The 142,808-nt window shown below is 39.3% G+C and overlaps 5 protein-coding genes and 2 pseudogenes across 5 annotated transcripts in view; 1 reads left to right on the top strand and 6 right to left on the bottom strand.

Annotated features, from left to right (window-relative positions):
* Positions 1-6,267: 6,267 nt before the first annotated feature.
* Positions 6,268-15,377, bottom strand: LOC113161939 (TBC domain-containing protein kinase-like protein). Its single transcript, XM_026359804.2, has 3 exons — positions 13,877-15,377; positions 10,289-10,448; positions 6,268-6,743 (listed from the first exon to the last, which is right to left on the bottom strand). Exons 1-3 carry the CDS (start codon positions 13,999-14,001, stop codon positions 6,633-6,635), a joined length of 396 nt encoding a protein of 131 aa, XP_026215589.1. The 5' UTR covers positions 14,002-15,377; the 3' UTR covers positions 6,268-6,632.
* Positions 15,378-27,853: 12,476 nt separating this feature from the next.
* On the bottom strand, positions 27,854-33,554 carry LOC113161940 (arachidonate 15-lipoxygenase B-like). Its single transcript, XM_033326001.1, is given in 15 exon segments — positions 27,854-28,344; positions 28,346-28,402; positions 28,594-28,764; positions 29,412-29,512; positions 29,629-29,750; positions 30,464-30,633; positions 30,731-30,817; positions 30,954-31,157; positions 31,352-31,495; positions 31,644-31,810; positions 32,183-32,286; positions 32,406-32,528; positions 32,767-32,848; positions 33,024-33,228; positions 33,387-33,554. Coding segments are annotated over 15 exon segments (2,013 nt in total). The 5' UTR covers positions 33,540-33,554; the 3' UTR covers positions 27,854-28,221.
* A 10,557-nt stretch (positions 33,555-44,111) lies between these two features.
* LOC113161942 lies at positions 44,112-59,547 on the bottom strand (annotated as a pseudogene).
* Positions 44,433-49,861, bottom strand: LOC113161938 (annotated as a pseudogene).
* Positions 59,548-66,086: 6,539 nt separating the features above from the next.
* On the bottom strand, positions 66,087-98,792 carry tbck (TBC1 domain containing kinase). The gene is made up of 26 exons (XM_026360112.2): positions 98,647-98,792; positions 98,052-98,263; positions 97,632-97,704; positions 96,483-96,597; positions 96,303-96,376; positions 95,544-95,685; positions 95,351-95,411; positions 95,204-95,265; positions 94,986-95,047; positions 94,673-94,821; positions 94,360-94,498; positions 94,151-94,250; positions 93,802-93,851; positions 93,515-93,644; positions 93,227-93,325; positions 93,090-93,152; positions 92,805-92,931; positions 92,564-92,614; positions 92,391-92,474; positions 91,377-91,462; positions 89,547-89,583; positions 85,771-85,932; positions 79,897-80,069; positions 73,686-73,849; positions 70,110-70,269; positions 66,087-66,562 (listed from the first exon to the last, which is right to left on the bottom strand). Exons 2-26 carry the CDS (start codon positions 98,242-98,244, stop codon positions 66,452-66,454), a joined length of 2,667 nt encoding a protein of 888 aa, XP_026215897.1. The 5' UTR covers positions 98,245-98,263; positions 98,647-98,792; the 3' UTR covers positions 66,087-66,451.
* Positions 98,793-99,052: 260 nt separating this feature from the next.
* Positions 99,053-111,215, top strand: LOC113162391 (aminoacyl tRNA synthase complex-interacting multifunctional protein 1). Its single transcript, XM_026360483.2, has 7 exons — positions 99,053-99,191; positions 101,977-102,107; positions 102,900-103,013; positions 104,369-104,542; positions 106,500-106,711; positions 107,909-108,077; positions 109,879-111,215. Coding segments are annotated over exons 1-7 (969 nt in total). The 5' UTR covers positions 99,053-99,189; the 3' UTR covers positions 110,046-111,215.
* Positions 111,216-133,917: 22,702 nt separating this feature from the next.
* Positions 133,918-142,808, bottom strand: part of dkk2 (dickkopf WNT signaling pathway inhibitor 2) — a 12,738-nt gene continuing 3,847 nt past the window's right edge. The window contains exons 2-4 of the mRNA XM_026358767.1: positions 138,298-138,448; positions 137,781-137,912; positions 133,918-136,464 (exon numbers count right to left, since the gene is read on the bottom strand). Of these exons, the coding sequence (XP_026214552.1) occupies positions 136,214-136,464; positions 137,781-137,912; positions 138,298-138,448 (534 nt within the window). The 3' untranslated portion in view covers positions 133,918-136,213. The remainder of the gene's footprint in view (positions 136,465-137,780; positions 137,913-138,297; positions 138,449-142,808) is intronic.

Genomic DNA, 142,808 nt, shown 5'->3' with positions numbered 1-142,808 from the left:
CATAAGTACAGCATCAAGTGAAGCTTTCACCTAACTTTTGTCCAAATTTAATCTGTCTTATAATAAACATAAGTCAAACACTTCCTGTGAATAAAAGTACTGGTTACAAAAACCAACAAAAGCACAATTCATTGTATCATTTTTATTGCTTCTCCTACAAACATTTAATACAGTTCCTTAGATCAACTGGCTCAGAACAGACAGGCTGACATACAGTGACATACACACAACTCAGTTTTTCAGTGCAAAGCTGCTACAACACAACAATTGTTAAAGAAAAAAAGCAGATTCCATCATTCTGGCTTTAAAACATAAAAAAACAAAACAAACTGGCCTGTATGTATATAATGAAATAAATCTTGATTAGGAGCAGGGTTATTTCAATGCAGTTTGCACAACTTCAAATACAATGACATAGTTTTATCTGTGTTCACTTTAATATCAGCTCTCAATGCACTTTGCAGTCTTTCCACACAGCTCAGAAATGTGGTCAGATCTAAGGAGAGGGGACAGTCAGCAGTCCAGTGGGTTTCAGCTTGTTGATCCCTCCATCCAGTATGCAAACCCGTGGAAAATTTACCTTCACCAGGTGTGTTGCAAACTGGGGAGAAATGGAGAAAGAAAGAGGGAAACAGAAAATGACAGTCATCACCTTTATCAAAAGTAATCAGTCTCTAGCACCCACACGAGCTATCAGTCCAAACAGGTATTTATTCAAAGAAGGTATCAATATCAGTATCAGTGTCAGCACATGCACGGGACAAAAACAAGACTTTGAGGAAGTGAAGTGAAAATTAAAGAGAACAAAAGACATTTCATAACAGAAAAAGAAAGTACATTTAATGAAGACACTTTTAGCTTTTTTAATATTTATCTTTTGTTAAGACATTGAAGCCTGGATGTCCTCCGATTTCCTTCTCTTGAATTCAGATAAGAGGTTATATTGTTTGGTCCTAAAAAAGCTCAGAGACACTATGTCTAATCACATTCTCACCTTAGATGACTTGACATTGGCCTCAAGTAACACTGTGAGAAATCTGAGTTATATTTAAGCAGGATGTCTCTTTTACTACATTAAAGAAATATCTAGAACTTCCTCTTTCCACCTGAGGAATATAGATAAGTTAGGAGCATCCAGACTGAAGATGTATATCTTCCAGTTACAGACTGTACCGGCCTGCCCAATGCTTTTGCTGCTTATTGTTTGTTTTTTTGCCTGCTGTTCTTTCCTCTCATCCCAACCATTCAAGGCAGATGACCCATTGTTGGGTTTTCTATATATTTTTTATACAAATATACTCTGTAAGATCTTAAACCTTACACTGTAAGGTGAAAGAAGTTTCTTTGGTGAACTAGGTTTAGGGTCAGACGGTGATCCAATCAAAGTTGATAATCTCCCAGAGTTATCAACTTTGATTGGATCAACGTCTGACCCTACAGAACTAGACCAGGCGACTGAATATCTAGAGTCGTCATTCCGTTATACCTTAGATAATGTAGCTCCAGTTAAAAGAAAAATCATTAGAGATAAGAAACTCGCTCCCTGGTATAACGATGACACGTGCGCCTTAAAACAGACTGCTCGAAAGTTAGAACGTAAATGGCGCCAAACCAAATTGTTAGTATTTCTGAAGGCATGGAAGGAGAGCATCCTGAACTATAAAAAAGCTCTTAGTGCAGCTAGATCAACGTATCTCTCCACTCTTATAGAAAACAACAAAAATAAGCCTAGCTTTTTATTTAATACAGTAGCCAAATTAGCTAGAAAGAAGACCACTGCAGATATCTCCGCAACAACGTTGTGCAGTAGTGAGGACTTCATGAACTTTTTTAATAACAAAACTGTAAATATAAAGCATAAAATTCAAGCTTTGAAACCAGACAATTTAGTTGACGCAGGTGACGAGCTAACCACAGCAGATCAGTACCTGGATTACTTTACTCCTCTTGAAGAGAATGAACTAATATCACTCATCTCTTCTGCAAAATCTTCAACTTGTACATTAGACCCTATACCGACACACTTTCTAAAAGAAATAATGGAACCCCTGCTGACAATCATAAATTCCTCACTCAGCTGTGGGTATGTCCCAAAGTGTTTTAAATTAGCAGTTATTAAACCGCTAATCAAGAAACCTGATCTCGACCCCTGTCAGCTGTCCAATTACAGGCCGATATCAAACCTCCCCTTTATCTCGAAGATTCTCGAAAAGATAGTAGCTGGGCAGCTATCCTCGTATCTTCATAGAAATAACATACACAAACTCTATTAGTCAGGATTTAGGCCTCATCACAGCACAGAGACGGCACTTGTTAAAGTAGTAAATTACCTCCTATTGGCCTCTGATCAGGGTAGTGTCTCTATGCTTGTGCTACTCGACCTCAGTGCAGCTTTTGACACCATTGACCATAGTATTCTCCTTCACAGGCTAGAAAATGTTGTTGAAATTAAGGGAACGGCCCTCTCCTGGCTTAGGTCCTATCTGACAGATTGTTATCAGTATGTAGATCCAAATGGCGATTACTCCACATGCTCTCCAGTGGAGTTTGGTGTTCCACAGGGTTCAGTTTTAGGCCCACTGCTTTTTCCCCTCTACATGCTTCCTCTGGGCAACATTATCCGTAAGCATGGTATTAACTTTCATTGTTATGCTGACGACACACAGTTATATGTTTCATCAAAACCAGATGAGATCAAACAGCTTAATAAAGTTGTGCAATGTGTAAAGGATATACGAGACTGGATGCTAATTAACTTCCTTCTGCTAAATCCTGACAAGACAGAAGTACTAGTTATAGAATCATCTGCAGCTAGAAGCAAGACTTTAGATCACGCCGTAACTCTAGATGGCCTTTCTGTTACATCTAGTGCAACAGTCAAAGACCCTGGTGTGATTCTAAATTCCAGTCTTTCATTTGAAGCTCATGTAGATAATGTCACCAGGACAGCTTTCTTTCACCTCAGAAATATTGCCAAAATAAGGAATATTTTGTCACTAAATGATGCAGAAAAATTAGTCCATGCTTTCATCACCTCTAGGTTGGACTACTGTAATGCCTTACTGTCTGGCTGTTCAACCAGGTGCATAGACAAGCTTCAGTTAGTTCAGAATGCAGCAGCGAGAGTCCTCACTAGAACCAGAAGATATGAGCACATCACGCCTATCTTATCTACACTTCATTGGCTCCCCGTGAAATTTCGCATTGATTTTAAAATACTACTTTTGACATTTAAAGCATTAAATGGTCTTGCGCCGCAGTATCTAAGTGAACTGCTAGTGTCTTATGATCCACCACGCCTGCTTCGATCAGAGGATGCTGGCTGCCTGACAGTACCTCGTACCATAAAAACTACAGCTGGGGGCAGAGCCTTTTCTTACAAAGCCCCAAAGTTATGGAATAGCCTTCCAAATAGCGTTTGGGACTCAGACACAGTCACAGTGTTTAAGTCTAGGCTGAAAACCTATTTATTTAGTCAAGCATTTTAGTAAATAGATTTGGGAAGGACTCATGACGTAAAGCATTATGGTGAACTGGTATGTTTAGATGCTGTCTTCACAACTCTCACTGATCACTCAGGTTTGTTGATGGTGAAGTGATGGGTTGCTCTACATCCCAGTGAGCCCTCATCTCTGTGTTTCCTTCTGAACCCACCCTTTTAGTTAGGCTGTCATAGTTAGTCCTGCCGGAGTCCCTGCTGCACTATTCTAAATATACATTCACCTCATTCATTATCTGACTGTGATCATAACTAACTGCCATCTCTCCTCTTCTCTTCCTTCCTGTCTCTCTGTCGAGCTACACGTCATTCCACCCTCTGCCCTCTGGACCTGTCTGACTCGTCCTGATGCCCAACTTCTGGCTGGAGATCTCATCGCCTGGATCCACAGTTTGCCCAATGGGATGAAGTCCGTCTTGGCCTCGGCATACGTCAGAAGCTGTTTTTTTCTCGGAGGTCTCGACTCAACGCTCGATAGTCAAGGAATGGAACAAGTCTGCCTGCAATTAACTAAATGGAATCCACATTAACTCAAAGACATCAACTGTTATACTGGACTTCCTGCTGCCTACACAGCATGTAATCACCCATATGAGGATGGGTTCCCTGTTGAGTCTGGTTCCTCTCAAGGTTTCTTCCTGTTGTCTTCTCAGGGAGTTTTTCCTTGCCACTGTCGCCCTCGGCTTGCTCATCAGGGGCAATCTGATTATCATGATTCATACACATTCACTGTTCATGTACTATTCTTTGGTTGTGTAAAGCTGCTTTGTGATAATGTCAATTGTAAAAAGCGCTCTACAAATAAAATTGTATTGAATTGAATTGAATTTACCTCTGACTTGTGGTTTAGGCAAACATCAGATTCCTCTTTTTATACCTACAGCTTTGTAGGTGTTTCCAGTCCAGTGTGGTGATACAATGGTGAAAGGCAGAAGAGGTAAAGCAGCTGCCTTAAAGCGAAACTATTTTATGGGGTCAAACCAGTTTTTTGAGTATAAAATGTGAAAATATCACAGTGAACTAAAACAGTAACTCTGAGTACATTAGTACAGCATCAAGTGAAGCCTTCACCTAATTTTCATCCAAATTTAATCTGTTTTATAATAAACATAAGTCAAACACTTCCTGTGAATAAAAGTACTGGTTACAAAAACCAAACCAACAAATGCACAGTTCATTTTATAATTTTTATTGCTTCTCCTACAAACATTTAATACAGTTCCTTAGATCAACTGGCTCAGAACAGACAGGCTGACATACAGTGACATACACACAACTCAGTTTTTCAGTGCAAAGCTGCTACAACACAACAATTGTTAAAGAAAAAAAACAGATTCCATCATTCTGGCTTTAAAACATAAAAAAACAAAACAAACTGGCCTGTATGTATATAATGAAATAAATCTTGATTAGGAGCAGGGTTATTTCAATGCAGTTTGCACAACTTCAAATACAATGACATTGTTTTATCTGTCTTCACTTTAAATCAGCTCTCAATGCAATTTGCAGTCTTTCCACACAGCTCAGAAATGTGGTCAGATCTAAGGAGAGGGGACAGTCAGCAGTCCAGTGGGTTTCAGCTTGTTGATCCCTCCATCCAGTATGCAAACCCGTGGAAAATTTACCTTCACCAGGTGTGTTGCAAACTGGGGAGAAATGGAGAAAGAACGAGGGAAACAGGAAATGACAGTCATCACCTTTATCAAAAGTAATCAGTCACTAGCACCCACACGAGCTATCAGTCCAAACAGGTATTTATTCAAAGAAGGTATCAATATCAGTATCAGTGTCAGCACATGCACTGGACAAAAACAAGACTTTGAGGAAGTGAATTGAAAATTAAAGAGATCAAAAGACATTTCATAACAGAAAAAGAAAGTAAATTTAATGAAGACACTTTTAGAGCTTTTTTAATATTTATCTTTTGTTAAGACATTGAAGCCTGGATGTCCTCCGATTTCCTTCTCTTGAATTCAGATAAGAGTTTATATTGTTTGGTCCTAAAAATGCTCAGAGACACTATGTCTAATCATATTCTTACTCTAGATGACTTGACATTGGCCTCAAGTAAAACTGTGAGAAATCTGAGTTATATTTAAGCAGGATGTCACTTTTACTACATTAAAGAAATATCTAGAACTTCCTCTTTCCACCTGAGGAATATAGATAAGTTAGGAGCATCCAGACTGAAGCTGTATATCTTCCAGTTACCGGCTGTACCGGCCTGCCCAATGCTTTTGCTGCTTGTTGGTTTTTTTTTTTTGCCTGCTGTTCTTTTCTCTCTCTTCTTTCCACTCATCCCAACCATTCAAGGCAGATGACCCATTGTTGGGTTTTCTATGTATTTTTTTTATACAAATATACTCTGTAAGATCTTAAACCTTACACTGTAAAGTTAAAGAAGTTTCTTTGGTGACCTAGGTTTACCTCTGACTTGTGGTTTAGGCAAACATCAGATTCCTCTTTTTATATCTACAGCTTTGTAGGTGTTTCCAGTCCAGTGTGGTGATTCAATGGTGGGAGGTAGGAGAGGTAAAGCAGCTGCCTCAAAGTGATACTATTTTATGGGGTCAAACCAGTGTTTTGAGTATAAAATGTGAAAATATCACAGTGAACAAAAAGAGTAACTCTGAGTACATTAGTACAGCATCAAGTGAAGCCTTCACCTAATTTTCATCCAAATTGAATCTGTTTTATAATAAACATAAGTCAAACACTTCCTGTGAATAAAAGTACTGGTTACAAAAACCAAACCAACAAATGCACAGTTCATTTTATCATTTTTATTGCTTCTCCTACAAACATTTAATACAGTTCCTTAGATCAACTGGCTCAGAACAGACAGGCTGACATACAGTGACATACACACAACTCAGTTTTTCAGTGCAAAGCTGCTACAACACAACAATTGTTAAAGAAAAAAAAAACAGATTCCATCATTCTGGTTTTAAAACATAAAAAAACAAAACAAACTGGCCTGTATGTATAAAATGAAATACATCTTGATTAAGAGCAGGGTTATTTCAATGCAGTTTGCACAACTTCAAATACAATGACATAGTTTTATCTGTCTTCACTTTAATATCAGCTTTCAATGCACTTTGCAGTCTTTCCACACAGCTCAGAAATGTGGTCAGATCTGAGGAGAGGGGACAGTCAGCAGTCCAGTGGGTTTCAGCTTGTTGATCCCTCCATCCAGTATGCAAACCCGTGGAAAATTTACCTTCACCAGGTGTGTTGCAAACTGGGGAGAAATGGAGAAAGAACGAGGGAAACAGGAAATGACAGTCATCACCTTTATCAAAAGTAATCAGTCACTAGCACCCACACGAGCTATCAGTCCAAACAGGTATTTATTCAAAGAAGGTATCAATATCAGTATCAGTGTCAGCACATGCACGGGACAAAAACAAGACTTTGAGGAAGTGAAGTGAAAATTAAAGAGAACAAAAGACATTTATAAATGAAAAAGAAAGTAAATTTAATGAAGACGTCTTTAGAGCTTTTTTAATATTTATCTTTTGTTAAGACATTGAAGCCTGGATGTCCTCCGATTTCCTTCTCTTGAATTCAGATAAGAGGTTATATTGTTTGGTCCTAAAAAAGCTCAGAGACACTATGTCTAATCACATTCTCACCTTAGATGACTTGACATTGGCCTCAAGTAACACTGTGAGAAATCTGAGTTATATTTAAGCAGGATGTCTCTTTTACTACATTAAAGAAATATCTAGAACTTCCTCTTTCCACCTGAGGAATATAGATAAATTAGGAGCATCCAGACTGAAGCTGTATATCTTCCAGTTACTGGCTGTACCGGCCTGCCCAATGCTTTTGATGCTTCTTGTTTTTTGTTGCCTGTTGTTCTTTTCTCTCTCCTCTTTCCACTCATCCCAACCAGTCAAGGCAGATGACCCATTGTTGGGTTTTCTATACGTTTTTATATACAAATATACCAAATATACTTTGTAAGATCTTAAACCTTACACTGTAAAGTGCCTTGAGATGACTTCTGTTGCACTGTACAAATAAAATTGAATTAAATCTTTTGTGCCCTCGCCACTAATGAAATAATTAAGTTTGCTAGGCACTATACCTACTGCAATTCAATAACAGCACTAATTGCCAACTCAACAGTTACCAAAGAAGCAGTTCAACACCTCTCTGACATAGTCTGAACTGTTTTTCCTGGAATACTGTCTAAGGCGGAACTTTTGACTTGTGTAATGTATCTGTAAGCTCTTGTGTGATGACACTTTAAATTTGGTTTCAAGGTAATTTAGATGATGAAACCTCTGCATCTCATTGTAAGATTTCATCATTTTGTAGTTACAGTTATTACAAAATAGATACTCAGTGACACATTACCTTCATTTAATCATAGCTGTCTAGTTTTGATTAAATGTGTCAATTGGGGATTCACTGAATTTTACCACTTTATAACTTGTACAAGGTTTTAAGACTTCACTATTTCACACATTTTACTGTTATTGTAACCTATAATGACATTCTTCTGACCATTTCATTTTAAATCATAAACTAAAACCTTAAAAACTTTATTCAAGCCCTAAATTTTCTCAAAGCTGTAATTAATACTTATTAATACGTTAAGTCTTGTTGGGTGTGGTTTCAACAAGCATCTCCATCTGAGCAGTCTGAGCAGTTAATCCTGTTTTTCCAGATTTTCTCAAGCTCCATCAGGTTGGATTGGAAGAGTTTGTCAACTGGGTTCTTCAGGTTTCACCACAGATGTTTGGTCAGGCCAGTTGGAGAGTTGTCCTTATGCCTTGTCTGGCTGTATGTGTTGGACCATAGATATGCTGAAAGGTGAACTGCATTCATGATTCTGATAAATCTCACTGTCCCTGCTGCTGAGGAGGCCTCCCTAGCATCATAATGCTACAACCTTACTTCACCATAGGGAATATTATATATTATTGATTAAGTTATTGAGATGTTTGTCTTCCAGGTTCTCCCATCTCTGCAGAGGACGTCTAAAGCTTTGTTAGAGTGACTGTTCGGTTTAGAGCATTAAAACTGATGTAGGCTTTACCACAAACTGTTTTTAGGGAAGTCTACAGAGTTCCTTGGCCTTGTTTATGTTTTGGTCAATTTCCCATTTAAACAATGTTATTATGTTGCACTGTACAATGATGGGGCAATGGCAATTTCTCCACTAACACAACCTGAAGACTTTCTGAAGTCACTGTAGGTGTGGGCAGTGATTCACTACCATTACTGCACTATTGTAACTATATTGTGACATCATGCTATTTGAGTGATTTACTGAAGCTTTTATTTCATACATAACACATTGTTTGTGACGTATTGCCTAGAACATAAAGACTTGATTATTTCACATATGATTTTGTATTTATCTGTAAATGTTTCACATACAATATATATGAAGAATATTTTCACTATCCTGCTCGTGCAGTCAGTCCAGGTACCAGATATAAATACAGTGAAATAGAATAGTTAAACAGTGTAGTGAAAAGATGAGGAGTGAAAACAGAAACTCACAGTAATAATAACAAAGTGCAACAACTTATGCGTGAAAATACTTTGATTTCTGTGGCTATCATAAAGCAACAAAACAAAAGAAAACCCATTTTGGCTACTCGTTTTGCTGGTTGCTGGAGTAAAAAAAATTATTCATTAGTTAAAAATCCTGAAAAGAAACTGAGCATGACGATTTGGACTCACATCTGAATTCCAATAGAACCTTAAATGTTAATGGTTTAAAGTAAAGCCCGACCACACAGTGAGTGGACTCACTGCTTTGACCCAGAGCTAATGATAATGCCACTGGTGCAGTGCACAGAGATGTGAATGACATTTAAGCACAACTGAGGCCTTTTAATCGACCTTTAATTTTATGACCGGCACCATTCAAAGGTCTGATGAATTACTAAGGTTTGCTATTAAACTCATGTGGAATTCCAAGCATGGTCCTGGTCGAAGAGGAAGGTGGTTAAGATGAGTAGTCATTACACTAAATGCCAGTGCTGTGATGACAATGATAATCGATCACTGACATTAATAATTAATTATAAAGAATCCTTAGAGTAATATCTGAATTTGGAGTTATTCTGTGCAAAATATCAGAGGCACAAAGCCCCAAATGTGTGGGGTAGCTATGACCATTACACAGTTTTCAGACACTCTTCACACTTCCATCTATCTTTAGATGAAATCCTACATCACTCTCTTAACAGTTATTTCTGGAGTTCTTGCAACCAGGTTAGACAGAGAGTTCTCAGTAGTGCTTCCTAAAAAAAGCAGGACTGTCTCTTCAATTAAGGAAAACTACTTTTTCTCTTTTTTCTCTTTCCAACATATGGAAGGAGGACATCATTTCTAAATCGGGATGTTGCCTGAAGAAATATCCCTGCTGAGTTATTAAATTTAAGTTTGGTTAATTTATTCCAAAGAGAGAACAAAAGGAGAATTTATAATGATCAACGTAGTTCTCTGTTCTGTTACACCAATACGGGCAGAGTTATTTTTGTGCACTGAAATGCCAAACACAATGATTCATGCAAAATTCAGTTTCACCCTCAGCTGAGTCTTTTAGATAAAGTAAAAATGGAAAAGACGGCAATTTTTTATTTTGTATACACCAGACCATTACACCACTTACAGATTTTTTATTAAGATTTCGTCCAGACTGCTGTAGATTTGACAGGACTGAGGTCTTGCTATGGGGAATAACTATCGATACGATAGCAATAGTGCGAATATTGAAGTACTGTACACCGGTGTTTGTGTGTGTGATTGCTTTCTCACCATAACAGCACTCTTCATGGCGTGGCTAATCACCACTATGACACGGCCTCTGTAGTTCTGGAGGACTCCTGTCGCAGGACACTGCACCAACTCGCCCTCAGGGCTGAATGTTGTGTTGAAGGGAATGTTGATGCTGCCAGAAATATGGCCTCTGTTGAAGCTGGAGAAAACCAGGTTAAGGAACACAGCTGTGAACACGTATGGTACCTGGCCAAAGGATGAGGTGAATGTTTTACTTTACAGTTACAAGTTACATTTAGCAAAAATCCTTTGTTGCTGCCCTACATGCCAGTGGCATAATAGGCAATAACTAACTAACTAAATAAAGTCTCACAAAAGAATTCTAAGACAACAGGGTGTGGCAAAATGATCTCTATCCCTGATAAAGAATGTGACGAAAAGAGATAAACAGTAGGAGATGTAATAAACCATAAGTATAAAAGAGAGGGAAAGATTTAAAAAAATAAAAATAAAAGAAGAAGTAGGAAAAAAGATCTTCGCGAGGGATTTCCTGGGAAGAAACAGTGAACAAGCTCTGAGTGGTACATAATTGAAAAATACAACTTGAGGAAAGGAGATTGTTCTTTTTCTAAAAGCAATTGACATTATTTCTACATATTTTGAAAGAAGTGGTCCTCAACTAACTATGTTTACTAAACCATATCAGCTGCTACAAGAACACATAGAGTCAATATGTAATGCATTGTGAAGTACAATCCGCTTGCTGACTAATCCTGGAGAAATAAATTTAGCCTTAGAAATACAGCAGACACCTGCCAGTTATTTTACAGCTGCATCTTTTACAGGGCATCTAGAAAACTATTGGACTATAAATGTGGATTGCCCTGATTTTTGTGACAGAGGTCTTTATTGAATCCACTTTTTGTGACTCAACAGTCCTTTGCCAAAGATTAGGGGTTACCAAATCCTGTGAAAGTGGTCAAATCCCTTTTGTCCATGTGAGTTAGTTAGCCTAAGAAGCCCCTGTTTATTATAAGGCTCTAGTGTAGGAATTTGGCTAGAGGACCTGCCATGTTCAAATCCTCACTCTATCCACTAATCCATATTGATAAATGGCTCTTTAACCCCTTTAGACAATTGCCATTCTGCTGAAGGAGAAGGGCGAGGCTAACTCCATGTGGTGCCTTGGAATTTTTCAGTAAGGATATCAAGGTCATTTGCAAAAGCAAAATTATTTCTTTACCTTATTCTCTTTCGGCTTTTCCCATCAGGGGTCGCCACAGCGAATCATCCTTTTAAACCTAACTCTATCATATTGTAATTTTATGCAGAGCTACTATAAAGATACAGCTGAATGTCACATGAGACATATTTTTATTTCTGATCTCAGTTAATGAAAAGTTTTTGTTGGGTTTTTGAGATACCTTATTGTAAACTTTTACATAATTTCAGGTAAGGGTTTTTAAAAACTTGAGAAGAAGGAAGATTTTTCACAGACATAAAGACAATTCAAGAGAACCCAGTTTGTCTGACTGTTTCAGAATAGTCAGTTCTGGAAATGGGCAGTGGAAAACACAAACACACACAAGCACACACACAAAGACACACAATTATCACACATGACTATACACCAGAGAATCACAGCGAACCTCTCCAATTAATATGCTAAGCTATTATATTGTTTAGCTTGACACATCTTGATCGCATCTTTTGTACACAGCTAATTATAACTACCGAACTACCGTTATGTCAACAAATAAAATATACAACATAAAGAGGCCATCATGTTCTAGCCAAGAGACCAGAAGGCTGCATTTTGCTCATGTCTACAAGATAACCTCCTCTGCTTTATGCATTTTCTTCTCAGACTGTAGGATGAAAAAGAGCAGCCTGGGTGGATATGAAGGGCCTAAGTGAATGTTGCAGAATCTGGCATGGCATAACTAGAGTTTATCATCCCTCTTGAATCTGCCCCTACTTGCCTTTGATGGGAACCAAGCTGTTTGACTCGGTGCCTGTGGTTCAATTTCAAAACACTGTAAAGCACTGGCACCAGGTCAAGAGGTAAGCATGAGATCAGTGGTTATGGGATAAAGAGAGTGGCTTCATGCATGCACGCAACTGTATGCAAGTGTTATGACTGTATGTGCCTAACCCCTTAACCTTTAATAAACCTTTCATGGTTACAAGAAAACACTGGTCTTGATTAGCAGGGATCATATTTTTGTCCCAAACAGGTAGAGACATGATATAAAATAGAAGCACCAGTGAAATTGAAACACCCTCATCCAACAGAAATCTCTAAGCAGAGTATGCCAAGAAGGCTGTGTGCCCAGCGGACACTGAATATATGAAACTGAATATGTTTTATTCTTGATTATCTCCAATTCAGATCCAACCAAGAAACAGTACACTGTGAATCGCAGATGGCAGTTTTGTGTTTTGTCTTTAAGACTGACAGGAAACTTGGAGTGATGGTTTTAAAACTAGTTTTGAGTTGGCAAATGCAATAAACCCAATTTAGTAACTTATTTTTTAAGTCAGGAATCAAATTATACTTTTTCATAGACGGGTCAACCCTGTGAGAGACTGGCGAGCTGTGTGGAGTGTATCCTGCCTCTTTCCCAGTGACAGCTGGGATTGGCTCCAGCACCCCCGCCACCCTTAACAGGAAAAGCGGTTAGGATAATGGGTGGATGGATAAATAAACAGGTCTTTTGGCAGGTTCAGTAAGCAGTTAGACCACCATTGAGCAGAATCAGCTCAGGGCCAATTCTAAAATATACTAATCGGAGCCTCCAAGGTAAACATAAAAAAATAAATACATTTATTAAAAAATGCATTTATTTTTGTAAATATTTAAGCTAAAGCTGTCAATTGGGTAGCATTAAGGGACAACATTTCAGAAGTCCTATTATTCATGTAATGCAGAACCAAACTCCCCAGAGCGGTCACTGTGGATTTGCTCATCACTGTCAAGTGAATTGACCTCTTTTGCTTTATACAGAGTTCAATCAGGCTTTGGCATGCAAAACTGAGAGGCTCTTCAGGGCCCATCTGGCTTGAGAGAAAGGGTTAGACTGACCTGTCATTCAGAAAACACTGTATTTTGTTCTTATTTCGTGGTTACGAAAAGCAGAGGAGGAGCGATACTAGTGATGCTACAATGATCGAGGACAATGACACAATTTAACGCAAAAGGACAAAATAAAAAAGGCCCATTACAGAGATAACACAAAGTAAAGATTATTATCGTTCCCCAAGTGAATTCTCCTTTTACGGGAACACTATGCTCAATATTCGACTTTTTTTGTAACCACTACCTGTTTGTTAGCAGTCTAAAATGTGAGATTTAAAAACTTGGAAGAGATTTGCTGATGTAAATGTTACTTTTTACTCATCTTTCACGTTCAATATATCTCAGCTACACCAACACCAATGTCTGAAGAACCTTTGTTGTTTGGCTATCCAAACCAAGGTCACTCAAAACACCACCAGGAATTCCCAATATGCCTCAGTGGAGAAAAAAATGAGCAATGTATTTACATGTTATAATTCTACCACTATGGTTGAAATAGTGAAGGACTAGAGGTACGTTTCAAAGCTATACAGAAATGGTAAGGATACTCCTCTCCAGTGCGGATGTCGACAGCAACAATTTTGGGCTTGCCAGTTTTGGTCCTCTTGGCGGGACCAGCCAATGACAGCTCACAAAGGTCGATTAAATCCTCAGCCGAGATCCTTGGGGACATTTCTGCTTTCAGGTCACACAGTGCCAAAGGCTCCCGAGACTACAAGAGAGGAAGTCACAGGAGATCAAATCAAGAGGGAGAAAATGACAGTGAAGGCTTTCAGAGGAATTCGGAATAGAATTTGAATATTGGAATTTGGAGAGGTAATCATTGTTAAATAACAAAGAGAAGCAGAAAAGGATACTGTGAGATTGGATATAATTGTTACTGTAAACCACTGCTTGGGGCTGAATGTTTCATATGTTAACAAAATCTCTTCATTAGTGAGATATTTGACAGCATTCACCATGTAGTTTGTCCAAAAAACCCAGAATAGAATAACATTATTTTTTTACAATAAAAAATTGTATGTTAACTGTATTGCAGCTTCACACAGCAGAAAAACCAGTAGTTGTAGCCAGAGCATGATCTTTTGTCAGTATCTACCTGCACTGCCAAATAGGTTCATTAAAGCATCGAGCCACAGGCATGGCTGGAGGGGACTGAACCCTGGTCTGCAATGGCGAGCAAGTGTTATGCTCCTATCTCATATGCCCTGAAACTATTTTAACAATAAAATGGTCAAAAAGCTGAGGGTGCCAGCAGTTTCCTGTAAGTCCCCATAAAACACAAACAAACAAATGCATTGTGGGACACATGACAGAGTGCTAAAGTTCGTCATTGACATGCAAACTAAATATATGTAATATATAATAGGTGTTAAATACTAAAAGTAGTTTTAATGAATTTAAATGCATATATTTGTGGTCTCTATCTAACTATTCTCAGACTGAAGAAGCTACTTGGATATGTAGTAAAACATTTCGACCTAACAAGAAGAAAGTCCAGGTGCCATGACTCAACTCAACAGATTTGTGTACTGAACAAAAAATTGCTGAAGGGTCTTACTAAGATTTTGCCTGATAATTTACACATATTTACGGTACACAAAATATAATGCAATACAATATTACTACAAACTATGGCCACAAAATGGCCATGACAATCAATAACATACATAAAAAAACATTTAAAAAATAAAATAAAAAAGCACTGACACATGACAGTGAAAATTTCAGCTTTAGAACAATCAATAAACTAAACATGCTGCAGTGACACTGATGGGCCTTAACCCTGATGGCAACAAGAAAATGAGGCGGTGGACAGGGATTTCATGAAAATAGCCTTTCATAAGATGGGGTGATAGTGCTGCATTCAAAAGTGTTTGACTCAAAGGCAACTCGCTGAAAACAATGAAGTTTTGTATGAAATAAAAGATAAGTGAGATTTCAACTCCTGAGAATTCTCAGGAACACACCTGCATTCTTGAGGAGTCACAGTTTTTGTCCTAGAGGAAAAACAAACTATCGTTGACAAATTTGAGTCACACAGTAATCTGCCCTGACATTTCATGTAACTTTCACTTCAATGGAAGAGCTTAAAGAATAACTTTACAGGTTTCCTCCTGGTCCATACCCAAGTAAAATAAAAGCAAAATGCGAAGGAGAGCAATAGTGGTGTGGTGGTGTGAGCACAATGCTCAATGCTTCTCTTGTATTTAACATGGTGATCTGGACACATTATTCACTAATAGGCCACTTTAAAATCAATTTACTATTAAACATTGATGTTAGATTACTGGAAGTGTCATTATAGTTATCAGACATGTAATAGACCCCAGAGTCAGGTCTTTGTCATCATGATTGAGGAGGAGTCAGAGGATTCAGGTGTTTAAAAGGAACCTGTCAGAAAGTGATGCATTTGACAAATAATAAAAGGTAATTTTATATTCTTTATACACACAGTATACATTTACCAAAATAAAGTGCTTGGATTTTATATGCCAACAAAACTCTATTTAATTATGTGTACAGTACAAAATAATTAGAGAGTAGTTACCCTTTATGAGAAGGGCGAGTTGTGAGTTTGTTGACAAACAATAAAAACTAGAATTATCGCACTGCGGTTGTTTGCCTCCCTCAGTCACTCAAGCTGTACTTTACATGTCTGTCAGACTGAACTCTAATATGATGTATAGGTAAGTCATTTTGCTACAAATATGGCAAAGACAATAAAAAAGAAAAAAAAAACTGAAATTTACTAATTAACATTTGAATCCTCAACAGGACATTGAAATTGATTCATTGATGATGTGCTGCATTTTAGAATACACAAAGTGAAAGAAAACAATGAAACAATGTGTAACTGTGAAATAATACCCCAGTTAAATCATAAATGTATGTCATGCTCAAATGATGGATCAAACAAAGTGGTACATGCTCAGTAATAAAATACAATCAGGTTTTGGGATTCGGCTGCATCTGAAAAGTGAATGAGGAAATGGAACAGCTGCACAGAACCGAATGGGCACATCTGCTTGGTTGAGCTCATATATGCAGATCGCCACAGACGAGCAGTAAAACCTACACATCTATTTCAAGTAAAGCAAACAATGTCTTCCTCTTTGCACACATACACATAAATATATCGACATACAGTACGATGCACTGTCAGAAACAGGTAAAATATGCAGCCCGTCGTTGCCTGGGGCTGAGGCAGCGCTGTGCGGTGACTTAAATGTCATGATGAGCAGTGTGTGCCTGCCGAGAATGACTTAATGACACTTTCGCATTTCAGTGGCCTGATAGTGATGAGCCTAAACTGGAGCTGCTGATAAGCAGACACAAATCCTCGGCAGTGGTTTGCGCGTGTCTACTCGCTTATGCTTGTGGTACACCGTTGCCAATAAACCCCCCCCCCCCCCGATCACTACACATATGAAAGTGGGGAACCACAGTACTGTACAGCTCGGATAAAGCTTGATGACAAGGTCAGTGCCTCATTTAAAGTGCCTTCACAGCGCATTTGTAACTGTGCTGAAATTTTTACACATCAAACAGCACAATACAGCCTGTGGTGTTTGAGCATCAGTCCTAAAATAAAAACACATGCCAAGTCTGCCGTCAGACAAAGAGAAGACGAGTGTAATTGACGCCATAATCTGAGAAAAATGCTGACAACAAATACCCCTAACAGAGGCCACACACACACACACACACACACACACACACACACACACACACACACACACACACACACACACACACACACACACACACACACACACACACACACACACACACACAGAGAGCAATTTCCACACAAAGGAGAACGTTGAGATGAAAACCCTCCCAGCTTTTCACGTACTTCTGTTTTAATTCCAGCCACATAGCAGTTACCAACATTGCTCTTGCAAGAGGAAACTGCTGAAAGGAAATTCATCTCTGTTTCTGTTGCCAGAACACAGAACGTGAGTCTAGATGTGCACTTTGACATATGAATTACAGTGGACAAAACATAACAGTGCTTTAGTGCTGTGTCAGCTACTTGTTTTGTGATGATTGAATTTTGAACTTTACAATTTAGCTGCTACAAATGACTAAAACTTACAACATATGGACACAATAAAAAGAATGTCTGTACATATAACATATAAAGACAGTACAGCCTGAAATGAATCAAACGTTTCAGTTCAGATAGGAATTTCAAACTGTAACTCTAATTAAAAATGAGATTGAATCTCAGTTTTACTGACTCAGTAAACTCTAACTCAGTCTTACCAAACTAGGAACTTTCCCTTTGCTCACTGTTTTACGTGTTCACGGGAAAATATTTCACACAAGCAGTAAATTATTGAAATCAAGGCACATTCTTCACTCACGGAAATCCATTTGCTCCATCACTGAAAGACGAACTCTGCCAGCTGTTAGATGACAGTTAGCAAAACATCTGCTCGTCCACAGGGAATGACAGCAGCTTTCCATGCACTGCAGTGCATTTTGATTTATACTGATTCATTTGATTTCTCAGAGCTATGTTTGAGACCATTTGGTGGACCAAGCTAATGCCATGCCTCTTTATATAAAAGGGCATATGTACACTAATTATCACCAACTGAAGAAAAACAACTAGTTTCATGTCGCAGATTGATAAAACAGATACAACAGGTCTTCTGGTTGTTTTGCTGTGTTTACATCCTCTTGTTAGTGACGGACAGAAGGGAGAGGGAGCGCTTGTTTTCTCCTTTTCACTTATTGAGGCCAAGCTGGCTGGACACCACCTGTCCAGTGAGATAGATGTCTGCTCACTGTGTGGGTTGACAATCTGCTGACAGAGCCTCATGCTCTGTTACCAAAGATTGGGGCCATAGAAAGACATGTGACGCCAACATACTGTATAAGAATCAGTACAGTCCAAAACCATGTTCTGCACATAACTGTATGTGTGTCATATCATATCACCTCTACATGTCCATAGTACCGGTGCGGATTGATTCATCTAAACTCTATGCCGACACTGTTCTAGGAGTTTCCTTTGAGAACATTTCAATGCCCTCAGTTCATCTCTAAGTTGTTTAAAACCAAGCTTAAAACTGTTTTGTGTGCAACTACCCTTTATAGGATTATATTTAGGACTACTGTATTTATTCATGACTAACCACACTGTAAGTGTTTCATTCCATTTTGATTTAAAGCGTAGTGTAGGTCTTCAAACAATAGTCAGATGCCCAAAGGAACATTTGGGCACGTTTTGCTCGTCGTAATCACTCCTCTTGTTCATACTTGCTTTGTGTGTGTTTTAACATGACACACTTTAATCCTGTGAAATGTCAGTAAAAGCTTTAAACCACTTTCAAACCTAATACTTGTGGCCAGTTTGTTCTGATCAGGGTGTTTACACATGTGGTATTTTCTCATTGAACTTACATCTTCCTTTTTTACTTCCCATAATCCTTTATTTACTTTTGCCACAGTCTTCAATTTCACGCTTGTATCACTTCTCCCACCATACAGACTTTCCCAGGCCTTACCTGAGAAACTCAATGGGTATAATAATATGATTTTTAGATAAAAAAACAAACAAACAAAAAAACGATATATTTCCTTTTCTTCACTACAGCAATACTGTACATTTGGTTTTGTGTGTTACTGTATGTGCGTATCTGTGTGACATTTCAACACAGTGCACTCGAGCCTGAGTGTTTTTCTGAGGAGGAAGAGGTGGGGTACAGATAGATGTGGCCGTGGATCAATGCCACCACCCATACAAATGAGCCTCAGCTGAATGAGAAAGATTACAGCAATCACTTGGGCACACAGCAGATAGGGCTGACAAGAGTGTTTGTGAGCCTCCTGGACACGATGCAGCCAGGTGTGAAAGGCAAACAGGGCTGCGGCACAAAAACTAAACAAAGACGAAGGGCCTGTGTGAAAGACAGCATCACATCAATAAACTCCTCAAATATACCTATTAATGGTTTTATGCTGGTTTGTTATACATATGTTTCCTATGTATTTATGATTTGAACATATATAATATCTGTATTAGGGTGTCATACAATGGATGGAAAGACCCCTTGAAAACATCCCTACTGGACATTAACAGCAATTTACTTTGACCATAAGCATCTGCTAAATTAATCATATTGAATGTTATGTGTTCTTTGTTATTGCACCCAATTTAATACATTATTTGTGTGCTATTTAATTAAAGGGGTACTTTATTCACAGTGACTTATTTCGAACTGTGTTACAGTTGATATTTGTAAAGAGGGTGCATTTGGAAACAAGTCAATATTTGGCCACTTTGAGAATTAAATACTGAGCCTGCAATGCACTGTATCGAGAATAAAACTGTAACTCTCGATTCTGAAGAATTTATTTTGTCATGGAAACCAAAGCAACTCAAGAGGCCTTCTGAAACCACGCTGGTGCTTTACAATCAGGTGCTGATTACTGAAAAGAACAGGTGTTGGGTAATGTGCAGTTAGTCAGTGTTTGGGCATAAGTGGCAAAAATGTAGAACTTGTAACCAAGGGGATTTGGTTTTATTTATTTACAAAGAAAGAAAGCAGAGTAAAGGCTGAGAATCAGCCACTGATAAAATACACTTCCTTCCTGGTGACTTAACCTCAACAGTCACTAAGTTAACCCAACTATGCAGAGTTCACATTCAGTGCACATCTGAAATTTATACTACAAGCTTGTGTGTGTGTGTGTAATGAGTTTCACCAGGTCTGTCTGGGAATGTCCTGGTAGTCAGATGAGTAGTAAGTTGCCGTTTTCCCAAATCCATTGTCACCAGCGACCTTTGGTGGCTGAGCATGTTGCCGGTATGTTGCGCTCTTCGGAGTCCAGCAGAAGAGGTTGATGGATTCACGGACACAGCGCTCAATGTCAATTTCTGTGCAACAAACATGAGACTTTTCAGTGCTGGAATTGCTCCCAAACCAAGAGTCAGATCATGAACAACAGATTTTATTTTTTTTTTTTCATTGACTGTAGACAATGTAGAGGGCCGTACCATTAAATTAAATAACTAAAAACAAACAACAGTCAACATTAAAGACAATTAGCAGCTTTGGATGAAGATAGCATCTTTTTTTTAAGCTGGTCTTATCACAGTATTGAGATCTTTATATATCTGTGACAGCAGCTCTGGTCGCTACTAAAGCCGTACTTCTACTGTAATATAGTCCAGTCAATAGCTGTCATTTAGAAAACTCAAAAAACAAAGGCTCTAAATTTTCAATTACCACCAGACAACATTTCAAATGTGAGTGTAAACTTCGATGCATAATAAAATGCATGAATAGACACAGTGGAAAACATTAGAATAGAGACAGAAAAATGAGTCAGACAGAAGAACAGTCCACGTGAATGTAGTGAGGGAGGTTTAGTTTCAGAAGAAGCAGCTTGACCTTAGCATTCTGCTGCCATTAATAGGCTTAAGTAGTCATCCACCAGGAGCACTTTATAATATTAAATGGCCATCTTTTAGCTGCTGTCGGTCATCTGAGCTTCAGTCCTAAAATAAGTTTTCAGTGCAAAGCAAAATTCATTCTCTTCCCCCTAATGCCTGTATAGCAGTATTCATCCTGCTGCTTCTCACGTTAGAATAGAGAGGATTAGGGAACAGGGACTCACTGGATTAACCAAGGATTTAAGTAAATTAGGAATTCTTTCCTTCACACTTTCACACTGACAGCTTCTCTCTTACAGCCCCCCCCCTTCTTGTGGATATAAGCAAGTCTGGCTAACGAGCACTGCTCGGTATGACCTGCACCTGGACCGGGCTCATGTGAAATTATATAGATGATGTATCTTCCTCCCTCCGTCTGTACCTTGGCGTCAAGGTTATGGGGTTGTCGGGTCTCATGTGCTAGGACCTCACAGACTCGGTTACAAGGTTGATTCCAGTGAAAAACACCCCGGTGGTCTGAGATTCCTCACAGACACGCTCACAGGCAGCGCAGGGAAACACATTTTTCCTCCCTAGGGCAATGAACGCTGTATGCAATCACTCCTGCTAAAAGAGGCAGGAATGAGGAAGAGGAGATTGATGGCAGCTTTAACAAGCCCTGGGCTCAGCTGGGCATTCCACGGCAGGCAATTCTATTAAGGAGCAATTTTACTTTTTAGTTAGACAAAATTACATTTCAGTAATTATGGAGATGTGTTGATTGTGTACGGTGACTTGCCGCAAACAGTAAAACAGGGTGATCAGTTATGAGCATCTTGGGGGATTTTTAGAATTGGATGAGAGTTCAAAGGAACGTAGAGCTGACAACAAAGAAGATGAGAGACCGAAGTGAATTAAAATACAATCTCTGGTACTATAGTGTTCTACAGTATTTATAAGCAGACCATGGAATCAGGGAGAAGATTAGATTGTGATCTACTCTCACAAATAGTAATTTAGATAATCAATGTCCAGCTAATTTATCCACCATCTTATCTCCTAATTGACCATAAGTCAGCCTGATATGTATTTGGTCCTAAACTTAGCAATTGGAGCCCTTTAATAATACTTTTAATTATTCTAATCTCCTGCAGGATTTAGAAAAGGTATAAAAGAAGTCGAACCTGTCAGTAGCTACTAGTGTAGAGCAAAAACATGCATTTAATCAGTAAGTAGGAAAGGAACATACACATGTGAAGTGTCACAGTAAAAATACTAAAATACAGATTTACTGGTTGTACTGTATTTTAAACATCTTGTATCCGTTTCATGTATCCTGAACTCAAACTTAACTGAAAACAAACAACTTGCTCGAGGAATCAACAGCTGTGACTGTGTTTGCGCTGCGACTTGCACTACAAGATTAAAACAAATCAAATTCTGCTCTGGATACATTATGTTGTGGCCAAATGGTCTGGCTGCACACAAATGCACCAGAGACAATGAAACAGCAACAGCAACAGCAGTGTCAAAGCATTTTGTAAATTATTACAGTAACCAAGACAAGTTCATACTTAATACTATATATAATAACATTACTAATACGATTTTACAGATGTACGTGTAACAAAGCAGTGAAGATGTGATATGTGAATGCTTCTTCTCCCAACACTAAACTTTTAACATTAACGTTGTGCTTCACATTCTGCCCGAGCTCTCAAGGTGTCCCATGAGCACTTTCTGTAGCTTACGGTTTTTTTCCTTTAGAACTAAACGTCTATAAGTAGAGCTCATCGGTTCTGTGCCCAGCGCTGCTCATCGAGACGGATGCTAATGTCCCGTGAAGGCAAATGTTGCCGCATCATCAGTAAAACACACGGTTCCTGTCAGCCAGAGAGCGTCTCTGGTCCATTGTGCATCGATGAAGACTCCAAATGAGAGAAAGTTATAGATCACCAGAGGCTACAACTCTAAGCAAATGGGAATCACAAAATGAGATTAATTGCCAGCAAACGGCAGGCGGAGATGTACTGCCGGCTCTAAGGCAAAAAGCAGCACAGGTCTAACCTGATCCACATTTGATTTTACTTCAGACTCCAATCAATCTGACGAAACGCATCTTCAGCACAACGCAACGGTGTCTTTTGTGATAACACGGTGCGTCAAGCAGGATGAGTTACAGCATATGGATAGGACTAAAGTGACTCACTGACAAAGTGGGAAGTCAGTGGTTGAACATGACCTCATATTCACTATGACTTCACTTAAATCTGAACCTCCCCTCTGCTGGAATATTGGCAACTATAGACTTCGCAGTGTTATGTGTGATAGGCTTGTCACTGAGAATTACTGTCACTGGCCCCATTTACTGCCTAGAAGGAGAGTAAGAGTGTGGCTGAATCATTTAAGACCCACTATCCTGTAACATTATCTCGGCCGTTAACTTTTATTCCAATAGTTGCAGAAAAATAAAAAGAGAGCACTTTTTTTTTTTAAATTTCACAACTAAATGTCAAACCTACTTATGCATTTTTCAAAGTTCACCCATTTCTCTGAACCTTGGATTAAGTCAAAATGTATAATGCAAGGTCATGTACCTTTTTAGCGCAGACACAGTAATCTGCACTAAGTACGGGCTTCCATCATGCACAGCCAACAATTGATAAAAATGTCAACCATGATGTGTACCTAAAAAAATTCTTCTTTAGAAAAGGTAGAAAATAAAAAGCAATGCTGAGTCACTAAACTGCAAAACAGCTTGAAACGAAACAACGCAGATGATCTTTTCGGCCCAGAGACTAAGAGTCAGGACAGGCGGGCTAGATTTAAAAACAAGCTTTTTCAATATTCATCTTTTGTGTACTAGGCACTAATGACATAATATAGTGGGATAGTACTATAACTAATATTTAGCATTTCTGGAATACCTACTTCAAAGACTTATCCTGACGAGACAGGATTGTTTACGGGAACAGATCTGTGGTAGGGTACAAATCATTTGTGCAACACAAAAGGTATCATTGAGCACAGTGGCCTCCACCATCTGTAAATAGAAGAAGTTTGGAATCACCAGGACTCTTCCTAAAGCGGTCTGCCCGGCCAAACTAAGCAATTAAGAGGGAAGGGCCCAAGTCAAAGAGGTGACCAACAACCTGATGGTCACTCTGAAAGAACTTCAGTGTTTCTGTGTGGAGAGAGAAGAACGTCCAGAAGAAAAACCATCTCTGCAGCATTCAGGATACTTCATTATGCATTGTCACAAAGGCAGAAACATGGTTGAAAAACACACAGGAGGCACAAAATCAACGCAATGTGGCTGGCAGGAGAGCAGTAGGAAAACTGACAATCTTCAAATGGCAAAGTGAAGAGGGACGTGCTTCTAAAGGGGAAAAACTAGACATAGGTGAAAACCCAGAGCTGCTGCAGAGCTGAGAAATGTGGTCAGATATGTGGAGAGGGCACATTCAGCAGTCCAGTGGGCTTCGACTTGTTGATCCCCCTATCCAGTATACAAACCAGAGGAAGATTTATCTTCACCAGATGTGTTGCAAACTGGGCAGAAGTGAAAAAAGAAAGATAGAAACAGAAAAAGAAAGTCGTCACCTGTATCTATTGAACTCATCACTTGCACGCACACAACACTAAACAGGGTCTTATAGTTTCATCTTTCAGAGGCAAAACCTTTCCACTAAAACATCCTGGAATGAGGAAACACTTTGAGGTAAGAATGTGTTATATATACTGTACGGTGTCAGTGTCAGCATAGTCATGAGCAGAAAACTTGAGACACTGAGGAAGTGAAGTGAAAATGAAAGAGAACAAAAGATATTTAATTACAGAAAAAATATGCCCACTGAAGGTTCTTTAAAGATGAGCTTTTTCAATATTCATCTTTTGTGTACTAGGCACTAATGACATAATATAGTGGGCTAGTACTATACCTAACATTTAGCATTTCTTGAATACCTTCTTCAAAGACTTGTCCTGACGAGACAGGATTGTTTAAAGGCACAGATCAGGGGAAGGGTACAAATAATTTCTGCAACACTAAAGGTATCATTGAGCACAATGGCCTCCACCATCTGTAAATAAAAGAAGTTTGGAATCACCAGGATTTTTCCTAAAGCGGACTGCCCGGCCAAACGAAGCAATCGAGAGAAGGGCCTAAGTCAAAGGGGTGACCAACAACCCGATGGTTGACTAGTCATAGATGAAAACCCAGAGCTGCTGCAGAGCTAGAAAATTAGCCTTCCAAATAGGATTGGACTCAGACACAGTCTCAGTATTTAAGTCTAGGCTGAAAACCTATTTATTTAGTCAAGCATTTTTGTAAATAGATTTGGGAAAGACTCACGGACGTAGAGCATTATGGTGAACTGGTATGTTTAGATGCTGTCTTCCCCACTCTCACTGATCACTCAGGTTTGTTGATAGTGAAGTGATGGGTTGCTCTACATCCCAGGGAGCCCTCATGTCTGTGTTTGCTTCTGGCTCAGCCTTTTAGTTAGGCTGTCATAGTTAGTCCTGCCGCAGTCCCTGCTGCATTATACTAAATATACATTCACCTCATTCATTATCTGACTGTGATCATAACTAACTGCCATCTCTCCTCTTCTCTTTCTCTTCCTTCCTGTCTCTCTGTCGAGCTACACGTCATTCCACCCTTTGCCCTCTGGACCTGTGTGACTCGTCCTGATGCCCAACTTCTGGCTGGAGATCTTGTCGCTTAGATCCAACGTTTGGCCTTACGGGATGCATGTGGAGACTGGAGTTGGTCACACGGTACTAAGAAGTCGGTCTTGGCCTCGGCAGACGTCGGAAGCCGTTTCTAGGAGGTCTTGACTCAATGCTCGATAGTCCAGGAATGGAACAAGTCTGCCTGCAATTAACTGGACTCCACATTAACTTAAAAGACATTAACTGTTATACTGGAATTCCTGCTGCCTACACAACATGTAATCACCCATATGAGGATGGGTTCCCTGTTGAGCCTGGTTCCTCTCAAGGTTTCTTCCTGATGCCTTCTCAGGGAGTTTTCCCTTGCCACCGTCGCCCTCGGCTTGCTCATCAGGGACAATCGGATTATTATGATTCTTCCGCATTCACTGTTCATGTACTGTTCTTTGGTTGTGTAAAGCTGTTTTGTGACAATTTCAGTTGTAAAAAGTGCTCTACAAATAAAATTGAATTGAAAATGTGGTCAGATATAAGGAGAGGGCACAGTCAGCAGTCCAGTGGGCTTCAACTTGTTGATCCCCCTATCCAGTATGCAAACCAGAGGAAGATTTATCTTCACCAGATGTGTTGCAAACTGGGCAGAAATGAAAAAAGAAAGATAGAAACAGAAAAAGAAAGTCGTCACCTGTATCTGTTGAACTTATCACTTGCACGCACACAACACCAAACAGGGTCTTATAGTTTCATCCTTCAGAGGCAAAACCTTTACACTAAAACATCCTGGAATGAGGAAACACTTTGAGGTAAGAATGTGTTATACATACTGTACGATATCAGTGTCAGCATAGACATGAGCCAAAAACTTGAGACACTGAGGAAGTGAAGTGAAAATGAAAGAGAACAAAAGATATTTAATTACAGAAAAAATGTGCCTACTGAAGGTACCTTTAGAGATGAGCTTTTTCAATATTCATCTTTTGTGTACTAGGCACTAATGACATAATATAGTGGGCTAGTACTATACCTAACATTTAGCATTTCTGGAATACCTATTTCAAAGACTTATCCTGATGAGACAGGATTGTTTAAAGGCACAGATCAGGGGTAGGGTACAAATAATTTCTGCAACACTAAAGGTATCAATGAGCACAATGGCCTCCACCATCTGTAAATAAAAGAAGTTTGGAATCACCAGGATTTTTCCTAAAGCGGACTGTCCGGCCAAACTAAGCAATCAAGAGAAGGGCCCAAGTCAAAGAGGTGACCAACAACCTGATGGTCACTCTGAAAGAACTTCACTGTTTGTGTTTGGAAAGAGAAGAACGTCCAGAAGAAAAACAATCTCTGCAGCATTCAGGATACTTTATTATGCATTGTCACAAAAGCAGTAACATTTAAATAAGTGGATTTGCCTGAAGCTGGGAATTAAACTGTTATAACATTTTCACAATTTCAGCTATGGTGAAGTCTGGAGTGGAATTCTTGGTGGTCATTAGAAAATATTTTACTGACCCCTCTCTCATACACATTCAGAGCAAACTCAGAAAATGAATCATAGATGGGATCCTTAGGCTCATTGTGCTTACCCTGCGTTTGCCTTGTACCTGATTTGTAAGTTGCTTTGGATAAAACCGTCTGCTAAATGACTAAATGTAAAAATTAGATAACACAACTGTGTGTGTGTTTCTTCCTGTACTACTAATAGTGTTTTGCTACTGTAAAATTACCGTAAGAAAAACAAACATTTTCTCCTTTCCTCCTCTGCAAGTATCCTCATCCTTGGAGCTGTAGTTTTCCAGAGTGCAGTTACTGGTCCAACCAGATTTTAAAGATTTGAGGATTTCAGATCATTTCACTTACACTTAGTGTGGAACAACAGCAGTTAGTAAAGGTGAAGCTGATGTACATACAGGTGTCATTTAATCTATTAGCTGACTATATTTGTAAAAATGCAAAAATTAAAACTAAAAGATATATTATATAGTATAAAAGTACAATATTTCCCTCTGAATTGTAGTGGAGTAAAAGTCTCAATGGAAATACTCCAGTAAAGTACAAGTAGTAGTAAAATGCAAAATTATCCTATAAATGTTTCAATCAGATGGTCTCAAAACATTAAAGACACATTAATGTGACTGTTTGTATGGTTAAGATAATGTCTGTTCTTATGTTTAGAGAAGCTTTTTGTCATAGTCCATCAATATTCCCATTCAAAGTTTTACTATAGCTCCTGCATTAAATCCACTCTACTTATCTCCCTTTTTGTTTCACAGGTAACGCTAATCTACACAAATTTCACTTAAAATAATTCTAATATTAGGAAACTAACAAATGACACATCGGCCAGATTTCCGAGCACCATGATGGTTGTTTAATGAAACAAATGTCATGAAAAGTTTAGTTTCTTCTTGTTTAACTTAAAAAAATAACAATAAAACAAATATTAAGTATGAAAAGTTTCTATTGTTTAACAGATCAGGTAGGCTCATATACAGATCAAGCTCTGACTCAACATACAGTTGTTCTTGTGTTGAAAAAGGCCAAACAATAATTCACTGACAGCAGAAGCAGAGTGAGTTATTCCATTTATTTCATTTCAATGTTTTTTGTGTAATCTTTGATAACCTGCCCTGTGTGTAAACAGGACAAACTATGAACATTTAGGATGTGGATTGTGATTCCAAACAGTCATTAACCATCATACTTTATTCTGAGAGGCTGTATAAAGTAATTTATCAGCACAAAATGATCACATACAGTTATTTTTCTTTATGTGAAGCTGAATTTGGCCACGGCAGCTGAAGATGTCACACCTTCCGATATTCAAATAGCAACACTGTTTTCTACCTCTGCTGGATCCATGTATGTGTATGGGATTTCCAGAGTGCTGTTTCTTTCTTTGATCTTTGAACTTAAGGTTTTAAGCTCTGCTTGAAAATTTTTTAATCAGCTGAAGGGGAAGCTCCTCAGTGAAATGCTCTTCTGGATACTGGCCCAGAGGAACCTGATGAGATCAATGACATAAATAAAAAGTTGGTTTTACAATAACATATATGAAATCTTATATAAAGCTGCTAGAAGTGAACAGGATTTTGTCAGTAAAGCAAATTGATGCATTTCACCTCTAATGATGTACTACTCTTCATAAGTTGGATATAAATGCGATTGATCTTACATGAAGTCTTGGTTACTTACAAAGTCAGAGGACTGTTTGCTGAGTAGCCACAAGGTGGCCATGCCCTGTGCTGTTGTGTTGACATCAGGTAACGTCTTCAGCAACGTCGCCTCATTTGTTGTCCCCTTTTTGGTTGGTGGAGGTTGTTGCAGGGAGGTGGGAGTGTTGGGCATCCAGCCACCATAGTCAAACTACAATGAACCAATGATTGGTGGATAATTATTAATATTTGCTGAAGCACATTAGCACTATGATCACACATTTCAATTGGTGATAAAATTGTTATGTAACAGTAAAAACTTTTTAAATTGGCATGTTTTCGGTCCCACTACAGACCTGGCTCTATAGTTAGTGTCAGTCAATCCATTACCTTGGTAATAAATATTTTAAAAGCTATCAAATGGATTCCTATGTAATATTTTACAGACATTCTTGGTCTGCAGAAGATAAATTCAAAAGACTCCGACTGATCCTGACATTTTGAAATGAATGTCTCAACAATGTTTAGCTGGATTAAGGATAAATCAACATTTTTGATTTGTACAATACTTTGCTTAAAGGCCAAATATCTGCAGAGTTCATGACATCACAATCTCAACTGTTTTGTGCAGTTAGCAAATATTAACATGCTAACAAAGTAAACTGAGACTGTAAATTTGATAAATATATGTGCAACTGTACCTGAATCCAGCCTCAAAGAGTTGTTCATTAAAGACTTTTCACATTAAACACTAAAGGCTTGTGAACAGTCTCTTATTCTGGTCTGAATTCATCAGTATTTCACCAAACCATTGCTCAAACAAAGCAACAGTATCACTGATCATGCTGATTGATTTACCTGTCCACTATTCACAGCTGCATGCTGGCATGAGCCAGTGAAGATCACCATAGTGACAAACTTGACCAACTCAGACACGGTGGTAAATCTCTGTGGAATTCCTGAGAATTACAGAGAATCAGCTGCATTACTTAAAGATGTGGACATCACATTTAGATGACTCAATTCAAGTTGGATGTATGATTGCTGAAATAAGCTTTTTTTCCTTAATATCTACCTGTGCCTGGTTTAGAAAGGAAGCCGTGTTCAAAAATGTCCCCAATCCACTTCTGCAGCTCAGAGTCGTTCTGGACCTCAGTGTCACTCTTGTAATAGTGTTCAAGAATTCCCTGAACAAACCTACAGTATAAGAAATGTGAAGAATTCAGTAAAACATAGTCCTGGTTGAATTATCATTTTTGATTAACAGTCAGCAGTAAGAGACTCTTTTGAGAGATACTAAAACATCCCTTCGTTTAGCAGAAGGTAGTGGTGTAAAGAATGATCAGTTATTTTATTAGGAACATTGTGGAGTAACCATGAAGAAACAGTTTGACCCTTCAGAATGAGTCACTGACTCAGGAGATAAAGAAAAAGATAATCTTTCACCATTAGCTGTTGTAATGATGCAATACTTATTATACAAGGGAAGTGTTGGTAAAGAGCAGAACAAGGAGAATAGGAGGGGTAGTAGTCAAACATTACAGTTAAATAGTTTGGAAACATGTTTCAACTTTTCAGACAGACAAGACTGATGAGGAAAGTTATATGGCAATACCTTAACAAAAGGTAACTGATTTAAACGGTCAATGTTAACTTTCTTATTAGCACAATTTGTTGCAATCCCATGCTTTATATTTTCAAGTTTCTTAAGGACTCATGTTTCTTATTAACAAAGGTATTTAACCTTGGTGCTGTCCAGCTAATCTGTCCTGCTCTACACCAACACTTGTTTCAGTTTGCTCGGTTTCTAGCAAAGAACTACATTCAATCTAAGTCATAGCCACATCTATGACTTACCAATGTCATATGAATAAAAAAACACAAAGCAGAATTAGAACTGTCTGTATTACCTGTTGATGATTTCCCAAAGTTTGAGTCCATCGTCCCTGTAGTAGAAGTTTGGCACAGTCTTCAGTCCACGCTCAGCAATGTCCTCAGGAATACAGAGGGAGCTGTAGGTCATTGATGACAGGGATCTTCTCAGGATGGTGATCATACCCTCTCCACCAGAAGCTGCAAACTAGGGTACAAACAAATAAGTACAGAAAATAAAAATACTGTTCACAATACTGAAAAACATGCAGTGATGTACTAAGTCTGGTGATGTGTTTTTGTACCGCTGTGAAAACTCCTGTCTTAGATATTAGAAGTTTTCGAGCCAAGTAGTTGATCTGCAGACTGTAACGGGTGTGAGGAATGAGGAGCTAAAGGAAAGAGGGAACTCTGTTAGAAACACTGTTATGGGTTAACAGAACTTGTGATGCTTTTGTACCATTTAGCAGTTTGAGGTTATTCATATAAAAGTTTATTATAAAACAGTTGAGTATTTTCCCAAGTTACCTTGTACAGTGGATGCACCTTGGGTATGTTGCGCAGCAGTGACACTGCAAAAACCTCAGCCAGCAGGTGGGTGCGCAGCAGGTGAACGTTGAGCTGATGCTCATTGAATTCTGCACTTCTCACAAAAATCTTGGCCGTCAACCAGTCGTACTCAGAATCGGTAGGAAGAAAGATTGGGTTGTCATGTGATGCAGTCTGCTTCAGCTACAGGGGAAGAAAGGGGTTTAACTTGCTTAGAAAGTTTTTCAGTGAAGGTCCAAGCAAATCTATACTCTATAGTGCTTGTGTGTCCTAACTTAAATGTGTGACAGTTGGAAAGAGGAAGACTGTGTGTGTGTTGGTTAACTTACAGCTTTAATATCAGCTACATATATTGCTGATACTAAGGCTAATCTCACCTGGATAGCAATTGGCATCAGCTTCTCATTTGGTGTCTTGTGGAGCAGGACAAGGGGAGCCATCAAGAACTGTTTCTTTCCATTGATGAGTCTCGTTTCCACCCCATCCAAACGTTTGTAGTCGCACAAGAAGATGTTGCCATTCTGTTGAAATTTCAGTGAGGATGAGAAATGATTTGACTCACGTGCTTACAGTGGAGCTCCTACATTTGGCCATGTGAACTCAATTGTTGGGAAAAACACAGCTCCAAAAGTTTTAGTAAAATGTATTTCACAAGATTAAGGGAGTTACCTTCATTTCCTGTGCCAAGTTAAACTGATGATTGGGGAAGACCATGGCATCAATGACAGGAAAGTTTTTGGGCAGTTCAGAACAACGTCGGATCAACATGGGGTTAACACCGTTCAGAAACTGGTAGCCGAAAAAGGCATCCTCTTTCCAATGTTTCTGGACATAGTCTGAGAAAATAAAAACATTGAATTTCAAACTTTCAGCTAGTAAATCCTTTCTATCACTGTTATTAGTTTAATTATATGCTGCATGTAAAACAGTAAAATGGGAAACAATGTGTCAAAGATATGTTTGGACACTGTCACTGTTTTTTTCAAAGCATAGAATTAGAATAAAACCTCTGCAATGTCTTACATCTGGTTACCCTCTATCAATTTTTTTCCATTTGAAAGGGCAAGAAAAGAAGCCAAACTAAACATTCAAGTCTAGTTGATTATCTTAGAAAATATATGATGCTGAATGTTTAAATGCGCTTTACTACGTACTAATATGGATACAGTATCAAGTGTTTCATCACAGCTACTGTGAGAGGGCAGTACCTGACGTTTTAGTATGTTTGACCCAGAACACCCGATTGATGTCATCAATATTACTCCAACTCTCCTTGGAAGCAGCCAGTCCCTTCAGGTTCAGCTCTGCCAAACTATAAAATAACAGCAAAGACTAATGTTATAGTGCATTTCATGTGTTGTGAAAGGCAGCTGGGTAAAGATAGATGGATACACAGATGAAGAATCTAGAAGAAGAATTTGAGGACTTTACCCTGCTGATGCGGTGAACGCGAATTCTGTATTCTTGGTGAAGGAGAAGTGGACCTCATAAGGCAGATCAAGAGGGTTGTCTGCCTTAATGCAGTGGGGAATTCCCTTTATATACACATCCCAGCTAGAAAAAACAGGGGAGAGTATAATGGTGAAGAACTTTGAAGGCTAGATACCAGCATATTGGCAAGTTTAATGTATTATTTAGTTGTATTACACTTGACTAGTGTTAATGCGTTCTTTATTTAACATAATACATTTTAAGAAAGGCCTTGGCATGTTTAACAGTCACATAGTCGTTCATTTGCCTGTTAGTTTTGGAGTGTATAAAGTAAAAATGTGTACAAGCTCTGAACTCTCACCAATAGTCTTCACTTCGATGCTTTAACGCCTTTTCCCGACTGTAAGCTCCAAGATGGTTGGTGTCTTCAAAGACTCTCAGAGCTTAAAAGACAAAAAAATAAAAAATAAAAAATGGAACCACAAGGTTTAAAATAGAGCTGACATAAATTTGCACAGTTACAGTAGTATGCAGGAAATGTATTTGTTTAACCGTGTCTTTTGTGAAGAAGCAGCAGCACACTGATAAGTAATGTTAGATAAGCAAATTCTAACAGACCTTTTCCTTCTCTGAAGTAATGCACCTCACTGTCAGTGATCCAGCGATAGATGGGAAACTTGTAGATATCTCCACCAGGGGATTCGACTTCTACCTTAGCAGGGAACCAAGGGTCTTGCAGGATAATTGGAAGACGCTGTTTGTCTAGCTCTATCAGAACCAGTTTACCAAGGGATGTAGGGCAGGATACAGTAAAAGTAGACACCTGGAGTCATGACAACAGGAATTTGAGATGAAGTGTATTTGACAACCAAGACATAGAAGAAGAACCAGAGGTTATAACAAGGAGTATTTGGCTGGGTTGGTTGTTCTGTAGGAAGTATATTATATGTTAAAACACAGAGATGGAGAATCTAAACTTACTTCTCCTCCGATGAAAGCTACAGGCCATTTTAAGCCAACCAGCCACTGGCGTTGGCTCTCCCCATCTGTGCCCACTAGCTTGATGTAGACATTGTTCAAAGTGGTGGCACCAACGAGATCGCCAGTGTACACGGTCACTTTGTAATTCATCATTTTCGTTCTGGAAAGTAGTAGAATCCTAGTAGGGAAAAAAATAACCATTCTCAGCAGTCATTCAGTTAATAGTCGCTACAAGCCAAGGGCATAAAAACATAAAATAGTGGTACTATGATAAAAAGGCATTGGTAAAATATCAATCTAACAATTAATAATACATTTGACTGTTGATTTATTACAGTCCAGCTGTAGCTGAAATCATTTCAAAAAGCATCTATCTTACCTTTGAAAACTGACTCAGAACAGACGAAGTGAAAGAAGTTTCTTTGGTGAACTAGGTTTACCGCTGACTTCTGATGGAAAACTTCTGATTCCTCTTTTTATACCTACAGCTTTGTAGGTGTTTCCAGTCCAGTCTGGTGATTCAATGGTGGAAGGTAGGAGAGGTGAAGCAGCTGCCTCAAAGCGAAACTATTTTATGAGGCCAAACCAGTTTTTCGTGTGCAAAATATGAAAATATCGCAGTGAACTAAAAGAGTAACTCTCACTACATAAGTACAGCATTAAGTGAAGCTTTCAACTAATGTTTGTCCAAATTTAATCTGTAGTAAAGTAAAACACCTGTAAACTAGATAAAGCATTTCCTGAAGAAAATGCACTGTGAACGCTGTAATACTGAATTGATTCCTGAAGAACTGAAACATTGAAAGTTGCTGAAACATTTTAAAACACTGCTGAAATTAGCTGAAGAGAAACAAGAACCGTTTTAACAGAGCTAAACGTATGAAGAAGAAGCTGAAACAGCTGAATGTCAACTTAATAAAGCTTAAATAGATTTGCTGAAGTTAATAAAACACAGCTGAATTTATCTTAACAGAAAAATATTCCAGGTAAAGGTAAAGTTGAGATGTTTTGTTAAAAAAAGCTGAAAGTATGTAGAAGAAACTGAAGCAGGTTAGCAAAGAGAGGCTAGCATAAACAGGCGCACGTACACGAGCGTCTGACGCTGATTTATAAACAGCCATGATCACGTAAAACTTGACCAACTCAACCCAGGGACTGATCCAAGACTGCAAAAGGTTTGTTTAAAGAGAGCTGGGGTCCAAAAACATAAGGCAAGGCTAGGCTGAGGCAAGTTCTGGGTAGAAGCATGGTTGAAAAACACACAGGAGGCAGGAAATCAACGCAATGTGGTTGACAGGAGAGCAGATATAAGGAGGTCAGGTATAAGGAGAAGTCACATTCAGCAGTCCAGTGGGCTTCAACTTGTTGATCCCCCTATCCAGTATACAAACCAGAGGAAGATTTGCCTTCACCAGGTGTGTTGCAAACTGGGCAGAAATGAAAAAAGAAAGATAGAAACAGAAAAAGAAAGTGGTCACCTGTATCTATTGAACTCATCACTTGAACTCACACAACACCAAACAGGGTCTTATAGTTTCATCCTTCAGAGGCAAAACCTTTACACTAAAACAACTTGGAATGAGGAAACACTTGATGTAAGAATGTGTTATATATACTGTACGGTGTCAGTGTCAGCATAGACATGAGCCAAAAACTTGAGACACCTGAGGAAGTGAAGTGAAAATGAAAGAGAACAAAAGATATTTAATTACAGAAAAAATGTGCCTACTTAAGGTACCTTTAAAGATGAGCTTTTTTAATATTCATCTTTTGTGTACTAGGCACTAATGACATAATATAGTGGGCTAGTACTATACCTAACATTTAGCATTTCTGGAATACGTACTTCAAAGACTTATCCTGACGAGACAGGATTGTTTACGGGAACAGATCAGGGGAAGGGTACAAATAATTTGTGCAACACAAAAGGTATCATTGAGCACAGTGGCCTCCACCATCTGTAAATAGAAGAAGTTTGGAATCACCAGGACTCTTCCTAAAGCGGACTGCCCGGCCAAACGAAGCAATCAAGAGGGAAGGGCCCAAGTCAAAGAGGTGACCAACAACCTGATGGTCCCTTTAAAAGAACTTCACTGTTTGTGTTTGGAAAGTGAAGAACATCCAGAAGAAAAAACATCTCTGCAGCATTCAGGATGCTTCATTATGCATTGTCACAAAGGCAGTAACATGGTTGAAAAACACACAGGAGGCACAAAATCAACGCAATGTGGCTGGCAGGAGAGCAGTAGGAAAACTGACAATCTTCAAATGGCAAAGTGAAGAGGGACGTGCTTCTAAAGGGGAAAAACTAGACATAGGTGAAAACCCAGAGCTGCTGCAGAGCTGAGAAATGTGGTCAGATATGTGGAGAGGGCACAGTCAGCAGTCCAGTGGGCTTCAACTTGTTGATCCCCCTATCCAGTATGCAAACCAGAGGAAGATTTATCTTCACCACGTGTGTTGCAAACTGGGCAGAAATGAAAAAAGAAAGGTAGACACACAAAAAGAAAGTCATCACCTGTATCTATTGAACTCATCACTTGCACGCACACAACACTAAACAGGGTCTTATAGTTTCATCTTTCAGAGGCAAAACATTTACACTAAAACATCCTGGAATGAGGAAACACTTCATGTAAGAATGTGTTATATATACTGTACGGTGTCAGTGTCAGCATAGTCATGAGCCAAAAACTTGAGACACTGAGGAAGTGAAGTGAAAATGAAAGAGAACAAAAGATATTTATTTACAGAAAAAATGTGCCTACTAAAGGTACCTTCATGTAGCATGTGAATTAAGGTTATCCATCCAATGTTTTTGTTCTATGTTATATTTTTGCATTATGTGCATGGTATATGTGATTTTTATTTTGAGGGAATTTTTATTTTCTGAATTTATTTTCTTAATGTGACCTTTGACCTTTTAGCTATGTAATTCCCTGTTAAGTGTCGTTACTTTCCTCAGTCGGCGTGAAGCCTTGCTAAGTAAGGTGAACTTATGTGGTTGCTCACGTAAATGTGTTAAAACATGTTAATGATAAATGATAGTTCTAAACTTGTATTTCGACGGTAACAAATGATATTATACTTGTCTAAGCCTCAGTATTTATTTATATGTATTTTTGTAGGACTGTACAGGACTGGAATGTAATGCTAAAGTTAGCTGTTCGCAAGCTAGGTTTGTGGAGCATGCGGCCAGTTTTTCATGCTGTGGTTCTGTTTTCTTTAAAGGTGTGCATGTGAGAGACCAGTTGATGAAGTCGCTGTATTGTTTTCTATTTTATTTTATACAGATGTGCGATAATAAACCAGTCGGCAAGGCAGCAGTCGTCCTGTTCTCAATAACAAAGAAACACAACGCAGATGATCTTTTCGGCCCAGAGACTAAGAGTCAGGACAGGCGGGCTACATTTAAAAACAAGCTTTTTTAATATTCATCTTTTGTGTACTAGGCACTAATGACATAATATAGTGGGCTAGTACTATACCTAATATTTAGCATTTCTGGAATACCTACTTCAAAGACTTATCCTGACGAGACAGGATTGTTTACGGGAACAGATCTGTGGTAGGGTACAAATCATTTCTGCAACACAAAAGGTATCAATGAGCACAGTGGCCTCCACCATCTGTAAATAGAAGAAGTTTGGAATCACCAGGACTCTTCCTAAAGCGGACTGCCCGGCCAAACTAAGCAATCAAGTGGGAAGGGCCCAAGTCAAAGAGGTGACCAACAACCTGATGGTCACTCTGATAGAAATTCAGTGTTTCTGTGTGGAGAGAGAAGAACGTTCCAGAAGAAAAAACATCTCTGCAGCATTCAGGATACTTCATTATGCATTGTCACAAAGGCAGAAACATGGTTGAAAAACACACAGGAGGCACAAATTCAATGCAATGTGGCTGGCAGGAGAGCAGTAGGAAAACTGACAATCTTCAAATGGCAAAGTGAAGAGGGACGTGCTACTAAAGGGGAAAAACTAGACATAGGTGAAAACCCAGAGCTGCTGCAGAGCTGAGAAATGTGGTCAGATATGTGGAGAGGGCACATTCAGCAGTCCAGTGGGCTTCGACTTGTTGATCCCCCTATCCAGTATGCAAACCAGAGGAAGATTTACCTTCACCACGTGTGTTGCAAACTTGGCAGAAATGAAAAAAGAAAGATAGAAACAGAAAAAGAAAGTCGTCACCTTTATCTATTGAACTCATCACTTGCAGGCACACAACACCAAACAGGGTCTTATAGTTTCGTCCTTCAGAGGCAAAACCTTTCCACTAAAACATCCTGCAATGAGGAAACACTTTGATGTAAGAATGTGTTATATATACTGTACGGTATCAGTGTCAGCATTGTCATGAGCCAAAAACTTGAGAAACTGAGGAAGTGAAGTGAAAATGAAAGAGAAGAAAAGATGTTTCATTACAGAAAAAACCTGACTACTGAAGGTACCTTTAGAGATGAGCTTTTTTAATATTCATCTTTTGTGTACTAGGCACTAATGACATAATATAGTGGGCTAGTGCTATACCTAATATTTAGCATTTCTGGAATACCGACTTCAAAGACTAATCCTGACAAGACAGGATAGTGTAAAGGCACAGATCAGGGGAAGGGTACAAATATTTTCTTCAACACAAAATGTATCAATGAGCACAGTGGCCTCCATCATCTGTAAACAGAAGAAGTTTGGAATCACCAGGATTTTTCCTAAAGCGGACTGCCCGGCCAAACTAAGCAATCGAGAGAAGGGCCTAAGTCAAAGGGGTGACCAACAACCTGATGGTTGACTAGTAATAGATGAAAACCCAGAGCTGCTGCAGAGCTAGGAAATTAGCCTTCCAAATAGGATTGGACTCAGACACAGTCTCAGTATTTAAGTCTATGCTGAAAACCTATTTATTTAGTCAAGCATTTTTGTAAATAGATTTGGGAAAGACTCATGGACGTAGAGCATTATGGTGAACTGGTATGTTTAGATGCTGTCTTCCCCACTCTCACTGATCACTCAGGTTTGTTGATGGTGAAGTGATGGGTTGCTCTACATCCCAGGGAGCCCTCATGTCTGTGTTTGCTTCTGGCTCAGCCTTTTAGTTAGGCTGTTATAGTTAGTCCTGCCGGAGTCCCTGCTGCACTATACTAAATATACATTCACCTCATTCATTATCTGACTGTGATCATAACTAACTGCCATCTCTCCTCTTCTCTTTCTCTTCCTTCCTGTCTCTCTGTCGAGCTACACGTCATTCCACCCTTTGCCCTCTGGACCTGTCTGACTCGTCCTGATGCCCAACTTCTGGCTGGAGATCTTGTCGCTTAGATCCACCGTTTAGCCTTACGGGATGCATGTGGAGACTGGAGTTGGTCACACGGTACTATGAAGTCGGTCTTGGCCTCGGCAGACGTCGGAAGCCGTTTCTAGGAGGTCTTGACTCAATGCTCGATAGTCCAGGAATGGAACAAGTCTGCCTGCAATTAACTGGACTCCACATTAACTTAAAAGACATTAACTGTTATACTGGACTTCCTGCTGCCTACACAACATGTAATCACCCTGTTGAGCCTGGTTCCTCTCAAGGTTTCTTCCTGATGCCTTCTCAGGGAGTTTTCCCTTGCCACCGTCGCCCTCGGCTTGCTCATCAGGGACAATCGGATTATTATGATTCTTCCGCATTCACTGTTCATGTACTGTTCTTTGGTTGTGTAAACCTGCTTTGTGACAATGTCAACTGTAAAAAGCGCTCTACAAATAAAATTGAATTGAATTGAATTAAAGCTGTTTTGTGACAATTTCAGTTGTAAAAAGTGCTCTACAAATAAAATTGAATTGAAAATGTGTTCAGATATAAGGAGAGGGCACAGTCAGCAGTCCAGTGGGCTTCAACTTGTTGATCCCCCTATCCAGTATGCAAACCAGAGGAAGATTTACCTTCACCAGATGTGTTGCAAACTGGGCAGATATGAAAAAAGAAAGATAGAAACAGAAAAAGAAAGTCGTCACCTGTATCTATTGAACTCATCACTTGCACAACACTAAACAGGGTCTTATAGTTTCATCCTTCAGAGGCAATACCTTTACACTAAAACATCCTGGAATGAGGAAACACTTTGATGTAAGAATGTGTTATATATACTGTACGGTATCAGTGTCAGCATAGTCATGAGCCAAAAACTTGAGACACTGAGGAAGTGAAGTGAAAATGAAAGAGAACATAAGATATTTAATTACAGAAAAAATGTGCCTACTGAAGGTACCTTTAAAGATGAGCTTTTTCAATATTCATCCTTTGTGTACTAGGCACTAATGACATAATATAGTGGGCTAGTGCTATACCTAATATTTAGCCTTTCTGGAATACCTACTTCAAAGACTTATCCTGATGAGACAGGATTGTTTACGGGCACAGATCAGGGGAAGGGTACAAATAATTTCTTCAACACTAAAGGTATCAATGAGCACAGTGGCCTCCACCATCTGTAAATAGAAGAAGTTTGGAATCACCAGAACTCTTCTTAAAGCGGACTGTCCGGCCAAACTAAGCAATCGAGAGAAGGGCCCAAGTCAAAGAGGTGACCAATTACCTGATGGTCACTCTGAAAGAACTTCATTGTTTGTGTTTGGAGAGAGAAGAACGTCCAGAAGAAAAACCATCTCTGCAGCATTCAGGATGCTTTATTATGCATTGTCTCAAAGGCTGAAACATTTAAATAAGTGGATTTGCCTGAAGCTGTGAATTAAACTGTTATAACATTTTCACAATTTCACCTATGGTAAAGTCTGGATTGGAATTCACGGTGGTCATTAGAAAATATTTTACTGACCCCTCTCTCTTTCACATACACATTCAGAGCAAACTCAGAAAATGAATCATAGATGGGATCCTTAGGCAAGACCTTATTGTGCTTACCCTGCTTTTGCCTTGTACCTGATTTGTAAGTTACTTTGAATAAAACCGTCTGCTAAATTACTTAATGTAAATGTAAAAATTAGATGACACAACTGTGTGTGTGTTTCTTCCTGTACTACTAATAGTGTTTTGTTACTGTTAAAATATTAAAATAAGAAAAACAAACTTTTTTTGTGTGCGTGTGGTACCACACAGTAGCAACAAAGAAGAGAATGTACAACAAAATAACATCTAGGCTGGTTTAAATCGTATCTATCAGATAGATTTCAGTTTGTACATGTTAATGATGAATCTTCAATGCACAGCAAAGTTACCTATGGAGTTCCACAGGGATCTGTGCTTGGACTAATTCTTTTCACTTTATATATGTCCTCCTTAGGCAATATTATTAGGAAACACTCACATAAATTTCCATTGTTATGCAGATGATACCCAGCTATACCTAACTATGAAATCAGGAGAAACTAATCAATTAGTCAAACTTCAAGCATGCTTAAAAGACATAAAGGCCTGGATGTCTTCAAATTTCCTTCTCCTAAATCCAGACAAGACAGAGGTTATTTTATTTGGACCTAAAAATCTCAGAGACACTATTTCTAATCACGGTCTCACACTTGATGACTTAGTATTGGCCTTAAGTAATACTGGAAGAAATCTCAGAGCTATCTTTGACCAGGATATCTCCTTCACTTCATACATCAAAGAAATCTCTAGAACTGCCTTTTTTCACCTGAGAAACATTGTTAAAATAAGGAGCATCCTGTCCCAAAGTGATGCTGAAAAACTAGTCCATGCAGATTACTTCCAGACTGGACTATTGTAAGTCATTATTAATAGGATGTCCCAATAACTCATTAAAGAGCCTCCAGTTAATCCAAAATGCTGCAGCCAGAGTTCTGACTGGAATTAGCAAGAGAGATCATATTTCTCCTACGTTAGCTTCTCTCCACTGGCTCCCTGTAAAATCCAGAATTGAATTTAAAATTCTTCTCCTCACTTATAAATCACTTAATAATCAGGCTCCATCTTATCTTAAAGACCTCATAGTTCCATATCTTCCAAGCAGAACTCTACGTTCTCAGAGTGCAGGTTTACTTGTGGTTCCTAGAGTTTCCAGATGTAGAATGGGAGGCAGAGCCTTTAGCTATCAAGCCCCTCTCCTGTGGAACCAGCTCCCAGTTCAGGTTCGGGAGGCAGACAACCTCTCTACATTTAAGACTAGACTTTAAACTTTCCTTTTTTATAAAGCTCAGTGACTCTGAACCATCTATTAGTTCTGCTGCTATAGCTTAGTCTACTGGGGAAACTCTATTGATAAACTCTCCTCTCTCCTTTCTCCTGTATCAATGCAAATGCCACCATTGCATGTCATTAGCTTTGTGTCTTGTCTCTCCTGTTGTGTTTCCTCCTCTCTGTCTCCCTCTCTCTGTGCTTTTCTGCAGGTATCCTTGGCCTGGAGCTGTACATCTCCAGAATCCAGTTGACCTGCCCAATGTTCTTGCTGCTTGTTGTTGTTTTTGTTGCCTGCTGTTCTTTTCTCTCTTCTCTTTCCCCTCGCCCCAACCGGTCAAGGCAGATGGCCGCCAATTATGAGCCTGGTTCTGCTGGAGGTTTCTTCCTCTAAAGGGAGTTTTTCCTCTCCATTGTTGCCTAAAGCTTGCTTAAATGGGATTGTAGTGTTTTCTGTATCGTCTTTTGTATAATTATTCTCTGTAAGGTCTTAAACCTTACACTGTAAAGTGCCTTGAGATAACTTCTGATCTCTAAAACTGAATGAATTGAATTGAATTGAACTGAATCTGAACAATTCCATCAACACGATCAATTTCCATCGGTTTCTGATGGAAATGTATTTAGCATCCAATTGATCACTTTATTTACTATATTTGATATTAGATAGCAGATCCCTTCTATGTCTTTACAGCTTTTAGTCACAAATCACATTTTCATCCTGCTGCTAACGCTTACCAGAGATACGTAATTCATTCTAGTCTTGTTATATGTTTACATTTTTTTTTAATATAAAGTAATGTTATTAATGCATAAACCGTGAGAGACAGGCATGTCCCTTGTTAAATATTACTGAAAGAGTCCACATGATGGTGCTATAAAGAAAATATAATGTTAAAACATTTCACTTAAAATCCACTGTTGTTTTTCCTATTAACAAACCCAGTTAAACCACTGATATCTAGTAGAACCTGAATCAGGAATCTAAATGCTCATAGTCACACAGGAATTTCCTTCAGTTTGATCATTTAGGACCAATTCTAATCATGTCCAGTTGGTGGATGATAATTTGAGTGTAACATGATGTCTTTTCTAAGACTTCTAACTGTGGGACTGTGATTTAATCTTAAACCAATTAAGTTGTAGAAATACTCCATTCATTGTGCATTGTGCATATCTATTAGATTGATTCCAGTTTTTGCATGTTAATGATGAGTCTTTCATGCACACAAAAGTTAGTTATGGAGTTCCACATGCTTCTGTGCTAGAACTGATTTATTTCACTCAATATATGCATATGTAATTTTCAATTGCTATGCAGATGATTCACAGTTAAATATAAATTTGTAATGTAAATATCTTAAAGGCCTCATAGTTCCATGTTGTCACAGCAGAACACTTTGGTCTCAAAGTGCAGGTTTACTTCTGGTTCCTAGAGTTACCAAATGTAAAAATGGAAGGCAGAGCCTTTAGCTATCAAGCTCTTCTCTTGTCGAAGCAGGTCCCGGTACAGGTTTGGGAGGCAGACATTCTCTCTACATTTAAAACTACACTGAAAACTTTCCGTTTTTATTATAACTTATAGTTATAAATGCTTCAGGTGACAATAAACAATCTCTTGCTGGGGGACCTCTACTGATACAGTGAGCTTCCCTTTCCTCTATCTATTCAAATACTACCATAGTATGTCATTAACTTTGTGTCTTCTCTCTCCCGTAGTTGTGCTTCCTCCTCTCTATCTCCTTCTCTCTGTACTCCACTGCAAGTATCCTCGGCCTTGGAGCTGCAGATTTCCAGAGTGCAGTTACTGGTCCTACCAAGAAGCCCAGCGTTCTTTCTGCTTGTTGTTGTTGTTGTTTTATGCCTGCTGTTCTTTTCTCTCTCCTCTTTCCACTCACCCCAACCAGTCGAGACAGATGGCCGTCTAAATGAGTCTGATTCTGCTGGAGGTTTCTTCCTCTAAAAGGATTGTCGCCTAGTGCTTGCTCACATGGGATTGTTGGGTTTTCCATATAATTCTCTATACAGTTATATTTTGTAAGGTCCTAAACCTTAAACACTGTAAAGTGCCTTGAGATGACTGTTAAATGTAATGTGATGGTTTCATCACTTCATTTCAGATGGTGACTGAGTGGTAAAGTTGAAATACATCCCACCCCACCCCATCAGGTGTGTATTTATAATGTTTGGGATTTTAAAGGATTGAGGATTTTACATCATTTCACTTACACTTAGTGTGGAACAACAGCAGTCAGTAAAGGTGAAGCTGATGTACTTAGGTGTCATTTAATCTATTAGCTATATTTGTAAAAATGCAAAAATTTAAACTAAAAGATATATTATATAGTATAAAAGTTCAATATTTCCCTCTGAATTGTAGTGGAGCAAAAGTAAAATAAAATGGTAAATACTCCAGTAAAGTACAAGGACTTCAAAATTATAGCAAAATGCAAAATGATCCTATAAATGTTTCACACGGATGGTTGCAAAACATTAAAACCACATTATTGTGACTGTTTGTATGGTTAAGAGAATGTCTGCTCTTATGTTTAGAGAAGCTTTTTGTCATAGTCCATCAATATTCCCATTTAAGTTTTATTATAGCCACTGTATTAGTTTCACATTATCTCCTTTTTCTTTCACAGGTAACGCTAATTAAATTTACTAACAAATGACACATTGTCAAGATTTTCAAGCACCATGATGTTTGTTTAATGAAACAAATGTCATGAAAAGTTTAGTTTCTTCTTGTTTATTTATAAAATAACACAACAATAAAACAAATACAAATATTAAGTATGAAAAGTTTCCATTGTTTCACATATCAAATAGGCTCATATACAGATCAAGCTCTGAATCAACATACAGTTGTTCTGAGTGTTAAAATATTATTCACATAAACAATATTTTTGTTTATGTGAAGCTGAATTTGGCCACAGCAGCTGAAGATGTCACACCTTCTGATATTCAAATAGCAACACTGTTTTCTACCTCTGCTGGATCCATGTATGTGTATTTGATTTCCAGAGCGCTGTTTCTTTCTTTGATCTCTGAACTTAATGTTTTAAGCTCTGCTTGAAAATCTTTAATCAGCTGACGGGGAATCTGCTCAGTGAAATGCTCTTCTGGGTACTGGCCAAGAGGAACCTGATGAGATCAATGACATAAATAAAAAAGTTGGTTTTAAAATAACATATATGAAATCTTATGTAAAGCTGCTAGAAGTGAACAGGATTTTTTTCAGTAAAGCAAATGATGCATTTCACCTCTAATGATGTACTACTCTTCATAAGTTGGATATAAATGTGATTGATCTTACATGAAGTCTTAGTTACTTACAAAGTCAGAGGACTGTTTGCTGAGTAGCCACAAGGTGGCCATGCCCTGTGCTGTTGTGTTGACATCAGGGAACGTCTTCAGCATCGTTGCCTCATTTGTTGTCCCCTTTTTGGTTGGTGGAGGTTGTTGCAGGGAGGTGGGAGTGTTGGGCATCCAGCCACCATAGTCGTACTACAATGAACCAATGATAGGTGGATAATTGTTAATATGTGCTGAAGCACAGTAATACATATTTTAAAAGCCATCAAATTGATGCTATAAAATGTTTTACATGCATTCATAATCTGCAGAAGGTAAATTCTAAAGACTCTGATGATCCTCTGAGCTTTCCTCTAGTCTAACCACAATGAGGTTGACATTTTGAAACAAATGTCACAACAATGTTTAGCTGGATTAAGGATAAATCAACATTTTTGATTTGTACTTGTTTTATTTGTTTTATGGCCCATTACCGGCAGAGTTCATGACATCACAATCTCAACTGTTTTGTGCTAATTAGCAAATATTAACATGCTAACAAAGTAAACTGAGACTGTAAATTCATCAGTATTTCACCAAACCATTGCTCAAACAAAGCAACAGTATCACTGATCATGCTGATTGATTTACCTGTCCACTATTCACAGCTGCATGCTGGCATGAGCCAGTGAAGATCACCATGGTGACAAACTTGACCAACTCAGGCACGGTGGTAAATCTCTGTGGAATTCCTGAGAATTACAGAGAATCAGCTGCATTACTTAAAGATGTGGACATTACATTTAGATGACTCAATTCAAGTTGGATGTATGATTGCTGAAATAAGCTTTTTTTCCTTAATATCTACCTGTGCCTGGTTTAGAAAGGAAGCCGTGTTCAAAAATGTCCCCAATCCACTTCTGCAGCTCAGAGTCTTTCTGGACCTCAGTCTCATCCTTGTAATAGTGTTCAAGAATTCCCTGAACAAAACTAGAGGAGAAGAAATGTGAAGAATTCAGTAAAACATAGTCCTGGTTGAATTATCATTTTTGATTAACAGTCAGCAGTAAGAGACTCTTTTGAGAGATACTAAAACATCCATTCGTTTAGCAGAAGGTAGTGGTGTCAAGAATGATCAGTTATTTTATTAGAAACATTGTGGAGTAACCATGAAGAAACAGTTTGACCCTTCAGAATGAGGCACTGACTCAGGAGATAGGAGAAAGAAAATGTTTCACCATTAGCTGTTGTAATGATGCAATACTTATTATACAAGGGAAGTGTTGGTAAAGAGCAGAACAAGGAGGATAGGAGGGGTAGTAGTCAAACATGTTTCAACTTTTCAGACAGACTGATGAGAAAAGTTATATGGCAATACCTTAACAAAAGGTAACTGATTTAAACGGTCAATGTAAACTTTCTTATTAGCCCAATTTGTTGCAATCCCATGCTTTATATTTTCAAGTTTCTTGAGGACTCATGTTTCTTATTAACAAAGGTATTTAACCTTGGTGCTGTCCAGCTAATCTGTCCTGCTCTGCACCAACACTTGATTCAGTTTGCTCAGTTTCTAGCAAAGAACTACATTCAATCTGAGTCATAGCCAATATCACATTAATAAAAAAACACAAGAACTGCCTGTAATACCTGTTGATGATTTTCCAAAGTCTGAGTCCATCGTCCCTGTAGTAGAAGTTTGGCACAGTCTTCAGTCCACGATCAGCAATGTCCTCAGGAATACAGAGGGACCTGTAGGTCATTGATGACAGGGATCTTCTCAGGATGTTGAGCATGCCCTCTCCACCAGAAGCTGTAAACTAGGGTACAAGCAAATAAGTACAGAAAATAAAAATACTGTACACAATACTGAAAAACATGCAGTGATGGACTAAGTCTGGTGATGTGTTTTTGTACCTTTGTGAAAACTCCTGTTTCAGATATTAGACGAAGTCGAGCTAAGTAGTTGATCTGCAGAGTGTAACGGGTGTGAGGAATGAGGAGCTAAAGGAAAGAGGGAACTCTGTTAGAAACACTGTTATGGGTTAATAGAACGTTTGATGCTTTTGTACCCTTTAGCAGTTTGAAATATTTTGCAAATATATAAACACTAAAACATTAGTTGTGTATTTTCCCAATCTACCTTGTACAGTGGATGCACCATGGGTATGTTGCGCAGCAGTGACACTGCAAAAACCTCAGCCAGCAGGTGGGTGCGCAGCAGGTGAACGTTGAGCTGATGCTCACTGAATTCTGCACTTCTCACAAAAATCTTGGCCGTCAACCAGTCGTACTCAGAATCGGTAGGAAGAAAGATTGGGTTGTCATCTGTTGGCAGTCTGCTTCAGCTACAGGGGAAGAAAGGGGTTTATCTTGTTTAGAAGGTTTTTCAGTGAAGGTCCAAGCAAATGCATACTTTTGAAACATTAGTCTTACACACAACAGTGCTTGTGTCCAAACTTAAATGTGTGACAGTTGAAAAGAGGAAGACTGTGTGTGTTGGTTAACTTGCAGCTTTAATATCAGCTATGTGTATTACTGATACTAAGGCTAATCTCACCTGGATAGCAATTGGCATCAGCTTATCATTCGGGGTTTTGTGGAGCAGGACAAGGGGAGCCATCAAGTACTGCTTCTTCTCATTGATGATGCTCGTTTTCACCCCATCCAAACGTTTGTAGTCGCACAAGAAGATGTTGCCATTCTGTTGAAATTTCAGTGAGGATGAGAAATCATTTGACTCACGTGCTTACAGTGCAGCTTCTACATTTGGCCATGTGAACTCATGAATGGGGAAAAACACAGCTCCAAAAGTTTTAGTAAAATGTATTTCACAAGAATAAGGGAGTTACCTTCATTTCATCTTCCAAGTTAAATTGATGTTTGGGGAAGACCATGTCATTAGTGACAGGAAAGTTACTGGGAAGGACAGAACAACGGCGGATCAACATGGGGTTAACACCGTTGAGAAACTGGTAGCCGAAAAAGGCATCCTCTTTCCAATGTTCCTGGACATAGTCTGTGAAAAAAAACATTGAATTTCAAACTTTCAGCTAGTAAATCCTTTCTATCATTGTTATTAGTTTAATTATATGCTGCATGTAAAACAGTAAAATGGGAAACAATGTGTCATAGATATGTTTGGACACAGTTTCTAGTTGTTTCAAAGTCAGAGTCTTGATAAAATGTAATTAGCTACAGTCGCTGGTTTTCTCAAAGCCTAGAATTAGAATAAAACCTCTGCAATTTCTTACATTTCGTTACCCTCTATAACATTTTTTCAATTTAAAGGGGCAAGAAAAGAAGACAAACTAAACAGTCTAAGTGATTATCTTAGGAAAATATATGATGCTGAATGTTTAAATACGCTTTAAAGTACTACATACTAATATGGATACAGTATCAAGTGTTTCATCACAGCTACTGTGAGACTGCAGTACCTGAAAGGGCAGTCTGTTTGCACCAGAACACCCGATTGATGTCATCAATATTACTCCAACTCTCCTGGGAAGCAGCCAGTCCCTTCAGGTTCAGCTCTGCCAAACTATAAAATAACAGCAAAGACTAATGTTAGAGTGCATTTCATGTGTTATAATAGACAGCTGGGTAAAGATAGATAGATACACAGATAAAGAATCTAGAATAAGAATTTGAGGACTTCACCCTGTGGATGCGGTGAATGCGAATTCTGTATTCTTGGTGAAGGAGAAACGGACCTCAGTAGGCAGATCAAGAGGGTTGTCTACCTTAATGCAGTGGGGAATTCCCTCTACATACACATCCCAGCTAGAAAAAACAGGGGAGAGTATAGTGGTGAAGAACCCTGAAGGTTAGATACCAGCATATTTGCAAGTTTAATGTATTATTTAGTTGTATTACACTTGACTAGTATTAATGCGTTCTTTATTTAACATAATACATTTTGACAAAGGCCCTGGCATGTTTAACAGTCACATAGTCGTTCATTTGCCTGTTAGTTTTGGGGTGTATAAAGTAAAAATGTGTACAAGCTCTGAACTCTCACCAATAGTCTTCACTCCGCTGCTTCAACTCCTTTTCCCGACTGTAAGCTCCAAGATGGTTGTTGTCTTCAAAGACTCTCAGAGCTTAAAAGACAAAAAAATTGAACCACAGGGTTTAAAATAGAACTGACACACATTTACAGTAGTACGCAGGACGTGTATTTGTTTAACCGTGTCTTTTGTGAAGAAGCAGCAGCACACTTATAAGTAATGTTAGATAAGCAAATTTTAACAGACCTGTTCCTTCTCTGAAGTGATGCACCTCACTGTCAGTGATCCAGCGATAGATGGGAAACTTGTAGGTATCTCCACCAGGGGATTCGACTTCTACCTTAGCAGGGAACCAAGAGTCTTCCGGGATAAGTGGAAGACGCTGTTTGTCTAGCTGTATCAGAACCAGTTTACCAAGGGATGTAGGGCAGGACACAGTAAAAGTAGACACCTGGAGTCATGACAACAGGAATTTGAGATGAAGTATATTTAACAACCAAGAAATAGATGAAGAATCAGAGGTTATAACAAGGAGTGTTTGGCTGGGTTGATTGTTCTGTAGGAAGTATATTATATGTTAAAACACAGAGATGGAGAATCTAAACTTACTTGTCCTTTGATGAAAGCTGCAGCCCCTTTTAAGCCAATCAGCCACTGGCGTTGGCTCTCCCCATCAGTGCCCACTAGCTTGATGTAGACATTGTTCAAAGTGGTGGCACCAACGAGATCGCCAGTGTACACGGTCACTTTGTAATCTACCGTTTTCATTCTGGAAAGTAGTAGAATCCTAGTAGGGAAAAAAGAACCGTTCTCAGCAGTCATTCAGTCAATAGTCGCTTTAAGCCAAGGGCATGAAAAGATAAAATAGTGGTACTATAATAAAAAGGCATTGGTGAAATATCAATCTAACAATTAATAAAACATTTAACTTATGCTGTTGATTTCAAAAAGTATCTATCTTACCTTTGAAAACGGGCTCAGAACAGACGAAGTGAAAGAAGTTTCTTTGGTGACCTAGGTTTACCTCTGACTTGTGGTTTAGGCAAACATCTGATTCCTCTTTTTGTACCTACAGGTTTGTGGGTGTGTCCAGTCCAGTCTGGTGATTCAATAGTGGGAGGTAGGAGAGGTGAAGCAGCTGACTCAAAGCGATACTATTTTATGGAGCCAAACCAGTTTTTCAAGTATAAAGTGTGAAAATATCGCAGTGAACTAAAAGAGTAACTCTCACTACATAAGTACAGCATTAAGTGAAGCTTTCAACTATTGTTTGTCCAAATTTAATCTGTAGTAAACACCTGTAAACTAGATAAAGCATTTCCTGAAGAAAATGCACTGTGAATGCTGTAATACTGAATTGATTCCTGAAGAACTGCTGAAAGTTGCTGAAACATTTTAAAACGCTGCTGAAATTAGCTGAAGAGAAACAAGAACCGTTTTAACAGAGCTAAACGTATGAAGAAGAAGCTGAAACAGCTGAATGTCAACTTAATAAAGCTTATATAGATTTGCTGAAGTGAATAAAGCATCACTGAATTAATCTGAACAGAAAAATATTCCAGGTAAAGGTAAAGTTGAGATGTTTTGTTAAAAAAAGCTGAAAGTATGTAGAAGAAACTGAAGCAGGTTAGCAAAGAGAGGCTAGCATAAACAGGCGCACGTACACGAGCGTCTGACGCTGATTTATAAACAGCCATGATCACGTAAAACTTGACCAACTCAACCCAGGGACTGATCCAAGACTGCAAAAGGTTTGTTTAAAGAGAGCTGGGGTCCAAAAACACAAGACAAGGCTAGGCTGAGGCAAGTTCTGGGTAAAAGCATGGTTGAAAAAACACACAGGAGGCAGGAAATCAACGCAATGTGGCTGACAGGAGAGCAGATATAAGGAGGTTAGGTATAAGGAGAGGTCACAGTCAGCAGTCCAGTGGGCTTCAACTTGTTGATCCCCCTATCCAGTATACAAACCAGAGGAAGATTTACCTTCACCAGGTGTGTTGCAAACTGGGCAGAAATAAAAAAAGAAAGATAGAAACAGAAAAAGAAAGTTGTCACCTGTATCTATTGAACTCATCACTTGCACGCTCACAACACCAAACAGAGTCTTATAGTTTCATCCTTCAGAGGCAAAACCTTTACACTAAAACATCCCAGAATGAGGAAACACTTTGAGGTAAGAATGTGTTAGACATACTGTACGGTGTCAGTGTCAGCATAGACATGAGCCAAAAACTTGAGACACCGAGGAAGTAAAGTGAAAATAAAAGAGAACAAAATATATTTAATTACAGAAAAAACCTGACTACTGAAGGTACCTTTAAAGATGAGCTTTTTCAATATTCATCTTTTGTGTACTAGCAACTAATGACATAATATAGTAGGCTAGTACTATACCTAACATTTAGCATTTCTGGAATACCTACTTCAAAGACTTATCCTGACGAGACAGGATCGTTTGAAGGCACAAATCAGAGGAAGGGTACAAATAATTTGTGCAACACAAAAGGTATCAATGAGCACAGTGGCCTCCACCATCTGTAAATAGAAGAAGTTTGGAATCAATTCAATTCAGTTTTATTTGTATAGCGCCAATTCACAACAGAAGTTATCTCAAGGCACTTTACAGTTCAAGGTTTAAGACCTTACAGAGTAATTATACAAAAGGACTCACCAGGAGACTTCCTGAAGCGGACTGCCCGGCCAAACTAAGCAATCGAGAGAAGGGCCTAAGTCAAAAAGGTGACCAACAACCTGAGGGTCACTCTGAAAGAACTTCACTGTTTCTCTGTGGAGAAGAACGTCCTGAAGAAAACCATCTCAGCAGCATTCAGGATACTTCATTATGCATTGTCACAAAGGCAGAAATATTTAACCCTTATATTATGTTGAAAAAAAATCACATTTCTTATGTTGCAGGTCATTTTGACCCGCACCGTGTAAATGCACTCAGGACTGTCAAAAAACTGGGTTTAAACAACTAGACTATTGAGGACAACTAGACAATTTTGTTTAGTTTCAGTGTTCAGCATTTTCAGTGTTGTCCACGTGATGGACATAATGTAACTGTATGTTTTCTGCACATGTAATTATTTCATTTCACACAAGATGTTTGATTTACTGTCCTTTCCGGAGGGACAGACCTGGCAGCTCTTCTGTTTCTGTAGACCTCTATCCACTGGATCCATTGCAGATTGGATGGATGACACAAACTTGACTTTTTCAATTACAGAATTGTAATTGAAAAGTATTGGCCTTCCATTCTGTTCAGTCCAAAGACTTGCGGTTGCTTTTCTCCTTTGACCTGTATACTCCAGCTAACACCAGAATTCCTAAATAAGCATGCAAGTCAGTCTGATCCAGTGGCTTCCATTTCTCTATTGGTTGGGATATGAAGAGCTGAAACGCAGATTGAATATCATCAACACGTGTGACGACAAATGTTGTTGGACCAGCAGTCATTTTGATGACATTGGAAGTTGACAGTCTGCCTTGGCTTAGTTGTGGTGATGTTGAACATTTTATACCATCTTTAGATGTTCATGTCCCCTCTGTGGATGATGATTGCTGCAGTCCTTGGTTTTCATCTGATGTAGAGATGGCAGCAGACTCCTCTTCTGAATATTTCTCTCTGAATTGTAGTGGGGTAAAAGTAACAATGGAGATACTACAGTAAAGTACAAGGATTTCAAATTGTACTAAAATGCAAAATCATCACATAAATGTTTCAATCGGATGTTTTTAAAGACACATTATTGTGACTTCGTATGGTTAAGATAATGTCTGCTCTTATGTTTAGAGAAGCTCTTTTTCATAGTCCATCAATATTCCCATTTAAGTTTTACTATAGCTCCTGTCTTAAATCCAACTTATCTCCCTTTTTTTTACAGGTTAAAATAATTCTATTAATAAAAATAATATTAGGAAACTAACAGGTGGAGATTTGTGAGCAGCAGTATGGTTTCATGTCCCGTAAGAGCACCACTGATGCCATTTTTGCTTTGACAATGTTGATGGAAAAGTACAGAGATGGACAGAAGGAGCTGCATTGTGTCTTTGTAGATTTAGAGAAGGCGTATGACAGGGTGCCAAGGGAGGAGCTGTGGTACTGTATGAGGTCGTCTGGAGTGGCAGAGAAGTACGTCAGAGTAGTTCAGGACGTGTATGAGAGAAGTAAGATGGTGGTGAGATGTGCTGTAGGTCAGACAGAGGAGTTCAAGGTGGAGGTGGGACTATACCAAGGATCAGCTTTGAGTACCTTCTTGTTTGCTATGCTGATGGACAGGCTGACAGATGAGGTCAGACAGGAATCTCCCTGGACAATGATGTTTGCGGATGACATTGTGATTTACAGTGAGAGTAGAGAGCAGGTAGAGGAACAGCTAGAGAGGTGGAGGTTTGCTCTGGAAAGAAGAGGCATGAAGGTCAGTCGGAGTAAGACAGAATACATGTGTCTGAACGAGAGGGACAGGAGTTTAAGTACTTAGAGTCAACAGTTCAATGTGATGAAGAGTGTGGAAAAGAGGTGAGGAGTGTCAGCAAGACTCAAAGGAAAGATCTGGAAAGTTGGCTAGTGTTAGGGTAGAAGATGTTCATGATAGAGTTAGTTGGAAAAGGATGATTCGCTGTGGCTGATGGGAAAAGCCGAAAGAGAAGAGGAGAAGATTAGGAAACTAACAAATGAAACATCGGCCAGATTTTCAAGCACCATGATGTTTGTTTAATGAAACAAATGTCATGAAAAGTTTAGTTTTGTCTTGTTTAACTTTAAAAAATAACACAACAATAAAACAAATATTAGGTATGAAAAGTTTCTATTGTTTCACAAATCAGGTAGGCTCATATACAGATCAAGCTCTGAATCAACACACAGTTGAAACTTTTGTTGAAACATGAAAGGCCAAACAATAATTCACTGACAGCAGAAGCAGAGTGAGTTATTCCATTTATTTCATTTCAATGTTTTTTGTGTAATCTTTGATAACCTGCCCTGTGTGTAAACAGGACAAACTATGAACATTTAGGATGTGGATAGTGATTCCAAACAGTCATTAACCATCATACTTTATTCTGAGAGGCTGTATTAAGTAATACATCAGCACTAAATGATCACATACAGTTATTTTTGTTTATGTGAAGCTGAATTTGGCCACAGCAGCTGAAGATGTCACACCTTCTGATATTCAAATAGCAACACTGTTTTCTACCTCTGCTGGATTCATGTACGTGTATGGGATGTCCAGAGTGCTGTTTCTTTCTTTGATCTCTGAACTTAAGGTTTTAAGCTCTGCTTGAAAATCTTTAATCAGCTGACGGGGAATCTCCTCAGTGAAATGCTCTTCTGGGTACTGGCCCAGAGGAACCTGATGACATCAATGACATAAATAAAAAAGTTGGTTTTAAAATAACATAAGTGAACAGGATTTTTTTCAGTAAAGCAAATTATGCATTTCAGCTCTAATGACGTACTAGTTTGGATATAAATGTGATTTATGATATGAAGTCTTGGTTACTTACAAAGTCAGAGGACTGTTTGCTGAGTAGCCACAAGGTGGCCATGCCCTGTGCTGTTGTGCTGACATCAGGTAACGTCTTCAGCATCGTCGCCTCATTTGTTGTTCCCTTTTTGGTTGGTGGAGGTTGTTGCAGGGAGGTGGGAGTGTTGGGCATCCAGCCACCATAGTCGTACTACAATGAACCAATGATTGGTGGATAATTATTAATATGTGCTGAAGCACTCCATTACCTTGGTAATAAATATTTTAAAAGCTATCAAATAGATTACTATATAATATTTTACAGACATTCATGGTCTGCAGAAGGTAAATTCTAGAGAGTCTGATGATCCTCTGAGCTTTCCTCTAGTCTAACCACCACGACGTTGACATTTTGAAACAAATGTCTCAACAATATTTAGCTGGATTAAGGATTAATCAACATTTTTGATTTGTAGAATACTTTGCTTTATGGCCAAATATGACATCACAATCTCAACTGTTTTGTGCTAATTAGCAAATATTAACATGCTAACAAAGTAAACTGAGACTGTAAATTTAATAAATATTTGTAAAACTGTTCCTAAATCCAGCCTCATAGAGCTGTTCATTATAGACGTTTAGCATTAAACGCTAAAGGCTTGTGAACAGTCTCTTATTCTGGTCTGAATTCATCAGTATTTCACCAAACCATTGCTCAAACAAAGCAACAGTATCACTGATCATGCTGATTGATTTACCTGTCCACTATTCACAGCTGCATGCTGGCATGAGCCAGTGAAGATCACCATAGTGACAAACTTGACCAACTCAGACACGGTGGTAAATCTCTGTGGAATTCCTGAGAATTACAGAGAATCAGCTGCATTACTTAAAGATGTGGACATCACATTTAGATGACTCAATTCAACTTGATTGCTGTAGTCTAAAATAATATAAAGGTCTACAAATGTGCACATAAAGAGCCATTTATCTTAAGTGTGTTTTCATACATAAGCTTTTTTCCTTAATATCTACCTGTGCTTGGTTGAGAAAGGAAGCCGTGTTCAAAAATGTCCCCAATCCACTTCTGCAGCTCAGAGTCTTTCTGGACCTCAGTGTCACTCTTGTAATAGTGTTCAAGAATTCCCTGAACAAACCTACAGTATAAGAAATGTGAAGAATTCAGTAAAACATAGTCCTGGTTGAATTATCATTTTTGATTAACAGTCAGCAGTAAGAGACGCTTTTGAGAGATACTACTGTAAAACATCCATTCGTTTAGCAGAAGGTAGTGGTGTAAAGAATGATCAGTTATTTTATTAGAAACATTTTGCATTGTGGAGCAAACGTGAAGAAACAGAATGAGTCACTGACTCAGGAGATAGGAGAAAGAAAACGCTTCACCATTAGCTGTTGTAATGACACAAAAATTACTCAAGGGAAGTGTTGGTAAAGAGCAGAACAAGGAGGATAGGAGGGGTAGTAGTCAAACATTACAGTTTAACAGTTTGGAAACATGTTTCAGCTTTGCAGACAGACTGATGAGGAAAGTTTTACGCCAATACCATAACAAAAGGTAACTGATAGAGAGGGCAATTTAAACTCTCTTATTATCATTATCATGATCACTTATATAAAAAACAAACTTGGCATAAACAAGAACTATTGTATCTCCAGTATTGGCCATAAAAAATATTAGATCAACAACAACTCTTAATAAGCCTGGTTTTCAAGTTAGGTTGTTGTTCTGGAGATGGACAGTGGTGTCAGGCATCATTTACCAAAGTGGGGAGCACCAATTAGGAATGAATTCAGTAGAGTTCAATTTAGAGTGCAATCCCATGCTTTATATTTTCAAGTTGCTGGAGGACTCATGTTTCTTATTAACAAAGATATTTAGCCTTGGTGCTGTCCAGCTAATCTGTCCTGCTCTACACCAACACTTGTTTCAGTTTGCTCGGTTTCTAGCAAAGAACTAGATTAAATCTAAGTCATAGCCACATCTATGACTTACCAATATCACATTAATAAAAAAACAACACAAAGCAGAATTAGAACTGCCTGTAATACCTGTTGATGATTTTCCAAAGTCTGAGTCCATCGTCCCTGTAGTAGAAGTTTGGCACAGTCTTCAGTCCACGATCAGCAATGTCCTCAGGAATACAGAGGGAGCTGTAGGTCAGTGATGACAGGGATCTTCTCAGGATGGTTATCATGCCTTCTCCACCAGAAGCTGTAAACTAGGGTACAGGCAAATAGGGTGCAGGCAAAGTACAAAAATACAAATGCTGTTCACAATACTGAAAAACATGCAGTGATGGACTAAGTCTGGTGATGTGTTTTTGTACCTTTGTGAAAACTCCTGTCTCAGATATTAGACGAAGTCGAGCTAAAAAGTTGATCTGCAGAGTGTAACGAGTGTGAGGAATGAGGAGCTAAAGGAAAGAGGGAACTCTGTTAGAAACACTGTTATGGGTTAACAGAACTTTTGATGCTTTTGTACCATTCAGCAGTTTAAAGTTATTCATATAAAAGTATATTATAAAACATTAGTTGAGTATTTTCCCAAGTTACCTTGTACAGTGGATGCACCATCGGTATGTTGCGCAGCAGTGACACTGCAAAAACCTCAGCCAGCAGGTGGGTGCGCAGCAGGTGAACGTTGAGCTGATGCTCACTGAATTCTGCACTTCTCACAAAAATCTTGGCCATCAACCAGTCGTACTTAGAATCGGTAGGAAGAAAGATTGGGTTGTCATCTGTTGGAGTCTGCTTCAGCTACAGGGGAAGAAAGGGGTTTAACTTGCTTGGAAGGTTTTTTTTAGTGAAGATTCAAGCAAATGCATGCTTTTAGAACACCAGTCTTACATACAACAGTCCTTGTGTGTCCAAATGTAAATGTGTGACAGTTGGAAAGAGGAAGACTGTGTGTGTTGGTTAACTTACAGCTTTAATAACAGCTCTGTGCTGTATATTGCTGATACTAAGGCTAATCTCACCTGGATAGCAATTGGCATCAGCCTTTTATCCGGTGTTTTGTGGAGCAGGACAAGGGGAGCCATCAAGTACTGCTTCTTCTCATTGATGATGCTCGTTTTCACCCCATCCAAACGTTTGTAGTCGCACAAGAAGATATTGCCATTCTGTTGAAATGAGGATGAGAAATGATTTGACTCACGTGCTTACAGTGCAGCTTCTACATTTGGCCATATGAACTCAATCATGGGCAAAAACACAGCTCTCTAATTCAAATTTGTTTCACAAGAATGAGAGAGTTACCTTCATTTCCTGTGCCAAGTTAAACTGATGATTGGGGAAGACCATGTCATTAGTGACAGGAAAGTTACTGGGCAGGACAGAACAACGGCGGATCAACATGGGGTTAACACCGTTCAGAAACTGGTAGCCGAAAAAGGCATCCTCTTCCAATGTTCCTGGACATAGTCTGAGAAAAAAAACATTGAATTTTAAACTTTCAGCTAGTAAATCCTTTCTATCACTGTTATTAGTTTAATTATATGCTGCATGTAAAACAGTAAAATGGGAAACAATGTGTTATAGATATGTTTGGACACAGTCCAAAAATGTAATTAGCTACAGTCGCTGGTTTTCTCAAAGCCTAGAATTAGAATAAAACCTCTGCAATGTCTTACATTTCGTTACCCTCTATCACATTTTTTCCACTTAAAGGGGCAAGAAAAGAAGACAAACTAAACATTAAAGTCTAAGTGATCATCTTAGGAAAATATATGATGCTGAATGTTTAAATACGCTTTAAAGTACTACATACTAATATGCATACAGTATCAAGTGTTTCATCACAGCTACTGTGAGATTGCAGTACCTGAAATTTCAGTTTTTTTCCACCAGAACACCCGATTGATGTCATCAATATTACTCCAACTCTCCTGGGAAGCAGCTAGTCCCTTCAGGTTCAGCTCTGCCAAACTATAAAATAACAGCAAAGACTAATGTTATAGTGCATTTCATGTGTTGTGAAAGGCAGCTGGGTAAAGATAGATAGATACACAGATGAAGAATCTAGAAGAAGAATTTGAGGACTTCACCCTGTGGATGCGGTGAACGCAAATTCTGTAGTCTTGGTGAAGGAGAAACGGACCTCACAAGGCAGATCAAGAGGGTTGTCTACCTTAATGCAGTGGGGAATTCCTTCTACAAATACATCCCAGCTAGAAAAAACAGGGGAGAGTATAGTGGTGAAGAACCCTGAAGGTTAGATACCAGCATATTTGCAAGTTTAATGTATTATTTAGTTATATTACACTTGACTAGTATTCATGCAGTCTTTATTTAACATAATACATTTTGACAAAGGCCCTGGCATGTTTAACAGTCACATAGTCGTTCATCTGCCTGTTAGTTTTGGGGTGTATAAATTAAAAATGTGTACAAGCTCTGAACTCTCACCAATAGTCTTTACTTCGCTGCTTCAACTCCTTTTCCCGACTGTAAGCTCCAAGATGGTTGTCGTCTTCAAAGACTCTCAAAGCTTAAAAGACAAAAAAAAGGAACCATAAGGTTTAAAATAGAGCTGACATACATTTGCACAATTACAGTAGTACACAGGACGTGTATTTGTTTAACCGTGTCTTTTGTGAAGAAGCAGCAGCACACTGATAAGTAATGTTAGATAAGCAAATTTTAACAGACCTGTTCCTTCTCTGAAGTGATGCACCTCACTGTCAGTGATCCAGCGATAGATGGGAAACTTGTAGGTATCTCCACAAGGGGATTTGACTTCTACCTTAGCAGGGAACCAAGAGTCTTCCGGGATAAGTGGAAGACGCTGTTTGTCTAGCTGTATCAGAACCAGTTTACCAAGGGATGTAGGGCAGGATACAGTAATAGTAGACATCTGGAGTAATGACAACAGGAATTTGAGATAAAGTATATTTGACAACCAAGAAATAGAAGAACCAGAGGTTATAACAAGGAGTGTTTTGCTGGGTTGATTGTTCTGTATATTCTATGTTAAAACACAGAGATGGAGAATCTAAACTTACTTCTCCTGCGATGAAAGCTGTAGCCCCTTTTAAGCCAGTCATCCACTTGCGTTGGCTCTCCCCATCTGTGCCCACTAGCTTGATGTAGACATTGTTTAAAGTGGTGGCACCAGCAAGATCGCCAGTGTACACGGTCACTTTGTAATTCACCATTTTCGTTCTGGAAAGTAGTAGAATCCTAGTAGGGAAAAAAGAACCGTTCTCAGCAGTCATTCAGTCAATAGTCGCTTTAAGCCAAGGGCATAAAAAGATAAAATTTTGGTACTATAATAAAAAGGCATTGGTAAAATATTAGTGTAACGATTAATGATACATTTGACTTATGCTGCTGATTTCAAAAAGCATCCATCTTACCTTTGACAACTGGCTCAGAACAGACGAAGTAAAAGAAGTTTCTTTGATGACCTAGGTTTACCTCTGACTTGTGGTTTAGGCAAACATCTGATTCCTCTTTTTATACCTACAGCTTTGTAGGTGTTTCCAGTCCAGTCTGGTGATACAATGGTGAAAGGTAGGAGAGGTAAAGCAGCTGCCTTAAAGCGATACTATTTTATGGGGTCAAACCTGTTTTTTGAGTATAAAATGTGAAAATATTGCAGTGAACTAAAAGAGTAACTCTCAGTATATAAGTACAGCATCAAGTGAAGCTTTCACCTAACTTTTGTCCAAATTTAATCTGTCAATCTGGCAGTGCAACGCTGCTAAAACACAACAATTGTTAAAGAAAAAAAAACAGATTCCATCATTCTGGCTTTAAAACATAAAAAAACAAAACAAACTGGCCTGTATGTATATAATGAAATAAATCTTGATTAGGAGCAGGGTTATTTCAATGCAGTTTGCACAACTTCAAATACAATGACATAGTTTTATCTGTGTTCACTTTAATATCAGCTCTCAATGCACTTTGCAGTCTTTCCACACAGCTCAGAAATGTGGTCAGATCTGAGGAGAGGGGACAGTCAGCAGTCCAGTGGGTTTCAGCTTGTTGATCCCTCCATCCAGTATGCAAACCCGTGGAAAATTTACCTTCACCAGGTGTGTTGCAAACTGGGGAGAAATGGAGAAAGAACGAGGGAAACAGGAAATGACAGTGATCATCTGTATCAATAGTACTCAGTCACTAGCACCCACACGAGCTATCAGTCCAAACAGGTATTTATTCAAAGAAGGTATCAATGTCAGTATCAGTGTCAGCACATGCACTGGACAAAAACAAGACTTTGAGGAAGTGAATTGAAAATTAAAGAGAACAAAAGACATTTCATAACAGAAAAAGAAAGTAAATTTAATGAAGACACTTTTAGAGCTTTTTTAATATTTATCTTTTGTTAAGACATTGAAGCCTGGATGTCCTCCAATTTCCTTCTCTTGAATTCAGATAAGAGGTTATATTGTTTGGTCCTAAAAAAGCTCAGAGACACTATGTCTAATCACATTCTCACCTTAGATGACTTGACATTGGCCTCAAGTAACACTGTGAGAAATCTGAGTTATATTTAAGCAGGATGTCTCTTTTACTACATTAAAGAAATATCTAGAACTTCCTCTTTCCACCTGAGGAATATAGATAAGTTAGGAGCATCCAGACTGAAGATGTATATCTTCCAGTTACAGACTGTACCGGCCTGCCCAATGCTTTTGCTGCTTATTGTTTGTTTTTTTGCCTGCTGTTCTTTCCTCTAATCCCAACCATTCAAGGAAGATGACCCATTGTTGGGTTTTCTATATATTTTTTATACAAATATACTCTGTAAGATCTTAAACCTTACACTGTAAGGTGAAAGAAGTTTCTTTGGTGAACTAGGTTTAGGGTCAGACGGTGATCCAATCAAAGTTGATAATCTCCCAGAGTTATCAACTTTGATTGGATCAACGTCTGACCCTACAGAACTAGACCAGGCGACTGAATATCTAGAGTCGTCATTCCGTTATACCTTAGATAATGTAGCTCCAGTTAAAAGAAAAATCATTAGAGATAAGAAACTCGCTCCCTGGTATAACGATGACACGTGCGCCTTAAAACAGACTGCTCGAAAGTTAGAACGTAAATGGCGCCAAACCAAATTGTTAGTATTTCAGAAGGCATGGAAGGAGAGCATCCTGAACTATAAAAAAGCTCTTAGTGCAGCTAGATCAACGTATCTCTCCACTCTTATAGAAAACAACAAAAATAAGCCTAGCTTTTTATTTAATACAGTAGCCAAATTAGCTAGAAAGAAGACCACTGCAGATATCTCCGCAACAACATTGTGCAGTAGTGAGGACTTCATGAACTTTTTTAATAACAAAACTGTAAATATAAAGCATAAAATTCAAGCTTTGAAACCAGACAATTTAGTTGACGCAGGTGACGAGCTAACCACAGCAGATCAGTACCTGGATTACTTTACTCCTCTTGAAGAGAATGAACTAATTTCACTCATCTCTTCTGCAAAATCTTCAACTTGTACATTAGACCCTATACCGACACACTTTCTAAAAGAAATAATAGAACCCCTGCTGACAATCATAAATTCCTCACTCAGCTGTGGGTATGTCCCAAAGTGTTTTAAATTAGCAGTTACTAAACCGCTAATCAAGAAACCTGATCTCGACCCCTGTCAGCTGTCCAATTACAGGCCGATATCAAACCTCCCCTTTATCTCAAAGATTCTCGAAAAGATAGTAGCTGGGCAGCTATCCTCGTATCTTCATAGAAATAACATACATGAACTCTATCAGTCAGGATTTAGGCCTCATCACAGCACAGAGACGGCACTTGTTAAAGTAGTAAATTACCTCCTATTGGCCTCTGATCAGGGTAGCGTCACTATGCTTGTGCTACTCGACCTCAGTGCAGCTTTTGACACCATTGACCATAGTATTCTCCTTCACAGGCTAGAAAATGTTGTTGAAATTAAGGGAACGGCCCTCTCCTGGCTTAGGTCCTATCTGACAGATTGTTATCAGTATGTAGATCCAAATGGCGATTACTCCACATGCTCTCCAGTGGAGTTTGGTGTTCCACAGGGTTCAGTTTTAGGCCCACTGCTTTTTCCCCTCTACATGCTTCCTCTGGGCAACATTATCCATAAGCATGGTATTAACTTTCATTGTTATGCTGACGACACACAGTTATATGTTTCATCAAAACCAGATGAGATCAAACAGCTTAATAAAGTTGTGCAATGTGTAAAGGATATACGAGACTGGATGCTAATTAACTTCCTTCTGCTAAATCCTGACAAGACAGAAGTACTAGTTATAGAATCATCTGCAGCTAGAAGCAAGACTTTAGATCACGCCGTAACTCTAGATGGCCTTTCCGTTACATCTAGTGCAACAGTAAAAGACCCTGGTGTGATTCTAAATTCCAGTCTTTCATTTGAAGCTCATGTAGATAACATCACCAGGACAGCTTTCTTTCACCTCAGAAATAGTGCCAAGATAAGGAATATTTTGTCACTAAATGATGCAGAAAAATTAGTCCATGCTTTCATCACCTCTAGGTTGGACTACTGTAATGCCTTACTGTCTGGCTGTTCAACCAGGTGCATAGACAAGCTTCAGTTAGTTCAGAATGCAGCAGCGAGAGTCCTCACTAGAACCAGAAGATATGAGCACATCACGCCTATCTTATCTACACTTCATTGGCTCCCCGTGAAATTTCGCATTGATTTTAAAATACTACTTTTGACATTTAAAGCATTAAATGGTCTTGCGCCGCAGTATCTAAGTGAACTGCTAGTGTCTTATGATCCACCACGCCTGCTTCGATCAGAGGATGCTGGCTGCCTGACAGTACCTCGTACCATAAAAACTACAGCTGGGGGCAGAGCCTTTTCTTACAAAGCCCCAAAGTTATGGAATAGCCTTCCAAATAGCGTTTGGGACTCAGACACAGCCTCAGTGTTTAAGTCTAGGCTGAAAACCTATTTATTTAGTCAAGCATTTTAGTAAATAGATTTGGGAAGGACTCATGACGTAGAGCATTATGGTGAACTGGTATGTTTAGATGCTGTCTTCACAACTCTCACTGATCACTCAGGTTTGTTGATGGTGAAGTGATGGGTTGCTCTACATCCCAGTGAGCCCTCATCTCTGTGTTTCCTTCTGAACCCACCCTTTTAGTTAGGCTGTCATAGTTAGTCCTGCCGGAGTCCCTGCTGCACTATTCTAAATATACATTCACCTCAAACTTTATCTGACTGTGAATACAACTAACTGCCATCTCTCCTCTTCTCTTTCTCTACCTCTCTATTTCCCTCTTCCTGTCTCTCTGTCGAGCTACACGTCATTCCACCCTCTGCCCTCTGGACCTGTCTCTGCCCTCTGGACCTGTCTGACTCGTCCTGATGCCCAACTTCTGGCTGGAGATCTCATCGCCTGGATCCACAGTTTGCCCAATGGGATGAAGTCGGTCTTGGCCTCGGCAGACGTCAGAAGCTGTTTTTTTCTCGGAGGTCTCGACTCAACGCTCGATAGTCAAGGAATGGAACAAGTCTGCCTGCAATTAACTAACTGGAATCCACATTAACTTAAAGACATCAACTGTTATACTGGACTTCCTGCTGCCTACACAGCATGTAATCACCCATATGAGGATGGGTTCCCTGTTGAGTCTGGTTCCTCTCAAGGTTTCTTTCTGTTGTCTTCTCAGGGAGTTTTTCCTTGCCACTGTCGCCCTCGGCTTGCTCATCAGGGGCAATCTGATTATCATGATTCATACACATTCACTGTTCATGTACTATTCTTTGGTTGTGTAAAGCTGCTTTGTGATAATGTCAATTGTAAAAAGCGCTCTACAAATAAAATTGTATTGAATTGAATTGAATTTACCTCTGACTTGTGGTTTAGGCAAACATCAGATTCCTCTTTTTATACCTACAGCTTTGTAGGTGTTTCCAGTCCAGTGTGGTGATACAATGGTGGGAGGTAGGAGAGGTAAAGCAGCTGCCTCAAAGTGATACTATTTTATGGGGTCAAACCAGTTTTTTGAGTATAAAATGTGAAAATATCACAGTGAACTAAAAGAGTAACTCTGAGTACATTAGTACAGCATCAAGTGAAGCCTTCACCTAATTTTCATCCAAATTTAATCTGTTTTATAATAAACATAAGTCAAACACTTCCTGTGAATAAAAGTACTGGTTACAAAAACCAAACCAACAAATGCACAGTTCATTTTATCATTTTTATTGCTTCTCCTACAAACATTTAATACAGTTCCTTAGATCAACTGGCTCAGAACAGACAGGCTGACATACAGTGACATACACACAACTCAGTTTTTCAGTGCAAAGCTGCTACAACACAACAATTGTTAAAGAAAAAAAAACAGATTCCATCATTCTGGCTTTAAAACATAAAAAAACAAAACAAACTGGCCTGTATGTATATAATGAAATAAATCTTGATTAGGAGCAGGGTTATTTCAATGCAGTTTGCACAACTTCAAATACAATGACATTGTTTTATCTGTCTTCACTTTAAATCCGCTCTCAATGCAATTTGCAGTCTTTCCACACAGCTCAGAAATGTGGTCAGATCTGAGGAGAGGGGACAGTCAGCAGTCCAGTGGGTTTCAGCTTGTTGATCCCTCCATCCAGTATGCAAACCCGTGGAAAATTTACCTTCACCAGGTGTGTTGCAAACTGGGGAGAAATGGAGAAAGAACGAGGGAAACAGGAAATGACAGTCATCACCTTTATCAAAAGTAATCAGTCACTAGCACCCACACGAGCTATCAGTCCAAACAGGTATTTATTCAAAGAAGGTATCAATATCAGTATCAGTGTCAGCACATGCACTGGACAAAAACAAGACTTTGAGGAAGTGAATTGAAAATTAAAGAGATCAAAAGACATTTCATAACAGAAAAAGAAAGTAAATTTAATGAAGACACTTTTAGAGCTTTTTTAATATTTATCTTTTGTTAAGACATTGAAGCCTGGATGTCCTCCGATTTCCTTCTCTTGAATTCAGATAAGAGTTTATATTGTTTGGTCCTAAAAATGCTCAGAGACACTATGTCTAATCATATTCTTACTCTAGATGACTTGACATTGGCCTCAAGTAAAACTGTGAGAAATCTGAGTTATATTTAAGCAGGATGTCACTTTTACTACATTAAAGAAATATCTAGAACTTCCTCTTTCCACCTGAGGAATATAGATAAGTTAGGAGCATCCAGACTGAAGCTGTATATCTTCCAGTTACCGGCTGTACCGGCCTGCCCAATGCTTTTGCTGCTTGTTGGTTTTTTTTTTTTGCCTGCTGTTCTTTTCTCTCTCTTCTTTCCACTCATCCCAACCATTCAAGGCAGATGACCCATTGTTGGGTTTTCTATGTATTTTTTTTTATACAAATATACTCTGTAAGATCTTAAACCTTACACTGTAAAGTTAAAGAAGTTTCTTTGGTGACCTAGGTTTACCTCTGACTTGTGGTTTAGGCAAACATCAGATTCCTCTTTTTATATCTACAGCTTTGTAGGTGTTTCCAGTCCAGTGTGGTGATTCAATGGTGGGAGGTAGGAGAGGTAAAGCAGCTGCCTCAAAGTGATACTATTTTATGGGGTCAAACCAGTGTTTTGAGTATAAAATGTGAAAATATCACAGTGAACAAAAAGAGTAACTCTGAGTACATTAGTACAGCATCAAGTGAAGCCTTCACCTAATTTTCATCCAAATTGAATCTGTTTTATAATAAACATAAGTCAAACACTTCCTGTGAATAAAAGTACTGGTTACAAAAACCAAACCAACAAATGCACAGTTCATTTTATCATTTTTATTGCTTCTCCTACAAACATTTAATACAGTTCCTTAGATCAACTGGCTCAGAACAGACAGGCTGACATACAGTGACATACACACAACTCAGTTTTTCAGTGCAAAGCTGCTACAACACAACAATTGTTAAAGAAAAAAAAAACAGATTCCATCATTCTGGCTTTAAAACATAAAAAAACAAAACAAACTGGCCTGTATGTATATAATGAAATAAATCTTGATTAGGAGCAGGGTTATTTCAATGCAGTTTGCACAACTTCAAATACAATGACATAGTTTTATCTGTGTTCACTTTAATATCAGCTCTCAATGCACTTTGCAGTCTTTCCACACAGCTCAGAAATGTGGTCAGATCTGAGGAGAGGGGACAGTCAGCAGTCCAGTGGGTTTCAGCTTGTTGATCCCTCCATCCAGTATGCAAACCCGTGGAAAATTTACCTTCACCAGGTGTGTTGCAAACTGGGGAGAAATGGAGAAAGAACGAGGGAAACAGGAAATGACAGTCATCACCTTTATCAAAAGTAATCAGTCACTAGCACCCACACAAGGTATCAGTCCAAACGGGTATTTATTCAAAAAAGGTATCCATGTCAGTATCAGTGTCAGCACATGCACGGGACAAAAACAAGACTTTGAGGAAGTGAAGTGAAAATTAAAGAGATCAAAAGACATTTCATAACAGAAAAAGAAAGTAAATTTAATGAAGACACTTTTAGAGCTTTTTTAATATTTATCTTTTGTTAAGACATTGAAGCCTGGATGTCCTCCGATTTCCTTCTCTTGAATTCAGATAAGAGGTTATATTGTTTGGTCCTAAAAAAGCTTAGAGACACTATGTCTAATCACATTCTCACCTTAGATGACTTGACATTGGCCTCAAGTAACACTGTGAGAAATCTGAGTTATATTTAAGCAGGATGTCTCTTTTACTACATTAAAGAAATATCTAGAACTTCCTCTTTCCACCTGAGGAATATAGATAAGTTAGGAGCATCCAGACTGAAGCTGTATATCTTCCAGTTACTGGCTGTACCGGCCTGCCCAATGCTTTTGCTGCTTATTGTATTTTGTTGCCTGTTGTTCTTTTCTCTCTCCTCTTTCCACTCATCCCAACCAGTCAAGGCAGATGACCCATTGTTGGGTTTTCTATATGTTTTTATATACAAATATACCAAATATACTTTGTAAGATCTTAAACCTTACACTGTAAAGTGCCTTGAGATGACTTCTGTTGCACTGTACAAATAAAATTGAATTAAATCTTTTGTGCACTCGCCACTAATGAAATAATTAAGTTTGCTAGGCACTATACCTACTGCAATTCAATAACAGCACTAATTGCCAACTCAACAGTTACCAAAGAAGCAGTTCAACACCTCTCTGACATAGTCTGAACTGTTTTTCCTGGAATACTGTCTAAGGCGGAACTTTTGACTTGTGTAATGTATCTGTAAGCTCTTGTGTGATGACACTTTAAATTTGGTTTCAAGGTAATTTAGATGATGAAACCTCTGCATCTCATTGTAAGATTTCATCATTTTGTAGTTACAGTTATTACAAAATAGATACTCAGTGACACATTACCTTCATTTAATCATAGCTGTCTAGTTTTGATTAAATGTGTCAATTGGGGATTCACTGAATTTTACCACTTTATAACTTGTACAAGGTTTTAAGACTTCACTATTTCACACATTTTACTGTTATTGTAACCTATAATGACATTCTTCTGACCATTTCATTTTAAATCATAAACTAAAACCTTAAAAACTTTATTCAAGCCCTAAATTTTCTCAAAGCTGTAATTAATACTTATTAATACGTTAAGTCTTGTTGGGTGTGGTTTCAACAAGCATCTCCCATCTGAGCAGTCTGAGCAGTTAATCCTGTTTTTCCAGATTTTCTCAAGCTCCATCAGGTTGGATTGGAAGAGTTTGTCAACTGGGTTCTTCAGGTTTCACCACAGATGTTTGGTCAGGCCAGTTGGAGAGCTGTCCTTATGCCTTGTCTGGCTGTATGTGTTGGACCATAGATATGCTGAAAGGTGAACTGCATTCATGATTCTGATAAATCTCACTGTCCCTGCTGCTGAGGAGGCCTCCCTAGCATCATAATGCTACAACCTTACTTCACCATAGGGAATATTATATATTATTGATTAAGTTATTGAGATGTTTGTCTTCCAGGTTCTCCCATCTCTGCAGAGGACGTCTAAAGCTTTGTTAGAGTGACTGTTCGGTTTAGAGCATTAAAACTGATGTAGGCTTTACCACAAACTGTTTTTAGGGAAGTCTACAGAGTTCCTTGGCCTTGTTTATGTTTTGGTCAATTTCCCATTTAAACAATGTTATTATGTTGCACAGTAAAATGATGGGGCAATGGCAATTTCTCCACTAACACAACCTGAAGACTTTCTGAAGTCACTGTAGGTGTGGGCAGTGATTCACTACCATTACTGCACTATTGTAACTATATTGTGACATCATGCTATTTGAGTGATTTACTGAAGCTTTTATTTCATACATAACACATTTTTTGTGACGTATTGCCTAGAACATAAAGACTTGATTATTTCACATATGATTTTGTATTTATCTGTAAATGTTTCACATACAATATATATGAAGAATATTTTCACTATCCTGCTCGTGCAGTCAGTCCAGGTACCAGATATAAATACAGTGAAATAGAATAGTTAAACAGTGTAGTGAAAAGATGAGGAGTGAAAACAGAAACTCACAGTAATAATAACAAAGTGCAACAACTTATGCGTGAAAATACTTTGATTTCTGTGGCTATCATAAAGCAACAAAACAAAAGAAAACCCATTTTGGCTACTCGTTTTGCTGGTTGCTGGAGTAAAAAAAATTATTCATTAGTTAAAAATCCTGAAAAGAAACTGAGCATGACGATTTGGACTCACATCTGAATTCCAATAGAACCTTAAATGTTAATGGTTTAAAGTAAAGCCCGACCACACAGTGAGTGGACTCACTGCTTTGACCCAGAGCTAATGATAATGCCACTGGTGCAGTGCACAGAGATGTGAATGACATTTAAGCACAACTGAGGCCTTTTGATCGACCTTTAATTTTATGACCGGCACCATTCAAAGGTCTGATGAATTACTAAGGTTTGCTATTAAACTCATGTGGAATTCCAAGCATGGTCCTGGTCGAAGAGGAAGGTGGTTAAGATGAGTAGTCATTACACTAAATGCCAGTGCTGTGATGACAATGATAATCGATCACTGACATTAATAATTAATTATAAAGAATCCTTAGAGTAATATCTGAATTTGGAGTTATTCTGTGCAAAATATCAGAGGCACAAAGCCCCAAATGTGTGGGGTAGCTATGACCATTACACAGTTTTCAGACACTCTTCACACTTCCATCTATCTTTAGATGAAATCCTACATCACTCTCTTAACAGTTATTTCTGGAGTTCTTGCAACCAGGTTAGACAGAGAGTTCTCAGTAGTGCTTCCTAAAAAAAGCAGGACTGTCTCTTCAATTAAGGAAAACTACTTTTTCTCTTTTTTCTCTTTCCAACATATGGAAGGAGGACATCATTTCTAAATCGGGATGTTGCCTGAAGAAATATCCCTGCTGAGTTATTAAATTTAAGTTTGGTTAATTTATTCCAAAGAGAGAACAAAAGGAGAATTTATAATGATCAACGTAGTTCTCTGTTCTGTTACACCAATACGGGCAGAGTTATTTTTGTGCACTGAAATGCCAAACACAATGATTCATGCAAAATTCAGTTTCACCCTCAGCTGAGTCTTTTAGATAAAGTAAAAATGGAAAAGACGGCAATTTTTTATTTTGTATACACCAGACCATTACACCACTTACAGATTTTTTATTAAGATTTCGTCCAGACTGCTGTAGATTTGACAGGACTGAGGTCTTGCTATGGGGAATAACTATCGATACGATAGCAATAGTGCGAATATTGAAGTACTGTACACCGGTGTTTGTGTGTGTGATTGCTTTCTCACCATAACAGCACTCTTCATGGCGTGGCTAATCACCACTATGACACGGCCTCTGTAGTTCTGGAGGACTCCTGACGCAGGACACTGCACCAACTCGCCCTCAGGGCTGAATGTTGTGTTGAAGGGAATGTTGATGCTGCCAGAAATATGGCCTCTGTTGAAGCTGGAGAAAACCAGGTTAAGGAACACAGCTGTGAACACGTATGGTACCTGGCCAAAGGATGAGGTGAATGTTTTACTTTACAGTTACAAGTTACATTTAGCAAAAATCCTTTGTTGCTGCCCTACATGCCAGTGGCATAATAGGCAATAACTAACTAACTAAATAAAGTCTCACAAAAGAATTCTAAGACAACAGGGTGTGGCAAAAATGATCTCTATCCCTGATAAAGAATGTGACGAAAAGAGATAAACAGTAGGAGATGTAATAAACCATAAGTATAAAAGAGAGGGAAAGATTTAAAAAAATAAAAATAAAAGAAGAAGTAGGAAAAAAAGATCTTCGCGAGGGATTTCCTGGGAAGAAACAGTGAACAAGCTCTGAGTGGTACATAATTGAAAAATACAACTTGAGGAAAGGAGATTGTTCTTTTTCTAAAAGCAATTGACATTATTTCTACATATTTTGAAAGAAGTGGTCCTCAACTAACTATGTTTACTAAACCATATCAGCTGCTACAAGAACACATAGAGTCAATATGTAATGCATTGTGAAGTACAATCCGCTTGCTGACTAATCCTGGAGAAATAAATTTAGCCTTAGAAATACAGCAGACACCTGCCAGTTATTTTACAGCTGCATCTTTTACAGGGCATCTAGAAAACTATTGGACTATAAATGTGGATTGCCCTGATTTTTGTGACAGAGGTCTTTATTGAATCCACTTTTTGTGACTCAACAGTCCTTTGCCAAAGATTAGGGGTTACCAAATCCTGTGAAAGTGGTCAAATCCCTTTTGTCCATGTGAGTTAGTTAGCCTAAGAAGCCCCTGTTTATTATAAGGCTCTAGTGTAGGAATTTGGCTAGAGGACCTGCCATGTTCAAATCCTCACTCTATCCACTAATCCATATTGATAAATGGCTCTTTAACCCATTTAGACAATTGCCATTCTGCTGAAGGAGAAGGGCGAGGCTAACTCCATGTGGTGCCTTGGAATTTTTCAGTAAGGATATCAAGGTCATTTGCAAAAGCAAAATTATTTCTTTACCTTATTCTCTTTCGGCTTTTCCCATCAGGGGTCGCCACAGCGAATCATCCTTTTAAACCTAACTCTATCATATTGTAATTTTATGCAGAGCTACTATAAAGATACAGCTGAATGTCACATGAGACATATTTTTATTTCTGATCTCAGTTAATGAAAAGTTTTTGTTGGGGCCATGTACATTTTTTCATGAGATACCTTATTGTAAACTTTTACATAATTTCAGGTAAGGGTTTTTAAAAACTTGAGAAGAAGGAATATTTTTCACAGACATAAAGACAATTCAAGAGAACCCAGTTTGTCTGACTGTTTCAGAATAGGCAGTTCTGGAAATGGGCAGTGGAAAACACACACACACACACACAAGCACACACACAAAGACACACAATTATCACACATGACTATACACCAGAGAATCACAGCGAACCTCTCCAATTAATATGCTAAGCTATTATATTGTTTAGCTTGACACATCTTGATCGCATCTTTTGTACATAGCTAATTATAACTACCGAACTACCGTTATGTCAACAAATAAAATATACAACATAAAGAGGCCATCATGTTCTAGCCAAGAGACCAGAAGGCTGCATTTTGCTCATGTCTACAAGATAACCTCCTCTGCTTTATGCATCTTCTTCTCAGACTGTAGGATGAAAAAGAGCAGCCTGGGTGGATATGAAGGGCCTAAGTGAATGTTGCAGAATCTGGCATGGCATAACTAGAGTTTATCATCCCTCTTGAATCTGCCCCTACTTGCCTTTGATGGGAACCAAGCTGTTTGACTCTGTGCCTGTGGTTCAATTTCAAAACACTGTAAAGCACTGGCACCAGGTCAAGAGGTAAGCATGAGATCAGTGGTTATGGGATAAAGAGAGTGGCTTCATGCATGCACGCAACTGTATGCAAGTGTTATGACTGTATGTGCCTAACCCCTTAACCTTTAATAAACCTTTCATGGTTACAAGAAAACACTGGTCTTGATTAGCAGGGATCATATTTTTGTCCCAAACAGGTAGAGACATGATATAAAATAGAAGCACCAGTGAAATTGAAACACCCTCATCCAACAGAAATCTCTAAGCAGAGTATGCCAAGAAGGCTGTGTGCCCAGCGGACACTGAATATATGAAACTGAATATGTTTTATTCTTGATTATCTCCAATTCAGATCCAACCAAGAAACAGTACACTGTGAATCGCAGATGGCAGTTTTGTGTTTTGTCTTTAAGACTGACAGGAAACTTGGAGTGATGGTTTTAAAACTAGTTTTGAGTTGGCAAATGCAATAAACCCAATTTAGTAACTTATTTTTTTAAGTCAGGAATCAAATTATACTTTTTCATAGACGGGTCAACCCTGTGAGAGACTGGCGAGCTGTGTGGAGTGTATCCTGCCTCTTTCCCAGTGACAGCTGGGATTGGCTCCAGCACCCCCGCCACCCTTAACAGGAAAAGCGGTTAGGATAATGGGTGGATGGATAAATAAACAGGTCTTTTGGCAGGTTCAGTAAGCAGTTAGACCACCATTGAGCAGAATCAGCTCAGGGCCAATTCTAAAATATACTAATCGGAGCCTCCAAGGTAAACATAAAAAAATTAATACATTTATTAAAAAATGCATTTATTTTTGTAAATATTTAAGCTAAAGCTGTCAATTGGGTAGCATTAAGGGACAACATTTCAGAAGTCCTATTATTCATGTAATGCAGAACCAAACTCCCCAGAGCGGTCACTGTGGATTTGCTCATCACTGTCAAGTGAATTGACCTCTTTTGCTTTATACAGAGTTCAATCAGGCTTTGGCATGCAAAACTGAGAGGCTCTTCAGGGCCCATCTGGCTTGAGAGAAAGGGTTAGACTGACCTGTCATTTAGAAAACACTGTATTTTGTTCTTATTTCGTGGTTACGAGAAGCAGAGGAGGAGCGATGCTAGTGATGCTACAATGACTGAAGACAATGATACAACTTAACGCAAAAGGACAAAATAAAAATAGCCCATTACAGAGATAACACAAGGCCCTTCTTTTATGGGAACCATATGCTCAATATTCAATTTTTTTTTGCATCCACCACCTGTTTGTTAGCAGTCTAAAATGTGAGATTTAAAAACTTGGAAGAGATTTGCTGATGTAAATTCTACTGCCTCATCTTTCACGTTCAATATATCTCAGCTACACCAACACCAATGTCTGAAGAACCTTTGTTGTTTGGCTATCCAAACCAAGGTCACTCAAAACACCACCAAGAATTCCCAATATGCCTCAGTGGAGAAAAAAATGAGCAATGTATTTACATGTTATAATTCTACCACTATTGAAATAGTGAAGGACTAGAGGTACGTTTCAAAGCTATAGAGAAATGGTAAGGATACTCCTCTCCAGTGCGGATGTCGACAGCAACAATTTTGGGCTTGCCAGTTTTGGTCCTCTTGGTGGGACCAGCCAATGACAGCTCACAAAGGTCGATTAAATCCTCAGCCGAGATCCTTGGGGACATTTCTGCTTTCAGGTCACACAGTGCCAAAGGCTCCCGAGACTACAAGAGAGGAAGTCACAGGAGATCAAATCAAGAGGGAGAAAATGACAGTGAAGGCTTTCAGAGGAATTCGGAATAGAATTTGAATATTGGAATTTGGAGAGGTAATCATTGTTAAATAACAAAGAGAAGCAGAAAAGGATACTGTGAGATTGGATATAATTGTTACTGTAAACCACTGATTGGGGCTGAATGTTTCATATGTTAACAAAATCTCTTCATTAGTGAGATATTTGACAGCATTCACCTTTGTGAAGCATTTGTCCAAAAAACCCAGAATAGAATAACATTAATTTTTTACAATAAAAAATTGTATGTTAATACATGTATGTTATTGCAGCTTCACACAGCAGAAAAACCAGTAGTTGTAGCCAGATCATGATCTTTTGTCAGTATCTACCTGCACTGCCAAATAGGTTCATTAAAGCATCGGGCCACAGGCATGGCTGGAGGGGACTGAACCCTGGTCTGCAATGGCGAGCAAGTGTTATGCTCCTATCTCATATGCCCTGAAACTATTTTAACAATAAAATGGTCAAAAAGCTGAGGGTGCCAGCAGTTTCCTATAAGTCCCCATACAACACAAACAAACAAATGCATTGTGGGACACATGACAGAGTGCTAAAGTTCGTCATTGACATGCAAACTAAATATTTGTAATATATAATAGGTTTTAAATACTAAAAGTAGTTTTAATGAATTTAAATGCATATATTTGTGGTCTCTATCTAACTATTCTCAGACTGAAGAAGCTACTTGGATATGTAGTAAAACATTTCGACCTAACAAGAAGAAAGTCCAGGTGCCATGACTCAACTCAACAGATTTGTGTACTGAACAAAAAATTGCTGAAGGGTCTTACTAAGATTTTGCCTGATAATTTACACATATTTACGGTACACAAAATATAATGCAATACAATATTACTACAAACTATGGCCACAAAATGGCCATGACAATCAATAACATACATAAAAAAACATTTAAAAAATAAAATAAAAAAGCACTGACACATGACAGTGAAAATTTCAGCTTTAGAACAATCAATAAACTAAACATGCTGCAGTGACACTGATGGGCCTTAACCCTGATGGCAACAAGAAAATGAGGCGGTGGACAGGGATTTCATGAAAATAGCCTTTCATAAGATGGGGTGATAGTGCTGCATTCAAAAGTGTTTGACTCAAAGGCAACTCGCTGAAAACAATGAAGTTTTGTATGAAATGAAAGATAAGTGAGATTTCAACTCCTGAGAATTCTCAGGAACACACCTGCATTCTTGAGGAGTCACAGTTTTTGTCCTAGAGGAAAAACAAACTATCGTTGACAAATTTGAGTCACACAGTAATCTGCCCTGACATTTCATGTATCTTTCACTTCAATGGAAGAGCTTAAAGAATAACTTTACAGGTTTCCTCCTGGTCCATACCCAAGTAAAATAAAAGCAAAATGCGAAGGAGAGCAATAGTGGTGTGGTGGTGTGAGCACAATGCTCAATGCTTCTCTTGTATTTAACATGGTGATCTGGAGACATTATTCACTAATAGGCCACTTTAAAATCAATTTACTATTAAACATTGCTGTTAGATTACTGGAAGTGTCATTATAGTTATCAGACATGTAATAGACCCCAGAGTCAGGTCTTTGTCATCATGATTGAGGAGGAGTCAGAGGATTCAGGTGTTTAAAAGGAACCTGTCAGAAAGTGATGCATTTGACAAATAATAAAAGGTAATTTTATATTCTTTATACACACAGTATACATTTACCAAAATAAAGTGCTTGGATTTTATATGCCAACAAAACTCTATTTAATTATGTGTACAGTACAAAATAATTAGAGAGTAGTTACCCTTTATGAGAAGGGCGAGTTGTGAGTTTGTTGACAAACAATAAAAACTAGAATTATCGCACTGCGGTTGTTTGCCTCCCTCAGTCACTCAAGCTGTACTTTACATGTCTGTCAGACTGAACTCTAATATGATGTATAGGTAAGTCATTTTGCTACAAATATGGCAAAGACAATAAAAAAGAAAAAAAAAGAAATTTACTAATTAACATTTGAATCCTCAACAGGACATTGAAATTGATTCATTGATGATGTGCTGCATTTTAGAATACACAAAGTGAAAGAAAACAATGAAACAATGTGTAACTGTGAAATAATACCCCAGTTAAATCATAAATGTATGTCATGCTCAAATGATGGATCAAACAAAGTGGTACATGCTCAGTAATAAAATACAATCAGGTTTTGGGATTCGGCTGCATCTGAAAAGTGAATGAGGAAATGGAACAGCTGCACAGAACCGAATGGGCACATCTGCTTGGTTGAGCTCATATATGCAGATCGCCACAGACGAGCAGTAAGACCTACACATCTATTTCAAGAAAAGCAAACAATGTCTTCCTCTTTGCACACATACACATAAATATATCGACATACAGTACGATGCACTGTCAGAAACAGGTAAAATATGCAGCCCGTCGCTGCCTGGGGCTGAGGCAGCGCTGTGCGGTGACTTAAATGTCACGATGAGCAGTGTGTGCCTGCCGAGAATGACTTAATGACACTTTCGCATTTCAGTGGCCTGATAGTGATGAGCCTAAACTGGAGCTGCTGATAAGCAGACACAAATCCTCGGCAGTGGTTTGCGCGTGTCTACTCGCTTATGCTTGTGGTACACCGTTGCCAATAAACCCCCCCTCTCCCCCCCCCGATCACTACACATATGAAAGTGGGGAACCACAGTACTGTACAGCTCGGATAAAGCTTGATGACAAGGTCAGTGCCTCATTTAAAGTGCCTTCACAGCGCATTTGTAACTGTGCTGAAATTTTTACACATCAAACAGCACAATACAGCCTGTGGTGTTTGAGCATCAGTCCTAAAATAAAAACACATGCCAAGTCTGCCGTCAGACAAAGAGAAGACGAGTGTAATTGACGCCATAATCTGAGAAAAATGCTGACAACAAATACCCCTAACAGAGGCCACACACACACACACACACACACACACACACACACACACACACACACACACACACACACACACACACACACACACACACACACACACACACACACACACACACACACACACACAGAGAGCAATTTCCACACAAAGGAGAACGTTGAGATGAAAACCCTCCCAGCTTTTCACGTACTTCTGTTTTAATTCCAGCCACATAGCAGTTACCAACATTGCTCTTGCAAGAGGAAACTGCTGAAAGGAAATTCATCTCTGTTTCTGTTGCCAGAACACAGAACGTGAGTCTAGATGTGCACTTTGACATATGAATTACAGTGGACAAAACATAACAGTGCTTTAGTGTTGGTCAGCTACTTGTTTTGTGATGATTGAATTTTGAACTTTACAATTTAGCTGCTACAAATGACTAAAACTTACAACATATGGACACAATAAAAAGAATGTCTGTACATATAACATATAAAGACAGTACAGCCTGAAATGAATCAAACGTTTCAGTTCAGATAGGAATTTCAAACTGTAACTCTAATTAAAAATGAGATTGAATCTCAGTTTTACTGACTCAGTAAACTCTAACTCAGTCTTACCAAACTAGGAACTTTCCCTTTGCTCACTGTTTTACGTGTTCACGGGAAAATATTTCACACAAGCAGTAAATTATTGAAATCAAGGCACATTCTTCACTCACGGAAATCCATTTGCTCCATCACTGAAAGACGAACTCTGCCAGCTGTTAGATGACAGTTAGCAAAACATCTGCTCGTCCACAGGGAATGACAGCAGCTTTCCATGCACTGCAGTGCATTTTGATTAATACTGATTCATTTGATTTCTCAGAGCTATGTTTGAGATCATTTGGTGGACCAAGCTAATGCCATGTCTCTTTATATAAAAGGGCATATGTACACTAATTATCACCAACTGAAGAAAAACAACTAGTTTCATGTCGCAGATTGATAAAACAGATACAACAGGTCTTCTGGTTGTTTTGCTGTGTTTACATCCTCTTGTTAGTGACGGACAGAAGGGAGAGGGAGCGCTTGTTTTCTCCTTTTCACTTATTGAGGCCAAGCTGGCTGGACACCACCTGTCCAGTGAGATAGATGTCTGCTCACTGTGTGGGTTGACAATCTGCTGACAGAGCCTCATGCTCTGTTACCAAAGATTGGGGCCATAGAAAGACATGTGACGCCAACATACTGTATAAGAATCAGTACAGTCCAAAACCATGTTCTGCACATAACTGTATGTGTGTCATATCATATCACCTCTACATGTCCATAGTACCGGTGCGGATTGATTCATCTAAACTCTATGCCGACACTGTTCTAGGAGTTTCCTTTGAGAACATTTCAATGCCCTCAGTTCATCTCTAAGTTGTTTAAAACCAAGCTTAAAACTGTTTTGTGTGCAACTACCCTTTATAGGATTATATTTAGGACTACTGTATTTATTCATGACTAACCACACTGTAAGTGTTTCATTCCATTTTGATTTAAAGCGTAGTGTAGGTCTTCAAACAATAGTCAGATGCCCAAAGGAACATTTGGGCACGTTTTGCTCGTCGTAATCACTCCTCTTGTTCATACTTGCTTTGTGTGTGTTTTAACATGACACACTTTAATCCTGTGAAATGTCAGTAAAAGCTTTAAACCACTTTCAAACCTAATACTTGTGGCCAGTTTGTTCTGATCAGGGTGTTTACACATGTGGTATTTTCTCATTGAACTTACATCTTCCTTTTTTACTTCCCATAATCCTTTATTTACTTTTGCCACAGTCTTCAATTTCACGCTTGTATCACTTCTCCCACCATACAGACTTTCCCAGGCCTTACCTGAGAAACTCAATGGGTATAATAATATGATTTTTAGATAAAAAAAACAAAACAAACAAAAAAAAAACCGATATATTTCCTGGCTCTCTTCACTACAGCAATACTGTACATTTGGTTTTGTGTGTTACTGTATGTGCGTATCTGTGTGACATTTCAACACAGTGCACTCGAGCCTGAGTGTTTTTCTGAGGAGGAAGAGGTGGGGTACAGATAGATGTGGCCGTGGATCAATGCCACCACCCATACAAATGAGCCTCAGCTGAATGAGAAAGATTACAGCAATCACTTGGGCACACAGCAGATAGGGCTGACAAGAGTGTTTGTGAGCCTCCTGGACACGATGCAGCCAGGTGTGAAAGGCAAACAGGGCTGCGGCACAAAAACTAAACAAAGACGAAGGGCCTGTGTGAAAGACAGCATCACATCAATAAACTCCTCAAATATACCTATTAATGGTTTTATGCTGGTTTGTTATACATATGTTTCCTATGTATTTATGATTTGAACATATATAATATCTGTATTATGGTGTCATACAATGGATGGAAAGACCCCTTGAAAACATCCCTACTGGACATTAACAGCAATTTACTTTGACCATAAGCATCTGCTAAATTAATCATATTGAATGCTATGTGTTCTTTGTTATTGCACCCAATTTAATACATTATTTGTGTGCTATTTAATTAAAGGGGTACTTTATTCACAGTGACTTATTTCGAACTGTGTTACAGTTGATATTTGTAAAGAGGGTGCATTTGGAAACAAGTCAATATTTGGCCACTTTGAGAATTAAATACTGAGCCTGCAATGCACTGTATCGAGAATAAAACTGTAACTCTCGATTTCTGAAGAATTTATTTTGTCATGGAAAACCAAAGCAACTCAAGAGGCCTTCTGAAACCACGCTGGTGCTTTACAATCAGGTGCTGATTACTGAAAAGAACAGGTGTTGGGTAATGTGCAGTTAGTCAGTGTTTGGGCATAAGTGGCAAAAATGTAGAACTTGTAACCAAGGGGATTTGGTTTTATTTTATTTACAAAGAAAAGAAAGCAGAGTAAAGGCTGAGAAATCAGCCACTGATAAAATACACTTCCTTCCTGGTGACTTAACCTCAACAGTCACTAAGTTAACCCAACTATGCAGAGTTCACATTCAGTGCACATCTGAAATTTATACTACAAGCTTGTGTGTGTGTGTGTAATGAGTTTCACCAGGTCTGTCTTGGGAATGTCCTGGTAGTCAGATGAGTAGTAAGTTGCCGTTTTCCCAAATCCATTGTCACCAGCGACCTTTGGTGGCTGAGCATGTTGCCGGTATGTTGCGCTCTTCGGAGTCCAGCAGAAGAGGTTGATGGATTCACGGACACAGCGCTCAATGTCAATTTCTGTGCAACAAACATGAGACTTTTCAGTGCTGGAATTGCTCCCAAACCAAGAGTCAGATCATGAACAACAGATTTTATTTTTTTTTTTCATTGACTGTAGACAATGTAGAGGGCCCGTACCCATTAAATTAAATAACTAAAAAACAAACAACAAGTCAACATTAAAGACAATTAGCAGCTTTGGATGAAGATAGCATCTTTTTTTTAAGCTGGTCTTATCACAGTATTGAGATCTTTATATATCTGTGACAGCAGCTCTTGGTCGCTACTAAAGCCCGTACTTCTACTGTAATATAGTCCAGTCAATAGCTGTCATTTAGAAAAACTCAAAAAACAAAGGCTCTAAATTTTCAATTACCACAGACAACATTTCAAATGTGAGTGTAAACTTCGATGCATAATAAAATGCATGAATAGACACAGTGGAAAACATTAGAATAGAGACAGAAAAATGAGTCAGACAGAAAGAACAGTCCACGTGAATGTAGTGAGGGAGGTTTAGTTTCAGAAGAAGCAGCTTGACCTTAGCATTCTGCTGCCATTAATAGGCTTAAGTAGTCATCCACCAGGAGCACTTTATAATATTAAATGGCCATCTTTTAGCTGCTGTCGGTCATCTGAGCTTCAGTCCTAAAATAAGTTTTCAGTGCAAAGCAAAATTCATTCTCTTCCCCCTAATGCCTGTATAGCAGTATTCATCCTGCTGCTTCTCACGTTAGAATAGAGAGGATTAGGGAACAGGGACTCACTGGATTAACCAAGGATTTAAGTAAATTAGGAATTCTTTCCTTCACACTCTTTCACACTGACAGCTTCTCTCTTACAGCCCCCCTCCCCTTCTTGTGGATATAAGCAAGTCTGGCTAACGAGCACTGCTCGGTATGACCTGCACCTGGACCGGGCTCATGTGAAATTATATAGATGATGTATCTTCCTCCCTCCGTCTGTACCTTGGCGTCAAGGTTATGGGGTTGTCGGGTCTCATGTGCTAGGACCTCACAGACTCGGTTACAAGGTTGATTCCAGTGAAAAACACCCCGGTGGTCTGAGATTCCTCACAGACACGCTCACAGGCAGCGCAGGGAAACACATTTTTCCTCCCTAGGGCAATGAACGCTGTATGCAATCACTCCTGCTAAAAGAGGCAGGAATGAGGAAGAGGAGATTGATGGCAGCTTTAACAAGCCCTGGGCTCAGCTGGGCATTCCACGGCAGGCAATTCTATTAAGGAGCAATTTTACTTTTTAGTTAGACAAAATTACATTTCAGTAATTATGGAGATGTGTTGATTGTGTGCTGTGACTTGCCGCAAACAGTAAAACAGGGTGATCAGTTATGAGCATCTTGAGGGATTTTTAGAATTGGATGAGAGTTCAAAGGAACGTAGAGCTGACAACAAAGAAGATGAGAGACCGAAGTGAATTAAAATACAATCTCTGGTACTATAGTGTTCTACAGTATTTATAAGCAGACCATGGAATCAGGGAGAAGATTAGATTGTGATCTACTCTCACAAATAGTAATTTAGATAATCAATGTCCAGCTAATTTATCCACCATCTTATCTCCTAATTGACCATAAGTCAGCCTGATATGTATTTGGTCCTAAACTTAGCAATTGGAGCCCTTTAATAATACTTTTAATTATTCTAATCTCCTGCAGGATTTAGAAAAGGTATAAAAGAAGTCGAACCTGTCAGTAGCTACTAGTGTAGAGCAAAAACATGCACATTTAATCCAGTAAGTAGGAAAGGAACATACACATGTGAAGTGTCACAGTAAAAATACTAAAATACAGATTTACTGGTTGTACTGTATTTTAAACATCTTGTATCCGTTTCATGTATCCTGAACTCAAACTTAACTGAAAACAAACAACTTGCTCGAGGAATCAACAGCTGTGACTGTGTTTGCGCTGCGACTTGCACTACAAGATTAAAAACAAATCAAATTCTGCTCTGGATACATTATGTTGTGGCCAAATGGTCTGGCTGCACACAAATGCACCAGAGACAATGAAACAGCAACAGCAACAGCAGTGTCAAAGCATTTTGTAAATTATTACAGTAACCAAGACAAGTTCATACTTAATACTTATATATAATAACATTACTAATACGATTTTACAGATGTACGTGTAACAAAGCAGTGAATATGTGATATGTGAATGCTTCTTCTCCCAACACTAAACTTTTAACATTAACGTTGTGCTTCACATTCTGCCCGAGCTCTCAAGGTGTCCCATGAGCACTTTCTGTAGCTTACGGTTGTTTTTCCTTTAGAACTAAACGTCTATAAGTAGAGCTCATCGGTTCTGTGCCCAGCGCTGCTCATCGAGACGGATGCTAATGTCCCGTGAAGGCAAATGTTGCCGCATCATCAGTAAACACACGGTTCCTGTCAGCCAGAGAGCGTCTCTGGTCCATTGTGCATCGATGAAGACTCCAAATGAGAGAAAGTTATAGATCACCAGAGGCTACAACTCTAAGCAAATGGGAATCACAAAATGAGATTAATTGCCAGCAAACGGCGGGCGGAGATGTACTGCCGGCTCTAAGGCAAAAAGCAGCACAGGTCTAACCTGATCCACATTTGATTTTACTTCAGACTCCAATCAATCTGACGAAACGGCATCTTCAGCACAACGCAACGGTGTCTTTTGTGATAACACGGTGCGTCAAGCAGGATGAGTTACAGCATATATGGATAGGACTAAAGTGACTCACTGACAAAGTGGGAAGTCAGTGGTTGAACATGACCTCATATTCACTATGACTTCACTTAAATCTGAACCTCCCCTCTGCTGGAATATTGGCAACTATAGACTTCGCAGTGTTATGTGTGATAGGCTTGTCACTGAGAATTACTGTCACTGGCCCCATTTACTGCCTAGAAGGAGAGTAAGAGTGTGGCTGAATCATTTAAGACCCACTATCCTGTAACATTATCTCGGCCGTTAACTTTTATTCCAATAGTTGCAGATAAAAATAAAAAGAGAGCACTTTTTTTTTTTAAATTTCACAACTAAATGTCAAACCTACTTATGCATTTTTCAAAGTTCACCCATTTCTCTGAACCTTGGATTAAGTCAAAATGTATAATGCAAGGTCATGTACCTTTTTAGCGCAGACACAGTAATCTGCACTAAGTACGGGCTTCCATCATGCACAGCCAACAATTGATAAAAATGTCAACCATGATGTGTACCTAAAAAAATTCTTCTTTAGAAAAGGTAGAAAATAAAAAAAGCAATGAGCTGAGTCACTAAACTGCAAAACAGCTTGAAAAATAAAGAAGAAATCAGCCTGTATGTAAATACACCAACATGTTTACTGAGTGTAACCTCTAAATATTTAAAGACAACAAAAAAAAGCTCCTTAAAGACAACATGTGTGTGCCGTCAATTGTTTTGTGCGTAAATGTAGATGAAAAACATTTTGAAATCTTCAATCTCTTTGTGTGTGCTGCACAAGATAGATTGAGCCATATTTCTTTTTTTTTTTTTAAATAATAATTTCCAGCCAGCATCAGGGTCGTTGTTTTTCCTGGCTTCGTGCACTTGGTGTAGTTACAAGCATGTGAGGTATGTGGACTCTGCTCTGAAACAAATGAACGTGAGCCTCAGTTGTATGAGGACATCAATTCTGTACGCCTGATGGCAGAAAGGAGCAGGTGCGGGCTACAAATCAGAGAATATCTACCATAGCTCACAGTCTATACACTCTGTGTGTGTGTGTGTGTGTGTGTGTGACTACATGAAGTAGTGAGGCAGAGTTTTTATACACTGACCCCTAAAACACTGCTTCCGACAAGGACCATCGTAAACATCTATAGCTTATTTAGAATAACTCCTTTTAACTTCCTGTGCTCTATACATCACATGTCCTGCAGGTTGAGAGAGATTAGAGAAGGTACAAATCAAATAATATAGAATATAAATACATCTAAAAGGAAAAATAAAATAAAATCAACACATCCCTATGCATTCAACAACAGTAAAAAAAAAGACAATAAATACTGTACTGAACAGTTTGGTGTTGGTTTGGATTTAACAGTCTGCTTCTGTAACAAGCTTAATAAAACTATCTTGAGTGTGGACCAAAACATTGCTGGAAGCAAAAGTAAACAAGTCCTGTTTAAGGTCACTCTCCAGCCTAGAATTCCTTCCTAATATAGTTTAGAGAGACTGCCAGATACTACACTGTAACTACCCAGGTATACACAAGCTGCGATAATGAGGCTGGCAGTGATTTACAGGAACGGGCTGGCAGAAGCAGACACTCTCAGGATATCTTGCCAAAGAAGCTGACTGCAGCTCTAGGCCCGACATATTTTACCTTTATAAGGAGAACGGGCTCTCCTTTTCCCTTTCGCCTCAATCACATGAATCTGCTGGACTTGAGCAGTAAAACACAGTGAAGTATAGCAACACTGAATGGAGGCAGAAGGGGAGGCTGCTGGATGGAGTTTACAGAAAGCTCCAGCATCCCTTTTGGACAAATCGTCCATGTCTCTGTTGGCTTTTAAACCCAAATGTCACTCTGCCTTTTAGCTAGAAAAAGAGGGCTAGGCAGCATTTGGAAATAGAGTTTTAAGGGGAAGCTGTTTGAGCTAACCCCCAAATGACAGATACATTCACAAGACATACATTATGAATGCTGCTCTTGGATTTTATGTCACCAATACTTTGCTGAAGTAATTGCTTTGTGCAAGTGAAAAGGAGCAGTAAAGTGGGCTCGTATTAAGATACACTGTCAGGACTCTTCGCTCTGATGACATGTACAGGTGACAGGAACAGCAAATTCCCAGGGGCAATGTGCCTACCGCAGACACTGTAGACAAATCCTTTAGACTAGGAGTCAGTCCGTTATAAGCACTTAACAAATAGATGTAACCACAAGACAGCTAATAAGTATGCATGTCCATCAACCCTGTATCTTTACAATCAACCCATTGAATTCCTCCTCGATTTGTCAGCCTTTCTCCTGTTTCTGTTTTAAAAAAAGAGAATTGTTCCTCTAGTGATCAACATCCATATTGCTGAGGTAAAAGAACATCCTTCTGAATTTGTCACCCCATCTCTTATTCACCCACACTTAATTTCTGCACTACAGTGACACTTCACTTCCTGTAGGTGGTGGTTAAAGAACTAACGAGTGCAGTGTAAAACATATGCAGATGTATTACAAGTGATGTTTTTATTTTTATGCATCAATATCTATTTCTTAGACGAGTAAAGTTTTGTGGGTCAGAGTTGAAAAGGTCCCATTTGTAGTTCTGCGCCGAAGAACCCAGCAGCAAGCTCCAACTTTAATGATATTGTACAACAGTGGCCACTCAGTCCACCCAAGGCACCCATGGACATAAAGCTGTGAAATAAAGATGATATACAAGTGACAGGAATGCTGGAGCACCACAAAGGTTGTGATTTATGTGTCAGACAACTCCCAGGGTGCTGTAGTTGACTGTTCAACAGATGCAGAGCAGATTGTGGCATGCCTAGAGCACATCAAGGAGGGAGTATGTCTGTGTAGGAGTACAGAGCTGGCTGCTTTGAGGATATCATTAACTCAGACACATAAGCACACATTAGTAGTCTGAGGAGCAAAACAAAGCCTCCTGAAAATGCCAGTTGCTGATAGCGACGGACACCCTTTGATTCAGGTTTGGGGGAAACTGAAAAAAAGTCCATATATTCTCACCTGGCAGGTCAGAGAAGAGTAGGATGCACTCATTGAAGCCATTAGCCAAGAGACGATCCCTGAGTTGCTGCAATATGGCCACGCCGATACAGAAGGGGAAAGAGGAGTTTCCCAGCAGCAACGTGTCCCACAGGTGGAAGATCTTGTGCAGTGGGAACACATCTATATGGTGGGTACAGAAATAGACACAACAAAGAGGAGATTTAACAAGACACGCAGAAACAAGAGTCCTTGAAAAGACAAATCCCTCTAGGGAAGCTCAAAACCATCCTGCAAGTGGGACAATAGCATGTGAGCAACATACACACAGTGAGCAACGGGGAATCAGTACATAATGAGTTTGATTTGCATGTGCATAGCGCATTTGCTTAACACGGGTCTATGACTTTAAAATGGTAATCTCACTTTAAAAAAAAAATAAAAAAGTGTATTGGCAAGGTTGCCTGGAGGGATATTTGATGTGGGGGAGGCAGCTGGGAAAATGTTTTTAGGTGGGTGTTGTTGTGGGAAAATGACAGGAAGAACATCAGGGGGCTGAGAAATCTTACAGGAAGGAACCTGAGCAATATTTAGAGCCAACTAAAACCACATCCCGATAATGTGTCCCACTGCAGTTATCATTTCAGTCATATTACCTTCAGTTTTAGAAAAGTTAATGTTTCCTCCGTGTTGAGCGTTATGCATGGGGCATTAACTATCCGATCCACCTGTTTATATCATACAAGGGTTTATTAAGATTGATGATAAGCGGGAGACGTCTGTGTGGGCAAAGTGTGAGACAGTGGCGAGGCAGGCTGAAAGAGCAACAGCAGTGAGAAAATGCGTCGGAGGCTTTGGCGCCACATTAGCAGTCAGCTGAGCATACTGGTGCATGTGAGTGACAAGCAATGTGTATGAGTGTGTGTGCATGCGTGCATGTGTGTTTGTGTGTGTGTCTGTGTGAATGGAAGATCACCCCTCCAACCTTGTCTCATATTGGATTGGGGACATTAGCAGTCAGAGTGGCACACCTCCTGAATACTGGACTCACACACTGCCTCAGGGGGAGGATAAGGGGTAAAAGGGTCAGACCTTACACTCTCCACCCCAGGAGTGGTCTCTGGTGAGTGTGTGTTTAACTGCAGAATGAAATATCCCAGTGTGAAGCCCACAGTGCAAATAAATCAATGGATGGAGTGCGTCCAGATCAATCTGGCTACAATTAATGTAAATCACAGTTTATGTTCCGTCTGTAAAAGTCTAGATTAACAATTCTTACGCAAACTTCCCTCTTAACATGATTTTTGCAAACAGTTATTCAGACAATTGCACCGCATGATGGGGCTTCGCCTAGAAGACACAGAGGTTAATTACATCTAAATTAATTTGTAACAATGATCCGTGACCTCTGTTAATATGCTCATATTCTAGCACCAACTGTGCTCAGTGGAAAGATAAAAGCGTAATGCTGCCATCACCTGACAAATTGCATGCTGAGAGGCAGCCAAAACAAAACCTTTATGCACTTCTCATGCAGAACAGAAGGTGATTTGCACTTAATGCTAATGTTTCCTTTACTAAGCAGGTAAACCTGCAATTATTGCTGCTTGTTAAAAGTCTTAGTTTGCACAGAAACTATAGGACCTACAGCCTTCAAATAAACATTTTGAATCTGAATCTAAATCTGAATGTGTTCTACTAGAATGACACTCTAACTGCCAACACAATATGCAATATGTAAGCTGCATAGTTAAAATGCCCCTACAGAACTGAACTGAAGTTAAAAGGTTAAAAATGAACCAGAAGTCCAAACAGAAATGTTGTATTGGTAGAGTGCGCTATAGAAAAACGTACGTTCTACACTCGACATGGTAAAAAGACGGTTTTATAAATATGGGTATAACAAATTATAAAATCACATCATGTCCTCCTCAAGGGTGTCCAGAGGCAGACAGGTGTGGCAAGAAGCACTGATGTATTTTTATATTAAGTGTTAAATCCATATTTATTCAAGGCTTTTTATTTTTACCTTCCTGGAATTGACTTTGTTTGCTGCATCCTGACTGTGGATTAAGACACTGTCCTTTCTCTTTTTTAGTATCACTTCAACAATATTTTCATAAACTGCAGGTTACGATGCAGTACATTAATGGTGCTTTTTTAGATGACTGTAAACAATGTAATCGATAATTCTGAAATAGCTGTGTAATGACACCATACCATGCCTTATTTACTGCATTTCATAAAATATGCCAAGCACAATTGGGTGTTATGTTTCTACGTTGCCACATTGAAAGTGAGTTACTTTTTAGAAGCAGATAATGGTGCACACTGGACCACTGTCTGTAATAAACCTATAAAGCTAACAGCTGAGTTCCACCACTTTGTTTAGTCACAGAGTCACAGAGATTTGACACTTACTATGGACATACTGTATAACAGCATACAAAAGACCTTTGCTTTATACAAAACATAGTATGTCCACCGTCTAGTTCTGACTGGCAATCTGGATTTAGGGATTTCCTTCAGCATGGCAAAAGTCACAGATGCATTTCAATACATGGGAATTACTTTAGCCAATTTCATACATCTCTATTAATCTGTTCAACAGTGGTAGATCATTTATTTAAGTAAATGTTGAAATATTAAACTATAAAAATACTCATTGCAACTAGAAGTCCTGCACAAAGCAACAGCACAGAACCACTGGCAACAGACACAATGGGCCTCATTTAATAAGTACTAAATTTCGCGTGCAATCTTGTGCATTTCAGTGGTGGGCGTGCTAAGAAAAACTGCATGATAGACAAGAAGTGCAAACATAGTGGAGGCGGTCGTACTTAAGTGAGGGTTTTGCGCGTTTCACTATTGGAGAGCTTGAAGAACACAGACATGCACATACATGCAGCTTTTCTGTAATGCAGTTTTATATTTCTAAACACATAACACCTGAAAGCATCCATCTCTTTACTTGCTATCTCTTAAATTGGAAAAAAAAGATGTGAACCAGGGTGAAGCGTAAAGAGGGAAGCACAGATGTACTGAAGCAGGGAGAGGGAGCAGAGCAGAGTCCCATGTGGCATATTATAGGTTTATCAGAATTGCACCTGTCATATCATTGAAATCAGGGAATTCCTATGCAGTTGGACCATGTGGACGTAATTTGGGGGGATGTGGCGTAATTTAATCAATAATATTCATATGATTATATTTCGTAAACTACAAGCAACTCGACTGCCCAGTAAATTGTGCTTAGAGTACATTTTTTATTCTGTCACTGTTGGATCAAATTACGGATCAACTGAGGAATGATAAATGAGCAAACTCCATCCATTTATGCAGACACAGACTGAAAGCTTTGAATAAAAGAAAGCAGGCCCTGAATTAGTACTTCTTTGTCAAAATACTCGTGCAGTTTGAGGCTGTCACTTAGCTTCGCATCTTTTTCCACCTGGTGAACAAATTGTCTTTTCGGTTTTATGTTGGGATTTTAAAATGTACATAAATAAATAATAGAAAATGAAGATGAATAAAATGTGCTGGTGAAAGTCTAAGGTAGGGTAGGACTGAGCAGTCGAGTCCTTTTCCTCCAGGACTGGAATTAATTAGTAGCTGGAATAAAGGTCACATGAACACACAAAAACGCACAAAACTTGTCCATACAGGAACCACTGACCTTTTCAGTGTCTTTTATTGATACTCTAATGGAAGCAGACTCAAAAGACCTCCTGAAAGTTTTGGATCATGCTCAGTGCCACATCATATCCAAACTGTAAGTACAAAGAGCAGCTACTTACGTGTAAACATAGTCAGGAACCATGGAATGGCATAAAGCTGTTTAGAGAAGAAGAAGAAGAAAAAGAAGAAGATACAAATAAGCACACGTATGAGATAACTTCGCTTTCATCTTAGATTAATATTCTGTACATCAAACAGAATGAATGAACTTCTTTCTCACACAAGAGATTGTGTCTTTAGGAACAGCAGAATACATCTACAGCCTCTGAGAAACAGATATGGTAATAAAAAAAAGAAACTGCTGAGTTTGGTTATTAGTCAGTGGGGAGAAAGCTAACAATGAATCTCATTATACAAGTCAGCCCTCCTTCTTTTCTCTCCACGTTCACTCTACCCATTCCACATTTCCCCAGGAGGAAATGCAAAAGATCAGAATTATAGACCATAGTCACACTCATACCAGTGCACACACACACACACACACACACACATACACATACACACACTACCATTAACCACCTGTTCTAACACCTGCCAGTCGCTGGACACTGTTGCTAGGGCTCTGAAATATTTGGCCAAAAAACAAAGGGGTCTGGAACAGAGCTTGTAGGAATACTGGAGCTTTTCGCAGCCAGGTAATTGATGGCTAATTACAAGGGAACTGGTGACTGGTTGCTGGACCTCTTATGTGCCCAAGAGCGATGACCAGGAGGCGGTGCCACTGCACTCCGAGTCCAAGTCTCAATCTCAACAGGTCGGCAGCAGGACTGCGAGTCCAGCCAGAAAGGATTAGTGTAAGTGTAAATGGCAGACCCAGGAGAGGAGATGCGGCCAAAGTGAGAATGGCCTTAGTACAACAACTGGCTGCATGCGACGTGACTCTCTGCCTGTGGTATTAGAGCAGAGACCTTGAAAACCACAACATTTCCAAAGATTACTCGTGGTTTTACATGCTTGCACAAGATTAGTCTTTTTTTATATGAACTATATTAAGCTAGCCACGTTATGCATATGTGGGAAATTAAATCCAATTCATACTGCTGTGACATTTGGTTTTTTTAGGGCTGATGGATTTATTGCCTCAGTAAAACAACAGCTGAGAGCGTTCTCTGAAGTTCACAGAGGAAAAGGAGATTTAGGGCCTGTAGAGTCTAACTACTGGGATTGACATCAAACATTGTACAAGTTGTATCAACAAAGCTTGTTCCAGTATTATGCCGGCCTAACAGGGAAAACAAAGTGTCCTTTGAAATGCAAGTTGACGCTGGAAGTACTGTACATGCAGTAAGTGTCACGTCAGCATCACAAGCCTTTGTAGAGCCAAGATAGGAGAAAGATATTAAATCCTTGACTCCTCTGTGCTAAGGACCCTGCTTTTCATTGGATAAAGTCCCAGAGGCCGGTCCACAGGTGACACGCATTCATCAGCGCAGTAAGTGAAGCACGAGAGAGACGGGGCAGACTTTAACCTTGTCACTGTCTGAGCAGAGCTGTAAGAAGGAAAGAGAAGGGCAGGAAGAGGTGGCACCGAGTACGGGGGAAATAAGGTAAGCCTGGCAGAGGACCATCATTAAGTGTGTCTGGCAGACATTAGATGCTGTATAAATCATCACCAGTGGACTAGAGGGAGAATTTGACCCTGGACACAAATTCTGGGGAGGAGGATATGGAACAAAAAAAAATGTCAGTGACAATGAAAAGATATGCATGGTGATATATGGATGGCCATTTCCTTTGCCCCTGGAGTGGAGCGAAAAACAGAAATCATTTCTTACTATCTTTGACTTCCCATTAAAGGTAAACTTGGAATAAAAGACAAACGCAATCGTCCCTTTTCCTCTAACTACTGTCGTCATTCAGTAAGGACACTTGCACTCATGGTAACTTACATCTGGGATGAAGCCGATTTCATTTAGATGGTTGCTTAGCTCTGGGTCATGGAAGGCAATCATTTGTGAAAAGACAGTCAAGTACTCTGAAACAAAGACAAAAGGTCAAAAGGTCAAGACAAAATTTACTGTGCAGTTGATGGGCTGAACTGATGTGTGCACAAGACGTTTGTTTCGGATATATATATATATATATATATATATATATATATATATATATATATATATCTTTTTTGGAAAATCTTTTACCTAATGACAAAGATGCTACGGGAAAGAGATGAAATGTTATGACTGTTTTATCTTTTATGTGATGAATGGTCAGAAAGACACAGAGACCCCAAACGGCGCAGGTAGACGGTTGATCAACTATACAACCTTGGAAACTAACTTCTGTAAATAGCGAATGGAAAGTCATGCAGCGTAATGTTGTACTACCACTATTCTTCACCCTGCAAGTCAGGGAAAAGCCTCCGACCAGACAGCTATACAGCAGCTATTCCTCCAGGGCATCTAGCAGTGGGAAGAAATGATAATAGCCACATTCACCGCATAGTTCAAGAGGTGTATGGTTTAGCTGTTTATCAGTAACGTAGGAGTTGCTTGTGACATTTCTCCGCAGGCTTTTGCAGTTTCATTCGTTTCTGTATCTCCAAATGATGTAGCTCAGCTGCAAACTCCATTAAGACAGGCTGAAATTAGTTTTCACAGCTCAGGAACAACATGGAGCCAAAATTTAATCAACATTGAGTTGACGGCCTGATGCACAGTGCCCGCCGATGATAATTTGTTTTTGAACTTAGCTGAGTGCTCTGACCATGTTTAATACTTATTACTGAACTTGCAGTGGCAGTTGACTACATTAGCTGGATGCCTGAAGTGGAAACAAGTAATACCAAAAAATGACACAGTGTGGAATTTATATTCCAATTAGTAGAAACAATAAATGTGCTCTGGAGATCATAGTTCATGGGAAACACATAGTAGAGCAAGTACAACATGCAATTATTCTCTTACCTTGGATGACATGGGAGTTGTCCTTCAGGAAGAAATTGTACAAGTATTTGGGAATGAAGGCAGACATGCAGGCATATGCCAAGGCTGTGAAGGATATGATATAGTAAGTATAAAAGGGAGCCCCAAAAAAGAAAGAATAATGAGCTATTTTAAGTTCAAGTTGAAACTGTTACCTTCATTGTTGAAATTCAAGTAAAGGAATGGAGCACAAAGCGAATCCAAACCTGAAATGAAAAGAAAATCTAAAGTTTGCTGCAGGGTCACTGAAGCAAAGCAGGGAGAAGATGTGACAATACTACCATCTAGTGTTGCGTTATGTTAAGTACAATGTGAGCATGGAAAAGAGAGGAGAAAAAAAACAGAAGCACAATAGAAACATAAAGACGTTAAAAGAGAGACAGGTGAGTGACTGACCCTGCCAGTAGACCAGGTCAGGGTGGGAAACCACCCAGGCTTTCAACACACGTCTGAATTTGATGTGGCCCTGAGGAGATGACAACAGCTCATCATACTGGTGGCAGCGTGGGATGTCCACCTCAATCTAAAAACGCACACACACACACACACACACACACACACACACACACACACACACACACACACACACACACACACACACACACACACACACAGAACAAAGGATGAAGCGCATCTCAATTTAAAAAATGCTGCGTGAGTCAACATGTCACTGCGAGTTACCTGTCTGTCGGTTGGTATCGGAGTGTCCTTGTCTATGCTCTCGTATTTGGCTTGAATGTCTCCCTGTGCAGAGAAAGGAAGGTAAGCTTAAACCCAAAACTACACGTTTTCTCAACAACAACATTTTCTCTTTGTACCTCAATGCCCAGCAGTGCAGCCCATGCCAATCCTCGAACAAGAGGGGGAATATCCACTCTGGCCTCTTTCCACACTAGGTTCTTCTTGTAAGGATAAGCCTGGAGCCGCAACACATTAAACAGAGCACAACACCCAGCTTTAATTCCAAAATATGTGAGCTCTGACACATTTAAGCGATGTGGTATTCCATGTCCTTGTCATGTTTGTGTGACTTAAAATTGTGCGCATGTGTGTGTGTGTGTGTGTGTGTGTGTGTGTGTGCGTATGAATTTGAATGGAGCCCAGACCTTGAGCAGCCTGTCAAAGAGGATGATACGGATGAGCTGGTACTCGGTGTCTCTCTCGCGGATGATGAGTGGCAGCGTGACGGTGGACGACAGCTCATTGCTGCTGTTGGACTGGGGTAGGCTCGACTGTCTGACGGAGGGAGAAGAAAAGGGCATAACCCAGGCCAAAATAAATGCACAATATGAAATGAAAACATCACTGTGAGAAGACAAACACACACAAAGTAGAACAATTGTGACAGGGAGGAGAGAACAACAGCAGTATGTTCAGAATGGAGATTGCTTACTCATCTTCCAGCAGAGGGTAATAGGCCTCTCCTGCCACATCCTTCAGTCTCTGCAAAAGGCAGAAAACCCCATCTTAAAACAACTAATGAGCATTCAAAGTGTAGGTTGTGTTACTCAGATGGTTTTGGAAACATGCTGAAAACCTGATGGCTGACTCGATTGTGCTTATAGGCAAAGGTACGTTTCACAATGTCTTCACAAAATGTGATAAACTAGCACTTATTAATGCAAGTCTCAAGGTTAATGCAGATCTCAAGGTTAAGGAGTAATGGGTTTTCCTTTCCCATTGTAAAAAACAACAGTGTTACAGAGTTTCTGAGGGAAAAGCATCTGTTTTTGTTGCCGTACATTTCTGAGCTGGCACAGTGATAGAGTCACTGTAGTGTCGTCTAGCAAGAAACTCCGATCTCGTCCTTGGCCAAACGATTCTCCGTCTTCCAGGACAAAGCTAAAAAACAAAAACATGAAATGTAAAAATGTTACCATATCAGAGTATGGCCTTATTATCAAATGTATCCAGCGGTGCAGGAATTTGTTTAGGTGTGCGTATCATATACTTGGGCAGTGTGCAGATCGGAGGTTTGGACTGTATGATCTCTTTGTTGGTCAGCTCCTTCTCCAGGTCTCCACCAGCCAGGCACCACAGATGGTACACCTCATCTATGGCTCGCTGTGACAGGTAGTCTTCATCATCATCTTAAAGCAAAAACGCAAAAATATTAGTACTTCCCCATAGGCACATGTGGCGTGTGTGTCTACAAACTGTTGTGTTTCGAGGGGCATTAAAAAGACGAAGATGTAGATCTACAGATGTAGAAGTTTTATTTTTAGTTGTGTTGTTTTCTTAATTTGCATGTGTTTTGTTAAGACCTTTGCAAAGATCACTGATGTCCTCTGGGAGCTCCAGGTGTGCACAGCGCAGGGAAGAGGAGAATAGGCTAACAGGTTTCTGGTAGGGGGTGTAGATGCGAGAGACCTCACTAAACACGGGATCTCTCAGCAGCTCTGCAGGTGTCGGCCTGAAGGATACACACAAAACAAAATCCATGCTCTGAACACAAAGTCCGGCCACAAGCTGCAATTTTGTAAAAGATGCAAAACATAAAATAACACTTGTAACCCAAGTGTTTTGAAAACTAATTTGCTGTCGTGCAACAGGATAAATCAAACTGAATCCATTTACCTTTTGGATGGAAGAAAGGTCAAGCATTTCCTTAATAACTCAAGCACATTCTCAGGCAGGGCCTGTAAAAACCCAGACAAGTCATATTTAAACCTCAAACTGCTCTTTTTACAACAATGAGTAACCATTAAAACATCATCATGTATAAAGTATCTAATTGTAGAATTTAGTAAGTATCTTATGACTAAGAGGAAAGCCACCAAGGGTTTTGACTCAACCTTAATTGAATCCAGGCAGCCATGTTCCTCAGCAAGGACAGTGACAATGTCATCCATGCAACCTGAGAACAACAACACAGCATAAGCCCAATTGAGCTTAAAACAATGTTGCCGGGTACTTAAAATAATTATGCTCTTCTCACTTACCCAAGGTTAGAATGAATTTCAGCCTCTCGGTTATATCAATATTCTGCAGCAGTCGTCTACCCTGTAACACATTTACTTCAGCTTTTTAGGAGAAAGTGATCCATAAACCTGGCACCAATTTCAGGGAAATAGTATAAAATGTATTTTATGAGTGTCTTATTCTTGTATGAAAAAGGTTATGAAAGACTCTTACTGCACACAATTCAAAGAGCAATACTCCCAGTGACCAGACATCAGTCTTTGGTCCTGAAGGCAGAGGAGCTTCATCATGGGAGGGGTCACTAGGGTGGAAAGAGCCCTGAGCAATCACCTCTGGAGCAAGGTATGATGGGTACCTGAGGTCAAGACCATTAGTTTGTCAATCTCTAAATAGCACTACCTACACTAATTTAAGTCTTATAATGTCCTTTCAATAGTATTAGTCATGGGAAAAATAAGTATAGAATACTCTCCAAGTTACACAAAAGCTACATAAATGTCAGTGTAAAATAATCATGTTTACATTTATTTATTATTTACATTTAATGTTATTCATAAAAACAATCTGCATAGCTGTTTGAGAGTTTTTGAGAGTCCCACCAGATGTTTTATTGAAATCATGGGCATATGCCATCATTCCCCTTTTCAGGTTGCAAAAGGATATTACACAGAGATACTTGGTCGAACACAAAGTCTTCGGATTAGGATAAAAGGCCAACGATCTGTTACAGTTCTTTGACCAGGAAGCCAGTTTGATGCCTTAAAACCTGTTTTCTATGAAACGGGATGGGCTATTATGCATCAATGTTATGGTAAATTGCCTTTTTTTTATGATCTGACTAACTGCAAACAGATACAAGTGAACCTTTGACCTTGAACAGGCAGCTCACATAGTTCAGTGTCACAAGCTGAAAACATCCAGAGTAGCACTAATGGAGTTTTCTCTGTGATAAATGGGGAGAAAAAGACATACCCAATGGGAAAATCTACATCTGCCCCATGATCAGTCATGTGATAAAGGCCAAACTTTGCCAGCTTGATGTTCCCCTGCAAAGAAAAAAATCCATCTTAGAGTGACAGTGTTGCATTTTTGCAGTTTGATTTTCTTTTAACTCGACATACATAAAACAGCTCAACTTCATGGAGATGATACCTTGCAGTCCATGAGCACGTTATGTGGGCTGAGGGCTCTGTGCACCATACCATTTTTGTTCATAAACTCCAGACCTTCAAGGACCTCGTGCGCGATCTGCAGCACCTTCTCTGGACTAACACAAAGACAATTATGACAGTAAATCAAACCTTTTCGAGGGTGAGGTGGTGTCTCATTCACAGGATTTATCTACATTGTCAATACAAGTGTCCACGGACTGCAGATACTGTGCAAATCTAACCTCGGCCAGTAGATGGCAAAGTTAATGCATACTATTTCTCTGCCCATTATATACACTGCCCGTCCAAAAAAAGTTCCATCTACCGCATTCACGGTGGCATCGATAAGCTTCTGCTATGTCACATTTATTCCCGTCCAGATTTGCATTACTTTTTCACCAAGATCTTGTATTGATGATGAGAGAGTCGGACTACTGAGCAAAGTCTTCTCCAGCACATCCCAAAGATTCACAATGTGGTTAAGCTCTGGACTCTGTGGAGGCTAATCCATGTTTGAAAATGATGTGTCATGCTCCCAGAACCACTCTTTAACAATTTGAGCCTGATGAATCCTGGTATTGTCATCTTTGAATATGCCCGTGACATCAGGGAAGAAAAAAATCTATGGAATAACCTGGTCATTCAGTATATTCAGTCAGCTGACCTCATTCTTTGGACACATAACGTTGCTAAACCTAGACCTGACCAACTGCAGCAAGCATCACCTTCTTCCATTGGACAGTTTTTAACCCAGTTTTAGTAGCTTCATCAATCTCCTTAGATGTTTTCTTTGCTTGATTCATGACAATAATTTGACCCTTCTGAAACAGATTAACATCTTTTCCATGACCACAGGGTGTGTCTTCCAACACACTACTACTGCTCACTGCATCAGTTAGGGTTAAATAACTTGCCACCAGCTGAAACATAATCATTCATGCAGTAATTATCCAGTGGGAGGCTCTGACCTATTTACTTAGTTAAATCCATGTGGACTTTTTTGGGGACAGGCAGTGTATAATATTAACGGATTTAACAGTAACTGCAAACCAGTGAAAGTGAAGTAATTAAGCAACGCCTGGTTTAGCACAAACACCCTTACTTTACTTTCTTACTTTACTGTTAAGTTAAAGAAGATTTGTAATCTCACCTTGCAATTTTCCCCTGTTTTTGGAAATCACTTAAACTTCTTTCATAGTGTTCAGCAACAACAATCAGCCGTTCTATTGGAAAGAAGAAGAAGTACAAGTAAAGATATAAAGCGGACTAAGCTATCATTTATTGATGTAGGCTTATGACATGAAAGTAGTCGTCTGCACATTTAAAGTAGGGTTAAAAACATGCCCCCAGTATAATTTCTTTACAAGATGAATATGTGATGAAGTCACAGTGAAATGTGATGTGTTAACTGAACTTAGCAGTAACTGTAGGTTACATTGTGTTTGACTGAATTTCACTATCCTGTCCACCTTTTGTAAACACCAAGCTGGTGATGAAGTCATGTTTCCTTCTTCTCTGGTTATTAGTAATAACAGCATCACAACAGGACAGCCTACACTGGTAGTCATACCATGTTTCCCTCTGGAGATGTCCACATACTGGCAGAGTCTGGGGTGAGTGATGGTCTTGAGGAGCTGGAAACGTCCTAAGATTTTGATGGAGTTTGGGGTAAGAGGGAGACCATTGCTGCCACAGACATCATGTGGGAGAGCTGAGGCAAAGAAGGTGAAGGCCCCTAGCTGGGCATCTTTGAGGGGCTTCATCTTGTCAGTGGCCTGGATACTGATAAAGAAATATCTTCAGTATAACATATGAATAACGTCCGACTGACTGTGAATGAGAGGAACCCTCCGATCACTAACACGGTGCAGTATATTATCATCCAAACACCACATTTTTACATTCAATGTTAGCAGGGGAAGTGACCAAAACTGATAATCACAATTCAAAGACCATCGTTAGGCAATGACAGAAAGGTTAGACAGTGTCCTCAATTAGCACACATTAGTACGTTTACATTATACAGTAGCATCGTAAACACACGACAGTGTGAGTTACTCTGCAGCTCAGCCCACTGTGTGTTAGCTAAGTTGTGAAAATAACTATTCACCAGGGAAGGAAGCCAATGTTCTAATGTGCACCGTCCCCCAAAAACGTCTACTCACGTTTAATTGCAAGGTTGCATAGTCATGTCGGCCGACTGCGCTGGAAATTAATAGTAAAATATTTTTAAATTAATTCCTTTTCTGCCTCTGCGATGTGACGGGAACAGCTGAGCGAACGTGATTGGCAACGTCACTTTTGTGCGACAAAGTAGAGCACAAAAAAATCACAACAACAGTTGTGGAAAGCATTCAAAACGATAATTCTGTCAATAAAGTTGCTCGTCAAAAAAGTTGTTCTTAAACTGCTCTTTCGCTGTTTTTGACGACTTACTTTTTTATAATTGTAATTACATCCAGGCAATTGCTGTTGTCTCCTTACACTGTCGTGACCGTATCCGATCTATAGAGCATATGGCTAACACATTTACAAGTCTGCATGGTGTCCAGATGATGCAGAGATCTACTCTCGGGGGCCTGAATTAGCCTGTCTGGGGCTAGCTGCTAGCTGCCTGTCAGCCAACGCTAGCTTATCTACCTAGCAGTGCTAGCATAGTTGCTGTCAAGCCCCCAGTGATCCTCGAAACGTGTTGAGGTTGCAGCTTCATGTAAGATTAAACCTCTGTCTTTTATATTTCCACTGTAACTAAACATTGTCGGATTTGAATTGTAAGCTGTCAGGAACGCATAGCAATCAAAACCACTGAGAGAGGGTTAGCTTAAAGTGAAGTTGCTAAACCGACCGATTTCACTGACGCAACATCAAGTAATTCTTAATCAGGGTGTTTTTTTTTTTTTGTCTAATTCTAATTTAGTGACTAACAAATCAAGTATGAAATGATTCTATTGTGATTTGGTATCATGTGGAACTACATGGACTAACATAATTATGTCTTACTTAACTAGACATACTGCATTACTCAAACAATGACAACAAAGTAAGGAATAAAACCCAGATCGTATTCGTGTTGCATGAAAAAGAAGAAATTTCTCATTTTAAAAGGCAAAATGCCTTTTTAAAATTAGAAAGCACAATTTAAAAACAAGTTTACAGTGCTTGTGTCACAGTGCTTGTTCAGCTATATTTTCTTTTCATGTTGTATTGTAATTCATGATTTGCAAAAACAAGTGATCCATATAATTATAGCTAATTGCACAACAAAGCCAGCTAAAAGAAAATCACTATTAATCATCACGTGTGTTTTGGCTTTACTATGATTTCCACTAACCATCAGGTCCATTATACTTAGTAATGCATCATAATGTTGCTGATTTCATTCAGTTACCTGTGTGTATATCCTACATACTTTTACTGTAAATACCTTTAAACATACTTTTCAAACTTCAATTATCGTTGAACTACTGTTTATTACTTGACTGCAGAGCATGTCCCCGTTTTCTTATAAGGTCACATATAGGAACAATAAATCCATGCATCTTAAAAACATTAAACTACACATGGTAACGAAGGCTAAATATCTACTTTAATGAGAATTAAGATGTGTAAGTCCATGTAATGCCTTCAGGTGGTGCTGGCATTCTACACACACTTTTTTTTTTCTTCAATCAAAATAGTCTGGCTGGCAGACAGGTTGGGAAGTATCCTCTGACAGTATATTTTTACTGCGGCAATGAAGCATGGAAAGAGGAAACACTCCTGGTGGGTCTGCTCACACACCACCACCATGCCAGAGAAATCTGGTGGTTAAATGTAACAGATTAACAGATGTGCAAGTCCCGCAGTTTCATCTTTGACATTTTTATTTCAAAATAGATGTAGACGTGAAGTGAAAGTGTGAACTGTTCGGAAGTGTCTAGGTGACTATAGAAGAGCAGTCATGTCTATTTCTGGGAGACCGATAAGAGCTCAAGTAGTAGTCGGATGCCTTTTTTTTTTTTTAGCTGTCTTCTGTGTAGTGTACTGAACCAGCAAAACTTCATATTTAAACTTGCATACACTGAAGACAGGTACATGTCCTGTCACTGTAACACTGTAGACTACTTCCATCTCAAATCCAAAGCTGAATTGACCTTTAATGTCTTTATGCTACAGATCCCACTTCAGCCCAGGACCCATTTTTGAGAGGTTATCCAAATGAGATCAGCCTTTTTGTGGCTCTTGTTATTACTCCACCACTGGTCCTGTTTAAATCAATTCAGTTTCTCAAAAAACAATGCTTTGATCCTTGATTTTATCAACTCCAGCTCTTTTGTGTTTTTAATTTCCTCATCCCCCAACATTTTGTTTTCATCTTTGGCCAGCTGTTGTTTTCCAGCGCCTCCCTATAATATGTGTAAGAAGTTTTCTTCTCTAGGCCTTGGCCTGTAAAAATCCTTCTTTTCCTCTTTCTTCAAGAAGTAATTTGCAGAGTTCAATATCATAAAGGAACATCACCCCTAACCCACCATTACCCCAAACTAGTGTCCAGCTGTTAATTGATTGAGTGGCAAAATAATACTTTTTCAAGTGAATGTCCAAAGTAAGACTATAATATGATGCTGGTATATTTAAAGGATAAACTAAATGAATGCCACTTCACCAGTTGTTACTGTGAAAGACAAATACAGTGGGAAATCAACAGAAATGTTGCAGCAAACATTCAAATTTGGTCAGATTGGACTTAATATTTGCTGATTTACCGTCATTGTTATGAAAATCAACATATTTGACTATCTCTCAACATGCCCTGTGGACAGAGGTCAGATTTTGTCACTGTGGGGAACCTGCCAAAGTATAAAAGTCATGAAAATCTCATTAGCACATGGTTTTTAAAACATCCAGGGACAGGGGTTGCATGTAATGGAAAACATATTAGAATACGGTAGTTTTGTCAGACGAATGAAGAATTTGGCATCCATATTGCCATATCGTTGATCTAGGAATATCCCTTATTTAATAATGAAACAGTGTAAATGCTGCCACGCCATTGTATTACACAATATTACGTAGAAATAGGAAACACCTGAACAATCTAAAGCAACACATCCAGCCTTTGTTGAAATTACTATGTTGAGTTTTTGTTGAGACTGTCAGGGAGAAGTGGATGTTACTCTGTGGTCATTTTGGAGGCTGTAGTTTGTGGTGGACTTGTCCTGGAATGCAAACCTTGTAACTCCAGACATGTATCTTTTGTAAATGCTCAGCTTGGCACCTCTAAATACCATTTGCTTTTTACACTGCTAGTGTTGCATAAGTTAATTTTGAAAACAAGGATTAGGCTAGCGCATTTTTCGCCGTATAATACATGAACCTTTACTTAGATTTAAAACAAAAGGAAACAACCTCCATGTATTGAAATAAATCAGTTCAGTATATGCTTCCGTCTCGATACCACTTGTTCTATATAACGTTTTGTGGCGTTGTGTTGGCTCTATGTTGTTTTTGTCTTTCAGGCTTCTTGCTCGCTTTTTAGTGAAGATGTCAAGTCACAATCCTTTGTTAAGACTCGAGCAGCGAGCAGCTGAGGCGGACCAGATCATCGAGTACCTCAAACAGCAAGTCCAGCTGCTGAAGGAGAAAGCCGGTAAGAGAGCACACCACACACTGATTTTGGGCCAAGTCATTACTGTATATGTGAAGCGTACACAAAAATGCAAGCACAGGAGAAAGTACAGTATATTTAGGCTTATGGTAGAGGTTTATGAATTATAAAGTCGGGTGGTTGTGGCTCGGGAAGTAATGTGGCTCATCCGGTAATCCCAGGGTTGGCGTTTTGTTCATTTCTCTTCCTGTCCAAGTGTCTTGAGCAAGACACTGAAACCCAATTGTTCCCAATGGTTAGACAAGTGTCTTACATGTGTACTGCCATAAGTGTGTGTGTGTGTGTGTGTGTGTGTGTGTGTGTGTGTGTGTGTGTGTGTGTGTGTGTGTGTGTGTGTGTGTGTCCGTGTCCCCATCAGGGAATGAGAGGCACATTGTGAAAGTACATTTTAATTTCATCCCACTCATCCTTCATTTTGTCTAGACAGAGGTTTTATGAGTAAAATTCTTGCAGAACCACTAGCAAGTGTATGAAACCTGAGAGCTCACTTATGTAAGTAGTATGTAGTTCATCAAATATTAACAGTGTTGTAAGCTTATGTTTGATTAATGAAGCAAGGTCCAGCTCTACTATTCTGTTCATTATTTATTCATTTATTTGTGATAAAGAGTGCTAAATTCATTTTAACCCGAAAAGACCACACAATATTGATTTCAGCACCTAACATCATTTAGTTGATGGTACATTAGTTAAGAAGCAGTTTTTTAAATATCCAGTGGGACGTTGAAATATAATTCCCGTGCTGAGCAGTAACAAGAATTTGCCTCATTGCAGTCGTCCAGGCAAGTGTCAGGGAAGAGAAGAAACTGATGGTGGAGAATGCCAAATTGAAGAATGACATTGAGGAACTGAAAAAACAGCTGCTGGAAAAAGAGAAGAAGAGGGGAGGTAAGTTGAGTTTGGTTCCCAGCTAAAATTCCCCCCATCTCAGAAGAAATGTATGTTTGCCTTTAAAAAAAGACCTTGATGTTGTTATCCTTTTTATCTAGTGCTAAAAGGGGTTGTGTGTGTCTGACATTTGATGTCAGTTGTTTCTCATTAAAGCATTGTTTGGTTTGCACTATCAATGATAACATCTTGTGCATTCTCGCCTCAGCACATTATAACCAGATCTTTCGTTTTTTTTTTTTTTTTTTTAATATAAGCAACTATTGTGCTTCAGAAAAACCCATTACAGCGATGGGAACAACATGTCTGTCAGCTAATGTGCATCTGACATACATTCAAGGAGAAACATTTAATCAATCAGTCCCCATCAAGAAATAAAACTCAAGGCGGCTGGTTTTTCCATATTGTGTCTAATTTGTTTTCAATAAATTGACAGTCTGCTTTAGTGATTTATTATTGAGGTAAGAAAAATAAACTGTTCACTCTGACACTCTGTTTGATGATAGCAGAACTCACAGGATGGTAAAACCTGAAACAATAGGCTAAAAGAAGAATCGAAGCTCTGTAAAGCTGAGGACTGCAGAGTTAGACGATGACTGTCGGTTCAACATTATTAATATTACAGTATTGATTTGTGCAGACTTAACTCAAGATTCCAAATCTAATGTTTGTAAAGATTCCCCAATATTTTATGCTTAGTTTTAGAAAAGTAATGCATAAAAGAAAGTATTGTCTGTATTATAACAGTGTGGATTTTATACTCATTTAAAAACCTTTAGAGGAAACTTAGGAGGAATGTCAAGAGTTTAAGAAATTATTTCCTGTAATTCCAAGGTGAACTGGAAATGTCCTGATCTCAGGTCCTAACATAGAATTAAGGTAATTAAACGCATTATGGTGATGGTGGTGTGCCTACAGACCGATGTTTGTCAGACACAGGCACTAGATTTTGTAGGAGCTTAAAACATCAGGCGCCTTAAATGAGGGGTTATGTTTTTTTCAGGAGAGTTATGGTAGGACATTGTTCCCTGCTTTATGGCTCCATTTCCTTGTTTCCATCAACTTGGGCACTATGTCATTTTCCCATCTAAACAGTTTGCATCAGGAGAACAGTCCTCCCACTGCATGTGTAAATAAAGCTCCCTCTTTGTCATTGCATTGTATTATGTTGATGCAACCAGCTCTGTGCGTCAGCAGGGACAACTTAGAAGTAGCGTACGTTGTGTACTTTCAGTGGAAATGGCCTCTGTTTTGCGACAGAACAGTTCTGCTCTTTCTGTTCCTTCTCAGGGCGTTTGGGGGGATAAACAATTGTGTGCAGACAATCCGCATTTTGTATTTGTTTGTTCCCTTAGTGCGAGACGTGAGCGTGGCATCAGGTGGCGCCAATGTCGAGTGCAGTTCGAAGCCCACCCCACCAAAGACCTCTGATCCAGCACCGTCTGTGTCCCCGAGTGCTGCTACTGCTGCTGCTGTCCAGAGCCCCACTGCCAAAGATGAGAGTAAAAAGAAGAAGCCAGAGAAGAAAGGTAACAGCTGGAACAATTCCTAGCACTCTACATGGTTTTAGAATCAATCCTTTGAAGTTTTCACATCCAATAAAACAGTTTAAGGTTAGTTTATGCCTGTTTAGGCGTTTAGCAACAGTCACGTCATGTGTTTCACAGTGTGCTACTAGGACCATGTTGCTGGCCTTGCACCTCACTTGTAAGTCGCTTTGGATAAAAGCGTCTCCCAAATAACTAAATTTGAACGTTACAGCCATAAAATTGGCCTCTCACCTCTCACTGCTGAGTCCTTTATTTCATCTTACTTCATTTATAAAATTCAGCTTTCATTTCTGCACTTAGCCTCACAAGTCATTTGAACTTCGCAAAGTGTGTTTTCATTTGAATTTGAATTTCCAATATTAGGTGATAGTGGATATAATACAGCAGTGTCTGGCTCATAACGGGTCCTAGATGAGTTCCAGGATTCAAGATTAAGTAGGAAAATGCTAAGTGAATATTCATTTGTAATGTAGTTGGGTGATTTACGGTGTCAGCTACATTTGTAAGGTTGTCTCTTCGTATAATGTCACCAGAATTTCAGAATGATATAAAAGTTGGTGGATGTGCATCATTTAGGGCTCTATCATCGAATCGGAGCATTTCTATGCAGCAAAAGTAATGAGTTAAACATTTGATGATAAATTTAGAACACAGAACAGGAAAGGCGCTTCCACAGAATTTAAATTAATTAGCACTGAGTCACTCAGATATTTAATCTTTTTGCTGAAATCAAATCCTCAGTGCTGGATGTATTTATGGGGTTATAATTTTGAAAGAGGAAGCAACAAACCCCGAGACCCTGACAGATGGGTTGGTGTGTCTGGCATTTCTTACATCCAGATGTTAGAGAGCTATTAATGAGCGGTTCTTACTCCTTTAGGTGAGCCGAAGTACATGTCTCACTTTAATGTAGCTGTGTTCTCACCTCATCCAAGCAGTCATCACTTGTTAGTCTACGCACCCATGTGTAACCTTAGCGGACTCCTGGTAATTTTACTGTCGTCACAGCAGAGCATAGATTACTCAGAGGAGGAACGTCGAATATTATATCAAAGGCTGGGGTTGGAATTCATATTCTTCAGAGCTGGTGTGGGCCCAGAGGAATGATTAAAGACTCTGTATTCATTTGATCAGTGCAGTCCATTGGAATCTGTGTGTGTGTGTGTGTGTGTGTGTGTGTGTGTGTGTGTGTGTGTGTGTGTGTGTGTGTGTGTGTGTGTGTGTGTGTGTGTGTGTGTGTGTGTGTGTGTTTTTGTGTGTGTGTGTGTGTGTGTGTTTTTGTGTGTGTGTGTGTGTGTGTGTGTGTGTGTGCAAATCAGGCGGTGAAAGGTACTTTGTCTCTTTGGGAGGAGGAAGCATCTGTTCTTCTGCTTTGTCATTGGATCATGTGGCACTCACATGCAGCCAAACATGGGTATTGGTATTTTCATTTAGTAAAGGTATGAAACTCTTATTTCTGGGAAGAGTTGGAAAAGTCATTACCTCTTTCTTAATTTTTTATTTACTTATGGATCACATAAAACACATGCCACCCTGGGGCCTGTCATTGGGGGGTGTGTTTTCATTTACGGGAGGAAATTAAATCAGATTCCAGACAGATGCCCAGTATTGTTTCAACTTCTTTTTTTTATTTATTTTTTATATATTATCCCTTGGAAAGATACCAGCTGGCTGAAATATTCTCGGTGCTTTCAAACAAACATTTGCCGTAATATCATGCACATTTAACTTAATAGCATGAAAACTATCACAGATGCCTCTCTTCGGTGTTTCCTTAACACATGATGGACAGCTACTGTATGACCCAACCAAGCAGCCATCTCCAGCTGTCAGTAAAATACTTCAAATTAAAAGCAACTGAAACATGCAGTTGCAAGACAAAGAGCGTTTCTCTACACTATTAATGTAAGATGATTTTGTCGTTCTTTGATTCCAGGAGAAAAGGTGAAAGCCGAGAAGAAGCAGGCAGCTCCCAGCCAAGAGGATGCCAAGGTGGATGTGTCTCGCTTGGACCTGCGCATCGGACGTATAATCACAGCCGAGAAGCATCCGGATGCCGACAGTCTCTATGTGGAGCAGGTCGACGTGGGAGAAGCTTCACCCAGGACGGTGGTCAGTGGGCTGGTAAAGCACATACCTCTGGACCAGGTAAAATCTTAGTCTGAATATGGATGTTTATATTGCTGTTTTATGGATTTATGATTTGCGCTTGAAGAAAAATCCTCTGTACAATTCCACCAAAATGAAAAGCTTTAGTTAGTTTTATGACCAACTTTTTTTTTTTTCAGTTTGTGGTCAAGGGAGCCTTTGAACTGTATATTACACTTCTGCATTTCAGCATATGCAGACAGCATATCATTTAAGTGAACACATAGTTTGTGTCTGCTGAAAACAGTTTTTTCCATGCACACACACAAATATCAGTTGTAGGGGCCTTAAAATGTGACTGTGTTGCAGCATTGACGTTTAGTAGCACAGCCTTATTAAGTGCTTTCTGACTGCAGTTAATAAAGCAGAGCTATTGCTGACTTTTGTGGCAGTCCATTACTCACAGAGGCAATACATGTATATATGAAATTCCTGTGTGACTTTTTTGTTAACTGCCTTATTTATAAGCCATTATCTGTTTCTGTCAAGCAAGCATTAGTGAAATATCTGAGAGGTTTTATGGCTTTAAATATGAGTGTGGATAAAGAAAACACACCATTCAGAAATACAAGTCTGCAACAGGCTAATCATAAAATAAATGTTAGGACGTGTCTACAGTACACATGAAATATTGCTTCAGTCTGACTTTCTAGTTTGTAAATACTGTTACAAAACATTTCCAGCTTGCCAAAAGTGCCTAGAGACAAAAAAAAGATAACTACCACCATAACCCTGTCAAGGCAAAATAAGTGATTTTAGATTTATTTATCTATTTCTTAAAGGATATCCTTCAAAGAAAAAAGGTATGATTATTTTTTGAGATCTGGTACACATCATCTCATGAAATGCTGGATGTATCTTCTTTGCAGCTTTTGGCAGAACTGCATCTGGTCATCTTTTTAAATGTTGGTAAGCCACAGAGATCTCCAGGCTCAAACCTTTTCCTGTTTGCTGTCCTCGGTTTATGAAACGAGGCAAACAAACCATAAACCTCTGGATACTGTCATTTTAAATTAAGAGATTATAATTGGCATATGGTTTACATTGGATTACCAAATTTTCTGTCCTGTACCCCAATAGACAACATCTTTGAAGGTGTTTTTTATTTTTTTACGCAAGGAAATTTGGTATAATTTGTTCTATTGTCTGAGGCATATGGACTGTAAAAGTGTATTTAACCTTCTGTTTCCCATACAGATGCAGAACCGCATGGCAGTCCTGATGTGCAACCTGAAGCCAGCCAAGATGCGAGGAGTACTGTCCCAAGCTATGGTCATGTGTGCCAGCTCACCAGACAAGGTTGAAATCCTTGATCCTCCAAGTGGAGCAGTGCCAGGCGACAGAGTTACTTTCCAGGGTTTCCCAGGTACCATTACCCTCATCAGTGCAGTTTAAATATCACATAATGGATTGATTGTTGTCACTGAATTACCAACGCAGTATCCACAGAACCTCTGTTGTTGGGAAATGAAGGGTGTCATTGAACCTTCTCGCTGCCAGAAACAACAAAGCAGTCACAGCATTCCTTCGTCTGAGGACACCAATCAGGCTGTAGTCTCAGACCCCACTGAAAGCGCTTGTTAGAAGACCTCTCAGTTGTGTTTGGTGGTGGTTAAATGGCCTGTGACTATTGGTTTGACGGGCTAATCAGCCCTCATTGCTAAGGCTGGAATCTAACCTACTTCTTTTTCATAGTCAGTTGGAAAGACAAGTCCTCACTGTCCTGTTAAGTTCAAGTAATGTAGGTGCTATGTAAGTAACGCATTAATCCTATTTCGATCAATTAAGACAACTCGACTGTATGAAAGTCAAGATTCTCCCTGTGAAGTGCTGCACAATTGGTCTATAATGAAAATGGCCTGAACACCACCAATAGATCAGTGTCTTTTTAAGTCCTTAACGTGAGAGCTTTATTGGTCTTGTTATTCCCATATTCCTTAGAGAACAATAACCAAATTAGAATTTTACTTTGACAAAGGTTGAGGAGAAGGCTATGATGAAGGTGGGTGTGTGTGGTCCGCATAGCCACAACCCTGCTGCATCAGCCAACTCTTTCATCCCAGGCAGTACACATGTCCCAGCCACTCCAAAAGCCGTTTAATTCATGAAGGATCCCTTTGGCTTAAGTCATTTTTATGAATGCTGTATTTAAACCATCCCCTGAAAATTTGGAACAAAACAAAACATGAATTAAAGAAAGAAGAAGAAAAGATGGGACTCGTATCATAGTGACGCATGTCATGGTGTTGCATTACTGTTTGTTTGTAAAGGTAAATAATTTGCTGTTTTAAAGTACATATACTAGTAAAGGGGGGTGAAAGGAGTTTTTGTTAGTTTCCTAGTTTCTTTTTCCCCCCCACTAAAGCCCATAGTATACATTCAATTACAGCCAATCCCCTGCTGGTTTGAGTACATGTTTGTAATTGCCCCATTTCCACAACTAATGAGGCCCAGTACTTCTGCTTGAACTTAAGAATGTGCACAAGTTGCTCATCAAAACCTCTTTCACGCTTCTGATCAAAACTGATTGTTGCCACTCTTAGGTTGTAAACCAGCGGACATTGTAGCCTTGGCATATGAAACACATTTGTGTCCTCATAGCCTGAGATGGTTGCACAGAGAGGCAGAAGTTGACACCAGACGGAAGCCAGCCAGTACCAGCTATGAATTTTCACAAATGCAAAGCAACATCAAACACAAAGCCATTGTGAAATGGGAACCTTGCTTAATTGTTTTCCCTGGATGCATATTTTTATTCTGAGAAGTTCAGTTAGAATGTTTTGAATTACAGCTAAGAACAAATGGCAGTTTTAAAAGGCTGATGCTGTAATAGAACATGATAGAACATTAGGCTATTCACGGTTCATGTGGGGGTAATAAAAGTACAATTGGCCTGAATCATAAATATAATTGTTGGTCAATTTTATAAGGTCCAATTGTACAGATGTTTTAATGTGAAAAATCCACAAAGCAAAGTTTAAAGCCATCAGTCAAACTGTCTCAGTGTTACTGTATTAAAACATTAAAACAGTTTAAGTAGGTTATTCAAGGGCATAACCTAACACACAAAATTCATAAAACATCAGTCCCCGATCCATGAACCCACCATGTGTGATGAGCGGAGAACAGTGGTGTTTCTGATGCATCAATCTGACCTGTAATTGTAGGTGAACCAGACAAAGAGCTGAACCCCAAGAAGAAGGTGTGGGAGCAGGTTCAGCCAGACCTACGCACAGACGGACAGTGTGTCGCAACCTACAAAGGAGCTGCTTTTGAAGTTGCCGGCAAGGGAGTGTGCAAAGCCCAAACCATGAGCAACAGTGGAATCAAATAAAATAACAGAGCTGGTTGAAATAGCTCCGTGTTTATTTGGCAGTCATCGTGAGTGATGACGATGATGGTGTTGAGAAACGGGATTGTGATGAATGCAATTAAATGCTTTGAAGATGTGCAGTTAAAGAATTTAAAAAATATGTTTAAGTGTGTCCTGTGAATCTTTCCAATGACAATCAGTTCTCGTTAGGCTCCTAAAATAGACACGGTCACGCTCTATAAAGTGTAGTTAATCAATGTGTTTATGCTTTAAATCTGTGAGTTGGTGTCTTCTGGTGAGGCACTTTAGCTTGATTGTGATTTGATTTGAACCAAAGGATATCCTACAGTGGACTCGTGTGAGCATCATTAGTTTCCACTACATCCAGTCTCGGGTATTTTAATAAGAGGAGATGAAACGGGGAAGTTAATACTACAAAGCCCAACAAAAACACAACCGGCTTCTTAAGCTCTTTGCAGAGGTTATTGAGCTGGTGCTCGGCCCCGGCACTTCTTCACTCTGCTTGGCCCGCTGTCATCATCTTGATGCCAGTGCCATGTGCTTTGTTTTATTGTGCCTTTGAAAGAAAATGTCTGCCCACCTCTGGAAGTATCAGACTGTGCAGGCGAATCAGAGAGCTGTGAGCCAGAGCCTCTAATGTTACATCAACAGTAATTTAGGCTATCGACTCTGCAAAAACATCTGTCATGGGTCAAAACCTACTATTGTGCAGAACGTGTGCTTACTGTTCAAGTCCTCGCCTTAAGAACTCACAGTCAATTGCACATTTTCCTACATACATCATGCAGCACACAGAAAAAACCATCAAATAGATAAACGTTCTTGTCCAACAACCAGAAAATAAGTGCAATACCCAGGTAAGGTAGTCGCGTCGCAGCAGCTGGAATGTGCTCATCATCAGTTTTAATAAATCTGCTTTACGTGTGTGTGCTCCTGTTCTCTCAGTGTCTTAGGTTGCATAAGTCATTACTCTCCTTACCTGTAGATGGTGCATATCAACAGACCTACACTCAAAATCAGCTGCTCTAAACTGCTGCTGGTGTTAACTTTTGTTGCCAACAGATGGCATACTGAGGATTTGTATCTGATGGTATCATCAGTTTGCAAACAGAACATATTGGCTGGGCTTTGTTTTGGATGCTTCATTTCACTCTGTCGTCTGTCATCAGATGTAGATTGAGAGCACAAACAGCACATCTGCTTGATTGGCTATCAGACGTGCTGTATTATTTTATTTTCCTTTTCCTTTCCAGGAAAACAGTACACCTTAAGTTAAAATAACCATGGTCATTTTGGTTTCGATGACATTGACAGCTTTAATAACTGACCTCTGCTGGAGCACAGTCTCAACAAAACCACAGTGTTCTAGCTGGGTTTTCTGTTACTACGAGGAGTGTTGCAACCTGTGAGAAGGCTCTTGCCAGGATATTTTGAGTCAGTTGTTTGCCAATCACACATTCCTTAATTGAATTTTCAGCTGCAACTGGTCTATAGCATGTGTAGCTATTTGTCATAATTAGTTGTTTATTAGTACAGTTGCCTTTGGAGAAGACGTTTCTCTGTATCTTCCACTGCGAAGAAGGATGGGCTTGACTCCCAGATATCTAAGAATGTGTTACTTCCAGAAAATGTCATTCAACTGTCCAACAATTATTCCTTCTTTAACTCTTCTAGACCTACTGTACACCAGGAAGTTAACACACTGTGACCAGTAGACTAAATGTAAATGGCATAAACCAAACAACAATCTTACTTCTGTATAAAGGTAAACATATATTTCCCCATCGTGTCTCTTTTATGTGGGGGCAGATTATCGCTTTCCCAGATGATTCTACATGTTGACTCTTGAATCAACCCCCCACAGGGTTTTTGGATGGTTGGTGCAAACGCTATGTAATAATATGTCAAAACAACACCTCTGCACTTGTCATGTCCGGCACCTACATCTGTTCTCTCTCTCTCTAGACACTGTTGACTTTCGGTTTTCATTGCCAACAATTGAAATTATTAAGACCTGTAGGTGTTACATTATTCCTACCTCACTCCTAATCCTTCAATTTATCATGTCCTCAGCTTGACCTGAGCAAAGACAAACACATTTCCTTGTCGACTTTAGAGGTGGAAACAAATGCAACACCTTTAGGCATGACGGAACATGAAGAATTGGAAAAATCATTCTGGAAAAAATCCAGTGTTTCGATGTGATTGATCTTAGCTCACCCATGTGCAAGCTTGATTCGGTGGACTGTAGCTATGACGAACAGGCAGATTTCATATTACTTTTTTATCAGTGCTGGGTTCGAAGTTCCACAAAACAGTGTCACAACAGTCAGAACATCATGGAACAGCAGAGGCCATGAGGAATAAATTCCTCATTTCTGAGGCCAAGTAGTCAGTTTGCAGCGAGGCATGAAAGTAAAACTATGACAGGTCTTTATGAAGGAATGCAAAGCTGTGGGATAAAAGCCATGGTTCATATTGGACAGTATGATTTGCATTGCAGTTTTGTGAGCTGTTATTTAGTGTGAATTAAGACATCATCTGTTTCTTGACTACTTCAAGACCCTCTGGATTTGTCCAAGGTGTTGTCAAATTGATAAATGTGTTATTGTCAACAACCTTTACCCCAGCATTATGTTCAGAAATAATACATCAGCTGTTGATCCGTGGCTCTGTGTTTGTTATGTAGCAATAAAATCCCCCCCAAGCAAGTTTACTTGAACTGTTACATGAAAAAAGGACTTCATGCCCTCAGTATATGCATCAATATCATTTAAAAGTTTAAATATAATTTAATTTACTACAGTAGCTACTTTCTACAGCCTAATGTACCAGTCAATATTATTTAATGCCCTTTTTTATTATGTAGATTAATACAAAGATGAATTTAAAACTCAAACAATACATAGGTGTCGACATCAACCATAGACAAACCATAAAAACTCTCCCTGCAAACCTTCACGATGGGCCCATTAGAGAGTGAATATTACCACATCTGAATGAACAGTCCAACTGATTATTTCAATTAGAAGACACTAAAAATAGTCCAGGACGCCTGTTCAAGTTGAAAAATACATGAGGAGTCTTTGTTGATCAGATCAAATCATATCATCATTTATTCGTCTTTACAGTCATCATGCCATGAACTGTACTCAAAAAAATCCCCAGATTCTTGTGTGCTGGATATGATGAAATGGGAGGATGGTTGCATCACTCTCATGCTGAACTGACAACTGACAGCAGCAGAGAAAGAACCTGTTTTATATTTGTTTTCCTCCCTGATTATGTTCCATATCTACTGGTATTTTCAGCGGTAGAGATTTGACTGAATGTGCATGAACATCTGCAGATATAACCCTGTTTACTTCTGAACTCAAATTCTTGTATAAAAACCCTATTGGGATTCAGGACTCATTGAACAATCACAAGGAAGCCTTTAAGTTATCCGTTTAAATAATTAAGGATTAAACCAAAAGTCTCCATTCAGAAAGATTTTATTTAAAAATTAAAGTACTACCAAATGAAGCCCTCTGCGTAACTTAGTATTCTCTTAATTCTCTCCACACTGGTAACTGGTAGGAGGTTATTGCATAATGGAAAATTTGCTAAATGTGACCAATCAGAATTTGAATCAGATCACAGATAAACAAACAACCCACAAATTAAAATAATCAACAGCTTTGTTTCAACATGGGCAAAAACATGTTTAGCTGGAAAATAGTGTAGAAGGCTGAGGCGAAGACAAACCTCTATGGAAATATTTTGGCTGCAGTTGAAAGAGCAGCTCTCGCATGCTCCTCTGTGTGTGGTTTCATGCTTCACCAGTGTTCACGATGAACAAAATTATCCAAGCTTCTCTTTCAACTGTAGAAAATCTATCACCCATATTATGGGCACTGTTGGACATTTTAAAAGCACAAGAAACATATAAGTCAACATTTCTGCATCTTGTCTGAGTGAAGTGAGTATTTTGAAAGGAATCTGAAGAGCCAGGACTATTTCAGCTGGTAGCATTAGTGAGCAAACTCCTGCGTACTGTCTCCACTTCTTGCTTAATTGCTGTGACTTCTCCATCATGTGCCCTTAATTCATCAGGCAACAATAAGACAACCAAAGGAATTACAGAATGTATAAATTCCCATGGAGCAGCACAGACTAATGTAACACGTCATTTTAAAGGAAACAGCTGTGGACTATCCTCAGCCTGGGTTATGTAGTGTGACAGGTCCAACTTAAAGCAGGAAATTCATACTAGTTATTTTGTAAGAATAGCCAACCAATAAAAAAGCAACAGGGAAATGTTAATGGGGAACCAGATTGCCGTAAAAGCGCATAATACATCAAAATCACATGGTATGAAAATACAGCTGTCATCCAAAAATGTGACACAAATAATAAAAATAATAAACACAGTGAGAAACAAAACTGGGATTTTAAAGTTCATTTTTGACCCTGGAGACACCAGCTGATGGAAGGGCAGTCCTGGAGCTTACAGTCGTATCATACAATCTTCATTGAAGTTGTCATTAAAATGTGTTGAAAATAGAGATGCTGATAATATGTTTCAAAACATGATGGCAGCTTAAAGGCCCACTTTACTTTTTAGCTGCATCTAACTGAGTCATTACTCACATCATAGAGTCTTCATTCAACAGCACTAAGGTCGTGATGGCACATAAGATGTCGATCATTCAACAAACTTCTATACTCAAATAGACATGTCAGAGTCTTTTATTTGTAAAAGATAGGATTAATGTAGACTAACATGCAACTTCAGTCACTTCAGAACACAAACATAATGATAAAGAACATTTCAGCATCGATTTTGTTTTTATAGAGTGTTATAGCATCTTCCTCAAGTATTTTGTACTGTACTCATTGCTTTTATGTAGATTTAAACAATGCACACACATGGTTCATAATGGACATGTTCATTTCAATGCCTTTTTCACAGACTTGTTGTAGGAGAAGTACAGGTGTTACATTGAGTTCCCAGAAAGTCATGACAGTGTAACAGTGAGCCTACACTCACAACACCAGGACTCTGAAACTCAAGTAGCTAAATGAAATTCATCCATCATTAATTTGACCGTTTACACCTGTGCTGTTCCTGCTGAGACACATGTTCTCTGAAGAAGGCCTGTTTGTACCTACAAACTAGATTACGCAAAGCGAGCGGAAGATTCTGGGCCAAACACAACCAACACGTCTGTGTGTCTTCACACATATATAGAAACCTGAGCAAGAGTTGCTGTGCTGACCACAGGAGGGCAGAGCCCCACCACTAAATTACCATCCTCACTGTGCAAAGAATAGGCTTTGTGTGTCTCATTGAAGAGTTAAACATGCCTGATTGAGCTGACCTTTAGTATGGCGACTTGCCTTTGTTTCCTCCGTTGACATTTAAGCCATTTTGAAGTGGCAGAAGGAAAGTCCTACTCATGCGGAATCATTCATTGCTGCAGCAACGTGTAAGAGGATGCAGAGGAAGAGGAAGTATTATATGACTGTATAATTATCCTTCTGAGCAAAATGCTTTGTTTGGGCTTATCTGATCCATTTGTGATACTGATCCATACCAGGCTGGTACATCTAGGCATCCATTTCTTATCAATGTGCTAAGTGGTGAAAGGCTTTAATGGGAACAGAAATTTGAGTTTAAAAAATCTATCAGAACAGGGTAAATAAGGATGTGGTTAGCCTCCCTAGTTACTGGACCTGCCAAAGGAATGGAGAGGGAAAAGGCTGCTGAGACATGTGTTTTGAGTTGCAACTTTCATTGTTACAGTATAACCTCATTTGTCTTAGGAGATGGCTGAGAAACAATATAACTCCAAACATTTTGTGAGGGCTAAATTTATCAGCACATATCGTGGATCAGTTTGGTAACCCCGTTTTCTGGCTAAAAATACATCACCACAGACAAAACCGAGAGTCTGGGGCAACAGCAGTAAATCCCCGCTCAGGAGCATTGATCTATCAGCTGTCAAGAGGCCCGAGGAGACACTTCCACATGCCAGAGAAGATAAGACGTGACAGAGTCTCCGGCGAGCTCTGGTTTGTCTTAATGTTCTCTGACACTTAATGAGTCAGTGGGAGTGTGGGTTTTAGCCCCTTGGATGGGGGAGAGGAGGGAAGTTCCCAGAGGGAAACTTTTGAGGTGAGGACCATAATTAGAATCAAACAAGGACATCACTGTCCCCTGCATCCACGGATGAAACCCAAGATAACAAGGAAGGGAGACGTGAATGGGAGCTTTTTGAACAAATTAAGGCTAGAAGTTGAGGCTCTTTACCTGTTTTGGTTTATGGCTTCGCGTCTGCTCCAGAGCCCACTTAGGACATCACGACTGACGTGTATGCCACCATACACAAGGCTTAGGTGATGGGTTTGATGGATGACAGTCAGAAGTCTAGGGTGAGGGTAATTTTATACTTTGTGAATCAGTGAACACAATTATTTGATTTACAAAGTGAGAGTTGGACAAGGAGCTCTTGTTTCTCTGTGGCGGTTGTCTTATAATGTATTATTATTCAGAGGATGAGATCGGTTTACCTTTTCTAAGCTCTGTCAGGGATTTTGTTTGAGGATGGAGTCCAACTCACATGAAAGCAGATGGAGCGTACATGCAGGCAATTACCATATGCGGACAAGTGATATTGTGATATTAGTGAAAGGCACCATGTAATCTAGCTTTGTCTTGAATAACATGCGGTGCGTTCAGCGGAGCAGCTGTTTTAGGTATAAACAACGAAGACAGGCATTAATGGTGCCCACAGTCCTTACTATAGTTGCCACATTGGATATAATGTTCCTGTTTTAATGCTTGTTGATTTGGTTTACTTGCCCTAAGCATTTTGGGGAAAACCCCTCTTTCATGGACACAAGGAGAAGTGCTGATGCAGGGTTATGGCATCCTGGCGCTGAATCACTAAACAACCACATATGCACACAATCAAACTGTAAATTAGGCTGAGACCAAGCTTACTTTACGCAATGTATTCTGAAAATATGGTGGCATAATTTGGGGTTTCACTGATCCCTCATTAAAGCGGTTCACCATGATATTTTCACATTAAGAAAAGGTCACATTGTGAAATAAGTTATTAAAAGAATAGTATTTAATTCTATAGGGAGCAGGTGAATCCTTCATAAGTAGCTGTGCTTTTTTTGTACACACAGCAGCTGTGACTAATGCAAATGAGCTTTGCCAAAGTATTCGGGGGGCCACTCACACCAACTGTATCACTCCAGTGAGACAGCTTCAGACAATGGAAATACTGAGTGCAATGACTTCAGTGTCTCCTAATAGTCAGACGAAAGGGCTGAACTCCAGACCCCAAATAAATACACCTGAACTATGCCGCTGACTCACCACACTGTGTCTGTGTGTGTGTGCATGAGTGTGTGCTCTTTTTACAAATAGTACTTAACACCAAAGAGGGTCAGTGGACTCTGATGACGCCTCTGAGTGGAAAAAGCACATAAGCCATGACTGTGCCTGACAGATCTCCTGCACTGTGATGAAGCAGTCACCTCTAAAGTATGATATCATCACTTGTTGCCCTGCAGTCATTTCATCACAAATGTAGAGTTAACATTAGCAGTGTTACATCTGTGCATTCACGAGTGATTTAAGGTGACTTTTAGCCACATTGGCTAACGTGTGGGACACTGTCAGTCAACTGTTTGATGCATTACCATTAAAAAGAATCAATCCTCTGGTGATAACTTTAGCGACCCTCTGGCTTTAGGGCCGCCACACGGTCCGATTTTTCACTTATCAACATCTTTATATAGACAAATGTCTGTATAAATGTTGTACAGACATTCACGATTTCCCGTAATGAATTTGGTAATTCTGTGACTTTTTCTTTGACATTTGTGGTTTTGAGATAAATGATGGTCTTAACTCTTGGCAGGATTTCCATGACATTTGGTACACACATTACCTTCCCCCTCCACTGTACTAAGTTAAGTGAGCTCTTCACTTTCTGTCTAATGTCAGACATCAATATTTTAATTTGTTCAACACTTTACTTTATGACCAAACAAATCACACAGGCCACGAATCCCAGGTGTGCTCCTCTTCTCTTCAGTAAGGCCCATAAAACTGTATGCCAAAGCTACCGCAGCACCTCATTCAACCTCACAGTCTAACATCCCAACCATGTAATTCAGGGTTAACCATGATAAATATCAGGCCATGAATCTTGGATAGTGACCCTAAGCTTAAACCCTGTCAGTCATGTCGGCCTTATCATCCAGTAGTTGATTGAGAGATACGCTCAGTGTCACGTAGGAGTATAAAGCCGTCCCTTCCACTGATCTTATCAGACAGGAGGCCTCAGATTGTGTTACACAAGTAAACAAAAGAGACAGAGACGAATGGAGCGCCATACAAGCTCATTCCTCCAGCTAATGACAAGGACATGCAAATCATTTGCCCCTGATAAACAGACTATTAGTGACTCACTCCATCAGCCGCGGATTAAACTTGCTTACAAATTCAGCTCTGAACCAATTACACTGCAGTTGTAGCTTATTTGCCTGGAAAGGGAATTGAGAACAGTTTTCACGGTTCTTCAGAACTTTTGAAAGGCGCTTCAAAGAAAACCATTCATGCCTCTTGGACTCAAATTATCTGCATATGATTTAGGGCCTGCGCATGTGTGAACAAATGTTTAGGATTATCTCACCGAGGCAAAAGCTGGGCACTTAAAAAACTGAGCTGTCCAATGTGCTGAATCCCAAGAGGAAGATAAAACGGGAGGTAAAAAGCTAGGCCAGATATGATTGAATTATTGAAAATATATTATTATATTATTTAAAATAATAGTAATAATAATAACATCCTGATCTGCATTTTGATTGTGTTTTGATATAAAGTGTTGTTTCTCTTTTTGTGACCATGTTTTAGCATATAGCGTTATTAGCATCAGCATTCATATACATTTTTGTTGTTTTTGTTTTGTAAAGAATAGCTTCCATGGGAATCCTGCTTTTTTTTTTCTCATAGTAGATCACTGAAAGGTTGTCCACCAAAGAATCACATCAGCCTGTCCCATGGAGACACTTAGATAAACACACAGTTAAAATAGAGGGGGAGTCAAGTTGCACCATCAAGTTTTGGTAAGAGAAAGGAGAAGGAAAAAGCATTGTGAAAGCATTGTGGTCGCTCCATTTTCTATCCCAGGTATTTTTTTTTTTTCCATTTTGCAGATGGGACACCCATAATTTCTCAAACAAACACAAAACAACATCCTCCAAAGCCTCAAAACAAAGGGCTGGAGACCTGATATAATAATTAGAGGTGGATGAGTGTAGTGCGCTGGTCTCAGGAGTCACTCTTGGCCTGAGGAGACGGCCGGGCAGAGGAGGCTTTTAGAAGGGGCCTCTGGCCGAGTGTATCGGTTGGTCAGCGAGGTTGTGATATGAAGACGAAACTATGAAATGTTAGGGGTCACTTACAAGAACTGTCATCACTTAGAGTTATCCATTTCACCTGAGGACTTATGGTGAGACTGCCACTGACTGATGGTTGAATCACTGCTTGAATCATTGAGCAGCTTTGGTCTGCAACATTTCGCAGCTGTGTTTTTTTTAGCTCACTGCCAAACTGCCACATAGACTTTGATGCACCCAAAATGGATCCATTGTTTTTTGGTGTTACTAAACAAGAAAAAGGTGGCAAACAAGACACAAAATGGTTTTGATTAGGCCCCGCCTTATATGTTAATATAAAAGTCTTTTGAAAATAACCAGGCCCAAAGTGAAATTCCCCCTCTGAATCACTCGCTAGTATTTGGAAACCAGAGTCAGACTACCAAGAGTGAAATGGTTTTGGTGGGGCTGACATGTACATTTTATCCCTTTGAACTTCACAACTTTTCAGGCTGCTGTCAAAGATTTATATCCTCTAATAGAAATGTTTGGAAAGTGCTATAGTTTGTGAAGCGAAAGTAGATCACTCAAATGTAATCAAATCACAAGTTGACATGCGTGATCACAGTATCAGCAGTGTGTTTCTAATCAATGTTTTAAAGTTTGATCTATCCTGACAATCATACACTATATGTGGTGTTCATTTGTAAAAATGTACATTGTTTATTTTTATCATATGATCTTTCAGTGCCACATTATACACTTGTCATCTGGCTCAAAACAACACCCAAACAAAACTGAAATATGACCACAAGGATTACTGGACATGATGAGTACTGATGATGACAATGAAGAGGCCTCAAATGCTGCATGCAGACATCCTGACAGTCACAGTGTGATTTGTCATGGTTGATTTTCTCATTAGTGTACAAAGGCTGCAACAAGAGCCAAGACATTTGTTGCACACTGGAGCACTTTTAACTGCGCTAAACATGAATCCACTTAATATGAAGACTGACTTCAGATCCTCTGCGGGCCTTTATCAAGACGATGTGAAACAGATATCTTTACACATGTACAGTATAATCTTGCGGTGTTTGAATCAAGACTAATCAAATCTGTCAGATAGACTGTGCCAAAGGAAAGGAGAGCAGTTATTCAGTATGGTTATGCATGGGTAGTGTTACTAGAGGAAAACAGCAAAGACCATTAATAATGTGCAAAGAGCCATGTGTATGAAAAACACTTCATTGCACCTTCTATTCCAAACAAAACAGAGAAGGACTCCATCATACAAATGGGGTCAGGACTCATTAATCTTTGCCAACGGGAGGCAAGTGTTAAGTCTTTAATGTCACATACGAGGAGTATTTCTAATGACGCAGTAGACACCCCGCTCTGCTTGTAGTACCTCCATTTGTTCCAGAAAATCTTGTTTTAGTCACCATGGACACTCAACACGGTGTAATATTAACATTTATAAATACCACCCTTGACCGTGTTCCTTGAAATGTCTGGAAGGAACAAGTGGGGGATATAATTTCTGATAAAGAATTGGTTCATCTGCCAAAGACTACATCATTCCTGCAGCGGGACACAGACCTCGTACTTGGCTGCACACGGCTAACAGATCATGTTCGTTCTGGGGCTGTACCACAGGGTGTCAACAAAACCTCTAAATGGATCTTTATTTATTGCGAAGCTGAAAAGGTGGATTTCAAAAAGACATTAAGCGACCCATGTGAACTCAGCAGTCATAATCAGCCCACTTAACATCTCTGTTTTTCCAAAAGAAGAAAGTGTGAAAAATGTGCTAAAGCAGAGGAGCACGTAATATCACCTAGTCCATTAGGTACAGTGGTGATTGTGCACTGCAGCTGATTGAAGCAATATGTCACGTTTTACATGAAGCCCAAACACTTCAAACAGCTTTTCTTTATGCAGGCGCTCAGGCATATCAGGCGGCTAACTGCGCATTGTGCTGAGTTCAAGCACAGTCAGACCCCTACGGGGAGAAGCATTTCAGATTACTCCTTTTGACAAGTGCCGTGACCTCTGATGATACACAGCAGCTCGGGGCTTTGACTCCACACAAAAAGAGAACAAAAGAAGACATACACAACACATAAAACACACCAAGAAGAGTAATGAAACGTACAGAATCATAAATACACCACGGTGCCTGTGGTACAGTTATATCTACAGGACATGTCATGCCATTAATCTTAGCTCCATATTAGCTTTGATGGTTGAACTTTTCCTTTTTTCTGTGGGTCGTTGGCTGTTGAACCCATTACGGCAATGACAAATAAAAAACAAATGTTATATAAGGTAACATGAAAATTGTAATCTGAACATTTTAGGTTAAGTTTTCCACAAGTGAACGAATCCACACAGGACCTGACTCCCTATCAGTTTTGGTAAAGGGATCTGGGTGGTAGCAGTTAATCAAGAAGCAAGTGGGACGTCACCTCCACCAGAGTGTCTGTGAGAAAACCTCCCAGCGAGGAGTTGATAAATGATGGCAGCCGGGTTTTGCGGTTGTGTGTGTGTATTTTTATACGTGTGTATGAGAGAGGAGAGAATCATAGTTGGATGCTTCAACGTGTGCACATGGGCATTTGTGTAAAAAGGAAATTAGAAGCTAATGTAAAGCTAAGGGTGCAGCCAAAGGGCCTGTGTGTGTGTGTGTGTGCAGGTTTGTGAGTGTGTGTGTTGTCTATTCAAGTAGAGGAATGGGTGGGAGGGGGAGCTGTCTTTTTAAATGGCCAGAGAGAGGAAGGATGTCTCCAGCCTTCACTCTGGCGTCCCTTTGTTGTTCATGAAAACAAAACAAAAAAAAAAAAAGAGGAGGACAAGCGGAGAGAGGGAGGAAGAAAGAGCAGGAGGGAGCGGAAGAGCATAGGGAGAGATAAAGGGAGGGAGAGGGAAAGCAGAAAGTTAGAGCCAGTCACTGACAACAATGCCGTCTGCTCTGTGACAGAGACATGATGTCACGTTAGTGGAGTCCCTGGTGTGGGGGTGGTAGGATGAGTGGGCTGGGTGGGGCCATACCTTTCTGTCTTCCCTTTCCGTGTGTGTGTGTGGTTTTTTTTTATTATTGTGAATGAACCTAGGGAAGCATAATGGGCCCGGCTCGCAGCTCCACTTCCGTACACCCGTCATTTGAAACAGTGAGATTTCCAGGTCGTTCATTCATGGCCTGGTCCCCACTGAACATGCTGCTCAGAAAGAGTGAGGGGAGCCTGGTAAAGGATCGCCCTCAGGGGAGTGTGTGTGTGTGTGTGTGTGTGTGTGGGACGATTGAAGGTGGAGAAAAAAGGGACAGGAGACATATGGTTTGTGAACCAGTGCTACAATGTAAATGGCTCTGATGTTCACGGTGCTGGCCGCCCTTCGAACTTCTCCCATGAACAAAGCTTGAGTTTGAACGATACGTTGTCTGTTGCTGAACTCTCTCTCAGTATTGTGGATCAGACTTTAGGAAACATAGAGTTGTGGCTGCCAGTTTATTTAGTTACTAATTAATCTGCTAATTGTTTTCTTGATTACACTGGTGATTTGTTTGTGGGTCTGTAAAACAAACCCAAGAGGGCATCGGGAACAACTCTGAGGAAATGTGCTGTAGCTCAACAGTAGTTGTTGGTTATTAGTTAATTAGTTTTAATTCTGTTTTAAATCATCAATGATTTCAATTTGTTGTGTTTCTTGAAGTGGAGTCAAAACCAACTGGAAAACCAATATTTCAGTACTACTTAGCTATTCAGATAAATATTTAGTCAGTCTATAATTCGCTGTACTCATCACCTGTGGGTTACTTGGCACAGACGAGGAAGTTCCCCTTCACTCCTCACAGTGTTTATTCCTCCACTATCTTTCCAGCAGTATCAACTAACTTAATTAACATCACAAACTTTTTTTTTAACAGTTTATTTAATGGTCTAAAATAGTTTTTTGTTCTTGCCCTTTCAGCGATCTCTGTTCATGCCTCGCCTGCCATTTCCTCGCTTTAAACGCCCACAGCTTGCAGCTATTTGACAGAAAATACAAAAAACAAAACCTACAAGGTTGATTAGTGATGCTGCCCAACTTTAAATTGAACTCAAGCGTTTTCAGTGTGTGTGCAGAAACACCTGGGTGGCCGCACAAGTACAGGGAAAATTATTAGTTGGCAGGAGCTTGGTTGCATTAATGCACTCTTTTAGCCATAATACATGATCAGGCACAAGTGTGGATTTGAATCTTCCCTGGTCCATGAAGTTGAGCTCTTTTAATGAATTTGCGCCAGCCAGAAAGAGCGAGAACAAAGGAACCTGTTGGGCTCCAAACCACCCATCCAGCAAACTTCAAACTTGCTTTGCAGCCTTGACCTTTGTGGACCAACAGTGGAGGAAGGCATCGACTCAAAAACAATTTCAGTAACATTACGCATCATTCTCATCTGCCTTATCCAATTAGAGCAACAGCTATGACCTCAGGGAAACTTTCGTTACTACTTTACAGCAGGGACCAAAAAAGTTGAGTAACTGAAAATGTGTTCATGGTGTGAAGAAGACCTCCAGCAAAGGGCCATGGCATCTCATGGCATAAATAAAAGGCATCTATACAGTAAGTTTGAATGACTGTGCAACTTTGTGTGTGTATGTCTCATTGTCTTGATTACTTACAGAGTCCACTGGCTCCTACACTCTCCCAGAGTAAAAGCGTAGCTCGTAGGGCCGCTTGGAATATTCCACTATCTTCACTACAGAGCAGTGGGAGGGAACTAAATATTGATTGCTGTAGGGTTTGAATAATAGAAAGATGGATGGACAGAGAAGCAGGAGATCAAGGACAGAAGGACATGCCAATAGAGAAAGGATCTGTGGATCCACCATGGGAAGATTCCAGTAATTGTTGGACTTTATTATCTACCCATTGGAAATTTTACCCTCTGCCACCCACAAACACTCAATAGTAACTATCAAGTTAAACTGCCAAAGTGAGACGTTGTGACAAAGCCTCCTTTTACAGATGAGGGATGACAGAGAGATGGGGACGGGGTGGGGGTTAAAGCTTGTCCCCTGGGAGTAGGAGGGGCAGTGTCACCGTTTGGAGCTGTTGAAAGGAGCACAATGACGCCCGGTATCGGGTTTGCCTGTTTGACAAATGGATCTCCTGCTGTGATCGTGGCGAGTGCAAGAGCCCTTATCTGTTAACACCAACAGAGGGTGAAGATAAATGAGGAGCGTCTTATGAAATGTTCACCAGCAAGCTTGTAAACATCTATTCTTACAGCACATAAAATGACAAAGGAAAATAATTCCTTTTGGTTTTTAATAACACTGCCTCTCAAAAACCTTGAATGAAACCCTGAAATCAAAATCCATTATAATTTGAAATCTGGAAAGTCACCCAGTGTGGGGCTGAAAGGATAGATGCACAGAGGTGCTACCACATAAACCAAGAACTACACTGTGGTAATGTTGATTGAGCAACAAAACAATGGCAGCCACAACTTATTCCCAAAACCAAAATCCTCATTACTCTTGACTTCCAAGGGGACAGAGCAAAATAAACTCAGGCTGTGTTTGTTTGCAGCTGGTCACACTTGATGTTCCAAAAAAGTGGGGAGATGTCAAGTTTTGAGGAATTGCTGGTAAAATAAGATCTACAGGAGCTGTCGTGCCAAAATTACATATTTTCGATAGAGCTTTGAGAGGAGACTTGACTGTAACCATCTTCAGGCTGAAGTCTGGCTGTGTTAGGGATCACCGATCACCACAGATTATAGTCTTCTACTTTTTGTGTTGCTTCACCCAGTGTTGACTTTTCATGTAGGATATAAGTTTCCACACTCGCCCACGGCATTATCGCGTATGGTTATTTCAATTTGCAGACACTGAGGTTGGATAAAACACAGTCGCCTTTTGATTGGTTCTGAATTTTGTTTATTTGTACTTTAAGCACAACTCTGTTGGATAAAACTCTCACTGTTTGGTCATGTCATCACCTTTTGTCTACATTTGTTACATTGATTAACTTCTTATTGTCTTTTGAGGTGCAAAAATAGGGGAGAGAGGTGGGATTTCTAGTTTTGTGAGATTCTGTTTACGTTAAATTTGGGCCAAATTAGATTAAAATTGGTGACTGGTGATAGATGACTCTAGATTGCCTATGGGTATGAATGTAAGAGTGGGTTGTTTGTCACTCTGTGACATAATTGGTCCAAATCTTTTTGCCTCAAATGACTCAGATCACTTTTTTTCACAGAAGGGTAAAAAAAATCCAAGTCAGATTTTTTTCATATCAGATCTGAACGCCTTTCTTATGTGGCCCTGGATGCAGAGCAGTGCAGACAGTGCAGCCACCATCAGGCCGGGGAGATTCAGGAATTTGTGTGTTTTTGTCAGCATCCCATCTCTGCACACATGTTTACATCATCATTAGCTTGTGTCAGCTGCTCACAGTCCAGTTAAAATAAACATACAGAATCAGATTTGCAGGACGTTTATGGAGAGAGTTCTGTGCGAGCCTCACTGGAAGGAATATATGTAAGCAAATAGTTTCTGAGGAAAACGCAAGATTTGAGTGTCGCTCAAATGTCGTTGTTATTGTCACCAAAAAACACAAATGTGGACCATTACAATAAAAAAAATAAGAATTGAGCAGTAAGTCCTGTAATGTGAACATAGCCGATGTCAACCTTGTGATAGACTCACAACCTGTACCGATACCTCTCCTTTCCCCAGTGTCAGCTGGGATCGCCTCCAGCCTAGCTGAACCATACTAAGTGAGAAGGGACATACAGTAGACTCAAATGCATTAAACCTCACATTGTGTTTGCATCAGTTTTTATCCTGGAGAATTGATACTAAACACATGTTAAAGCGTTAAAGAGTGATTTAAGGAGGTCAACATCAACAAACCTTTTCTGAGCGTGAGTGCAAACCCACTGTCACAACACACAGCCTCACATTTTTTTCTTAATACCCAATCTGTTTTGACATATGTGGCCATGAAGTCAGTACGGCCCTCACCTTGAGTAGGTACGACAGAATTGGCCTTTGAACTGAGAAAACAATATGCTTGACTTATTTATAGACAGAACCACAAACTGGCCCTGTAAATCCGGTTGAAAGCTGATCAAAGCACGGGAGCGAATCTTACAGGGCAAATGCTGCTTGTGTTGCACACTTAACATATTCACAGGCTACATATAAAAGCAAACCACTTGTTTATTGACCCCTTATCTATTTCAAGCACTTAACGTTCATTTTATGTGAAGCTGAAATCATCTGACTGTTCTCATGAGTATGATCCACAAACAGCATGAGGTTTGTGGTGTCATGTACTGTAGATTCTTTAGCAGAGTGTGTTTATTTAATATGTTGGACAAATGTATCTGCAGTAGCATTTTACCATATTATTGTTGTGGTGTCGTTTTTTACTTGATTAGGGTAAATAAATGCCATGGACTGTTTACATTGCTGAGATCACATGGTTATAATGAGAGAACCCCCTCCCTCTTTACAATGGATGCAGTAATTTTTTTATGCTGAAATATTACGGGGATCTATTCTTCGTGGTAACTTGATTAAACAGAAATAAACTGAGGAATATGCACAGTGTAAGCAGACTAAAAATGAAAAAATATCCGACTCAGGTAAGCAGGATCCACTGGATGGTATCAGTTCATATTCTTGAGCCTTCTCTGCAGCATGCGTGGGTTTATCTGATCCCTTTTTTCTGCATCCCTTGCCAAATCTTGCTTTGTTTCTCATTTCAGTCTCACTTTACGTTTTTGTCTATGCTCTAGCATTGAATTGAGATTGAAGGGTAGTGTCTGGATTTTATCTTTTCCTAGACCTATACATAAAAGCTAGCGATCGATTGCCATGTTTGGGTCCTCTGGGGATTTGTGGTCCCAGGGAGCCTAATGTTAATCCTTTCACAGCCTGTACTCTCCTGTTACTCTACAACAAACATAAAAACAATTCAAATAGCATTCTATGTTTTAAATAGCAAATAAAATGTTTTCAAATGTCATTTATGTCTGATAGGTTGTGAATTGACCTTAGCATGACTTTTCTAAGAGCAGGTCTTTGCTCGTTAGCTCTTAAAGGTCTATTGTGTTATCCTGCAAAATGTAATAGAAAACCAGCAGGTCACATATAAACACAAGTTTGGCATACAATTTATACATGATTACTAACTAACAACAGGTTTCAAGCTAATGGGAACATTCTTACATTTATTTTGTTGTACCTAAATCAAACTGACCTGTTTTCTCTCTGTTGTCTGACTTAACTTCCAGTGTTCAGATCCGCGCTCTCCAGGGTGGCCTTTCTGTCGTAATTACTCTTTCTTTCAGTTGGCTTTAGTCCCCGCGCTGTTTCCTGAAAAGAAAATCAATGTGTATACCAACAAACAACGAGTTCCCTGTGGGGTTCTTATAAATTTTAACACCCCGTAGTCTGGCAGAGGAAGCAAAGCTGGAGGAAGCCAAAACAGATGTTCCAAAATTGAAAAAGTGAGAAAAGAGTCACGACCCCACAAAGTGTGTGGAAGATCAGCCTCGAGCAGGTGTAAATGGGTTTAATGATATGTTGGGAAAGCTGTCATGAGGCAAAGCATCGACCCAGATGCAAACTTTATATATTATATTGTATATGTATTAATTTATATGAGCAACACCCACCAGAGTTCATATATGCAGGCTGTTATGCAGATGTGAGGCCTTGGAAAACAGAAACCATTCGAGCACATGTCTGGTTCATAACTTGTGCATGAACCTCACAGGAGAAGTATACGGATAAAACTATCTGGCAGTAAGCCATGTGTTTTTTCTCACTTATTTTGCGCTGTCTTCTAACGTTTCCCCTATTGTGTAAAAAGGGAGTTTACAAAATCTAAACTTACTAATCTAAACTCACAAGCATAAAAACATAAATCAGTAAATACAAATAAATACAATATGGAAAGAAAGGAAATGCTTGAGGTTTGGCACATCAACCAGCATTCCTTCCTTGCTGCATCTCAACCTGCCAATGATGGAAAAGTTGTCTTTTTTTCCTCTTGGAATTTGACTTATGTTCAACATGTCCTCCCAGATATGGACAAGTGACAGAAAAAGAGAATGTAAAAATGTTTTAACATGGAATTAACATTGATAAAAACAAAATAAAACTGTCAACCATTACAATAAACTTTCGTCACATGAAGCTGAACACCTCTCAACAGCATGTTCGGCTATTAACGACATTTGGCGATTAGCACTTTAACGTGAAGGGTTTCAAACCAACACGAGAGAAATAAAACAACCTCAAAGTCGTTGTCCATGACCAAATTCCAAAAAGGTTTGAGAAGTTGTGGGGAAGGGCCTGGAGAAGTATGAGAACATGTGTCAAACACACAGAGCAATTGAACAGCAGTGGACAATGACCCACAGGACAGGTACACTGGAGTTTATAATTGACTTCTAGGCTACAGTAACATGCACCACCTGTATAAAATGTTGGTGATGCCAGTTAATTTCCTTAAAATGTGAAACACAGCACCACATTTAAAACCTACACTCAGTAATATGAGCTGCTTATTTGTCACATGGCTGTTTTTGACTTTCAAAGTGCAGCATAATGTGTGTGTGGAAACCAGAGCCTGACAGTAATGGTCTGTCGTGCATTCAGGACGTGTATGCATCAGCATGATTTTGTGCATTACAACTAGTTTTGGTTGTATTTGAACTATTATGTGAAGCATTCAATGACTAATCTGTGTATTGTGAGTGCTGCTTCTTAACGGGCTTCGGTTTTATTGCTTCAGTGTTTGTCTTACTGCAAAGCAACACAACCCGGGGCCCCAAAACTACTTTACTACCTGCAATATATTTTCACTAAACAAACATTTTACACTGTAGGTTTTAAAGTGGTTTGTGCTCAATGTGTACTACAATTAATTTGACCCTAGAGCAAATCACAGAAGCCATTGATGCTTTGTTTTCATTTGTAAAAGAAACCACATAAACGTATAGTGTGGTTACTGCTAGGATGACAGGTGATTTAATAGACTTAATGTAGTACAGAAAGAAAGAAAAAGAGTTGTCATTACATTTTGCAGCACATTGAGGAGTCAAATCATCTGGTTTTAATAGTGACACGCTGATCAAACAAATGGGTGAGCACAGACGAATGCTCCACTGACTTAAAATATTGAATTATGACGTTGATTAATAAAGAGAGTGAGAGAGAGAGAAAGTCACAGTGGGAATTCGGAGGATTTAAATATTACAAATCCTGAATGAATTGAGTGTTGTTGTAACTGGAGGGACTATTGATGTTTTAAGAAGCTAAAACATAAGATCGACATATCAATCACACTTAATCTGTCATGATTTGACACAGCTTCTCTATGTGACACTTAATATTATATCTCTCTGGGTTACTGGATGGCTGTTACTCCACTATTGTATTTCCATTAAGTACTACTGCAACCATTTAATAACAGTGGGGCAGAGATATTGAAAGCTGACAAAAAGCAGTGGCTGACCAGGCAGGAGTCCAGGGATTGAGAGTTGGCAGGGAGATTTCATCTAATTGAATAACCTCTGATGTAAAAATGATTCTTTTCTTGGATTATATGCTGCTGAAAATGAACGTCATGGAAAATAAGAACCGTGAATTTAGCTGTATTGATAAAACCGAAGCTTTGCCAGTTGTAATTACTGCTTCAATCAGAGCAGACTCCTGTTTTAGATAGAGGAGATAAGAACACACAAGCAGGGGCCTCGAGACTTTACAGCAGTTCTAGCTTTGGCTGTATGCATATCTTTACAACATTCCCCAATACTCAATGCTCTCTTTGCATGGTAACAATGGGTCATGGGTGGAAATATAGTACTCATCTACCGTAATTTGACAGATATACTGCGTGTATATACTTTATACTGGACCACACTACATGGCAAGTGACTAATACAGCCATTAACATATTAAATGAAGGACTTGCATGCATGTCTGCATGCTTTTTAATTTAGTTGCAGTATGATCCTGCTTAAATCATTTTACCTTTTAAATGTTTTCCTGCAGAACAGCATTAAAGGAAATACTGAGGATGACCAACACACCCTGTGAGAGAAGAATATTTCCAAGACCCCATCTGTGATTCTTGTGCTCAAGTTTCTTAATATGTTAAATCATTTTCCCTTTTCTATTAGTTGGGCTTTGCTCAGGATGAAGCGAGATGTCAAGACCTTGACGATATTCTGTACTATTTTCAGGTGAACAACAAAATATAGACAAATTTGTGGCATTGATCATATTAAGTCCTTTATACAAAAGGCCACATCTCCTTTTCATGTATCTCTTCCATATTCCACAGATAACACTGAGCAGTGGTAAGTACATCAACATGCAGCCATTGTTCCTTTTACAGTACCTGTTATAAATATGGAGTTCTCAGCAGAACGGTGCTCAGTAAGAAGCCTTCTGGTTGTTGGAAACATGGCATCAGAACTAAATGATGAAATGAATGTGGTAGAAGTCCAGGTGTTATTATAAGCACAGAGGGGATTTTGCAGCTTCAAATTATGGCTAGACTCGAAGTTTCTAAGGGTGTAGTGCATGGTACTCTGAAAGGTTTTACAGAAACTGGATTATTGGTATTCTCAGACCAAAAGAGACTGCAGCATCAGAAGCTCAATACATCAAGATGTGTTTACTGAGTGATAGAAAAGCGCTTTCGTAGCAGTTACAGAGTTTGCTAAGTGAAGAAACAAGACTCCAGGTGGTGTAGTGGTGAGCACTGTCGTACTAAAACTTCATACGAACTGGGTTTCAAACTGCTGGTCGGCCAGGTGAGTACTCCAGCTCACTCCCAACTCCCAACAACATAGGTGTTAGGTTAATTGGTGACTCTAAATTGCCCATAGGTGTGAATGGATGTCTGTCTCTCTATATTAGTCCTAGGTGTAATCTCCTGACCCCTAAAGGGCAGCTGGGATTGGTTCCAGCACTCCAATAGGTGGATGCACACTATCATTTGGTTTTTATTCACTGATGAAACTGTAAAACATGTTAGTCATAGTTCTCATTTTCAAAGGCTCACTTTCATCACGGAAAATACACTGTCAATAATACTTCAGTCATAGTTTTGTTGACGAAATTAACACTCACGCACATGCAGAAGACTGTGTAATGAAGTCACACGAGGCTGTTGCTTGAGAAGATTTTCCTTCTCTGCCACAGTGAATGATATGAGCCATGCAAACTGAAATTACATTTATGATTTACACTGTGCCAACACAGGCACAAAATCAAAGCCTTCCACTGAATCATTTAGCATATTTATTTAGCTGGCAACTTCCCGGGCAGTCAGACCAGCCTGTGCGAACTCCTTCATTTGTATTTTCTGCTGACACACGCTGGAAAGCGCAGAGCCAGTGACAGTCACTCTCTCATTAGCAGGTTTTTGGTGGAGACTCCAGAGTCTGTGGGTGGCCTGGAGCTGGAGCAAAGTGTTTTTTTTTTCTGTATCTACCTCTTCTTTCCATGGAGACCTGAATTCTCCAGTCACCGTCAATGTACCCTTTCTAGTGTCCGTGGAGATAAAAAGGCATTCAATATTTCAACAAATAGAAACCTTATCCAAACAAAGGTAGGCTAGAGTCATTACTTTCAATCAAAAGCATATGTGAAAAAAACTGACCGGACACTTGCTGGATTGAAAACACAACCTTGTAAAGTGCAGAGTGCAGCATTTGGTGCTGAATAATTATTTCAGTTTTTTTTTACTTTTACTTTCAAGCAATGCGAGAAAATGATTTATTGTGTCTCTCAGCACCTTAAATTAAAAATGGTAATAAAATATCCATCAAAACTGTGTGGAATAGTTCTTCTTTTAAAAATTTTAGGTGACACTGCTTTAAATCTTATTATAAGAAAAAGTCAAATGGGAAAAACTGAAGAAGATATCGGTGTAAATGGCTACACCTCTTAGAGAATGTCCATTTTTTTTATACCTGTTTTAAAATAAAAAAAATATTGGTGAACATCTGGTGAACACATTTACATAAAAGGTCGCTCCCAGACTTTTCCACGAAGTCTGTAAAATCAGCTAATAACTGAAGGAAAAACTGAATGTGTACATTTAAGACAAAGAAGAAAACAAATCAAACCCAAAATATGTATAAAATATGTGCACTAAATGTTCAATGAAGTGAACTGGTTATTTTAAAGTAGCACCACACGTTTAAGATAAAGTAAATGTTACTCGCTGGTTGTATTGAGTAGATCTTATCTGGAAATGCCGACTTTATTGTACTGTAAAAGCGTACTGACAGGGACATTTGTCCACAAAGCTTGTGAATCCAAAATAATATAACAATTAATACGTGGAAGCATTGTAGCAGTTTGTAGAGCTACATAAACCAAACATCTGGTTCACACTGCCTTTACAACAACATGAAAAAGGCTTCAAAGTAACGGCACTGCTGCCAACCATTTTAAGATTTTTGTAATCTAGAGCAAAGGACATTAAAAGTTATGTTTAAATACAAAACAGCGAGTCCTTCGACCAATAAATAAAAATGATTATGAACATAAAGCATACTGAGGAGAACAATAGCTGCTCCGCAACGTTGCTGCTGCATTTGATGTTTTCGCAAATTGTACATCTTCTGTTAGACATGATAGGAAAAATATGTCCAAACAGCAAGTCGTACAATAACGGGTCTGAATGTCGTGCGTTTTGTTTACAAAGCAGCCCCTCGAAGAGCTTTCACCACATGTCTCCACAGTCTCTGATGTGTGTGAAGATAGTGATTTCATTCAAATGTCCCATTAAGATGTCCAGAGTTTTGGATGTAATCATATTGTACTTATAAGATGCAATAACCAAACACAAGTGGCCTCTACCTAACCAAACATATCCTGCAGATTGTTACTGTAAGAGCAGCATATTAAAGCGTTTTGTCTATAGATCACATCTGTAGTGCATCAACTTATGAGGGTTCTTATGAAGTCCTATTTGTACTCATGTGTCTGCACTCCAATGCAGACACATTTGGTGCTTTTAGTTACCCTGAAACCTTTTTAGGATTCATTGCATCAGTCTGTATTCAAACTAGATCTTTCAGCTTTTTAGAGTATACAGATATGTTCACATTCACATAGAAATTAGTCAATTAACTCTAAGTATTCTTAAGTGCTGTGTGATTTTGTATGGGGTAGTGGTAGTATTTTACAAAATATGTATTATCCTGGAAAAGCATTTAAAGTAGTCACTGTAATAAAATTCAGCTCCACTCATAACGTTTCAAGAAGGGGCCTGTTTTGCTGTGTTTTCAGAACTTTAATTCTGTTGTACTGTATATGTAGTTATGCACATTTAATGCAATCGAGAACACATTACAGGTAACTTGTGCACTATGAAGCACTGTTTTTACAGAGTACCATTGTGTTTGTCTTGTGCACACACACAGACACACACACACACACACACACACACACACACACACACACACACACACACACACACACACACACACACACAGACACACAACGCTGCAGGAATGCTTTCACTGTCCTGCCAGTGGTCACATAATTCCATTTACGACAAGCAGAAATGCACAAAGAGTTATAGCAATGTTTCCACAAAACACAGTGAGGAGGAATTACTGCAAACATAGACATACACAACGCAGGTTTCAAAGAGTTCAAAGGCTCAGGTTTTCTAATGTCTGAGAAAATCTATACTATTCAGCACTGCTTTTCATATTTGGTGTTAGTATGCGAATAACATTAGTCTGAAAACTTCCTAAGACCCGAAGTCAAGCTTTAATACTGATGTTATACAAGAAGCAGGTGAAACACCTCGCTCTGTAGCTCCAAAGTCTAAATAAATGTATTTATTTTCATTTTATTATCATAAAGTTAACATGATGTATAATCTGCCTTCTATCTCCTGTGTTACATTAGAAAACTCAACATAAGAAAAGGAGCAATAACAAGTCGTGTGTAAGCAGAGATACAAAATACATTCTTTTATTCATTCATTCATGAGAAGTATTCACACAAACAATATTTAGTGGCATATTTTGACTCCATTTACATACCATTTACAGAAACTGTTTTGGAAATTGAAATGTTTTTCTCCGTCTCAGGAACCATCCAAGGCATCCAGTTAGTAATATCAGTCAGAGCTCTCTATGCCTTTTCCCCCGTTGTCTAAACACAGCTTTTAGCTTTGCTATACTCTTTCAAATCTATCCAACGTCGTTTGTCCTATCAACCCTTTACTCTTCTCACCTAAATTAGTTTAGCTGTAACTTTTAAGATTCATATTTTTACTATATGTACATGATATACATTGATTCTTAAATACATTTCCATTGTTTCCGATCTATTTACAATATAAGAGCTTATTGAAAATTTTAAATGGTTACAAAATATGTGTATGTAGTGGTCTAAAACTTTAGAGCAGAAGGAGGCAAATGTGATATTATATTAGCTACGAAGGTAACAAGTGGTTGTTTAAAGGTTTGGTAATGAGAAAGCATTGCTTCACCTCCAGGAGAGAAATAAACAGGGCTATGTGCCAAAATGCTGATTAAAACTGCAATTCTCTTTGACAACATCAGGTTTATGGAGCATTTTTGTAATTATAATCAGTCTTCTCACATGTCCATTCCCACTGGCTTTGTAAACGGAAAAAATTGCACTTCCATTGTATCCTTGAATCCTGTTGATTGGAAAAGCAGAAACATTCTCGGTCTGGTATCGGAACCACTAAGTCTGCAGCAGAGCACTACCTCAGTGCAAAATGTTTTAACCCATACAGTTATATCGCAGTAGATTGGAGCTGTATAGTATCTGACGGCGCACACGAGGTTCCCACAACAGACACAATTCTTTATCTCTCTTGTTGTGGCTGAAAATTGGGCGAGGAGCTAATGTCCCAGATGAAACTCATCACTCTACTGCAATTCTTTGGTTTGAGAGTCTTATGCATCGCTACAAAGTCCCGGCATGCTGTTTTACACACATTCTGGACTGAGCTGTGTATAACCGTAATAATGGGGGTCATGGCATTGTTACTGGTTGTGAATGTAATGCCCAGCAATAGCTGAATTCTTAAAGACATAACGAACAATATGAAGAACGAGCTACTGAAATATAACAAAAACAGACGCATTACGGTAATATTCAGATCCAGCAGTGAAACACAGAATATTACATGTACTGTGTGATCTTTTAAACAAATGGATTGTGGGTTTTGGTAAATATTGTACCGTGCAGTATAAATATGGGTTCTGTGTAAATAGTCTGTCCTGCTATTATGATGTAAGACTGCTACGTCTGTTGCCTCCATCTAGAAACGGTCCACACCTATCACAGCATCTATTGGCTTGCGGCTCCCTGACTGTCGTGAGAATGTTAAAAAAAGTTTGTTGTATTTGGGAGCAAACACACCATGAGCTCACTGGTCTCATGAGGTGCGGTTCCGTGAGATGTATGTATGTGTGTGTGTGTGTGTGTGTGTGTGTGTGTGAGTGTGTGTGTGTGTGTGTGTGTGTGTGTTTGTGAGGGATGGACCAATCACAGCAAACACTTTAAAGCATTCCCCTTCGCTCTTCTCTTTGCTGAATAGTAAGCTTGAACCCACGCAGTCTGTTTTGTCTCTTGTTAGTCTCTGTCTTTTACTTCTTTTAATCCAGCCACAACCCATCCTTTAAAAAAAAAAAAAAAAAAATCGTTCCCTGGCAGATGGACACAGAGGCCTCAATGCCGACAACAGCTGCCTCCGCTTCAGATCTTCTGGCACATGTGGAGCCTGGACTTGGACGAGGAGGTGGCATCTTTCCACACCTTGCAGGAGAGGCCCTTGGCACAGTCACAGCGTTGGAAGATTTCCAAGCCGTGAGAGCCTTTCTTCCTCTGTTTGGTGCACACCTCTCCCTGCCTCAGCACTGGCTTGCAGATTTTGGTCCAGAAGTGGCGGGCGCAACAATATCCCTCTGCGCAGTCGGACGAACGCAGGCAAGAGTCGCCCTCGTGGCCTAAAAAGAGGAAAAGAAGAAACAGTACTGATCAGTGTTGAACCAACAAACAATAAACTCCAAGCTGTATATAAAGTTGACATATGACTACTTGGGAAAACAAAAAGAAATCCTCCATTAGAGACATAAAAGTTCCTGATTGAAATTATGCTCCATTCAACCTCTTGGAGTTTGCTGTATGGTGATTCAGCTGAATAAAGCAAAGGAAATGTATAATCACTGTTCATTAAGCTGTTATGTTTTCCATACGGACAAGTTTATGCAACCCTTTCTTCACATTTCAGTTCAGATTGCATTATGTGTGGCCTTTTGGAGACAAAAGAAACACATGAAGCTTTCTACATAAATCAAGCAAACAATTAGCTTATGCTGTATATTAACCATGTGCTGTCCCATGTGGCCCGAGACTGACATTCTTGGCAGGACGCATGATTTACTCCAGTGAATGCATAATTAGTACAATTTACACTTACATTTTTTCCTTCAAAACACTTTAAATGTTTATTACGTTGTGCCAAAAGCTTCTTTATCTTTCAAACCAGTCATCTGTAAAACGGACAGAACCACGCTTTGCTCGCTCATTATTTCAGGATGAAGTTTGAACCAGTTTGATGGATGCTAAGGCTCAATTCTTGTCCACTGCTTTAACACCACAGATTCTCCGGGTGGGTAATTCTCAAGCAGTGACCTGTTCAAGAACATTATTATGTAGTTAAGTGAGTAAAGCATAAATACATTTAAATTGCTTTATTTATAGTAACTTTAAGTGGTGCTGCTATTTTGACATTGATTTTAGCATTGCAGCCTGCGGCCTTGAGGGTGTATTTAAAGCTGAGTAATGTTAAATGTCTCATTAAGCATGTTGCTTTATGGGAAACCCTTACATTGATTTAAATCAGGTGACATGAACGCTAAGCAGGGGGCTCAGTGAGTTATTAGCCATAATTGTGCCAAACCTGCATTCTGTGGTTTTCACTTGTGTATCACACAATGTGCGCTGTCAGTCAAAGTGTTTGTGACTTTATGTAGGTGGAGAAACAGCAGGGGCATTGTGGTTTCTTCCAGGCTACGGACTCGTAGACACTGACATATGAGCAGAGGGGTAATTATCAACATAGTTTGTGGACTGGCGTCGCTCATGAACTCGGTAGGATATGCAGACAATCAGAAAGACTCAGTCAGGCAGACTCAGTTTCAGCAAGGGTGATGGTAAAGAAGGGAAGAAGAAAAGAGAACAGCGACAGTGTTTGGAGATGGCGAGGTTCACCGTGGCCACGCTTTAAACATCACTTCGGAGATATGAAGGCAGACGTTACCTTTGAGGGAATGCTTAGCATGTGATTTGCCGCTCTTCCTCCAGTTGTGGTCTTTGTTGGAGAGTTTGTTGGGCTCATCTAAAGCTGAGATGTGAGGCGACAGCACACTCTCAGAGATGGGGACACAAATATCTGCAGATGGAAAAATGTGAAACATCAAACTCACATGCTTAGTTGGACTTTTCAGTCGGACTGGCCACAGCTTTGAAGGCAGTTTGTGCAATTCACACTATCAAGTGGTGAAAGAACAACCAAAATGTGACCGTTGAACCTAACCTCTAGACATCGATTTAATACAGTTCGAATATAGTTCAGAATCCTCTCTGTAAAACATGTGTTCAACATTATTTAAATGTATTTCTCTGGGCTAGATACTGCGGTACTGTTTGTTCATTGACTAAAACAAGTCACTATTTCCACAACATTTGCATAAGACAAGAACTTGTCTGAATCATACCCTGCAGTCACAATTTAACTGAAACTGAAATTGTGTGCTTGTGTGTATCTAAGTGCGTACAGTTACTGCAGCGGTTCCCAGGGCAGCACATGGCATCGCGATGGCAGCGCTTCTTCCTCCTGCGGCAGGTGATGCAGCGAGAGGGGGTTTGCTGAGGGCTGTGGCAGTAACTGCCCACACTGCACTCCTTATCATTGCTGCATGGATACACCTGTTGAGAAAAAGATGTATTTAATCAATCTCTCGAAACGTATATTTACCTTATTAAATAAATTACAGTGCATTTATCTCAGTGTTTAAATGATATCATTTCAGATCTATCAGACTCTGAATTGCACTAATTGCTTCAATGAATGCTAAATTAGTGCAATTTGCAATTATTTATGAAAAGCTCTTTCTGAAATGATTAAATGTAACATACTGGATACAGTGTGTGACATAACTTTGAACTTTGAACACTGAGTTTGTCATCGAGAGTCAACCTCTGAGGTGCCGTGCTGGTGCCAAAGAGGCTGCTGCACTTACTCTGCCCACCTGCTCGTGTTATGTCAAAGCTCAAAGTCATAAGTTGCAGTTAGGTTTTGTTTGTTTTTTTGCTTTACAGGCCAAGTATGGCCTTGGCACTGTAATACAGTAAATGCTGCTTGTTGTGCTGCTGTGAAAGGAAATAAACACAGTTGATTTTATTGGTCACACCCCAGCAAACACCTACTTACACAGGCCCAAAACAATCACAGAATTCCTACTAATTAATGCTCCACAGTTGCACGATGCACCTCAGGCCACAAACTCTCAACTGTAGCAAGCAGTTATAAAGACAAATAAAATGTTATGTCCTGGTTTTATAGGTTTTTGCAGAGACATCCTTGTGTGTGTGTTCATTCCTTCTGCACCACATCAGTTTTAAATTGTCAGGTTAAATTGCTGTGAAACATTTTGATTGGACTAGAAGGACTTGAGAAAGATTCAGCTCAATGGATTTCATCATGGTAAATTGTACATGTCACTTTAACTGTATTGCGTTTTCCTCAGTGCCTCAGTAAATCTTAAATTAATTAATATAATTACATATGGCTGGGACAGGACAGAAATGCTATGCTCCTTTGAAGCTTTCTATCAAAGGCTTCCTCACCGGTTACTCTCTGGTAACAGTTTGAGAAATCCATTGGTTCTGAGTTTGAAACTTTGGATGTTTTGAACATCAAAACCAAATGCTATTCACTTTCATTTTATTTAAATGGTGCTATTAGTCTGAGCAGCAGAAATATAAAAACCTCTGTAAATAAACCCCAAACCGTCTACATATCTAGATACCACGGGCGGTAAGTGGGGAAATATGTTGGTTGTTTGTTTTGGGTGAACTAACTACAAGCTGTAGCCCCTCTGAGCCCAATTTTAGTGGACAACATCTTGTAGGGCTTAACATGTCTCTCACTAGTGTGGTTATTTTTTTCAGATCCCAGACAATGGAGTCATTAGAATTTCCAAACCAAAAAAAAACCCACTTCAGTTTCTCCCAAAGTATTCTGAGACTTAATGAGTCTACAGGCATAATTGAGTGGTAAGTATTGTAGCTAATAATAGTCCTTTATAGTCAATTTGGCATAATTTTCCTTAGTATTTCTGGTTATTACATCGAAAGTCTGAGGCATATTGTGAAGAATTGCGAATGTAACATGCACTATTGAAGTCAAGCTCAGTTTTTCTTAACAAATGTGTACACCAATGAGGTTTCCGATGTCTTTATATAATTCCTCGCACATGCACATCCTGTTGCCGTTAGACTTGGAGCAGGAGCAAAGCAGTTTGACATAAATCGCTTCACAAATGAAATTTCTCCTCAGACAAATGAAATAATGTCCCGAATTTGCACTGAATTCATGAAGACAGAGGGACATTTTGAACAGCTGCAGGGAAGCAGCAATACTCTGGCTCGATTCCACGTCCGTTCGGCAAGACGGAGAAAAAAAAAGGCAGACAACAGCGTTCTCCAGTTGCCATATCTTACTGTAAGTCATTCAGTTGGATTTGAGGCTAGGTTTATTGCAATGCATGGATTGAGTTTGAGCATTTCCACAACAAAACACGTATTTAAGCATGCAGATCAGTGAAAACAAGCAGGTCATGGATTATGATTGGATAAATTATGTCCAGTGTAGGAAGACATTAGAACAACATGTTTGACTGGCACACCACCACTGGCACCACAACCACATTTTGCTGGCACCGCGCTGACAGATTTGATTTAGTGTGGCTTACCACTGCAAAACATGAAACAATAAACATGTACAGTAAATTAAGATGAAAGGGACTCAAATCAGAGTTAAACCATTATAGCCACAATAAATAGCAAATATACCCACTTGGGGTATAAAGGTTAGCTGAGACAGGAGCACATGCCCAGCAGAACAGGCATCACTCCAAATGTGAATGTACACCACATGTTTAAAGCGACTTTCTATAATACCAATATTTCAGCACATTATAAGTTGTTGGTTGGTGTCCCTGTGCTTCAGAAAGTCAACAAAATTGAACCTGTTGGATGCGTGCCATGTCTCAAGGTGGAAACACACAGAGGCAGACACAGAAAAAGGAGCATGAATATCAAGCTGAATGCTCTTCCGTCATTATTAACAGCCTCCTAGGGTCAATTTCCCTGCTGCTTATTTATAAAGAGGAGTACAAGAGTAGTGTGGCACATTTTAGGATGCCTTTTGTGGTTTTTGAGACATGTCTCATGGAGGTCCCCCAACATTATGGATTTTCCATTTCTCAACAAAACTCTTTTTGTAATTTACTTGTCCTTATTTATTATACTTGTGCAAAGAAGATGCAGTGTTTGTATAGCTTTTAGTGGTGCTAGTTCCAGTTCTATACTTTACAGATTAGATTCTCTCTTGATTTAATGCTGAGCATTTAAATCACAGTGTGTTTCCCAAAATGTCAAACTCATCCTTTAACTCCACCTATTGGGTTGAAACTGCTATTCCCAAGATCAAGAAGACCAACCACAATAATCGTTGTAATCACAACTGAGTTGGAAACATGCTGGAAGCACGCTGAAGAGAGGTTTTTAAACCGTGCAGAAAAGAGTTTTTTTTTCCCCTGACATGAAAGATATGAAGACAAATGGTCCCAGCCCATATGTAGTTGGCCTAGTACTTCATATTACCTGCTCTGTTTCCTATCTGTCATTCTGGACAGCTGGTTTGGATCGATTACAGTGCATTGCACATATGGGGGTTGGAGTAAGGTGAAGGAAGAACGGGTCTCACCTCTTCCATCACAGCTGAAACTGCAAGACAGCCCTTTGAAACCCAATGATACAAGCCCCCAAATCACATCTGATAATCACGTCTTATCTTGTCATGTTTTAAAATGCCTCGTTCGCGACTTCTGAGAAACAGGACTTCATTTGGATGCATCTCATTCATCTCCCATCTTTTTTCTATTGCTCCCTTATTTTTCCCTAGACGGCCTTCACACATAAAAGCCCGGCCTTAGATTCTGCACAGGAAGTGGCTTGAGAGCTGTGTACTCTGCAGCCTCTGTTGGTATGCTGGTGAGACGATACAGGCAGAGACAGACAGAGAGCCATAAGGGAAGCCCCCGGCCCTGTCTCGTGCTGCTCTCGTGCTGGTAAAGTACTGTGGCTTTCAACAGGAAACTTACATGTGCGGGATCAACAATCTAAGGGATTTACTGCAGGATATACAGAGCTTTGAACCTGCCCTCTGGTCTTTGAGTCCCTTATTTACCTCTGTCATTCCAAAGCACTGATATACTTCGATGGAAGTGCCCTGTAATGCATAAATATAACCCAATGTATTGTGTCTTATGCCAGGTTTGAATCTAAACCTGCAGGGACAGTATGACAATAGATGTGTTGGGTGGATGGGGTTGAACTACATGGCTTTTTCCCAGCATTGTTTGTGTTTTCTTACACCCTCTTTTATGCTCCCCACAACAGAACAGTTTAGTCATGCATCTGTGCTCCCAAGAATAACAGCAGCGTCAGTTGTTTCAGCGAGTGACAAAACTCCCTAGCGGCTATAGCAATTACAGCAAAGGATGACATAAGGTGATGTTAGTGCAGAGCAACAATGTCGGAGGGATGGAGGTATAGGTAGATGGATGGATTGACAGACAGAAAAAATCTAGTCTGAGTGAGAAAATATAAGAAAAAAAAATCCTTCAGCCAATTACAATATTTCCCCACTACCTATTTTGAACCCCTCAGCCATACTAGTAGTTAAGTCCTTTATCATTTCTACATAAAAGGTCACTTCCTGAGTAAATTCACTCACACTACACTTGCAAAATAAAAACTAGAATGAAGTTATAGTACAGGACGTCCTCACACAGCTCTGTGTCGTGACTGCACTTGACCTTCAGGGCTCAAGCTTGTAACCTGAAACTGTGAATGGTGTGAATGAGTGGCAGGGGCCCTATAAAGTCAAATAAACAATGTGACTGAATAAACAAACTTCATACGCCCTGAAAGCACGGCAGGCTGCTATCAGATAACATAGGGAAGGCCGCACACAAGTCACTCATACAAACCGTGGCTT

This window comes from Anabas testudineus, chromosome 1 (assembly GCF_900324465.2).
Source record: "Anabas testudineus chromosome 1, fAnaTes1.2, whole genome shotgun sequence".
NCBI classification, from domain to species: Eukaryota; Metazoa; Chordata; class Actinopteri; order Anabantiformes; family Anabantidae; genus Anabas; species Anabas testudineus.
Note: the sequence above shows the minus strand (reverse complement) of the source record. Positions and strands in the feature narration are given on the sequence as shown.

Excerpts from the sequence above, each read along its gene's own strand:
- LOC113161939 (XM_026359804.2), bottom strand. The coding sequence starts at position 14,001 with ATGTCCCCAAGGATCTCGGCTGAGGATTTAATCGACCTTTGTGAGCTG. Across the intron at positions 10,449-13,876 it reads GACATCCGCACTGGAGAGGA|CTTCAACAGAGGCCATATTT; the intron begins GTATCCTTACCA and ends GGTTTTCTCCAG. Across the intron at positions 6,744-10,288 it reads CCATGAAGAGTGCTGTTATG|TTTGCAACACACCTGGTGAA; the intron begins GTGAGAAAGCAA and ends ATTTCTCCCCAG.
- tbck (XM_026360112.2), bottom strand. The coding sequence starts at position 98,244 with ATGAAGCCCCTCAAAGATGCCCAGCTAGGGGCCTTCACCTTCTTTGCC. Across the intron at positions 93,645-93,801 it reads TACCCTCTGCTGGAAGATGA|ACAGTCGAGCCTACCCCAGT; the intron begins GTAAGCAATCTC and ends TCCCTCCGTCAG. Across the intron at positions 93,326-93,514 it reads TCTTTGACAGGCTGCTCAAG|GCTTATCCTTACAAGAAGAA; the intron begins GTCTGGGCTCCA and ends TTGCGGCTCCAG.
- LOC113162391 (XM_026360483.2), top strand. Across the intron at positions 103,014-104,368 it reads AAAAGAGAAGAAGAGGGGAG|TGCGAGACGTGAGCGTGGCA; the intron begins GTAAGTTGAGTT and ends TTGTTCCCTTAG. Across the intron at positions 106,712-107,908 it reads AGCACATACCTCTGGACCAG|ATGCAGAACCGCATGGCAGT; the intron begins GTAAAATCTTAG and ends TTTCCCATACAG.